We start from the raw sequence: 136,221 nt of genomic DNA on the forward strand, positions 1-136,221 counted from the left end.
GTGACAAATCATGTGACACTTTGATTGCACACAGGTGGACTTTATTTAACTAATTAAGTGACTGGTTGCAGAATTGGTTGCACCAGATCTTATTTAGGGGCTTCATAGCAAAGGGGGTGAATACATATGCACTTTTCCATTTTTAATTTTTTAGAATTTTTTAAAACAAGTTATTTTTTTCATTTCACTTCACCAATTTGGACTATTTTGTGTATGTGCATTACATGAAATCCAAATAGAAATCCATTTAAATTACTTATTATGCAACAAAATAGGAAAAACGCCAAGGGGGAAAAATACTTCTGCAAGGCACTGTAGATGTCTCACTGGAGTTGGAATATTTGGGACAGAGGGAAAGTTTATACTTAAAACATCTTTATGGTGGGACAGTTGGTTTCACTCAATGACCCCCTGGATAGCACCTCTTCCAACACATAAGGAAATGTAACTCTTGGCGTACAACCAGTCTCTTTAAATTCACTTTCAGGTTTATCTCACAGGTCCTGTGACACTGCCTAATAGACAAAGATCAAAAAGTCCAATGTAAAGCAGATGTGATAGGCAACTTCATTATGTGAATTATGTGCTTGTTTATTATTTCATTTTATGGAAGTCTACTTTAAAGACCTGTTCAGGTGTGTACTGTGTGAATACATTACTGTCACAGCTAAATGGTGTTAATGAATGCTATTCCAAACAGTTTGCTTAGATGACATTCCCTCAGATTGTGAAAACTACACAGTAGGCAGCCCGAGTTTGAAGGTATAGTGCACAGCCATTGCAGGGGAGAAGCGGTGCGTGTGTTTACATGGTACTTTCTAATGCAGCTCCGAACCCTTCTGGAAGCTTCACTCCATTCTGTTTAGGAATGTGGATGTTGTCTGAAATATTTTTGCTTCCTTTCCTTGGCAGTTCTCACTGGAAAGTTAGCCTTTTTTCCTTCTTCTTTGGAGGTGGACAGCAAATGTATTGAAATTAAATCATTCAAATGAAAACAGCTGAAACCTACTAACCCCACACAGACAGATTCCTTGAAATCCCTGCGACTGAAGGGAAATAAACATGCCCCTCCTTTTTCATCTTGATCCCGCCTCTCTGACACCGTGTTTCTTTTCCTGCATTTACACTGCAGAAGATTAATGTGTGATGTTGATGGTAATAGACTGCGGTGGAACAGGACTACTTTATAAATCATGCATTTGTCGGCATTTCAGAGACCATTTCGCTAGTGATGGGGCCTGGATGTGCTCGCATATATTAATTCGGAATTCAGTCCCATCCCTGACTCCCTCAATGTGTCAGATGCAATGTAAATCTTTCTTGTGGCACCCTGTTGGAAAACCAGCTTAATTTATGCCCAGCCTAGGAAATACTCCAAAGCCTTTGAAATGACAGGTTTTGAGAAGTGCAAGGAAACCCAAAACAAACTTCCTGGAAGATTAGAATTTAAGTCCATTATTCCTGTATTCCTATTGCCCTCTGCCCTTGTCTATAGGCACATAATCAGGGATACAGTACATATATCTGGTCTAGAATGAACAAATCTAAGAATATAGCACACCGGGACACTGTAAGTGTTTTTTTAAATGGACTCTTCCAGGGCCCGACTCATCCACCAGTAGGAACTGAAAGTGGACCAATATTCCCCTAGTGAAAGTAAGAAAATGTTTGTGTGGTTTCCCTACATATTGTTATAAAAACTCAAACTCAGATTGAAAGTGCGCACAGGGTTTATGGAGCCATGTAAGATGTGCCTGTCTTAATGGCGTGTGGATTGAACTACTGGTGCGGAATTCGAACCCCATGGACGGCTGCACTGTATAATTGCTGGTTTGGTGCTTGAGAGTCCTGGGTTTGTGAATCTGTTGAAAGGCAGTGGCATTGCTGCAGACCACTTTCAATCACACAGGAAACATAGAGAGATTATCATCTTCGGCAATGTGTCATGTTTTGCACCAGGAAGGGGAGAAGAATATTTATGTTAAATTAAAAAATTATTGCGCCTGGTTTTCATTCTTTTTTTTTTTTCACTTTACTGACATCGTTTTAAGTTAAAAACAAACCTGAGATGAAAATCTTTTTTTTTTCTATATTTCTTTTTCATTTTCACAAAACAGGTACAAGGGGAGGAAAAAAAAAGCCTTCCAATAGAACCTGAGGTATTTTGCATCAAGCAGCCTAAGGTATCTGAATTTCTTCTTAAAAAGTTACCTAAATTCATCCATTTTAGATATGTTGCTATTTACAACAAGTTCATCATCATCAACATCATCATCATCATTACATCAACAACAATAATAATAATAATAATAATAATAATAATAATAATAATAACAACAACAACAATAATAATAATAATAATAATAATAATCAGGATAGCCTGCATCTTTTCATTACTTGGTTTTTAAATAATAATAATAATAATAATAATAATAATAATAATAATAATAATAATAATAATGAAAACGGAAAAGGGAAAAAAGAAACGTCTCACAAAGGGAAAGAAATTAAAGAGGAGTCAATCCAAATATTAATTTACAGCATCACAAAAGAGAAGTTCAAAGGTCAAAGGTGACCACACAGGAAAACTACCAAGAAATAAAAATCATTAGCACTGCAGGAGAGCAATACCTGTCCCTTAAAGCATTGACCAAACCTTTCCCTCATATGTGTTTACGCCTTTGGAGAGAGAGACACCTGAATTGTAGGGACGCTGTCACCCAGAGCGCCCGAAGACGAGCTTCTCCTCAATGGAAGTGTCCTGAGAACCACTATGGTTGTTGTAGCTTCTTTGCATGGGTATTTTGAGGGATGGGGAGCTATGGGGCAATACTTTATGGTTTTACTAATCTGGACCAATGATAGTCACTCCTGGTCCTGTGGGCACACAAGGCCTTTTGCTTCTCAGTCCACCTGGGATCTGGATGACTTTCAAAATAACCTCGGTTTCCTGGATTAATAAGTTAACCAATATGTGTCATCCTTAAGGTCCAGAAGTGACCATTGTTGATCTAAGCACTGTACTGTGGATGCAGCTGAGGAAGTCCCGTTTCCATGAGAAGCAGGCAATGCATTGTGGGTTAATGACCATGTATGGCTTGCAGTGACACATTCCCAATGAGGGATTGAAGGGGTAAATTGGCAAAGTTCTGCAGTGGCGTGTCTAAATCTGGGGCTCCTCTGTTTGTTTTTTGTTCAGGAAAAAAGGAGAATATGTTTTAGAAATGTCAAGAACGATTATGATTAAGTTGGATTATCTTTAGGACACCTTTCTTGGTGTTATTTGCATAGGTCTACTCTGGATTATTTATTATGATTTGTCCTTCCATCTTTCAGATGTGTTCTCCAATGGAAAAGAAAGCCTGCTTTATGCTGAAATGCTCTTTGGTGTTTTCTATATACTCTCTGAAAATGGATTTCCTGTCTCAAAACGTTGAACCACAGGTATTCTAAAAAGATACAATTGCACCAGCTTTCCCTGGAAACCTACACTAAAGAGCAACAATAAAATAATAATAATAAACATAATAAAAATCGTTAAAAAATAATAAATCAAAAGACAATGTATTGTTATATTTATTATTATTATTTTAGAAAATACACTCATCTATAATGCTGTTTTGAGAGGCAGGGTTAGAACTCCAAGATTTGCACCCTGCCTCTTTGGCCAATATTAGTAATAATAGTTCCCATTATGCCAAGCATGTGATTACCCACAACATGGTTTACATGGCATTTCACTCTACACCTTCAACACCTTCCTCTGAATACAAACAATTCCTGAATAAATTCCTTGTGTCCCCACTGCATTCCAGAAGCAAGGAGAAACCAGACATATTTTTCTGGAACAAAATGTTATCTTTTGTTTTCCTAAATGGTATCATCCAATTTTTAAGATGCAGTATTTAAGCTGGGTAGAGATTGACACCTAGGCCAGGAGCTTCTGTTCATGGGGTTTTGGTTCTATCCTGAACAAGCATTTTCTTGTTACCTAATTATGCTTAGATTTGAACCTAATTATGCCTAAATTGGACACAGTGGCTATCTTTTCCAGGTCTGTAGAGAGATGTTATAGAGAGCTATGAATGGGTCGAAGAGATTGATGCATTTTGCAGGCTCCTACCCTCCAAATCCCCCTGTGTATAGGCCTAGGTCCTCATACATGAAGGGAACTAGAAACGCTGGCGTTATCTTACTAGCCAATACTGCAGAAGAGTTAAAACTAAACTGCTTTTCTAGGAAATCTTCAGTACATTTTCTTTTTCACTGGAAACACCTATTGGAAGGAGCTCCACGTCACTGCAAGCCATTCACTCAGTTAATACTATCATGTCAGAGAGTCTGGAAGATGGGGTTGGTTGTGGCAGTGGAAACAGGAATGGATTTGGCTTTTTCACGTAGCGTCAACATTTTGAGCAAGCTGTTGTGCTACTATTCTCGGAAAGTACCGCTCTAATGGTCGCATAGTGTACTGCACCAGGGTATGATTCCATTTTTTTTGTTTCATTGTGGATATATAAAAAGCAAATCAAAGAAAAAAAAAGTGCATTTTCTTTCTTTGTGTTTATGTCATGCTGCTATCCTGGTGAGCAAAAAAAAAAAAATCTTCACAATAAATAAATTCATAAATACAAAGGTAGAAATAAAGGGATCGAAAAAGCAAGAACAATTCTCTTCATTCTGTTACCTTTTTTCAATTCTGTTTGCTTTTCTTATGTGTGTTTAAATGTAATTCTCACATCACTTACACGCATTAAGCTATCGATCAGGTTCCCAAAAAGCTCTAAGCTCTACCAAAGCCTTCTAAAAGCCCCAGGATATAGTATAAGTCTTAAAAAAGATTGCAAAGGCTACTGTTGAGCTTGGGTAGCCAATAGTACCATGGGATTACATTGAAGAAATGCATCAGCTTCAGTCAGACTTTGGGATTTCTGCGTGCAATGGTTCCTGTGATTTTGGGTCCTCGAACGTCTGTTGATAGCATTTGTTTGTCTGTCTCTTTATTTTAACCAAGGAAAAAGTGCATTAAACAGCAGAGGATTCCCTAAAATCAGACATTGGTGTCCGTTGTTGATGCAGAGAACACAACCAAAAATATATGTCTTGTATTGCTTGAAGTCATGTGTGTTTGTATGCATGTTTCGTCATAAATACCATACAGTAAAACTGAAAGAAAAACAACAAAGAATGTCCACCAACATTATATTATTTCTCATTGCCAGAATGAACAGGTAAAATAAATTAAAAACTATACTGGAGGAAATATTAAAAGTCCATTAAAATTGCCTTAAAATTATTTACTTATTTGAGTGTGTGTGTGTGTGTGTGTATATATATATATATATATATATATATATATATATATAAAGCTTAGTGCTGTTTCTATACAGCTTGTCTGTCTGTTACCAGCTGCTCTGAGCATGCTCAAAGAATCACTGAGGGAGGAGCAGGAAGTGGGGTGTTCCCAGAGAGATTCTTGGGAATAATAAACCTTGTTGCAGTTTAGGCCGAAACAATAGATTTCTGATTTCAATCACAAAAACAAACACACTTAGAGCACAGAAATGCCAGGGTCACTCTGAATTACAATGACCAACACTTGGAGAAACAACTGAGGTGCAGCTGGGGAAACCGTTGCCTTTCACTTCCTTCAAACACATTTACTTTACACTTCCATACACCATGGCAGCCATTACAACTCAGCGTGGCCATTTAATTCTTCATGAAAATGAGCATCCCGGGGAATTACAGGACCCATCCTGCAAACAATCCTTCATCTATAAAGTACCATGAAATACCAGTGCTGAGGTACCACAGGGCTCTGAGTCCATTGCTTTTCCTTGTGCTGCAGTGTGATATGCTCCTCATTTCATAACGTGACGTGTTAACAAAAAGAAAAAGAAGAAGAACAACAACAACAAAAAAGAACCACGCTTTGTTTTTCGACACCATGGTGTGATGAAGCAGCAAACATAAATGTATTTTTAAATTCCCAAATTTAGACATTCAACGGGAAAATTTGGGATTTTACTGAAAAGCGTACTAATGAACATGCATTGTTTGTTTGGTAGGGAAGTTCTTGGCAACTGGTTTCAGCATCCCCCCCATCTTATCAATCTTATTTGGAAGCTGTCCTTTTCTCTCTCTTTCTCTCTTTTTTTCTTGTTACAGAAACTATTGCAGATGGCTGCTTCCTCCCCCTTTTTTCCTGGCATGCTCAGAGACAGACAGAGCTACAGAACTTTTTGTCATCTTTAGTGTTTAAATCGTAAAACACAAAATTGAAAACAAAAAATTGATTTATATTATAAATAACCACGCCCTTCCCCTCTCCCCCTCCCCCCTGAAATCCCTTTCCCTAAGAAACAGTTCCTTTTCCCCTTCTTGGCCAGCATGTCAGGAGACCTCGATGATTTCCATGCTGCCAGAGAAGCTCGACTGCTTGCCTATTTTTCCCAGCTCCTCCCTGGACCTTGTTTCAGAGATGCCGTCCTCAAACTCCATTTGGCAGCTCCGGCGTTTGAACTGTTTGTCTGCTGTGCTGCCAGTGCTGTCCTCGTGCTTCTCTCGTAGTCGAACCCCCTCGCAGCTCCCCGCCAGCGCACTACATCCGAATGACATGTATGCCGAGCTGCTCCCGAAACGTACGGAGGTCCCAGAGGCTGGGGAGTCAGCACCAAAGTACCAGGGGCTCTCGCCAGTGGGAGTGCCTGGGGTGGTGGCCTGCACTGTCTCCCTGTGGTTGGTCCACACCCCATTGGAGCCGACGAGGGGCTGGTGGCCATTGGGCAAGCTCAGCAAGAGCGAGGCCTTCAGGTTCTCATCCAGGCTGGGGCTCTTGTGCACGGGCCCTGTCCTGCTGAAGTTCAAACTCAAAGAGTGGGCCGGAGAGCTTGCAGCGCTGCCATTGTGCTTCCCTTTTCTCCGCTGTCGTGTCCTGGCTTCCCCACTCGAGTCCCCGCCCCCACCACTACCACCACCACTGCTGCTGCTGCTGCTGCCCGGGCTGTCCAGGACTGGAGAGAACTGGCAAAAGCCATTGGTGGTTCCAGGGCTGTCAAGCTTGCAGAGCTTGGGGATGTCCTCAGAGTTCATGGGAGTGATGGCCACAGCAGGGATGGCCCTTGGGCAGTGGCTGGGGGAGTAGGCCGACTTGATGTCCAGGGAGAAGGAACGCTTGAGGCGGTTGGTGTCCAGGATTCGCTCAGTCGATAGATGAAGGCCTATAAGGCCCTGCTGCAGCGATGTCGGAGACGCTAGCTTGGCCTCCCCTTTCTCCGGCTCAGCCTCTGCCTCAGAGATTTTCAAACGCGGCTCTGTCTCAGAGGCCCCTGGGCCACTGAGTCCACTCTCTGGGCTTCCAGGGCTCCCAGTGCCAGTCTCTGCATGCTTCTGCTTGGGCTCCTCTTCATGCCTCTCCGTCAGGGACTTGCCAGGGCTGGTGGACCAAGCTTTGAGCAGCTTCAAGCCTTTCTCAAACTCCAGCAGCTGCCCCAGGAAGTTAAAATTGGGTGATATCGAGGGCCTCCGGTCTTTCACAAACCTTTAAGACAGGAAAATGTAGGAAGTGTAAGAATTTATGAAAATTATAGGCAAGCTTTTTGGGTCTGGATACATATATATATTAAATAGGTCCTGCAATGAAAACATTCCTTTCCTTATCAAAGGACACAAGCCATGCCATTTTGAGCTCATCATGTACTAAGTAGAACCACAAAGCAGTGGTGAATAAAATGAGGCTGTGTGACAAGGTACCTGTAAGCGTCATCTGAGGACAAGCCCATGGTCTTCATGATGTAAGCGATGGCAATAGTGGCAGATCTAGAGATGCCAGCCAGGCAATGGACGATGACTCTGCAGTTGGAGACCTTTGCTTTGTCTGAGTAAGAAAGGATGGAGAGTTAACATGTGGCTCTCACTGTAATTCAGAGAGCATGTGAATGTATACACACCTGACTTGATCAAAGAAAGGTAACAGGGACCACAAACTCCACTGTCACCACTGTGGTAATTAGAGAGTGTTTCTCTTCATTAACCTGCACTTACTTAAATCACATGCAAATATGCTTTTACAGATTTTTAAATGATTTCTTGATCTTGCTGGTTTTCTTACATAACTTTACATGGTACACACTAGAAAATTTGCCAATGGGCAAATACAACTGAGTCTGCGGTCGCTGACAAGAAAACTCTGTACAGTAGCTTTGGGAAGATGCAACATCTGTAGCCTATATCCTCAATCCACCCTTCAATGACGTGAGTCAAACTCTGAAACAAATTCTATTGTGCTTTTGTGATGTGAACTGACAAATGGCTATTTACGTAGTCAGACCATGAAACTAATTTTCCCAATGTGCCTGTATTCAACCGAGAACTTCAGTTGTAAGAAGGTAGTGAATTAAACCATTGTACCATTCAGACCCCGCTTAAAATGGCTTTCTTGTCTTGACTAAATTGTCAGCAGTTACTGCATTACAGACCAATTTTTCATCAGATCAAGCATTGTTCCCTATGAATTAGAGTCTGGTAATGGTCCTTGGTCTACGTACTTCCTACTTAGGTGTCTTTCCATCAGTAAATCATTATTTTTGGAGGAGTGGGGGCGGGGGGGCAGAACTGAGCAAGCAGACATGCCATCAGCCTTCAGCCTTCTCATCCATGCTGTATTAACAGGAGCCTGTGGTTTACTGAACAACACAGATGTGTTCTACTTACCAATGAAGTCATTGCTTTTGTCTAGCCAAGGTAGAAGCTTCTCGCAATAGTTGTCATTGACAGGAATGCGCATGAAGTGGCTCTCACAGATGAAATCCGGCTTGGGACATGTGTTGCTGGCGTTCAGGACGTAGGTGATGTCGTTCTGGGCCATTAAGTCCTAGGTGAGACCAGAAAGAGGCATGTTATGGAGGGAATGCCAGTGCATGACAGAAACGCTAAGTCTTTTTTCTTGACAACAGTCTGAGGTTTCCCTAAAGGAAAACAACAGCTGTTGAAAAAGTGACACAAGAAAAGCCCTGTGGGCTTAACTGTCAATTCAAAACAAGAAACCAATTGAAAACCAATTGTTCTGTTCTGTCTCTCTCACACACAAACACACATACATACAAAAGAAACGTAATTGTACTTGTTTTAAGAACTCAGTCTCATGGATTAACGCCATCTTTAGCTGTTGACTAAACACATGACTGTGAATAACGTCAGCTATCTGCTTGTCACAACAGAGCAAAAACAAATGTCCTGGACTTTACAGAATGACTCAGAGATACAATGTAGAGATAACAAATTTGAATGAGTCTTTCAGTTCCCTTGGAAAGTTAAGATAGGTATTTAATACATTTGTATAACAAAGGTAAATTCTCTTGCAAAATAATTTATTTTTGAATGAATTCTGAACAGTTAAAGTAAGACACTTTTAAGGAGGAAATGTATTTTGAATGTGTGTTTAACACGTTATAAAATGCAGCAAATGAAACAAACATTGAAAATATAATTAATTTAAGAACATTTAAAGGTTTAACTGTCCAAAATATACAATGAATGCTGTTATGTGTAGGTGTACTAATTTATTTTATATATGTGTGGTAAAATGGGTTAGTTAATCAAATTGCTATTACAAGGAAATTACTCATGTGTACATACACACCCATTTGCTTGTAGAGCTAACACGTAGTGCGTCTTTCCAAAGATGTGAGTTTAAGATAATCAGATTAACATCTGTTACTATTAACGCAGCAAAAGACCATACAAACTCATACACAACATTATTTTCATGCTTTAGCAGTGCTTAGGTGTAAGAAATATTACAAACATGGTGCATCATAAGTTCTAGTAGAAACAGTAGACAATATACAGGCCAATAACAACTACATACACCTACAAGATGGCTAAGTACCCTTATGGAGACTGAAACTGCCGGCCACTTCCAAAGAATCAAACTGCAATTCATTTCAAAACAAACTCATAGGAAGTAAGACCTTGGAATATAATCCAAATATTGTGGCTAATACAAAAGCAATGCCAACTGTTAGGGTTTGTAAGCTGTGAAGAATGTCACTGATGTTTATTTTATTTTTTTTAAGATGAAGGAAACAGGTATGAATGCTGTTGTACCCTTGAGCAAGGTACTTCACTTAGATTGCTCCAGTAAAATGCCCATGGGTACAAATGTAAGTCACCCTGGATAAGAGTGTCTGCTAAATGACAAAAATAATAATTAAACATTAAAGCTCAGCGATACAAGTCAATCTGAGAAATCTCTCTACATAGATTCAGAAAAGTAAATTCAAACGTCCAGAAAAACTGGAAAAAGCATATCTGATATGGCATTTGACATGGCATGCGAAGAGAATAAATTATGAATACATGGCAAACAGGAAATTCCAACCCCACATAATGGTTAACAGTGGAATGTGTTTGATGCCTGCTTTATCTCTTGAGAATGGCTCTACTCACCTTGTTCAACACGTCTTTCTGTGAGCCCAGGTAAAGATGTGGCAGGATGCGCGTTGGGCCAACATTGGCCACCGGCATACAGGGCTGAGAAATGCTCATGGGCAAGATGGCCGCTGGCTTGCCCTCACACAGTCCTGGGAAACAGGAGGAGAAAGCTGCAAAGCCCCCTGGAAAACAAACAGAGGAATTGCAAGTCAGTGAGGGTCAACAGTCTTAAGGCACAATGTTCTCACATATTATAAACTCAGGTCAACAAAGCATGTTCAATATTGTTTAACAATGAGGGTATTTTATGACTCCTAGCATAAACGGGTGAATGCACCTCAATATTAAAAAGCTTCATAATTACCGCTAACATCATTAACATTCTTATTACCACTATTAACATGACTTGCTTGCTTATGCTAGACCATAGCATACGCCCCAGAAACAGCTTTGGGAAAATACTTTCTCTAACTCCATATTATTTGCATTCTATTTGCTTCAACACAAAGCTCTGCCCAGTTTCCACTTTCCACACAACGCCACCCCCCACCCACACAGCTGAAAGTATCCCAAGCTACAGTGCTGCAGATTCGCTCATGATTTCAGCCTCAGTTTCCCAGAAAGACTCAGTAGTATTTTTTGGGTTTGTTTTCTCTTCCCTGTGCTGGCTTCTGAAAGCTGTCTCTTGAGGAAAAAGTACACTGTAGCTCACCAGGGGAGGTGGGGGGGGGGGGGGGGGAGTATGACTTCATTCCTTAATTCTCCTTACACTGTTGGGAGTATGTCAGCTTGTGCTCTCTGGAGTTTCTTCACAGGTTTGGCAACGTAACACAGTGTATTGTTGTGTAGTGTACAGTGAAACATTTTGTGATGGCAGAGTGACTCACCACCCACTATGCTGTTAGTTTTGAACTCAGTGAGTCACAGGGCTGATTTGCATGTAGAAATCCCCTATCGATAAACCACCACAAAGAAATATAATGACTGTCAAGTCATGGCTGCACTTTACACAGGTAGGAGCGATGGCTCGTACATCACTGGGAATGGCACAGTTAACATCTGGAGATTGCCCATTTCTTACTATCAGACACACACGGAAAAGGCCTAACTCCATTGGCAGATGTAAACAGCTTTTTCTCTCACCTTTCTCAAAGGGTTAGGATTCTCCCAAATGGGACTGATTTCACCAGGGGTCTCAAACTTAATTCCTGGAGGGCTGAAGTATCTTTTGGTTTTGGTTCCAACTAAGTTCTCTGTCTGACTAAATTGATAACTCATAACTGTAATACCTTTCTACAGACTAATTATATCATAAGTGGAGCACCTTGAATGGTTTACTGTGAAACAACAAAACACTTCAAAATAATGTTATACAGCTCTGGAAAAAACTAAGAGACCACTTAACATTGATTTCTGAACTTGGAGTGGTCTCTTTTTCCAGAGCTGTATGTACCTTATTGATAAAAGAACTAGATTCATCAAGGAACTCAGAAGTGCATTTGGAAAGAAAACCAGAAGCCCTCTAGGCCCTGTAGGAACGGGAATTTTTGGTCTGTTCCCCTGTGATCTTATCTTTCATTTTTTGCATGTGTTTATTTTAGAAAAGAAAAAAAGCACGTTTAGAGACCAGTTTACTTATTCTAAGTTGGAAGCGTCTCTCTGGGATGAAGATTTCAGGATGGAGAACCACATTGCTTTTGCCCCCAGGCAAGCATGTTATTAGGGGAATTAAAAAGGAAAAAAAAAACTCCTGGGCGAGGAAGGCTGAGCAGGGAACATGAAAGCTGAGCACTGCACCTTTAAAAGCGAAGCGGATCTGGTTTCAGGGCCTGTTCTTTGCAGCTCTTTCCTGCATTACCTCATCTCCTCTCCTTGACAATTGCATCAGGCCCAGTGAATGAGGCTGGACACAGGTGCAAGGCCAGTTTGGAGGCCCTCTTTTCTGGGTTTTTTTGTTTTCTTTTCTTTTATCCCCAAATAACAAAAAATAAAAAATGCCTGGGTTCTGAGGTGAATCTTTTCCCCTCGGCCCACTGAAAAAAACCTTGCATGCCTGGTATCTCTCTGCTGCAAGCTTTCATTTGAATTCTGACAATCTTTCTTGGCTCCAGAAATCAATGGATTGACTGTCAAATGTTTACACAGACCCGTGTCTTCACTGAGATCAATCAGCTGGAACAGTTAGTGTTTCCGCTGGGCTCTGCAGAGTTCGACAAAGTCATCACATGGATACATATAGTGTGATGAGTGTGGAGTTATCTAATTAAATGAATCACTGAATTACATTGTTAAAAAACAAGGCCGTGAAAACTGTGTACATATATTATACATTATATATAGATTAATATACACACAGAAACACATTGTATTTTTAGAATGTGTGACATTTCTGGTTTCTGTATATTCACATTAGTCTTTCTTTATGAATACATCCAAGAAATGCAAATCATTCAAATTTGCATGGCAAGCAATTGTAATAGTTATTGGGGGGCAATATAGCAACAATACGCTCTATTATAAAATGTTGATTACCATGATCTCATCACCTACTCTTCAAGTACCAGGCTTAATAGTATTTTTCCAACACACCCTGCCTATGCAGTTCTGTCTGCATCTGTCTGTAGCAAAGAAAACAACAAAAGGGTGGCTATAGCCTACAGACCCAACACACAGGCACGTTCATAGAAGCCTCTGAAAAGCGGTTGTGTAAATCTTGAATTAAAAAAAAAAAAAAAGAGTTTGAATGACCTCAGCCAGCAAAGGAGTACTTCAAGGAAAACATGAGACGGGAGGATAAATTTAAAACCTAATCTTGAATCAGCTTTTCAAATCTGGGACACATTAGCCCTGCTTCCAAGTAAGGCAGGGAGATGGAGGACTGACATCACCCTGGATTAGAGCTTAACCTTGGCCCGTTTGTCTCCAAGGAAAGAAAGAAAAAAGGATGAAGGAAATGGAGAAGTTGCAAAGAAGACAAACCCCCCTGAAACAATGAGCATAAAAAGTTTAAGAACAGAGAAGAAAAGGATGAAAGTGCAAACAGCAAAAAAAAGAAAAAAGAATTGAACGGTCAGAAAAGGGGAGAGAGGTGCAAAAGAAGATGAAGAGAAAACAGAGAGCTGAATAAACATGAAAAAAGGCAAGCAGAAGGAAAAGGGAGATGATGTGGGGAAAAGTGTAGGGGAAAGACAACAAAATAAAGCTAGGCAGAAAAGATGGAAACAAAAGAAGGACAAAGGGAGAAAAAGAAAAAGAAAGAATCAGATAGAAAGAAAGAAAGAAAGCTGCCCTCTTCCCTTTGACATTCTCTGGGGTGACTGCCCACCTGCCTCAGTAGTCTGCACAAGGGAGGCCTCTCTGTCCCAGTCTGCTACAGCTTGCCCTCCCCCCAATGCCTGCTGCCGGGCCCAAACTGACCCACCCTGCCTCAACATCTGCCTCTCTGCTCCGCTCACCCTCTCGGCCTGCTGCTCAAAGGGCACTGCAGCCCGTCACCAGCTGCTCAGACAGTAGCCTGGGATGACGGGGACTTCAGCTGCTAAGTCGACAAGCTATAGATCAATCTAAAGTCATCCGAGCCAGAAAACTTATTTCGTTCATTGACAGAAGCACATTCGCTATATAAGTCTAGGTTTAAACATGTCTGGATGTTATCGATTTTTGTTGAGTCTTTTACTAGATACTTTCACTTGCAAACCCCCCGCCCCATGCATGCATGTCCAGTTTAGACCATAGTGTAAACCACTCCACTGTATATCGCAGTAGCCAACGTTATTGTGTTACTCGGAAATATTCAGCACACTGCCTATTGTGGTTTTGTTTGACAGATTTAAGATCTGAAGCATCACCCCCCTCACCCCACTTACAACATGAATTAAGCTAGTCAAAGGGCAGCTGTGCAAACGCGAGATGAAATCACCCTGTCTCATGAGGCAACGCACCACGCTCATGACGATTTCTGTACAGTAGTGATTCAGGGGAAAAGTTAATGACCCAGAGCCAATTAGTCACCAACACTGTGAGTAACAGACTTTACGTAATCAGGCGCTTCTGCAGATAAACATGCAAAAGGCAGATCAATATATATATATAAGAAAAAACCTATTGCATGTATTATAGTTAGGTGCTGGTCACTGCTGAAACCTGCTGAAATGCATTCCCTTATGACTGGTATCACTCAGGCAGAATTGAACACACTAAGGTGGCACATCAACCTGAATAGTGAAGTGCACAGCAAGCTCAGTGAAAACTACTGGGCCGGAATGTGTTTTCTGCAGTGGCTTGACTCCGCTCGCTATTTTTGGTTGTTGGCCCTTTAAACTGAAAGGGAAGAGCTGTCTGTTTCCAGCTATTAATGGCAACTGCCAAAAGAGATGACATCATCTCTCAGCAGGCAGGCAGGCAGGCAGGCAGGCAGGCGGTATCTAGTCAGTCAGTTTAGGAGAAACCTGATTCGCCTGCTAATGCCCCTTACAAGCGCCCTCCTTTCAGCAGCTGGCCTGCTACCTCCACACAAACACACGCTGACACACACAGTCAAAGTTCACACATCATATGTAGCTCCAGCACCCCCCAACCCAACCCCCCCTTTCCACAACCCTGCTTCACTCCAGCACGCACTGACATCATCGCTCGGGAGGGCCTGTTGTCATGACGACGCAGGCATTAATCACAGCTCGGGGAGTTGCAGGGGCTTTGACTCAATTAGCCCCAGCATGGGCCGCTTCTGTTGCCGCTTGTCATTCCTTAATGGTGACATCACACAGTCAGAGGCGACCCTGGGGGCAAGCCAGGAAAACGATACCTTCCCTGTATGGTCCTGGGGCCGGCAATGGCAACTGCAACAAGATTCCAATTTAGGCCTATGCACAAAACCCCCCAAAACTCACTCAATACTTTGACCCACGTGCGCTTTCCTCACAACACCCAACCACGACAGCTGCAGTAGCCCATTAGAAGAAATCACAAAAGAAAAAGGCCTTGAATGATTATTAAGGTTCAGTAATTTTCAGCAAATACAATGTCAAATACAGTGACACCACACCAGTGCGTTTATGAAGTCAGACTGTTGAGCTGCAGGAGAGCCAGCCATGTATTTCAGAGCATGTGGTTGGAGAGCATCTGTGAGCACAGAATACACAACTTATGCAGGGGTAGCTCCTATTATAATTTATTCACCATCATCTGATGTAGTGTCGGATCTGCAATAAGACACCGTAATTATTCATTCTGTATACCGGTATCTGCATAGAAAAACATGATGAGATCCATTCAAATAAATAATAAATAAATACACTACACTGCAGTGTAGTTTTACAGCACTGACCTTAAGACTTTCCAGAAAGGGTTAAGGGGAGATTTCCCCACCCCTGAAAGACTCCTTTGTAGTCACAGCCCAAAAGAATATTGGGGCACTATGCACTGAACCCCTTGCCCAAAAAGGCCAGCTCCCTGTTGTCAACCTAAAAAGTTACATTTGCTATTTGTTTTTTCAAGACCTCTGTGCCTTTAATGAATAATAATAATAAAAATAATCAAAAGAAATTGTACAAGGATAAAAGGGCAGTACAATGAAGTCATCATATATAAAAGCTCAGTGTTGCTCTAGGGTGTGTGCATTGCCAGGCTAAATAAAGAACAGAAGTGAGCAGAAGCCTCCTTTAAACCCTGCACATAACTACGTTTTTCTTTAAATAAATAATGGAAAGTTAAAGCTAAAGACACAAATTCAATAAGAAACCAGAGAGTCTCTAAATTGGAAGCAGGTGATAAAATTGTGTGTGTTTTTGTCGAAGCAGGGGGCTACATTCAGATACATTCTATACTGTCATACTGGGAAGGGAGTTTGTACACTGCAGTCCAAAAAGTAATTGGACTGGCCTCTCTCCACCACTAATGGAGAGTAACAGAGATCGTTTGCTAATGTATGTTGTGGGAGGATTAGTACAGCATTTCTATGGCGGGCCGTCAAGCTGGCGTTAAGTTCATGGGGGGGTGGGGGCTACTCACCTTATAAAATACCTTGTAAGCAGTTTTGGTATTTGCTTGTTGTGGTTTTGGTTTGTTGTCCCATTACTATTGGAAATATAGGGTAAGTAAAGATAACTCTACAGAATCTTTTGTCGATTTGTTGACACGACCTTGCAATTGTATGAGGCCTGTCCTTTCCCACCACTGTACAGTACCTCTGCGGGGGCTGGATTACAGTCAGCAAATGCTGCCACTCTGTCACACATCCAGTGACCACTCAACTAAGCGCCATGGAAACAGAGAGGACAACACTGTCACATTGCAACAAGACACACACACACACACACACACACACACACACGCACACGCACACGCACACGCACACGCACATAATTACGCACGCACACATGCACGCACGCACTCTGGACAGCATGCTGGGAAAAACTAACAACAACAAAACACTGTGAAAAACAATCACATCAGCTGCCCCCCCCCCCCCACACACACACACACACACTGCAAAACACAAACAGCCTGTGTGGCGCACAAATCAATCAAATAAACAAACAAAACATTTCCCTTGCAATGCCTCGGCGCTGCTCTACCATGAGCATGGGCAGATCTGCTAACATGTAGGCCTAAAAGATATTTGACCTGAACCAGTGCCACATTGACTCCCTCAAACCTAACACCTCTGCCACAAGGGCATATGGCACATTTTCTCCACCAAAAACATGCACAGGCCCATACAAACACCCTGGTGTCAGTCACACTATCTTTCAGCTATAACACAGGGGTGTCTAGGGGGGAGAAAAAAAGTGTCTGCCTCTTTTGGCATCATCTCTTCTTTAGGGCAAAAAAAAGTTAGGGAAATACTCTTAGTCCGGCCTAGTATTTCCCAGTAATAAGCAACACACAAACTCCAGATTAACTTTCAGCTGCAGAGTGGTTTTCGAATGTAACACAGCACAGCTGGGATACCCTTTTGTTTTCCTAAACTCCTGTGCCACGGAGCAGGCTGCCTGTGCCACGAGCCAGCAGAATAGGACAAGCCGACAGATTATATGTGCCCGCTGAGCTTTTGGAAAAGGGGGCAGTGTGCCGTGGCCTCTTACTTCCTTTTTCCAGCACTTATGTAACTTTTTCTTTTTTCCCCCTTCCCTTTGAGGCTCCTCCCCTTGATCCACATACTCTCCTCAGCACAACCGAAAAAAAAAAAACAGCCCTCCACAATGAATGGCAAAGTTCAGCAATAGCAGTCTCTTAAACCCTCATTAGTGCATTAGATCATCTGGCCCACTTTCAGCTTTTCCTGCAAGCCAGCCTGGAACAACCTTCATCAATACCTCACACAGATACACTCACACAGATACACATGGCCCGATACGGAGAGCACAGCCTTTCGAAAATATTAAAGTGACACATCTCACAAATGTATCTTTCGTTATATCCCTTCACCCTCCGCCCCTCAATCCTCCCCCATTCAGAGTTCTTCCGTTCAGTTTCGCAAGCCGGGAAAAGGGGTCGTTTCATAGATAAAAAGAGGGTTTTTGCCAGGATTGTTCATTTGAAATCAGGGAGCTGTTTTTTGGTGTTTTTTATGGAAACAACAGGAGCAGAAAAGGCTAAAATTGAACCAATGCTTGAAAATGGGGTGGGGGGGAGCCACAGTTTCTTCACCGCTGATCTGTAGCATTAGGCTACATGCATTAAAAATTAAGATGCTCTAAACATATGAAGGAATACTATGCTATACTATTGTTTTCCCTTCAAAGAGATACTGAGCCTTTGTCAATGATATTCTTTAAGTTACTTCAATCCGAATGTTTTGCTTATTGAATTCAGTTAGTTGCATTGCCAATGGTTTTTGTTATCGAGCTTGAGGCAATAGGTTTTCTTTGTGACGACTGAAGCCAGTATCTCTCCATCTCTGCCGTTTCATTTTAATAAGGGAGCTGGTGGGTCCCTCCCCCTCCCCAGCTCCATTGATCAGCTTGAATAACCCCCCCACCACCTTCCCTACCACCCCTGGAGATCTATATGACACTAATGCATCAATGAACTTCCCATCTGTCTCAGGACCAATTTCCCTGTCTTCCTAGATCATCCTTTCCTAATTTATAGCATTAACATATTAATCTGTCCAAATGTGCAGACACACGCATAATGCACACATTACATCATCACATTTACTCACGCACACACACACAGACACACAGACACACAAAGACACACATGCACACATGCACACACACACACACACACCCAAAGCCAAGGAACCTTCTGTTTAAGAGAGCCAGTACGGACTATACAGGTCTGTAGGACAGATGTCTTTTAAAATGGTTCTGTTGTTTTCTGCATTTCTTTACACTGTGCAGGGAAGGTGACCGATCACAGCTCACTTAGCAAAATGCTATTTTCTCATCAGTCGAAAGGCAAACCCTGCGAGTCAACCAGTAAAATGGACCTGACAGACACTGCGTATCATTTCTGAGTGAGAAATATTTATAGGATTGGAAAACTGTTTAAAGAAAAAAGACATGTACCATTATAATTCACGTCTCTACTACAGGGTGCAGCTCCTGTATTTCCCTGTTCACTCATTACCTCATACTATACAACTATACATTTTCATTTCATTCATGATTGCCAGCCCTCTGTGCTTTAACCCCCAAGACACATTCCTCAGTTGGTGAAAAATGGTTCGATGTTACTACAGTAAACTAGGCTGGTGCATTTGGAGATATATAACATACATTAAATGCACAAAGAAGATTTGCTTGTTTTGTGTAAGAGCTCTCCTCCCTTTCTCTGAAGCACTGACAGGCTTATCAGTCATTTGTCCTGCAAGTCAAGGGTACGCTGCCAGATCCCATGAATGTCTAAGAGAAGGAAAGCCCGTGTACAAGCCCCTGTGACTACTGTCGAAAGGTGTTACCTCTGCATGACAGATGTCACTGCCAACCACTTTTACGGTGCACACTGAGTTCAAGAGAGGATTTGAATAGTAAACCTATGATTTGCAGAAACAAGCTTGGTCACAGATGTGCAAAGATCATGCATGCTTTAAACTGCAAAACACGTGAATATGCCCTGGCTGGTAATGCATTGCTATTCTTGGCAATTTATAGTTACCTACTCTGCACAGATAGCATTTTGATTTCTACCAATTTTTTGTTGTTGTTGTCCTTTTTGGTTTTCAGATGAGGCAATGTAACCCCCCACCTCTTTGGAGTTAAGTGCATCAAGACATCAAATGTTTTAAAAACAATAAAAAAAGAAAAATGAATGTAGCCAATCTCTCTCCCTCCAGCTGTACTTATCATTACACTATATGTACTATCTGCACAGTACATCTAATAGGATAACCTAAGCGATGGCTCCATGGGAGACATCATTCAGAAGAACACTCTTGCCTAGCAGGCTGAATGAGGAGACGGGAGGGGGGGACAAGCTGCAGCAACGGACAGTGAGCACTATCCCTGCACTCGCTCAGTTCTCTGTCTACACACAGAGGGGATAAGTGGCATTCACAACAATCCCCACAGAGATGCATCAAAAGACAAGGCAAGGCAAAAGGGAAGCGATGCAAATCAAAGGGTGCCAGGGGGCTGAAACAACATAAAATAAAAAGAAAGAATAAAAGGTATCCCAAAACTGGTGCAAAGGAGAACTCTGCAGGGCTCTTCTAAGCTGCAGAAAGCAAGAGACTGACAAGAATAAGAAAAGGATACCAGCCCCACAAAGCTGGGGCTTTTTCCATCTCAGCAGTCATGCACTGACAGATTGCAGGCAGGAGGTAATAAGCGCGATTCATTTCATTTAATCTTTCTTTCCCTTTTTTTTCCTCCCTGCTTTGCAAAATCAGAGCTTGACTTCCATAAACCACAGGCAGCTCAAAGAAGGCACCACAAAAAACCACAGGGTGATCACACACACACACGCGCGCTCGCAACGACCACCTCGCCACTTCACGACTGCTTTTCAGATACCAACCTCTCAGCTCCCTTCCCTCCTTCATCCTGCGCACCCTGATTTTCAGCTTCATCTCACTCTCGTGCATCTCAGTCCAGAAACTCTCCTCTGGGGGGGATATCACAATATCCACAGGCATCCAGGCAGAAATTGTCCCCCCCCCCGGGTAAAAAAAAAAAGATTGCCCCCAAAAGAAACAGAAACCCCACCCAGAGCTGTACCGCAGAAAATAAAAATATATACTGGCAGCAATGAAGGAAAAATAAAAAAATAACCCCCCTAGAATATCACAAAATTCTTCTGTCTTGAGTCGCTGCTGTTGCAGTAGTGTTCAGTCCCCTTGCGTGTCTCTGTCTCTCTGTGCCTCTGGTTAGGAGTGCAGCTCTCTATTGTTGTACAGCTCCACTCTCTCTCTCTCTCTCTCTCTCTCTCTCTCTCTCTCTCTCTCTCTCTTGCTCGCTCGCTCTACCTCCCTCTTGTGCTGTAGCACTGCTCAGCTCCAGCAGTCAGTGAGTGAATGAGCTCACTTGCCGTGTGCAGGAATACTGCTCTCATGAAGCCAGGGATCAGTCATAGCTAATGTGTAAGGCATGTAACCACATTCCTTACTCACCACACAAATATGTGGCCACCTTAAGGACGCTTCTCCAGCCTCGCACACTGGCAGGCAGGCCTTTTTCATTCAGCTGCTTAAGGAGGACCGGGTAACATTCACTCAGGGAGGGGCTGTATGTTTTTTTTTTTTTTTTTTAAACCAATCCCCCCCCCCCGCAAAAATAAAAACCCTGGAGCTCTGCCATAAACCTTCTCGGCGCACAAGCTGAGAATCCAGGGGTCACATTTGTCAGAACGAGCTGGGATCAGGATGTGGGTGAGAATAAAGTTCACATTCAAAGGCTGTGAATTAAACAGCATACAACATGTTTCATGAGCAAAATTAACAATGCCACTACATTTTGCAGTGAATGAATTTAAACAGTTGCATTGAATATTTGCTGTAAGTTAACAGTGATGTAATTGGCATTTGGCTGAAAATGAATTTTGTCCCAATGTTTATTTATTTTCTTTTCTTTTCTTTCATTTTCTTTTTTAAATGAATGAGACTGCGTAACAATTTTTTTCTTGTTATTCAGTAACCATCTTCTCAAACAATGGATAACAGCTACCATCTTTGTTGGGGTATCAAAGAAATAAAGAAAGTATTGTAAAGTAGGGGGAAATTTAAGGAGCAACTGGGACTTTTTTTCCCAGGGAACTGATGAAATTACCATTTTTAGCTAAATCTAAATCTTCAGTAATACGGCATTTGTTTTCAATTGGATTGCAGCACTGCAAACCATAAATAGCTGAAACACAATTTCAGAATTGTTTCTTTGTCATTTGTGCCAAAGCATTGTCATTGATACAAAATTGCTAAATTGTCATTCACAGCCCTAATTCATTATATAACAGCCTGGGCAAACTGCTTGTATCAGCAAACAAAAAAAATATATATAATAATAATCTATATTGGTTTCCACTTTAGTCTCACCTAATCTGTTTCATTGCCAGGTTTAAGACTTTAAAAGCTGAAAAAGCTAAAAGTAGAGAGCAAATGGTGTTGAATTACAAAGGACACAGTTTAAAGTTCCCAAAGGATTAAGAATGACTCAACATGTGATATAATGCATAAGACACAAGTAGAAACATATTTATTTTTTTAGTTGTTTCCTACAGCGAGTGTGAGAAATTAGAAAGGACATTCTCAGCACACTAGAGCAGCTCAGCTCTGACGAGACAGGTCACGAAAAATGGTCTCTTTCAATAAAGACATTCTCGCAGGGCTTGTGGGTGTCTCCCGAATAGTCGAAAAGTCACACGATGGTGGCGCTTTACTATGGAATGGTAAACATACAGTATAAATCAAAGCAGCATTGTCGATGGGGAATAACCAATAGACAGGGAATGGGCTAAGCTGACTGGCTGTCCCATTGAGAAGATTAAACTCCATGAGCTCCATGCAAGCTGTTAAAAGTTCTTGAACTTCATTCAGTTGTTTATTTGGTCCTGCCAAAAGTAACAATGGTAGACCTTGCTCCCTGGGGTTTCAGCTCCAAATTAAGGGACTTTGCCACTATGAAAAATGGTGAATTTAAGGTAGGCTAATATTGTTCAGTCTTGACTCTCGCCAAAACCAAAAATGACAAAAAATCACATCTGGGACATGCAGATGTGGGGATGTGGAAAGTCTGTCATTGTTTTGTCCCAGTTTTTTTGTAACACAGCCAAACGTTTCTCTCTTGTGACATGCAAAGAGTGCCACTGCCAGTCTGCCAAACAGGGCTTTGACTGGCCACATAAAATCCCCACTGTGTGTCGCCAAAAACGTGGTGGCCAATAATAAAGCTATGAATGAATGCTTCTAAGGAAGACTATAAATGCCTCCTTTACAAAAGCACAGAAAATAAATAAATGAACAACCCCCCCCTGCTGTTAAATGGCAGCATGTTTTCAACCCATTAACTTCATTACCTAAATTCAAGCTTTTTTGAAACAAATAAAGAAATATTTGATACAATGGGAATAAATTAAATGACAGAAGTAGACTTAAATATATTGCATAGCTGGCCCGAACTGGTGGCTTTAATAAAAGGAGCATTTGTGTAATTATCATTCAGTAAATGGTGAACACATTCACTTGTTAAAGAAACACAAAAAGCATACATGGAATAGCTTTTATTTATTTTTTATTAGTAGCCAGTTTTGCCCACAAAATCCCCCAACAGAGATTAACAGTCCGAGGCACGTCCCCAATCAGAAGCCACTAATATATGACAGCCCTGCTCTGTGACCACCACTACTCCCATCAAAGGCAGCTAATGCCCAGGCCACACTCATGCACTCACCGCTTAACTGCTATTTGTCATTTGTGCTTCTGTCACTGAAAATGCCATTAACCTTTCAAGGTCGCTTCATCTTCTTTCACTGTCTCTGTGCAACCTGAGTAGCCTGCTTCCACACCCACTCTGCTGTTAAACATAAGCCGGCTTCTTGAAATAAGAATCCCACACTTTTAATAGGGGGGCTGACAAGACATGCCTCTCACGGTTTTTTTTTGTGTGTGTGTGAGTCTGTCTGTGTGTTTTTAATTATTATTATTTGTTTGGGGCGTCGGCATGTGAGCAGTACACTCTACAAATAGCAGCACAGATCATTCTCCGGTCACTTTCTATTTGTGGGGACAGAGAAGGGTGGGAGCTGATCCGGGCTTGTATACAAACAAAATGACAAGTTCCACATGTGTCCGTCCACTAATCCCTTAATGCTGCTATATTAAGCAAGCGGTTCACAAAGCACGATCATTCTGCAACTGTGCTAATGAGGTGCACAGATTCGCTGAATTGAGAAACAAATTAGGTACCTTATGAAGAGATTTTTTTTCTACTGTGGTGTAATTACACGTTGACCTCTTACATTTTCTGGATTCACAACTTTTTGCAATGCTTCTCCCTCTTCCCATGTAGATTTGATTAAAAACATAATTATATCCTTCTCATATTTTATACATTTATCCTGTCTGTTAAATAGAATGTATGTTGCTATCAAAACAGCACATATATATATATATATATATATATATATATATATATATATATATATATATATATATATATATATTGTGTATTTCTGAGAACTGCCACCTCCCGCCCCCTCACCACCCACCATTGTATAAAGGTCATCAGAAAGACAATTAGTGGGAGACACAGAAGCATAAATATCTTAAAAATAGAATACCTGCTATATAATTTCTCATTCAACTACTCTTCTTAGAACCAAGCATCAGTAAGTCTAGCTCTCCATGAACTGTGTGGTCAATAGGTCGGTCTTGATATATGGCAGCCACTGAACACAAGACCTCTACAGGTCTCCCCCCAACACAACCTTTCACTGGATTTGATAAATTCAGCTGGGCAGCAAGACAGAAAAACTTGGTCACATTGTCCATCAGTAACCAGGTCAATAAGGTGAAAAGTCAAGTACAAGACATACAGGAGCAAGTGATTAGAGTTAGAAAACGGACCTTTGGTGTGTTGTAAAACTTGTTATGAGCTTCAAATAATTAAAACTTGTGTTACATCCCTGTATAGGGAATTAAGACTACAATTGCATGCCGTGCATGACTAAACTAAAAGGGTTTAAACTGATATGCAAGGATTGTTTGTGTTTACCTGTCATTTTCTTTTTGTAATATACAATCATGCCATATTCAAGTCACCAACTGCATGATCATGGTGTCAGTGCTTTGCAATACATTGTGAGAACAGACTGCAGTACGTGGTTAAAATTGATATATTGGTCGGCCTTGATAAGAAAATGTATATCGCAGAGGGTTTTATTAGTATAGCAGACAAAGCAAGATTAATCCAGAAGTCTGAAATGCAGTGGAAAAATCATGGCTTAATCTTTCTGAGTGGAAGGGACTGGGGGCTCAGAGGATATTGAGGGTCTAGTTAGAAGACCCTTGGGAGAGGCTTTGGTGGGGCGAGGGTGGGGGGATTTTAGCACCTGCCACCGGGAATTGAACTGCCATGATATCAGCAGAAAAAAACGTCACTGCTCAAATGGGGGCTGCTGCAATTGCCGTGGGGGCGGGGGTGCACAGTTGGCCGAGGCAAGGTGGAGAGAGGAGGGGAAGGCCGCGAACGTGTGTTGACAGCTCTCGTTGTCAAGGTATCAGTAACACGCAATTAATATGTAATTACATCAGTGATGCAACACATGCAGGACTGGCAGCTGGGATGCCTGGGGGCTGATGTAGTCGCCCGGCTAGGGGTGTCATTTGATGCCAGTAGAAAATGTGCCATAGCCGGCCACTTGTACCCCTATCCCCTCAGCTCAGAGCTGCAGTTCAGGGTTACAGGAAGAAGAAAGACAGAATCGCATAATGAGAAGTACTTTGACAGAGCATATTTCATGGGAAATACCTCATACCTCACCCTTGCAGTCAAGACATATTAAACAAAAGCTTGAAAACAGGGCACAAACTACACTCACACAATAATAAAACAGACAACATATCATTTTTGTATCACTATAGAAATATATCACTACACCAAACCAGCATTTGACACATGTTGCAACCTGGACCATTATTTTAGGGTAATCAAAAACTAGATCACATTCAAGATCTTTACACCTTGTATGAATCTTTTTGACTTCATAATACATAATTATTTATCAAGGATTATCCTCTTCTCCCTGGTATTTCCAAGCTGTTTAGATCATCCAAATGCCACATACAATGAGTGCTGGCACTGTAACGATAATATTCCCAACCCGCACAATAAAACAGAACACACATAGTTATGGCACGGACACCCTGAGTCAAAACCACAGCCACTACCACTGCACTCTCTGCCCTGGCACAGCTGTAGCTCCCAACACATGGCCTTAATATATCAACACAGCCACACTTCCATAAAACTGTCTTCCTACAAAAAAGGGATTTTTAATAAAGTGTTTAATTTACGTGCTGCTTATCAGAGATGAGGGGGACAAGATAATGGTGATCAATGCCTGGCCATGACCCATCGCTTTACACACAAGTACTGTAATCTGAAAATTCCCCAATGTGACACCCTAGTCCAACCATTTATTTTGGGTTCTTTTTTCTTTCTTTTTTCTTTTTTTTATCTTCTGTGGGGTTTCCAATTCACCAACAACCCACAAACTCCACATCACAAAACAATACACTCTAAGAGATCTCTGTCCATACAAATAAATAAATAAATGAATAATCAATTTATAAAAAGGTGGTTGTGCACAGTAGGAGCTGTCAGCTGCAAAGACTCCAAAGCTCTTTGAGAGCCCTGCTACACTGTGTTTCTCTTATTTATTGTGTCTTGCAGTTTGTTATTCAATATACTAATAACAAACACTGAACGCATACAGGAGAACATTCAATCAGTGGCTGACAGCCAAATTAGCCACCTCAATTCACAATGATCTCTCCAGTCATTTGCTACATATTCTACAGACCGAAAAAGAATGACATGAACTTCAATCAAGGGAACCAGTTGAACAAGTCCACCTTACTAGATTTCTTGAAACCACTGCCACACAGTACAATGTTACATCTAGGTCACATTACATACTCTTCTAGTTCTTTTTTTATAACTGTTTTACAGTTTCTTTGTGAATGTTGTGTTATGAATCACTGTACTAATCTGGTCCTGAAAGGGGAAAAGATTACAGCTGCAAAAGGACATCTCAAAAACCACACATTACCCAGGCTCCTCTGATGTTAAACAAGCCAAATATGTTCAAGTTTCACGTCGCCAAATTCTAGTCATGTGCGGACATAAAGAGGAGTATTCCTCATAAAAATAAACCTTCAACCGAGACAGCGTGATAATACTTATGCAGCCGACTGTTGTAGGGTCATTTAATAATGCATAAACCCCACGGTACGACTGATTCAGCTCACTGAAAAAAGCTCAAACAAATCATTTCCACTTTGGAAGCAGCACCTATTTATATAATCCTTGTCCTTTTCTTCACTGGACTGAGAGAGGAACTCTGAAAGTCGGATCTTTCTGCAAGTTTGTATTTTGTCATGCTGAAGGCAAACCAATGGTAAACAAGGGAAAATAGAGAAAGAGATGAGTGCAAAATACTATAACGTCAGTTGCTGTGCTGTTTAAAATGTGTTATTTTATTTTGTGTGTTCTATCAGTTTATTAGTCCAGTGCCTAAAGTACCAGTTGCTATTTTCAAATTGGTTACCCCAGCCCCAAACACTTCTAGAATCAATTATATTCATAAAAGTCCTTGTCGAAGCAATTCATATCATCTCTTCTTCTCCACGGTTGCCTTTCCGAGTTAATTGCTCCATTCCCTGAAATAATTATTTTGCTTTTAATTTTTTTTCTCCCTCTTTTTTTATTTTCCACAGCAGTCTGTGGTCAAACTCCAGTGTAACCAAGCCAGTGACTGAATCATGGCCTGTGAACAGTGTGTTGTAATTATAGATTTGGGAAAAACAGGCTCTGTGACAACATTGTTACTAAATTGAGAGAATGATGTAGCCCAATCGAGCCTGAGCAACCAACACACATGGCGACTGGGGGTTAACCCTGCCAGTGCTGCAGGCCACTCCTGTGCTGGACGGAGGCCCACAAGCGATTGACTGTTTGGAGACTGTCAAACCAGTAGCAGTTGTTGAGGGATTTGTAAAACACCATATTAAAATTCAAAACGGTTTTGTTCTAGTGTTTGCCTGGTACCAGCTGAGGTCTTCATTAGGTTTCAAGGAATTCAAAAAATATAAATAAAATAATGTCTGCATCTCTTAGTGGTGATGACGGTGATGAATGGCTGCGAAATGCAGGCCTACCTAAATAAAGACAACTCTCAAAGTTGTTTCTGTCGGGCTGCTGCGCGGAACAAAGATCCTTTTAATGGGGATGAGGCATGCGGCCGCGTCACATCGCAAGCAGGGTTAAAACAGCAGGGAAAGGGTGGATGGGCCGGTGTCACAGATAGGGGCTGTAACAGAGAACCCTTTAACAGAGTGTGTGGTAGCTTTATACTCAGTGTATCAGCACAGCAAGCTGCATTCTGGGGGCGTCGTATCAAAGACAGCATTATGAGAGTTATTAGCTCTATAATCCCAGTAGGGCACAACTATGAGCTTTGTGTACTGCCAAGGAAGGGGGGAGCACCAGTGCATTACGGATTGTAAACACACACAGATGTATCGGCCGAGTCATACGGGGAATGCACCTCGGTGGCCGTGGGGAGGTTGTGTGGGTTCAGTGAAAAGCAGAACAGGCTGCTTTCAAACAATGGGAATTTGAATTTTACAAGGAGACATTAGACTTTTGGTACAGACGTTGATAGTAATGGCATGCAGCTTTCCGCTATCTCTTTAATGCACATTTCCCATCATATCTCGGTGACAAAGGCTACAAAAATGTGTCACAAATGTGCCACGCCTTTAGCAGCAAAAAAAAGGCTACTGTGTATATCTTTGCCCTTTCCCATTGCCATTCCTACTTGACCTGTCATTTTTCCTGATGTCCCACCAGCCAGTTCTACACTAAAGTAAATACAAGGACTGGCAGCAGCAGCTAATAACTCCAATAAAGATGACAAAAGCAATGCACTTGACACCTTGGCTATCTTTAGGAAAGTTTTAATAACCAAGGCAAGTAGAGCTGGAGTGGATTATTTATAGTCATTTGGGATCTCAATTTCCATCGCAGTTTGAGAACACAACAGTAACTACGGTAACTACACTCAAAAACAGAATCCAGCCATTAGCTCCGCAAAAAATCTAAACTGTGTGACAGGACAGTAAGATACAACAATAAGCTGAGATGAGCAAATTAACTAAGAACTGAAGAATATCCTAAACAGTGGCATGTACATGTACTGAGTGAATGTACAAAATTTTAAAAATAAGTAAAATAAAATGAAATTATAACCCTATTTAGAGGACATTCTAATTCCCAGAGATGTCAGTGTGGATTATCATAGTCTTCTCACATCCACAATCTGTATTCTACTACATTGTAGTTGACAGAACATGATTTAGGCTCATTCTATGTATCGACTGAATAAATAATGGTTGACTACCAGTTAAAGCATGCTAAAAAGGATTAGTAGACTTACATGACGTAATGTATTTATTACATAAGGTGCTAACACTGACCTTATATCAGGTATGTGGTTTCTACAGTTTCAAAACAAAAACTCAGATTTTTTTTCCTCTTTTCTTTTACAAGATCCTAACAACCCAGATGCTTCAATAAGTCAAATTTACACTGCTAAATTGGAGACATATCCAAATACAAGACACAATGAGTTTAAAAATATTCTAATGTCTCCATTTGTTTCTAGTTAAATGCTGAAATAAATAATTCAAATAATGAATTCCAAGGTCTGAATAGCTGCCCTGTGTACCAAATGCTTATCTTAGAAAAATTAATTACCTTGAGAGAAAATCCTATGAATTTTGGATTAAAAAAAGAAAAGTTCCACTTTTTTTATATTTTTATGTTTCAATGTATTTCAATGAGGATGAATAGGAGCAGCAATAATGTATCTGGCCATACAGGGGGAGCTTAGTTGTCTAGTTGTGAGTCTGTGTCCTGTGCAGGGATGTATTGCAAGCTGTGTGATGCAAGTGTTTAGTGTGTGTGGGTGTGCAGTGCTGTGGAGGATTGCCCAAACTTGAGCTGCTTAAAAATAATTAAGAAATCATTTTTCATTAAACTGCATTTCTGGATTTCAATCTCCATGCTGGACTCTTGGTGTTTTGCAATACCTACACAACGCACTCCTCTCCTTGCCTATAGTGGGAAATGCCCATTGTTGACTAATGGGTGGAAGCTCCAGTACGGTGCAATTCCATTTTGCAAAACCGTCAACCAGGTCCAATTTCAAAGTAACAGCTGCGGTGGCTGGATTTGGAACATGTGGCACCTACACTTTATTACCGAAAGGTATTGGGCACGACAGACGAACACCACAAGACAGCTGTTCTTAAAGTATTTAATAGGGTCTAGGCCCAACTTAGCCCAAGTGACTGCTAATAGCCTTCTTATCATTGCTACTATTATATCATTTCTCCTTTATCCATGGTGACTTACATGGTTCTTCAGACTCTACAATACAATGTACATATCATAATGGCATCAATATCACTATAAAATTAAACAAAATAAGAAAATCATCCACACATGGCAATGATATGAGGTCAATGTTGAATGAAAACCAACAGAGACAGGGTCATTTTCACTTCTGACACAAAATATTTCCTGCCAGGGGGCGAAAGCTCCAAATCAAAAAAACAAACCAATATTCACTAAAACGAATGTAATTTTGTAACTAATTTCATTTTTAAATAAACAAAAAAACACCAAAACTCATATTGTTTAATCAGATAAGATACTAAAGCATAGAGGATGGGGCTCCAGTTTTGTTAGTATTGGGGAGGTGAATTATTTTCAGCATACAGTTTCCGCCTCCCCATCTCCCTACCCTTCAGGGTCTCCCCTGAGGGGAAGTCAGATGTGCCTTCCCATTGTGCAATTTCTTCATCCTAAAGGCACGCTCAAACTCCCTTATCTTTGTCAAGGGTGCCCCCCCCCCGAGCCCCCCTCCCCTCCTCTATCTCAAGGAAATTGCTGCCAAACCTGTCCTGTACTGTTTAGAATCCTGCATGAATCACTCTCATCCTGTACACATTTCAACACGATGAGCAAACTCACCCTGTTGCCACAGAAGGAAGCCAGTAGCTTCATTAGACACGTTTGTCCTCCCTTTGATAGGGAGAGTGAAATCATTATCATTATACAAAAACAAAAAACAAAATCAGAGATTACTTTGCTGCCTTTGCATCCAAATTGGTAACCCAGTTCAGGGACTGCAATGGACACTTTATTAATGATTAATAAACCAACCTATTACTACAGAATTAGACATTCACAAAGCATTAATGTATGGGGACAATGTTAAGATGTTTGAATTACCTGCAATTAATCTTAAGTGGCCCAACACTACCTACAAAACTGTTTTCAAATGTTTCAAATTCTAAAGCATTACTGTTCTCAATTTGTAACTCAATCTGAAGTGTCACCCCCAAATGTGACACTAGCAGAGCACCAGGATTTACATGGGTGAAATGATGTCAAATAGACTTTCAGCATCGCTAGGGCTACACAAGGATGTGAAGCAATGATTTGCACATTTTAAACATGGGTTCATTTTGCCCACATATGTCTTCTCTGCCAAGACATATAGTTATATAGTCCAGAGTAGAGATTATGCAGCAGAGCTAAACTTGCCAGTACACTCCAAGTTCAAAGCAACATAGGCATTCATAACAAGGTGCACACTTTAGTCTGGTGTTAAAATGTCAAACCATTCTGCTTCGTCATAACAGTGCCTTGTGCAGTCTTCACACTACACCCTCGGGGCATTAAAGGAGACAACAATTGAAAGAACTAAGGCACAAAAACAGAGGAACAAAAAGTAACATGAAGAAAGCTCGACTTCCAACCTAACAGCAGTAAGGAGGATTCAAAAAGAAGCTACCTTAATTGAAAAGGAAAAAAAAAAGGAAAAGAAACCTTCAACAGTACATTCTGTGTTCTAACATTCATGCAAGGAGGAAGAAAAATGCATGTTGGTTTATATAGGGGTACTATTGGTTACTGTTGAATTAAAAACTAAAATTCTTCATATTTGCCCAACATTCCTGAATTATAAGGAGGGGGGCGGGGGTGTTTAAATACCTTTGTGGAAAAACAGTACCACACCTTAACTCAGCAGGACTGTATACAGACACAAAAAAAAACATTAAAATCCATTTTCTTGTTGACGTCAGGGTTTCCACCAAAATGGAACGTAAACCTTTGTAATACAGGCATTTCCTCTACTACTGGATGTGGACAATAGGACAGCAACAGTAAACAAGGCATACAAAAATTTTGCTCTCAGAGAGAGAAAGGAGGGGGGGGTGGGATTCAGGCAATTTCAAGAGGAAAGAGGCTGACAGTTTATTTATACGCTGTACAGCAATTCAGTGAGGAATGCACGAGCTCAGTGGATAGGGAAGAGAGGTCTTCGGGGGGGGATGTGTGTGTGTGTGTGTGTGTGTGTGTGTGTGTGTGCAGGAGGGTGGGGAAGGGGAGTTGGGTAGTGTGCTAACGGGAATAGTTGAAACGATGACAAAGTCTACATTCTTAAACAGGCCTTGAAAGTAGCTGCGTCTGGATGGAAAATTTCAACTCTTTATCAGGAAATAAGTGCTGGGCTGCGTCACAGGGGACGTCAGTGAGAGAGGAGCTGGGAAGATTCCCACTGAAGAGCAGGAGAGGGCTCGAGCAGAGCAAACCTTTTCGGTTTGCAGCATTCCCAACACAGAGTGACACCTCTATTGAAAATGAGCAAGGGGTATCCAAGGCATCATCCAAGGTCAGGCAGTCTAGGGTACTAGCTCTATCTTGTATGCCATTCACAGATCCTTGGAACACAACGCAACTAATATATTTACGTTCTTTAGGGCTATATTCATAAGAATCTTGCTTTCAGAAAAAAAAGTCCACAGAGATTCAGTCCAGCATATTGTGCTGTTCTTTTGATCTTGGAAGGAGTGCTGAATGGGAAAGGAGAGGCAAAGTGCAGTACTGAGAAAGTCACCCACTACAGGGCATTGACACACACAGGTCATGCCACGCAACTGCAGTACACAACCCACTTTGCAACACTGTGTTACTCTCAAGCACAACTGCAATACTCTAGCTGGACTGCAGAGTCAGTCAAGAAGTATTTACCACGAGGAGTTAAAACAATTTCAGATGACCAATGCCAAAAGTGTTCAAAGTCGGTTTGATCTCATCCTTCGAAGTTTCCTCCAATTCATAAAACATATCTGATTGGGGTTTAAATACACAGACATTTCCAGAGATCCAATTCGCTCAGTTTCCTCACAGTCTTTACATATAAGAAGTACATGTGATGGCTGGGTTATTCAGTGTTCAGTGAGTGTGTAATCAATGATCATTCAAATCAAAATGACTTATTTGGGATAAAAAAATTGTGAAATAGATTTCCTCTCATCGTCATGGGTAGGTAAGTTATTGGATTTGGTTGGCCAAAGTTATTTGAGGATTGCAGACATTTTAAAGGGCTGCCTGCACTGATAGTTTGAAATAAACACTCCATATATGGGTCCCTTTTTCTGGACTGAATGGATAAATGCATGCCCTAATGGAAAAGGTAGGACTCAGTTCTGCTTTCCATGATAACAGATCAACAGCTTTGGAAAAATTGGAGCCAACAAATTCCACTGACCTGGAAAGGAAACAAGCAGGAATAGTTTCATTTTTGGAAGAAGGAAGAAAACACTGAACAATAAAAGACAACTCACACGCCATATTCATATGAAGAATAAAAGTGAACAGTGTACTGGTGGGCAGGAAATAAGTCAGGCAGTACCAGGGATGTTTCTGCTTAATTCTGCCACTGTCGTGCCGGACAGGGCACGCACCATGCATGTCAGCTATTTTGTTTATTCTTGTTATCTTGTTAAGAGGGAAAGAGGAGAGCGAGGAGAGGGAACGATGGTAATCAGGGCTTCTCATTGCGGACTCCCGCCGTGCAGCTGTCAGGGAGATTCTGCGCTCCGTTCCGAGATTGGCATGATAACTGTGTTGTGTTGCCGCAGTAACCGGACCATAAGGAACACTCAACATCGCGCAGGAATGACACACATGCACTGCTACAATCCCGGATATGCAGTTCTATTTCAGTTAACAGCGGTGAGAGAAAAAACAAAAAACAAACCAAGAAAAAAGAACCCCCCCCCAAAAAACGATCACTTTACAAGGCACTGGCCTCAGGACAATTTTTGTGTTTGTTCTCTTGGCGTTATCCCAAAGCTTGAGAGTTGATGCTCCCCACCTCACCACCCCTCTCCCCTCCTGCCTTCTCTTATGGCTCATTAGGACAGTGTTTATGAGGATGAATTCATTCATTTTTTTCAGGCTCCATTAGCCACACAGTCAGGCAGTGCCGGACTTTGTCAATTCACAGAAAGCCAAACAGCAATGGCAAATGTCCCAGATTCACTGGCATTAGATGATACTGGTTTCCTTGGGCAGAAATCTACCTGTCAGCTCCTGCCCAGGAGAAAAAAGGGGATTTCCTGATCTGCCTCACGTCTAGCACAATAACAGGCAGTCATTTTTGTCATTAGAATTCAGGCTTAACTTTAAAGAAAAGTACTGTATTTTATTTATACATTTATTACATTAATTTATATTAAAGAAGTTGGTAAACTGCAGAGTTTCCAAGAAGGAAATCGAAATGAACAAATCTCTGCTTGTCAGAGCTGAGTGGGGAAGGCAGGGGCAGGGCAGAGAATTCAAGGAAGTGTGGGGCGAAAACTCATCTTCTTTGAAAGGGACAAAAGCCTTTCTGGAGTGCTTGCAACCATTGTGTGAAAAACACGCTGTGCCAAAGGGGTCAATATAACGACATGCCAAATTCTTTCTCTGCCCCAAGACTACTTGAAACAAATGGGAGTCTACAGGACAAGAGCACAGCGCCAAAGCAGTCAAAAAGACGAGTACAGCCAGGAAGAAGTATGACCTTTAGGCCAAACTGTCCGCCCCTCTCCAAATGACCCTTTTCCTGACTCCTGAATTAATAACCATAGACACACATAGACAACCAAGCACAGCCCCAGCACTTGAACAGTGTGAATGGTCTTAGGAGGGGGGTGTGCTTAACCTCAAGGTTAAGTAGATTCAGTTTAATATCACCTGGATTTGTTCCTCTTTCTCCACAAAGAAGGAAGCCCCCGGTCATCTTCAACGTGCTTGTTTTTTGTTTTTTAATCGTTTTTGTGTTTGTTTTGGTTCCTCAAATGTTAGGAGTCGGTATTGGTCAACAGGATGCTCTTATACCATGTAATCAATTTGAAACTGCTTTGATTCAGCAAATCGGCAACGCAAGTGGGATTTTTTGGGAGAGCGATCGCAACAACTCTGTTCTAAAGGGCTGAACTGGAGATCTCGCATTTCACAGTCCGGAGAAACAATCCCTAGAACTTTTATACCGTATGCATGTACAGTTGAGTCAATCAAAAAGAAATGATTAAAGACCTTATTCCCTGGCGAGCTCATTTAGAACCGTTTTACTCCATCTCTCTGCCTTCCCTGGTGTAGCTTTGGTAACAGGTAGAAGGGCTTCTTCCAACCGCAGCTCAGTTATTAAGAATTAGTTGTCCACATAAGCTAGGCCCAAAGCAGTCATGTCATTTAAAATTGTCCGACAGCATTCATTTTTTTTCATCTGTGTTAGCTCAGTCATAAGCAGCCTGACCATATTTTGTATCATGTGCTGGTGTGAGAGCAGTGCAAGAGCTATGACCAAAGGAGACAGAGCGGCACACAAAAAGGCCGAACAGTACAGTGCAGGCCAGCTCAGGAATCTGGCAGCCAAACCAGTTTGGTTGAATAATAACTTAAGAATGATAAAGCAGAAAGGATTCCTGCGTGGCTGTCAGTGCTGGTTTCTGTCAGCGATGCGGCCCCTTTAAGATGGCCGAGGTTAGAGAACAGTCAGCACTGCTCCAGAGAGAGCTAGAGGAATGCTGAAGGATAACGTCATGCCGGAAGCATTTGGCACCATTATCCCTGCAAGCTTATTTTCATCGTTTTAAAAAAAAACATATGATGTGAGGCCCAAAAAACAAAAAAGCTGGCGTATTCGTGTGTGTTTTGTTGTTGGGGGAGTATGATGATGGCAACTCCTAACACAATACAAAATACACTAACCAGGGAGAGAGATGATGGGGGTGTAAAAGTGAGGGTCATTAATGGGATAGGGTTGGGTATGGGGGGATGCTCTCTTCACATTTTTTTAGATTTGTCACAAAACTCCCCAATCCTTCACCTGACCTAATCCCCCTACCCCCCAAAATAAAAATAATAAAATTGGGAAGAGGCAGCACAACACTTTGCAAAAGATACAGACTATTATTTGAAACACTGCCACCATCTCATGCTTCCAGTGTCAAGGGGCTTGCAGTAACGTTCAGTTCCCTCTTTGCCCAATTCTGCTGATTCTATCAGCTCTTTTGTTTTTCTTACCCTTTCCAAATATGACAGCTGATCCGGCATTTCAACATCAACACATTTTCACTGCTGAATCTGCAGGCAGTCAGTGAAGACTCCAGGCATCTTTGACTTTAACAAATCAAAATGTCTGAAACAGTTATCTGTAGACTAATGGAGTGGCTTTTGCACGTGGGCTGGACAGAAAGCCTGGAGACACAATGATTAACTGAATTTCTTTTAAATCATATTAGGACTCTTATATGCAGCAATCGGAGACTGAGCATAATGCACAGGGAAACCGGGGGGAGTATATTTAGAAAGAGAGGAATACATCATGTCTGACTTCAAATCAGCGAAAGCAAAATCTTGTTTTATTGTTTTATTATTTGTTATAGTGAATGCACCTTTCCCTCTAGAAAACAGACAATGGCTATGCTTCCAGCCAACCCGCAGTCAGACAATGAGAATGTTCCAGCCACCTTTATTTATGCTTTCGTCCCATCTTCATCCCTTTCTAGTATTCGCCTGCTATCATCTCTGAAGTTTGTAGTAGGAGGACAGCATTCCAGGAAAACCTTGGGCTATGTTCAAACTGACCCGATGAAGCACCACACGAATACGAGCATTGCCTATTTTGGAAGATACACTTAAAAAAAGTTGTGCCTACACTTCCCAGTGTGCATCGCTTCCCTCTGCTTTTTTTCCAATGTTGCTTAACACTCCAGATTTTGGACTTTACATTTAAATTCAACAGAAGCATTTTTTTGCGTACATGACAATAATAAAAAGAAGCAGATTTACATGATGGCCCTCTCTGTTTCCCCTCCGCAATCTTTGGCATGTCTCACTCAGCTGCTTGCAAAATTCACGGAAGAATTAGTGCTATGCCGCAACATCTTGACTTCAATGTTCAATGACGTAGGTGCTTACAGAGAACCAGAAAAAGTAGCTCAAATCAATACAAACAGAGGTTGCCGAAACATAAATTACAGTTCCTTGTTTACATATGCCATCCTTTCTCCTTCTGCTCGAGCACCACACAAGTCTGATAAACTTCAGGTAAGCAGCTGTTACCGAGTGATTTCATTGACTGAAATTCCTCATTGCACGCACACCCCATTAGAAACAAAAAAATAAATGATTTCAGTTCCAGGAAATGTCAAAATGCTGGAAATGTATGGGCATCTGACTTGAAAGTGCTGTGGGCAAAGCTTGACATTTGGGTTGGCACTGTTCTAAAAAGTAATGCAGATCTTACTTCACAAACTGCCTTGGACCAGCGTGCACATTTGCATTAACCCCCCTGTGACTGGGTGTAAGGAAGGGGGTGCAAAAACGTGATAATAGCTTTTACATCCAGAGCAAAGTTCAAACCAGCAGCAAGAAACCCAGGGGACACCAGTTTAGGCTTGTTACTTCTATCTTCTCTGATAAAAAGATAATATATATTTTTTAAAAGAACTGCGGTCCCCTTTCTCCTCTCCACTCCCCATTTCTCCAGCAACATTCCTTCTCAAACCCCTCGTCTCTAGAGGATGAGGGAATGGTAGTGATTATGGAGCTGCTTTCACTTACATACACTATTGGATACCTGTGGAGTCTTCAGCGCAGTGCCTGTGTTCAATAAAGTTGCTGAGGGAAATTTGCCCGGGGGTGTTGGGGGGGATGTTAAGCTTGCAATGATGAGATCAGGTCTGGAGCCAACCTTCTCCAACCTCAACCCCATATGCGGACCACTCCTTCCCACATCAGAGCCCAATCTTCTCTCTTTTGAATGCAGGTCGGAGTTTGGAAAGCTTTCACTTATGTGTGGGCCAAGTTTGAGCCACTTTAAAATACACTCTACAATACAATCTAAATATGTGTAGTTTTCCTCCATACTGAATCCAAGTGAAAAAAAAAAGTCAGGCTCTCAGAGGATTTGAAAAAAATAAGGTTTGTGTCCCCACCCCCTCCAAGGTGTTGTCTGTGTAGTTGGAAAGTACAAAGCCTGCTCATGATTTTCTACACTCACCCTGTGCATGCAGTGTGCCCCTGGCTCTTGTCCTCAGCCTGCGTGCTTCTTCTTATGTAAGCAGAACATGAGATTCCTCTGCAGTCAAACCCCACCTAGTGGCACTTCCACATCCCACAGTGCCCAGCATACTGCAGAGAACCACTGAGGCACTGAGTTCATAGAGTGCTTCATCCGCAATACAAAGACTGACCACTGCAGCCTGCTACAACTGCTGGAGAAGCCAATATGACAACAAGATCAATTAGTTCCACGTTTTTCCATGCTAATGCACAAATTATTGATTATGTTATTTTCCCCTTATGAGGAATTGCATTATATTCACGAAAGCACAGCTTTAAAGAATGTAGCCTAAAATTATGTAATGCACATTTTTCAACTCTCCTCATCAGAGTGAATTTACTTCAGTAAACCAAATGCTTAATTTTATGATATGACTTCAGTATTTTATGAAAAGGCCAGAAGTACAGATTTAGCTTGAACAACCTGACATAAACATGTTGGCTTTTCAAGAAGTGTGCATTATTATTATTTCCGTGGTTATATTTTAAAACTCTAGTTCAAAAACATGTATTTCCCTTTAAAAAAAAGGGTGGGGGGGAGACAGGAAAGAAACAGAATATTCCTGGAGGAGCAGTACTGCACCATGGAGGGTCTTTCTCTAGCCACTAGAGGGCATGCCATTATTATAGGCACTGTGCCGTACCTACTGCAGTTGCTAGAAATGCACTCCATCAGAAAAAATGACAAGTCATTATCTACAAGTACACGAAGGCCATGAGGTTAATACTTCAATGACACAAAGGTGTCTGACTCTCTAACTTCATCAAAAACATAAATCAGGTCTCAATTGCCAAGTCTGTGATTTAAATGTCTATTTTTGAGAATAAAGCTGAAGGTAGCTTCCAATATTTTCTAATTGTTAGGCAATCTTCCTTCGGCAGACTGACATCTTTCAATTATTGTCCAATTACCAGACACTTTTTATTTTTCTCCAGTACTATGACATTTTAATACATATTAAATGTTAGTTTATGACTCAAGGCAATTCTTTGGGTTATTTTTCCCTGAACCTAAAGGTCACAAGCAGCTTCTAAAAATTCAAAACAGCAGCAAAATGTCAGTAACCCATGGTTGCAAGAACTACTTCTCCATTATGGAGCAATCTTCATAATTGTGGTACTGCAACCTGCACAAAAAAAATGCTGTTCGTCAACCAAAAACCCCTTATTAGACCAGAAAACAACAACTAAAAGAAACACCCACCCACACAGACACACACACATCTTGACCTTTCAAAGTGAAGACTGCACCATTCCACTTGGTAGAAATGTCATAAGACAGAACACATCCAAAATTGCCTGGTTTGGTTTAATAAACCAGGGACATCAATCCATCACAACATCTTCACCCTATAAAATACTCTTCAACAATTTTTTTCTCAGCCTAGGCAACACCCAAAGGGTCAACCAGTTTGACCTCCCAGCTCACCACAACTAACTGGAGGCCGACAACACTCCAGGCAATTACCGGAAACCAGATGTGACAGCTCAGTTAAACCAGCCCTGCAGGATGAACCTATAAATAGAGCCCTCATTCTCAGCTCTCCCCTATTCACAATAATGGAAGCAAGACATCCCGAGGGGAGTTACCTCACCCTCTCTTGGCTCCGGCTTCTTCTCAATGAAGTGATCGATCTCCTATTTCCCTCTGATTGTAATGGATCTGAGCAGAATGGGAGGAGGAGGGAGTGTGGGGGGTGAAGCTCCAACCACAGTTATCCGAATACATTACAGTTGCATCAGCCTTGTTGGCCAGAAAAAACAAAACAACCGATTTCCTCTCGGAACGTGACACTTAGCATCCATAACACTTGATGTAATGCTATCAGTGATGTAATAGTGCAGTGTTAGGAGGAGCTGTGGGCCACACGAGGGTTAACTTCCGTTCTTCCCCTGGCCCTGCATCAGAGCCGAGGGGCGCTTTGTACTGCAGCACCACACCTCATGCGCAAAGCAGGAGCCAGCCACCACTGCAGCTGCGAATAAATGCGGTTTGTCATCAAAACACAGGAAGTGTAGCAGCATTTTACTATATAGAAGTCATTCCTCCTTCCCCGTCCCTCATGTTGTAGGTTTGGTGCCGTAACTGTGACATTGGCAGTGATTTGTCTAGTTCCCAACAACCCCAACCTACTGTTCCCGTCTTCAGCTGAGCAGCACCTTTACTTTCCGATGCGGGCTCTTTGTCCCAGTGTTAGCATGCTTGTATGATATATGATGTGATATATTGTAAGAAATTGAGTAATAATAATAATGATGGCAGTTGAGTCAATTCAGCCTGCTAGGTCTAATGATGTTTCGGAAGTAGTTTCCAACTGCATATAAATACTCGACGTACGGGGATCTTTGATAATTTATTTTCCATTGGCTTTCTAGGGAAAACCATTTCCGTTTTTTTGTTTTTTTGATACAACTGCTTGTATCAAACGTAGTGCCGCAATGGAAACAATCAGCTCTGGGCATCGTTTTTCAAGCATGGTACTCTACTGGGCACATTTACAGAGACAGAGACAGGGCGTTAAAGTGAAATTAAACACATTGCTCTAGTGCTTCAGCAGTAGAATCTGTATAAGAGCCCCACAGCTTGAGAAAACCCGAAATGGATTGTACTGCTATACAATGGGAGTCTTATTCACTTCACGGTATTTGCAGTTGTATAACAGGAGCATTTGCATAAGGAGCTGGTGAGATGCCATTACAGTAACACCAGAAGTCTACAGGGCCATTCCGGTAATGAAGTCAGTGCCTAGTGATGCATTCACAGAAAAGTAAGAAGCACGGTTATCATCTAGTCGCTGTCATCTACTTTAAGTTATAGATTAAATCCTTTTCAGCAGGCTTTTGTAGGCTTTTAGTTCCGCCAGTGAGCAGTACTTTATCAAAGATCACACGGATACTGTATATATTCGCGGAGAAAAAAGTCACACTGGAACGATTCCCTCATATTAATCCTATGATACGTGGTAGATTGATCTGTTCCTGTCCTGAACCATGAATACAACTTCATCCACAGAATTGGACACATTTTCAAACAGGTCGAGTGCTAAAGAATCACCTTCAATTGGGTTGGCTGTTTAGGCTGGTAGACTCTGGCAGGGTTAAAAGCCACACTTTCTAGCTACTGCTTTCATGCATGCTCCAGTGCCCCAAACAGCTGCCAGGCCCTTTCTACAGATTCAGCAGAGCGAGAACACGTTCAAACTCAGATTTCTACAGTGACAGACTGGGCCTGGCGTTTGGAATAACTGAAGTCTAATTCAGCCAAGGCTTCAATGCACACCAACCCAGAACTCTACACGCTGACCTAAGCAGTCTGGGCCACTCAGCACAGTCAAAGCAACGCTGACATCTTCTCCTGCTACAAATCTCCCCTGGCTAGCATCCCAGCACTCTGCACAAGGAACTGGATGCAGCAGGGTGCTGAACCCAATTGCAACATCACTTTACTAACAATTGCATAACCTCGTAAGTGTGTCATGCGGCACACCCAGTTACATAAACCCCCTGGAGGAATGACACAGAACAGGAATTGGACACACCTTTATTAGCTCAATCAGAGCATGCACAGGATGCTAAGATCATCGGACCTGGCTTGCAAACGAATTAGCGCACTATTAAAACTTGTGGCTTGTGATAGGAGTGAGGACTACAAAAGTGGCCCTAAAATAAAGGAATGAATGAAAAGAAAACACTGTGCATGCAAGAATGCTTGTTTTTTGCGAAACTATGCAGAGAGGGAGAAGAGCATCAGCATTGAACCTTTTCTCCTCTCCTTAAAATATAAGCACAAATGCAGCATAGTTTTGATGAATATTCTCTTAGGCCAGGTAATCCTTTAAGTACTAGACATAGCTTGTGTAGTTTCTTCCAGTGCCCTTTCTCATAGGATATCAGTCTTATATAAGGGACTGAATCTGTGGTTAAACCCTTTCCATTTTTTGGGGTTGTATTTTTCTTCCTTTCAAATTCCATCTCCCTCTGCCACATTCCCAAAAACAAAAGCAGTTTATTTCCATGTTGGATAGATTTGGAGTGAGAATTTTGCCCACAAAATGAGATGGTGGATTACAGTTAAAGGTGAGGCAAGATGTACTGCAATGCTTTGATTAATCCTTGCCTCATTGCAGGGGGGAAAGAGAGGACTGACATCCCTTTAAATGCCGGATGTTCCAGTAAGCCGGCGTGCTTCGGTAATCCTGGGAAAAAACAGTGACAGATGGCCAAGCGACTGGGTTTGGAGATTCAGATTAAATGAGGCCTGCTCAGTAGCCAGCCTGTGCAACTCAACTGTTCCTTTTCAACTGTTGCCCTTTGCATTTCAACAATAAGCACAACAGACACAGCATCACCAGGGAAAGATGGTGACAACATACATCTTAGGCTTACAACAAACTTAATTTTAGGGTAGGTTCTTTTCCAATTTGTAGGTTTTGTTTAAAAGAAGATGTGAATACGCCAAAAGTAACAACAACCAAATGTAAATAAATATACAGGCTGACATACTATATATATATATATATATATATATATATATATATATAGTTTCATGGGAATACATAAAAATAGGTATCCTTAATTAGATCATATAAATAGGCAGATTAATGAAAAGTGAAATCATGTGGATAGGCAGAAATATAAACAGATAGGTGGATGAGCAGATGAGCCGAAGAGAATGTTGTGCCACACAGCAATAGGCTTTACTATACTATACTATACCTGTGGAAGATACACAGCAGTCACATCAACTGCAAGTCATTGTTTGTACTGATCAAATTCTTTACACAACTGCTTCCACTGATGTATTCACACTGCTGGGGATCATGTGTCACAGCTTGTGCCCTAGCTGTTGAGACATACCAAGTAAATTAAAGCCTCCTTGCAGATTAGAGAAAGATGTTGCTCAGGATTGTTGGGAGTGAAGCGGATTTTACAAATTCTCCCTCTAAACCAACTCTTAATATGGTTGGCTTTACTTCTGCAGTGGCTCCTAAAAAGACAAAAGTCCTCCTTAGCCAACAATACTAAAAGTGAATGTCATCTAAATGTTTTTCAATAGAAACCCCTACTCTTCGAGACATTTACATTTCCTCCTGCTTAGCAATATGGGCACAACGTCTGAGCAAGTGACAAAGCACAGATTATTAAAAGATGACTCTATATAAAATAAAAAAATATAGAAGTCTCTTACCTTCCTAAATCATAACTTATCTGTACATTTTAAATGAATAAACACATATATAAATAAATAACACTGCTGCAATGTAAGGGCTTGGTTGTCATTTCTTGCTGAGTGCAGACATCAGAATTCTGCAACTGATTGAAACAGGATCCCCTGCATCCAAGAGTACGAGTTTCTCTTATTTGCAGTGCATCCTGTTCTTGGGGTGGCAACAGTTTATGTTTTTATCTCGTACTTAGCACTGCATCTATTATCCCAAGCCCTGTGTACTTGCAAAATTTGGCATGCAGCATTTCGGATTTCCTGTGATCCTGTTAGAAGATTTAGTCTGTGCTTCAGGAGATATATGTGCACAAACCACTACAAAGGCTGGGGGCTCTACCACTCAAATGCGATTAAATATAAGCACGGTCAACCGTGATTTCAAGTTGCTCCTGTTTATACTTATGAGACCTGTATTGAAGGCCAAAGGTACAACTTTGCATTTCAGTCAGAAAAACAAAGTGCAACTTCCTCCTTCCATTAAATGAGCTGCTTTCGATAGCCCTTTGGTTGCTTAGAAGGACACATTCGTGCTGGCTGTGGTTTTTTCTAGCAGTGGCTGGCGATGGAGTGCTGTATAAACATTTCGAGAAAGACAAACACCTTCTTTTACACATGAATGAAATCATTCAGGTCAACACAGTCATGTCCGCCTCAACTCCTTTCAATGTTCTTGTAGAAAAGTAGCTGCCCAAGTTTAAACCTAAATATGTGTCCAGACCCTCATGACAGTTTAAAACTGTAACATTTCCCTGTAGTTAGGAAGTTTTCCCCTTAATTTCTCAAGGTTTTAGACCCCACATATTTTTCTTTGCCACATTTTCTCCGTGGTTTGTGACCTGATTGACTTTGCTGTCCTACACTTATTTTCCTTCTTTCTGGGATTTAACCACTGTATACTACAGTCACCTTTCCTCAGAGGAGAAATTACATTTAGATTTCGTTAATTAAACCCTTAGGAACCCAGTGCAACATATATAATCACACACAGAACTCAGCTAAATTGGGATCATACATTTTCATCTGGCCTGTTAAACGTTTGTGAGGTATATATCACACCAGGTTCCTGAGGGCTTAAGCCAAAATCCTGTTTGGTGTGAAGTATCTGCTAGTATCACGATCTGTTCTAATTCACCCACAAAAGTGAACGAGACTTAGATTAGTGTTCGAAAAAAGATAAATGCTCCTGTGATCTATTTACTCAGACATTGTGACCAAGTACATGTAATTAGAGTTTCATTAAAGCTGTCAATCTTCTTTATAGCTTTGCTTTTTCTTTTTTGTCTCGGTCGCTCCAATGTGTGCATGCATTTGTGTGTGTGTGTGTGAGAGAGAGAGAGAGAGAGAGAGAGAGAGAGAGAGGCAGGCACTAATTTAATTGGAAAAGTGTGAGGGGAGAAGCCCACAGAGAAACATACCCCAGATATGAAGTCACGGCTGATCTTAATTAACTCGTAAATCAAATCGGATATTAAGTCAGTAGATTGTGTCACGAGGTCCTGGCGTTCTTAGGATGATTAATCTGATAATCAGACTCCTCAAAAAAAAAACAAAAAAAAACAAGAGAGAGAAAGAGAGACAGAGAGACAGGCAAAGAAAACGACCGAGCACCAGGAGAGAAAGCCTGCCTGTGGTGGTTAGAGCCGTGGAGACAGGATATGGAAATAATGATGGCTGTTGAAACGCTACAGCTTGAATGAGGTTAAAACCGCACTGAGTTCATTTCTGTATGTTTGCACAAATGATCCAGTACCTTACACTTAGTTTAGAGCTAAAATAAGAAACAGTCACAGGAGACTTTTTTTTTTTTAGTACCTTGATTCATCATCAGAGAAGAGTATTGTGGACTCTCCTTTGCCGATGGGAAAGGAAGCTTGATGGCTCTTTGATGTCTCTCAGTAGGCTACCTGAGAATGAGGTCTTCTCTGAACATCCAGGAGAGAGTTCAGATCTCCCGTCATGGGCTCTTATCTCTCAACAATGGATACCAGAAAACCGTACAACCGTCCAGTGACACTTACACCTTCTGATGGCCGGCCTTTACAGTGACCTTGAATCTGCAGTCTTTTCAATTCTTCGCAATATGGGTTGTCACTTGTCTCCATATCTAAATTAATATTATTGTGGTGTCACTTTCATCCCATCAGTGTAAGTTTGCATATTGCTGGTTTCTAACCTCACTGTTTTATTGCTTATGTTGCTGCTGTTTTATTTTATTGGCTGGGTCTTGCTTCAGGGAGTTTTTACCCTCCGAGTGGCTTTGTTGTACAAGAAAGGATCAAAATAAGCAATCACGCCCATTACTACACATCCATCCCTCGGTTTTCTCCTTTCCTCTGGTGTAATGAAGTCATTGTCATGCTTTTGTTTGATTGTCTCTGTCACACCTCATTCTTTTCTCTGCAGGAGGCTACGAAATCTGTTCCCAGCCCAGGCACGGCCCAGTAGAGCCTTAAAAGCACTACAGACGAAAGGAAACCTGTCAGCTTTTGTTCAACCGCCCCCCACCCCCCAAAAAAGCTGCAACACACACACCAATCTTCCCCTGGGGGCAAGCTCAGAGAAAATGGGATCTTTGCAGCATGCAGAGAAAAGCCCTGCAAGCTCAGAGTCTAATTGTTTTGTGCATGCTGGGAGAATGGAGCAGGCTTGTGTTGACCAAGAGATTAGTCCGAAAAAAGGAAACAAATTCGCTTTCTCAGAAAACAATTAAAACACTTTGAAACACATATCCAGTTTCATTTCCTACTTGTGAAAACTGTCATTGCAACACCACAACTAGAAGGAATGGCTGGGAGATTTCCAGATTGAATCATTTGCTCCATGCCCAGAGACTCCACCGCTTCCACCATCAATGTGTCAGTGAAGGTATTGTTACAGTTTACACCACAGCCCACTGAAAAATAATTTGAACACTCTCACCCATCCTGCAAGGCTTGCTTTGAAACCTTGCGTGCACAATTGCAATCGATGTCTGGGGCGGTGTTTGCCGAGGTGGGGGGGGAAGAATCAGACAGTCATGCAGGCTTGCAGGCAACAGAACGAAGCTGTTTGCCAGATGGCTGGATTTGAAAAAAGGTCTGGAGGGGCCGAGATTGATTTTAGCAGAAAACTTGCCAGGAGAATGCTTAACTACAACATGCCTTGAGCGTGGATGCACCCCTGCTTGGGAGATAGATGGATGGAGGAGCAGGAGCAGGCACCAATACACATAAATAAATGGAAAACATTTTTTTATAAAAAAAAAATATATATATATATATATATATATATATATCTATATTAAAAAGTTCAGATAGACAACATGCACCCTCCCACACATAAATAAATGGCACAAAGCAGCAGGGATCAGAAGCAGGATTTGATATACACTAAAACTCAAGCAGGGAACCAAAACAAAAAAAAAACAAGACAGTTTAGCAGATGTCAGATGGCTGGCATTCCTTGCCCGTGAATCAAAGTGACTGTTTCTGGCTGCTGCACAGGGAGGGCATGTTATTAATACTGTGGTGACAATCTGCAACGACCAGAAGAAACAGTGCCCCCCCTTAGAGTGTTCACAGTCAGACAGGGCTGATCAAGGGAACCGTGCCGGGGTCCTGACTAATGTCCACTAAGAGTCAGATTGGGAAAACCGCAGATGGGTATCCTTTGATGGTGTCTGAGGAAGGCAGCATGTGTGAAGTTTGGATTATATCCACATAAAAAAGACAATGAAATATTGATTAACTGGTTAGAACGTGAGCAGGACATACATACTCAGTGCATTTAATGTTGATCTGATTTGTTGATATTTTGCAGCCAAACATCGTGGGGGGCAGTGGGGGGAAGCTGTCTATTGCAACATGTTTCTTATTTTTGGGCATTCCTTTAGAACCATGCCTAACCAGTTTTGATGCGATTGTGGTCCGTCACCTCCACACACTCATTGATCCTCCAGGCAACTAAAAGTGGCCAGCTGATCCTGTTTATTTCCAATGTGGTCATTTCAATTGGATAGGACCTGAATGCATACCTGGTTTGTTTTTACTAAAAACAAAGATTTGTGACCTTTAAGGAGAATTCCACCAGAAAAAGCAAACTGGTTAATACAGGAGTAAAGAAATGAGTCAGTTCTGCAGAACCTGCAAACTACACTGCAACTTAAGCTGCAACCAGCTCAGCTCGTGACCATCTCATTCCAGAAACTTCTCCATGCTGCAATCTGCAGGCTCCCCCTAGTGGTGACTCAAGTTCACTGCAGGTGTGTGTAGCACTGTCCTACAGATGTGTGAGTGTAGTAGGTCTGTTTTAGGAGCTATCCAATCTTATTTCCTTCTTTGAAGTTTAAGCTTATCATAACTATATCAACTCCACAATCTTAGCACTAGTCAGTTAAGAGTTCCTTCATGATAAGAAAGATGCAAGAAGATAACACCTAGACATTAAAACATTCCTGTTTTGTTCAGTTGTTACGCACTGCTCACTTAGTTTATAATGTATAGGAGAGATGCATTAAAACAAAACAAATGCACATTTCAGAGCCTTAACAATATCCATCATGACTAACTCTGCCACCAGGTAATACGTTTTTATATATGATAGGTATATATGACACTCTAAAGCAGCAAAAACTGGTCCAAAGTGTTATTTCTTGCATATGAAAATCATCAAACACTGCTGAGGTCGGAAGGCATGATGAAAAGATGCCGCTCGCTGCAGATTCGATTTCAGAGCTGCTGTGACACAGGTGACACATCTAAGAGGCTTAATTTTAAAGCTCGGGCATGCAGAAAGAAAATGTAATCAGAGATTTCCAGAAACTTCTATTTCTGCAATCCTGATTAAAGAAAGAAAGAAAAAAAAGAAATAAGTCTTAGTATGACATATTCGGAGCGTGACACTTCCCTAAATAGATTAAGGCTGTCAAAGATGCTGATGTCTCAGTATTAATATCTGCTTTCTGTGTATTTTGGGGGATTTTAACTCTTCAAGTGCTAGGCAGGTACCTTCAGAAACCTAATCGCTTTGCTGAGTTTTCCCTTCTGTACTTTATAGAGCATTGATTTGTTTGACATAATGGAAGTCTTCACTGCAACAGCTGCAATCTCAATTTTAACACACAGACAGTCTATAAAAACATAAGTTTTGCCTGAGAATTTAGCCAAAGGCTGGAGGATCCTTTTTAACGCCTAAACCCTCTGCGGTGGGTTTAAACACTGTGCAGAAAGTATTCCACAATAGCATATCAGAGACCTGGAAGCTAGAAGAAGTGTAAGGCATGTGTTTTCTGTCTCCACGTGTGAGTATAATGATAGCTGTGGGTGCATTAGATTAAAGTCTGTGTGGTGGGCTAGGCGTGCGTCTACTTGCTTATAATTTAAATAGATAAAAGCACGTCCTTTCCAGAAGATTTACTTCCACTACCAGTCTCCCTTCCTTCAGTCCACCAAGGAACTGCTTTTGAGGTTAATGTAATAAATACAACATACATGCTGTACATAGGCGCATCTGTCTAATCTCCACTATCTTCCTGTGCTCGGAAACACCCCTCCACAGTCATTATCACTGTGTCGTTACCAACTATCATCTTCAATCTCCACCTTTAAACAGTAATTATGGGGGTTTATCAGCAGCTGTATCTTTTGGCTGAGATAACTCATAGGCATCAATCACCAGAGTGAAGAGTGATGAGTCTATTTATCAGAGGAAAATGCCATGTTTCTCCCCATCTTCTCTTTCCTTGATTCGAAACAAGACCAAAATAAAAATGTATATATGATCATGGGGCAATTTTCTACTGGGTGATAGAATGTGGAACTAATAATTTGCAGCTGTAGTTTGCTCATCCTCAATCTCCTTTGAGAAAATTATCTTCCCTCTAGGTACTGTCTCCCAGAAAGCATTGCAGCCAGCAAAGGTGTTGACTGAGAAGAACCACAAAATGGTACATGCCAACACGTTCACGCCTGCCCCACCGACATCGAGGGCTTTAAAGTGTCTTGCTGGCTAGGCGCGTCAGTGAACAGCCAGCCCCATAAATGCATTGGGCTGACCTTTCTGTGCAAACCATAATCTCCCCTTAAGTGCTTTGAGCTGATACTGAGGTATGACTCGTAAGACATTTGTTTTAAAAAAAAAAAAAGTAGTGTCCTTGCAAAAAGGTGGAGCTTGCTTGGTTTTAAATGCCTACTTTTTAGGTTAAGCACATTTGCAGGAAACCCTGGATTTATCTGACCTTGTTGGACTCAAATCCTTTAATTAGATCAGGATGTGGGGATTGAGCAGGGAGCTTTAAAAAATAGCCCACCTGGATCAATCCTGGTCTCTAAGAAATCCAACAATGCAGGAATTAGACAGAGCCTGCACATGCTGGGCGATTGTTGGTGAACAAGTAGTTCCAACTGTGGGTGCTGGTGGATAACAAAGTGTACCAGTTGTGTTTGTGAAAAATAATCCACTTAAGCAAACTTTGCTTCACCCAATCAGGGTTTTTGCACCCAAATTATTTAAATAACCACCGTGACATGGATTCATGTTGGCAGATCTTTGGTTCATCTGGAACAAACCAGGACCACTTCAAGGAAAAAAATGGGCCACAGATGGAACCTTGCAGTTGGCTTTGGTCTTTAGAAAGAGCGAACTTAAGAACAGGCTTTTGACGGCACTCCATGGCTGTTTTCAGGCATTATGTTTTGGCTTACCAAGAAAGGAACAGAGATCTGGAAACACCAGATCATTAACAACAATTGCCCTGTTCTTCTGATTGGGTACCTGCACAGAAGTAGATTTTTTGCGTCACTGTTGCTTTCGTCCTGGACTCCTGAATGCCAAATACGTACAACTGACCATGACAACCAAAGCTGTACTTGAGATCAGCTCAGATGAATATTTGCTATTTATCGTTATCCTGGTATAAAAATAATGTGTTTTTACTAAAGCATAGGCAGGTATCGGTACTGCTTCTAAAAGCATTAGAGCAGTTACGCAAGGGGTTAACCGGGACTTTGAGGTAAAGGCCACAATTCCATGAAAAAAACTATAGATACTGTGATGGGAACAATGGCAACCCAGCCTGACTCCAGCCAAGGGAAGAGAAGACACTCCTTTTACCTCCACTGAAAAAGCCACGGAAAATAAATTGCGTGCTGATAGAGGCAATAACCATAATAACAATCCGCACTCAATGACACCAGAAACACACGTCCCGCTAAAATCACAATTAACTTGTCAATTCCATTAGCAATTAGTAATGTAATTGCCTCGAAAAAACAGGGCCCATCCGTCCCCTTGGCAGCCCAAACACCAGTATCCGAGTGCGAGGCCCCAGATTAAACAGCCCTTTCTGGGCAGGAACAATGTGACCTGTCTGCCATGCTAATTTTCACTGGGAGGTTCAACTACCAATTAGCTGCAAAGCAAGATAATGATAGGGAGTCTTTCTTTTTTAATTACAAGGGTGGCTGATCAGTGACAGATTTCCAATTCCAATTTTGGCTTTCTGAACCAATTCAGTTTGTTTGCTCATTTATTTATGTATTTATTCATTCATTTATTCACTTTTTGCCTCACAGATAAAAAAAGAAAATACAAAAATGGCACCCTAGTCTATAACAGTGTGCATTCAATAGCTTTTCAATTAAATAAATGCAATGAGGTATTTTGCTAGAACAGTACCTACCTTGCTGTTTCTCAGTGGTTTAACTGTTGTGTTTTTGTCTTAAACCTTATGGAAATAAATTGCCACCAGTCTCATCTGGTTTCCTTAGTGATGAGGTAAATTATATATATTTTTATAGTAGTGGTGTTACTGAGCTACATGACGCAATAAGGGGGGGGGAAACTATGTATACTGAAGACCTTATTCTTAGGAAAAGAATAACAGAGTGATGCTCTCTCTATGGAAATACTGACAAATGTCAAAAAGCTTCTTATATAATACAAATCATTTTCTGGAACAAAACCACATTTTCTTCTTAAATAAAATGGTTTCCAAACCATTACGCAGATGTTAAGGTGCCCAAGGCCGCTAAATTAACAACTACTCTATTACTCTTAATTCTGTGGAAAAGCTGGGAAGCAAACGTCAAAAGCACATTATAGCATGTGGTTTGTGCGTATGTTTTTTAAACATTGGAGTTAAAAATATCCCTGTATAAAGGTAGAGTGCCTTATTGGAGAATGGCCTCTTTTATGTCATTTTGTGCTGCACTAGTTCCATTTTCAGCCAAATAAAATGGGATCCATGCACAAAATGTTTTTTCTCCAGCAAAGGTGCTCTCTCTGCATCTTTGCAAAACAGCTGAGCAGTTTCTTTCCGTGTCAGTGGCCTTAACTCCCCTGAAGCCTAATGGACTGCAAGACCTCCACTGTCCTAGTTGTGGAGTGAAGGGGAAAACCAACACAAAGCCAGAGCATTGGGGCCAGGCTGCACCGAGCAGATGTTGGACGGGCATCACAGCCATTATTAGCCCTCTCCTTCTGTAGGAACAGCTAAGGAAAGAGGCAGTGTTTTGGTGTATTATTTTTAAAACCTCATTGTGAGGATGTTGAGCTTGGGGCCAGGGAAGGAAAAGTCTGTCTGCATATGTGTGTGTGTTTCCCAGTAAGAAACTAAATATTCAACAATATTACATTCCCAAAGCCTCTAGTAATGCACAAACATAGTGACCATACACATGGTTTTACAAATGGTTTGCAATGTCAAGCTCTCTGCCAAAGCTTTAAGAAATGCATAACTAAGCTACCTGAGCACAAGGGACCATTCTCATGGGCATCCACACACTGATACCATGGCTGACTGCCTGATGAATTAATGTAAATATATACAGACCTAGTGCATAATAGGCCACTGAATGGCAATATAAAGAACATCCTTAGGGTAGAGATGCAGTTTCTCGTCCCTATACCTGAGAGCATTAAAATGCAATACAAAGTGATCTAGGAAGTGAACAGCCAGGATTCACCTTTCACAATGTTGGAACAGGCCGCAACAAAACTGACACTGGGACTTTGGTTCCCCCACAGCAGAGCTGCCAGAGAGTGGATTTTTCTCCCCAGACACTGCGCCTTTAACAAATTATATGAATGTACTCCTCAAATGAACATAGGCTGAGCGTGCAAACGATTGCAAGATAATGTAAACACTTTGGAACGAGAAAAACATCCTAATGGCTTTAAAGAGGGCAGGAAAAACGGTTTGCCAACACTGGAGCGCATTGAAAAGCCACCAAAACACAGCTGAGCAATTCCTCTGAGCAGCGGAAGGGTCTTTGTGAGGCATGACTCGGGGCTTTAGACTGTGTGGCATGATATGTCAGTTCCAAGATGACATCTTCCATCACCTGCTCCGGTTGGCAGTCCAGAATGCATTGCTATCCCAACACGCCACTCCCCACTGTTCGCTTGTGCAGTGGAATTCGATGACTTCATCCCAGCATGACTTATTATCCTCATTCTAGCAAACACACAGCTCTTGGTGACTCGATGTCCTGTGTTAAACCCCCCCACCCCCCACTGCCCAAAGTCTTGTACTGTTCCTGCTGCACTGATGCACACACATACATATGTACAACCGAGTCTAACACTGGCAATCTGCTGCACAGCTAAAACTCGATTGCAGAGTGTGTGCACATTGTGAGAGAAAACATGATTACAGGGTAGTCACAAGCCATCAATTTATTTCCTTTTAAACAGTAGAAACAATTAATGGATTTACGCAGGGTAATATCTTAAAAAATCTTCTCTTTGGCAGTGTTAAATGATGTCATATTTCAGGTCTAATAGGAAAATTGCCCGATGTCACTCAAAGAACAGAGTCCCACCCCCACTTCTTTACTTCTTTCTATCTGTATGCTGAAAGTATTCAGAAAATATGTCCAAAAATGTAAAACATTAAAAAATTATCTTTGGCATTGGCAGGCAGGATTATTTTAGGTAACCACTTTGGTTAGTCAGATTTTCTCAATTTCCAAATCTCCTGCTCTTTGCACTCTGCCATTTCTACTGACACCTCCTGACCTTTCTGACAGAAAAATTGAAATTGCGTCTTGTGTTTTCCTTAAAAGGAGACACAGTGCTGTGTTTTCAGCTAGCCACCTTAAACTGATCCAATGGATGAAACTGAATTCAATTGAGTAACCGCATATAAAAATCAAACCAGAAGACCTGACATCTCTCCAGGGCTTGAACTTACCATTCACTGTGCACGAAGAACCCAAAATGAAGTGGCTATTCTGAGACAAATGCTTTCAGTTATAAAAACAAGATTACATAGTCTGTGTTTCCTTGTATTTGCAATGTCGTGTAGTGTTGTGCATTGCATATGGTTCTCATTTGCCATTTCTGATTTGGTGGTTTTGTTGCCCACAAAGATAAAGAACTCTGGGATCCGAGGGGATGAAAAGCTCTATATAAATGCAATGGTTAGGCTTACCTGTGAGCAGAGACACGCGATGGAAACTTCCCTCCAACTTCCCCAGGAGGATATAGACAAAACTGTCCGAGGAGAGCAGGCTGGCGTCTTTGGTGCTCTGGTCATACACGACAACTTCCTGCTTCCTGCCAAAATCCATCTGCAAAACAAGAACCACCAATGCGGTTCATGACATTTGGTCATGGTTTTAGTCCTAATCAAAAGCAAAAAAAAAAGCCAGAACTCATTCTGTATATCAAATACTCTGAAGAAAGAGGAAGAGAAAGGAAAAGGGAATAGTGTGTTTAAAATAATGAACTATTTGATGCTAGCTCTCTTGGTCCACTTGACCTTTTAAAGAATGTAATTTATGTCAAAATGCCTTTTTCCTGTAAACAAGACAAACAGATGACTTAAATTGTTGTTAAGAGAATGCAAAGCACTCCCAGAAAGAACCACAAACTGGCATTTTTACTCTGACACAATATGCATTTAAGTACAAAAAACAACAACAAACAAACAATCTTTTCATTTATTTATGAAGTAGGCCTACATTTATTTTAAGACTTGAACTCCCAGGAACAGACCAAACTTTCTCACATAAGATATATTTATTTTGCAATTTAGATATCTTTCTTTCCACAAAATACAGTTGTTTGGTATACATATTTATTTTTGTTTTCATCCATTTTGACTGCCAATTTCCTTTTGTTTGACAGTCTGTGTCACACTCTGTGGCTGAGGAATTTCAAGACAAGCTGCTTTTAAAAATAATTTTATATGCATTTGTTTTACTCACTGAAACAAGGTAGGTGCCCTGCAATTTTAATGCACTGAACATGGCTGTGGTTTGCATGGGAATCTGGGTTCTAGACTCAGATGTGTCTTTTTGAAAGCTTGTGCAAAAATAAAATCCTATGCTGTTAGTTGCTTCGATTTAGCATTGGGCTTTCAGCCAAACAATGATATGCTATGTTCAAATGTATCCCTAAAGTCTAGCATGCATCCTGTTCATGGTTCTTTGGTTATGAACCCAATCCGTTTCTGCAAATCACCAAGTCTTCTATTGGACATACAGCCCCAGTCTACACTCTGTAGCTGTTGGTGAGTTGTGTATGTATAAGATACACATTGCCTAGGTGTTGTCAGTGGTGTTGAGATCACGTGAGATTCTCCCAAGGATTGCTGCAATGATGAGTCACTGCCTCACTAACCAAACCACTTTGGAAAGGAAAAAAAGGAGACCCTTTCCTCAAGCAACACAGACAAGCGAACAGTGATATAGAAGAGCTGAGCAGGCCGATTAAAAAAAAAAAAAAAAAAAAAAAATTCCCACTTCGTTATCCAATATCCCTATGCACACATTTTCCAGGGCTGTCTATCTTTGCTTGGATCCTCAGCTGTGTGCAGTATTCCTATGTCGGTCTTTGTGAAATGCTACATGATTGTTTCTATTGTTTCATCCCTGTAAGCACTAAATCAGTGCCCTACTTGGTATTGCTCTATATAAATGTAATGCTTTCTTCATCAACCACTAATGTGTGCTTTCCACAGTGAATTTTCTTGAAATTAACTTTTGTTTTTTCATAACCATGTTGTGAATGGTGTTCATTTTGAACAGTGCATCCTGATTCCTTTTTTTTCCTTCTTCTTCACCAGCCGAGACCAATCCACGCTTTTGATTTGTGTCTTTTCTCCCACTAAGAGACTTTCATTACAAGGTAGTGAGCTAATGCATCTACGTCGTACGCAGTGATTGAGATGCCCCCAGCATCATCTGCTGGATACACCTCTGGGATCTGCTGTTATTAGACAAGCTCTGCTGAAAGTCAGATTATTTTATTCAAAAAGATGGTAACGATACCAAACTGAAAAAAAAAAAACAGCAGTTACTAAATTCCCTATGTTTTCACCATTAAAAACACCAAAACAAAAAAGTGAACTGACCTTATCAACTTTGGTTCTTGGTTCTGTCCTAATATATAATTTTCCAAATTACATAAGGGGCGCTAATACTAAATGGTACTTTTTCTACCAAGCGGTTGCCTTTGTCCTCCTTGTGTCATTGGGAACACTTTATTTCAACTCCTTAACCAACATACGGCCTTCATTGTGCACCCTGAATGAGTATTCACAACCACGCAAGCCACGAGGAATCCCCACATTATACAACCGTGAAACAGTATATAAAGAGCAACTGAAGTGTGGTTTCTGTTCTAGGAAGAGCTTTATTAAGGACACTAGCAGTGCACACACTTTTCAATTAGCTTTCGGGATTTCTGCCTGGCTCGTGCTCTTATCTCCCAGTTCCAGTTATCTCATTACAATTCAGTGACATTTATTGACCTCTTTTTGACGCCGGCTCGCTGCTGTTGGAGACGGCCATGGTTTCCTAACAGATCACGTCAGCTGAGGAGGCGCAGCAGCAAGAAAGAGGAGGCTGCAACAAAGAGACGCCTGACTCTCTGTCACAGCGTACTGGACCAAATGGCCCTGTGAGATTGTTTGACAACACTGATCTGGACATTTTCACAAACCGAGGTCTTATCTACCAAAATATGTTTCCAATCCCACCGATATTGCTCCCGTTTTGAAAATGTGTATGTATAGTATATTTCTTATGTGCAATTCTCCAAACAAATGCACCGATTTGTTATTTTAATGTAAAATACTAGTTGTTGAGATTATGAAGCAAAGTATGAATTTCTTAAAATATATATATATATATATATATATATATATATATATATATATAGGCTATACATACAGTTCAAAGTCTGTTCACAGAGCATGTTATAATTAATTTGCTGTTAAAACTATTTTTCACTACACTTATTTATTAAATATTTATTAGTTTGTTGGACACTGATTGAGCAATATTATTTCTGAAAATATTTCCAGTGCTCCACGGCTGTATTTCTTGTACTCCTGTGCACTTGGATCTGCCACTGTGCTTTTTACAATAATATCCTTCGGCTGTCAGAAGTCACTAGCTTTTCCTGGTGATACTTTACACACACACACACACACACACACACACACACATGTACACACTCACACACTCACTCACTCACTTACACATTCAAAGGTATCAGTCAGTAGTCTTGAGTAAGTAAGCAAATGAACAATAAATCCTGTCAAACATTAGGACAGAAACAAATCTGAAGTAAATGTATGTGAGTTAAACAGTGATGTATATCTGCCTCCTGTAAAAAAAAGGCACACGTGATATTTAAACGTGATATTTATGAACCCCCATATCCTTATTCAATCAGTCCCTTTGACAACACCGGAGACTGCTCTGTTTACGTCTCTCATGTTTAGATTTGGTTTCATAAGCTGCTACTTGGCAGATTCTTTCACCATGTTCACAGTGATACAGATGCCAAGGTGATATTAAACCTTTGGTCAGATGAGCTCAGCTACTAAAACCACCTTTACTGTGCACTATAATAATTCAGCTGAAGTATGCTGTCTACCTTGAATTTGTTTGTAGTGAGTTCAAACACATCACCCTTTGAAAATGCATGAAAATCGCTATTACGAAAATATTATGCATTATATTCTGACGCTGTTTACATAAATTAAATTTTACAAAAACGTAGCCTAATTTAGATCAACTACGGGTATATGTAGGTAGTGTGCAATGTCTCTAATGTGATGATGTATTTGTTACTGTACCAATGTGAAGCAACAGAAATGTTGTAGTGTGGAGCACAGTACACCAAGGGCTGCAGGCTGGAATGGAAAAAGGTGTTACTGCTAAAGCCTGGCAAGCAGCCAAAAGATGATGTCATCTCGAAGTCTCCAGAGCACAGGGTCAGAGGTCAGTGCGAGATTACAACAAGGGGAGGCTGCCAGGTACAGTAATCTCGCCTTTCACTCCACTGCAAAGGTTTACTAACTCGGAGCTTTAGGGCTAGGCTCATATCATCAGGTTTTTTGTTTTTTGGTATCTGCTTAAGTAAGGTCTTGCTTGTTCTTATTAAGATGTGAACCCATTGTGTTAACACTGTCTGCCTAAAGAAACTTGTCAAAACAAAGCAGGCTATGCAAAACAAGACCTCCTCATTCCTTCATGCAGAAATCCCACACAGTCTCTTATTGGAAAGCACTGGACTGACCAGCTCTACCGCATTAAGCCTGTAAATAAAATACTGTGTTACAGAACATTATGCATTATACATCTGCATTTCATAACATGGCTTTATGAGTCTGTCACTAATATTTATACCACAGATGTAGAAAATGTGGGACAATTTGATTTTCCAATACTTTGTGGAATGTTCATTTTAACTATCCAGTTGATTTAGAATACCGTAGTGTGGTAGTTATCTAAACTTGTGCACCCAAAAGACTTGTGCAGATATTTCTTGCTTTGTTGCTGTTGCTGCTGATTTAATGTAGGTATGGCTCAGGATTAGGTTTAAAAACTGTTGAGAGATTCCACATTTTCAGTATAACACTACACAGTGTGATTCTGTGCCCTCGTGACAATGGATCTGACAGTTACCGAAAAAAGAGGGAAAGGTTTAAGTAATACTCAATAAAAAAACAACTCTATTTGCAATGTTTCTGGGGCTAAAAGGCACAAGAAGAACAAAGCAGGGGTAGGAGAGGAGGACCCAGCTTCTCATATGAATATCTGACAGGGAGGGCACAGCTGTGTGTAAATTACTGGCTCCCTGGGATCCCAGCACCCCCTCTCTACTCTGTTTAATCTCCAGCCCTATTATCTCCCAGGAGCTCCCAGCTGAGAAACTGAACTGTACAAGGTGTTCTACCTTAATTGGATTACAGCTAAAGCTAGCGATGACATCATTGGGAGATTACAGCCTCGCTATGGAGCTCAGTCAAAAAACAACGCGCTGTGCCTGAGCCAAATACCTTTTAACCAGATGCCAAAATAAAAAAAATATCCCTGCTCTTCCACATTTTCACCTACTGACTACTGATTACATGAAATTCAAGGCTTATTGTAAATATTACAATAATTGTGTTTTTGAAAAACAAAGTCCTACATTTCACAAGTTATGCAGGTTTTAGACAGACCATGAACTTGTCTTCCACCCTCCTGCCACACGGTTTAGCCTATTTATGCAACTGCATTAAAGGTTAAATGTAAAAGAACAAAATCCACAGAGTGTCCACCCAGAAAAATAATATGTTGAAATATAGAAACACCAAATGAAAGCCAGACTTTTGGTTTGTAATTGACAGCACAAAATTCGATAAGGAATGCTTTTAAAATAACACTTTTTCTTTTCTCAAATGTTGCAGACCTAAAATACATCAACTGCTAAGATCTTCTTGGCTTGCTTTATCAGTCAATTTCCCCTACAAATTACCTGGCTTTCTGCAGCAGAGACCTATGTAATCCTAAGCCAAGAGAAATGTATTAAAAGCTTGAGCTATCGCAACTTGAAGGGTTAAAACTGCAGCTGAATAAAGCAATCAGCCCTATTTGTATGGCTCTGTTTAGCATTGTATCGATGGTCCATTTGTCACTTCAGTTACAATCCTCCGAGGTTCTGCTGTAGAATGTGAATTAAAAGGGCTAGAACCTAAAACACATATACACACATGCACAAGCACAGAAATCTATTTTAAAACAACAAGAGTTATACTGGAGCAACTGCGACCCTGTGGTACTGGGATTTGAACACTGATGGTGTTACTAGGGGGAAATCAAATATCTTCCTGTCCATACTGATACTCACTCTGCACTAATGTGGTCTGCATCAAGAGCAGAATGAAATAAAGTAAAAATTGGACTAACATAATACTGAAAATCATGACGGCCCCAGGCTTTAAGCACAGCAAAACTAGATTGATATTGCCACCATTTTAGCACACTCTTGAGGTTAATCTTGAAACCAAATTTATTTGAATACTCCATCTGTCAAATTCTCTCAGATTATTTGTATGCCTTTTATAATCTGCAGTTCCTGTTCTACATAAGGACCTGTAATGTTGTTCTGCAGCTGTTCAATTCAGAATGATATTGTTTCAGAAATCAAATAGCTGTTTAATACAATCGTAAAGAACCAACAGTGTGTTTAACCTAATACGGTAAATATAATTATAATACACATGACCACAAAACTGTAGCACTCCCATTGATTTACCTTCAATCATTAGGAAACTGGAATCCCCCCTTTACTAATCCAATACCTTCTCATATAAACAAACAGTCACTCGGGACAGGATTTAAAGGGGAAGCCACCGAGACAATTTCACCTCATTCTTGTCTGTACCAAATCTAACCAATTGAGAAAATTGTAATGAGGACAGTGACAGTCTGAAGCAGGGGGGTATGCCAGGCACTCAACAGCAAAGAAAAGAACAGAAAAAAGTCTGAGGGTCTAAAGAAATGAGGTCATCGTTTTTTTTCAAAGAACCTCCCTTCCACGAGTGACTCACACGCGTACAAAATACACTCTCTTCAAAGCTGAGCTCAAACTCATTGTGGCAAGCAGGGCCCAATAGCTGCAGTAGGACATTTGGCGTTCTTCTTAAAAAAATAAAAATCATTAAAATGCCTTTCTTTGTTGTGGTTGTTCTATAATGGGTCATGTTCAGAGATGCAGGCAGCTATGTCAGCTCCCCTTCCTGAAAGCAACTAAATATAAAAAACAACTATTGGGTGAAGCACAGATTATGAAAGCATTGCTTTTGCTCACAAGTCTGCATGCAGTACAAGGTGTGCACTAAGAAACAACAACAGAGACTGTCCTTAGGAAGTAAAGAGGGGGGTGGAACTGAAGTACCATCATAAGGGACATCCATTGCTCTTTAAAATATAAATATTCTAATGTGTATCCCTGTCTGGGAAAAACATTTGAACTGCACTTATTTGGGTATCAACCCTCCAGCCTCAAAAATCTCAATCTTCCCACCTAATGCACCAAATAAGCCAATATATTTAAACTAACATCTCTGCAGTATGGAGACCAATCCAGGATTAACGGGTTAGGTTAGCTCCAAATGGCATATCAGAACAGATCTTTCCTACATAATTTATCAGTAAGTGAGCTGGCAGCACAAGACTACACTTGGATAAGACCACTTGACCAATTTAGACAGCTGGGTTGGAGGAGAGATACTTGGGTAAAATTATTTTGCCAAAGAAATAAAAAACCCTAACCGCTAGTCCAATTTGCCCCCCTGCTAATAAACCCTAGAGTATGAGGCTCAAAGCAGGACACAGGAAAGGCCACATAAAGAGGTGCAGCAGCTGTGGAATATCAGTGTAATAGATCCCTTGCCATGAACTACCTGGAACAGATTGCTTAAAAAAGGCAACAGGTTTCCAGAAGACAGAAAAGGTCCAGATCTCATCTTTCCAGGGTGGGTCCCTCTCCAACCTCCGACATAACTGAATCACTGTCTCTTTCTCCCAGCTGTTTGGTATGAGGTAATGGAAGGATGTAAAGTGAACTCTTCACTGGATAAATGAGGGAGGGGTTGACATTATGAGATATAATCTGTTGAATGACATCAGATCTCGGTAGGATGTTCTGAAACAGGAGCTTCAGCAGCTGGGTTATGGCACTCTATCAGCTATCTACAGTACTGGCTGTGGTCCCTCCTTTGGACATACCCCTACGAGAACCTCAAGTCACTGTACTTGATTGTCCTTGTCCCTGATGCTGCACAATACAACAGGTCTCTTTGCACCATCATCTGTATTAGATCTAGGAAAGGGTTTACACCGGTTCAGTCAAGTAAGTAAGTATTTAATTATCTAACTAATTCAGAGCAAAGGTAGGAGGACAACGGAGAAGAGCTGTGGTCCACCTTGAAGACCAAATTTGAAGAACACTTCCATACAGCTTTTAGGCTTTCAACCAACTTCTCCTGCTCCATCTCCTGCTGCATGCCTTGATCCTCACCTGCACTGAGCAAAGAGGTGTACGACATTTCCTCCACCACATGAGGCAACAGAGTGGTCCCGATTCATTCACAGTATACCAAATAAATCATGAATTGCATCAACAACTACAATCCAGATTTACATTTTTGCTAAGGGTTTTCTAATCCCAGGCCAGTTTTAACAGTTCCAGGTTCCTTTCTTTACCACTGCATCAGGACTTAAATTGATACATGTTAGCATGTAAATTGAGACTGAGCCTGTCCAAAGACAAGACAAATGGCTTCATTTCCATGGCATGGGAGAATCGTCACTCTTTCAATAGCTTTTTTTTTTTTTAAAAGCTTAAATGCAGAAGCTAATTCATAAATAAATATATTGTAATTCATCTGTGTTTGTTTTCTTCAGATTGTCCACATTCTGTGTTTTTAACAGAAACCTGTCTGCAGGTTCACGTGTGTATCCCTAAACCTACACCTATGGGCACTAAGTTGAATCATTGAACCGAGACATAGAACTTAGTAGCGGTTTGATGGTTCGATTGCCATTGGCTAGGAGCGCCAACATATCCCATTCAGTTGACTTGTGAACTGGGCATCGATTAGCCAAAGCCACTCTCGTCCTGGATTTGCCTGTGAAGGAGGCCTTATGTAACATGGGATTTTACCCGGCTCCTCAGTTTCTCCCTCTCTTACCTTCAGATCACCCCCCCCCCCAACCTAATGAGTAGAACCTCATATCACAGGTGCTGGATAATCTCAACCCATTGTCAGAGCACAGTGTGGACATCTCACACCAGTGCGTCTTGGTAACAGGCTGTTCTCACTCTGTCCCTCTCAGCAGGAGATCCCAATCTTACCCTGCTTCTCAATTTCATGGGCTGCTCTGAACGCTGCCTGACTGTACAAAAAGCCTGAGGGGGGAGAGGGGAGGGCGTTATCTTGCAATTTGAGGAATTATTGAGGAATAATTTTTTTGTAGTTAAGCATCGAACACAGTTGTTTTATGAATATGATTCGGACAGCCTTTCTCAAATTGTCAGGGCCTTTTCAGACAATGTGAAAACACTTCCAAACATGTGAGAAATGACACAAACAGAAAGGTTTTCAATTTGTTATTATAATACTCTAGCAGAAAGCCAGGAATACCAAACTCAGAGGCAATCTCCTCATGCACTGAGAATAATATTTGCCAAGCATAGCAGTTCCTCATTTCACACTATTTTTTTCATTCAGTGTTAAAACACTTTCCTCAGCCTTGTGAGGAAAGCCCTCGTGATTTTGTGTCTTTTAACACCCAAAGCTTTCAAGACACCCTTTTCAAGACCCGTCATCTCATTGTCTGCAGGTCATTAGGCTCCGAAGAGCTCCTGAAGCAGCACAGAAGTCGAGCGGATGTGGAAGTATAATTTATTCATGCCGTGCACTTGGCATTAATTGTGCTGTTGTTTTCCACCATCTGTCAGGGAAGCAAAACGCAATTCTTTGCTGAAACTACTTTTCAGAGTCACTAGGTGGCACCCAATAGAACAGAAACAAAATGTTTACCAGTGAAAATAAAATATATTTTTGTTACATGCTAATATGGAATCAAGCCTGTTTATTTTAGATAATGGTCTAACTTCTGGAGATCAGATACCCACATTTGCCAGTTTTTCAATTTCAAAGGTTCAGTGTTGCTGTTGCTGTTTCCATCATGGATTTTCATGGAGTGCAAACCTCCCACTGCCATTTAAACCAGTGAAATGCAGTGAAACTCTGTCTATTCTTTTACATCTATAATATAAAAAATCTAATGAAAAAAATAGAAAAATGTAATGTAGTAGCCACATGAAACTGGGATTTCACTGTGACGAAACCTATCCATTGGGTCTATTGAACTATTCATTGTTCTCTGAACTGCTCCTATGCTTTATTGATTTTAATCCTGTTAATGTTTTAATGCTTTCAATTACATGGGCTAATTGTATTATGTAACTCAATTTTTGTGTGTGCACAGCCTTTAGTCATTTCCCAAGAGGCACCAGGACCTCCCTTTTTAAGTCTAAAACACCTTTTTTTATTGTTTTATTTTTAGCAAACCTCAAAGAGGTATAAGGGAATCAAAACATATGGTATTTCTTAATTTGATGACAAAGTTCTATGTTACATACAATGATCAAGTAGGGAATCTAATTACACATTATTCAGACCCATTATGTTTTGTTTTCGAATACAATTTTATGGTGCACTCTATCTGTTCAGAACAATATCCGAACTCTCACACAGCGAATTGTGCCAGAGAGCATTGCTTCTGCAAATATTTAAGAACCAGACTGAGTATTGCAATGTGTACTGCAATGTCAGAATATCCTGCACTGTCTCGTCTTTTGCACAGAAACCGTAACACGTGGAAAGAAAGAAACAATGCATCAGTGCACTGTCATAAAGCTTTGACACTGGAGAGCAGTGAACCTCATGAGTGCATGTTGCAAGTTTTTTTTTAATATTTTTTCCCTTGATATCAGAAAATATAGGAAAACAGTGCAATGTTCTATTGATTAAATGACCGTGTACAATTTATTAAGGCTGTACAGTGTAAAGGTTAAGAAAATGGAGTCCGACAATTTCAACAAGGGCTCGAAGTAGGAAACAGAATAAAACACATACAAAAAGAAAGGACCAGTCCATGATTTCCTGATCTCAATATTAGGGGTTAAGTAATATGAAGGAATACAGTTTTATTTCCTGGTGGACCTGCCTGGACTTGCTGCACAAAAATCCCTCTGGTTACACATGCAAAAGATTAGGTGTGCTTAAGGGCTGACATCTTGCTGGACAGGATTGTGTTTTATTGCAAAAGCCAGACACTATGACACAGGCAGCTATTACTCTTCATGGGTGAACAGTAATGTGGAAAGCAAGGTGGGCAATTTCCTGCTGGGGTTACCATAAGAACGGAAAAAACACAAAATAATTGTCTGTTACAGGGGGCGGGCCTGTAAACAACAATGACAAAGAGGACACTGCTCACTCGCACACTTCAAAGGCATCTAGAAACAAACGTAAAGAAATTCGCACACCTTGGGGAATAGGTTAGTCGCTGCTTCGTGTCAGATAATCCTTATTGATTGTTTCAGGATACGTGCAATTGGAGGGAAACATTTAAAGCAGATCCATCCCTTCTAGCTTTACCCAGCTCTAACAATACCCTTTCTATTTCAGCCCTGTTACGTCAAATTGAGTAGCCAATACTTGAGTGAAACCATTCACTATATGTTTTTTGAATTCCTCAGAATCCTGGCCTTAAGGAATATGTCACCCTTCTGACCACTTTCTGGTACCTCCATTCAAACTCATTCATTCAATATGGTACCTGAACACCATACTGTCCCACTCTCTGTATTGTAAATAATACACTTTAATCACCAGTACAGTGAGATGACAGGCACCTCACACTACCCATAACCGAAGATCAGATCACAAACACCTTTTGTTTAATTTTTAGATCTGCAACGTATTTGATATTTAAGCAGATGTGCCTGTCATCTCATTTTCTGCAGCTGTTTATACTTATCAGGACATTTTGTGATTATATTGTGCTCTACATTTGGAATTAAACTACTCTGCAGTACGTAACTTTTTGCACTTTGGATAAAGAGAAGGAGTGAATCTATTGATGAAAAATTATATTTTTGACGACAGCCAGCAGCTCATAAAACACGGATCAAACTGCAGAGCAATAGGGCTCTGCTTGGTTTCCCTGCATTGGCTTCAAAGATGTAACCAGAAGTGGATTCCACTCTAGAAACACTGTATCATACACAGCGGTTGTGCACCTGCATGTGTAAATAAGAGGGGCTCTGCAAGCTGGAACTGCAGGGCTTGGCAGGGCTGGGCAATGGCTGAGATTGAGCCGCTTCATTGATTAAAACACAGCACAGCTCCTCTCTCTCTTGCATTAGGGAGCTGCAGCAGGCAGCCATGGATTCCTGCAGGCCCCAAGCTGCACTGCCGGCCCCCAGTGTCGTCAGCATTCTTTTCACTGCAGATAAATATTGGCCATCTGTCATCTCGACTCATTAGTACATTCAGTGCCGAGGATTAGCACAGACCAAGGACTGGCTAGCACTCAGCCGCGAAGATGAGCTCACAGCTACAGCATTGGTGAAAAATTGTGTCTAATTCCAAACCAAGAGGGTGCGAGTCAAAAGGAACACAGAGCCCTCTCAAGTTCTGAACTCAGTGCTCGGCCAAAAGCAGTCTAACGGCATCTGCACATGCAGTGTATTATGTGTATGATGTTAAATGTCCTGATGAGACTGGAGAAGGCACAGAGGAGAATCTACTCTGGATTGCAGCTTTGATTCGGGCCTACAAAGCCTGATTCTAGGAGATCTGCACGTATTTTAAAAATAATCTAGCACCTAAAACAAATCTGGACCCTTTTTTTTAGAATCCATTCTAAACTTTACAATGCATCTGAACCCAGGACGGCACTGAAGACATCGGCAATCGGCAGATCACTAAATCTGAGATGCCACATCAAAAGGGGTGGTTCTATGATAACAACAAATAAACATTTTGCACAGTGTCAGTGAAGCAGGCGGGAAATGGGGAAATGGATGCACATATAATAATTTCATTAGAGAATGTTAAACAGGAAGGTCTGGAACAGTGGGCAGACTCACTGGAAACTCCAGCAATGTCACCTCTTATGGCCAAGGTGTCATTGGCACTACCTAAGAAATACAATAAATGTGCTGTTCCCAGGTCTCTTTTCAAAATTATAGAAATCAGAATTGTTAAAACACCTTCAATGGTATTTTCTTAAGCTGCTATTTGTAAATAAAGCATATATTTGTTCCCCCAGGATCACAGAGGCACATGCAGAGGCCTTTGGCTTTACAAACTATGATGTCAGTGTTTCTATTAGGAACTGGAGATTACTGAATTATAGTATCGTTTAAGGAGTTTAAGGAGTTTAAAAGACCCAGGACTCAAGTTCCCCTCTGGCTTCAACAGCCATGAGAAGGGAAGTGCTAGTGTGTAACAAGAGAAGCACTTGAGAATGTCCTTGATTGAGCTTTACGAGCTTTAGTGGCACAAAAAAAAACTAAAAAAAAAACTATACACACTTCAGCAGGCTTACAGTGCCAACAGGAATGACTCACGATATTTGTAACATTAAATGGCAAATGTGTCCATTAACATAGTTATTACCTAGATGTTAACAGCTAATAACAGCCTTTAGAATAAATGGTGAGCTTTCATTTGTATTTTTTTTTTAAGGAAGGAAGCACAAGCAGCCATGTCCATCAGTCAGCACCCCCGTGGCCTACTGTGAAGGACTGTATGCTCTGGGGTAAGGGGAGGGGGGTTTTATCGTGCAGAAACCACGGCAAGCCCCCAACTGCCTCCCTGCACGTGCCCTACCACCAGCCTGCCAGTGGGCTATATAAAGGGAATGATGTCATGCTTAACCAATCACAATAAGCCCCCTCCGGACAGCTCCAGCTTGATCCAGCCTTTCATTAATCTCTGGCATTATCCTCTTTACGGGGGAAGCAGGGAGATAATAAAAGAAAGCCAGCTGTAGAGCGAGGCAAAAACAAAAAGCGGACAGTGGGGTAATCTTAAAGGACGAGTGCTATACGTCAGCGCGGCGGTCACGGTTTTGCTGGTTCACCTGCTCCGGCATCCTTTCAGTCCAACACAGTACCTAGCTTGAAGAAGAGCAGAGGTTCCTTGGAAAACCAATCTCCTGATTTATTTCAGTCTCACTTACGAAAGACCCTGTGCAGGATAAACCAACACCAGCAAGGAACTGTCGAGTAAGTGTGAGAAAAAACAAAAAAAGGCCAAAGGATGCTGAAAAGTACTCGTGCCAATTGTTTTATTTATTTTGTTAAATAAATATTTACATTTCACTAGCTGAGCATGTGTTTGGTCAATCCGAGTGACATACAAGCGGTTTATTTTCAGCTCCTCTTGCTCCAGGAGTCCCATTTTCACCTTTGTTTACCAGAAGTGCCTCAAAGGGAAAGAGCAGCATTCAGAAGAAAAATCCAGAAACCCAAAGTGCGATCACACAAACACATGTGCACGCGCACACGCACACGCACACACTTGCGAGAAAATGTATTCATCTGGTGAGAAATAAAATAAAGGGGAAGTTGCAGCATACAGTATGTAAAGCAGTTTTTTAAAGTCCGACTAAAACAAACAATACATTCCTGAATTCAATGCGTGGAAATTTACTCAAAACAGCTTTGATGATCTGGCCTACTGACAAAAATAAAAACACAGACACTGAATGGATGGGAACAAGACTCTAGTAGCATAGCAATGTGATCCACTTCCGTGTTTCCAAGCTACAAGTTCTACAGGGAACTGGCCTCTGTGGCGTAATCGGAATATTGTTTTGGCTCCACTCATCCATGCAGTTTCACTCAATATCAAGTAACAATCTCAAATGTATAACATGCCGATCCATTCTCCAGCTATTCGATACTGATAAAGATTAATACATTTTAATTTGCAAACATATGCCAACATAATTGCAAGTATGTTTTCCAGATAAATGAAACTATGTAAACAATGAAATACCCATGCAAAAGTACTACAGACATTTACCATAGTATTTGTAAATAATCTATATTTTCACCTTTCTGGTACTCATTACAAAAAAATACTTTATAAGCATCATCATAGTATATAATACCATATTACACACAACACAACAGTGGTTGCACTTTCAACACTATGCTCAGCACAGCTGTAATCTTTACAAAACAGGTAGGCCTACTCTTATACAGAAGTGTTTACTGCATTGCATACAACTGCATTTACTGTAGTAACTGACAAGATAAGCTAGACTTAAACCAATTTAATTTCATATTGAACAAAAACACAAAGAAACTGCATATCTTTTATACAGTTGTTTGGACTACAGAAATATTCTATAGTGCAGCAGCAGCCAAATAGCAGACTTTCCAATGCAATCCCTCTGTTTGACAATGCCAACCAGCTTGATTTTGGTTTATTTCAGTGATAATTAATTCTGAAGTACATTTATGAAACTGGCTGAGAGAGGAGGGGGGTTAAGAGGTTAGAAGAGTCAACTGGTGGCCCTACCTTGATCTTGGCGTTGGGCTGCAGGAGCTCGGTAACCGAGACCTTGTCCTGCTGCAGCCTCCTCTTCACCAGCTTTGAACAGCAGACGTTGACAGAGCTGAGCACATGCGAGGTGTTGTACTCGGAGAAGGTGCGGCTGTCGATGACCAGAGTGCGCTCCACACCCCGCTGCAGGAGGCTGGCCAAGCGTTGGGTGTCCATCACATGGCGACGGGCTTTCTCCCCGGCCATGGCTCAAGCCTGGACCAGCAAAGGATCCCGGTGGAGAAGCACAAGAGTGAATCCTGGCAGAGGAGGCTGGAGGACCACACAAGGCAGGACGGGGAGAGGGGGGTGGAGAAGGTGATCACAGGCAAGCCAAGGTCAGAGAGTTCACAATGTCCATGGCTGCATCTCTGTACGGGAGAAGGAGAATCGTGTCAGTATTGTGAATTGCTATCCTAACATCATGCAGGGATCTATATCACTGTCTCAGGCACACCTTTTACATTTAATGTCAATCTGTTTATTGTTTTAAAAGTGGGGAAATTATATCATAATACATGATGAACAACTACGACAGGTGTAGGAGATTTCATTTTAATGTTAAATTTAGGCTTGTAAAAATTGGGTCCCTTGTCATAGGCTTAAATTCCAGAAAGATTATCAGAAGGTCAATTGCAGGTTTGGTTTTCTTCAAAATAAGCATGTGCTGGGAAATGTTGCTGGGGCTTATATGCAGTTACATTACACTTGAAGGACTGGTGCGGAAAGTGAAGAGTCCTGTTTAACATGAAAGCCACAGCCTTCAAAGATAAACTTACTGTAGAGAACATAAAAATATTCAGAGCACTGTAAGAGCTGGTACACAAAAACAACTGCAATTATCAGAACAATCTCTCAGAATGCAGCCTTCATTTTTCAAACAATTGGAATAATTATTCCCTTGGTATATAATCAAGGCAATTTTACCTCAAAAAAACTTAATTGTCTAATAATTAACATTTATCCCCCCACACACACACACACTCAGTGATAGCCCTCATTTATCACAAAGTAATGTAAACACAATAATAGACTTTAATAAATGGGGATTAAGACATCACACTGGAAAAGTTACATTAAATAAAAATATTGTCATGGTTTCCCATTGATTAAAGAGCTAGATGTGCTGAACTTCTGAAATCTCTGTGAATCTTTTCCTAAGCACAAAAGTTTTGAGATTTATTTTTGGTGCTGCAGGTCAAAACGCCATACAGTTTATTATTTTTTTTTAAGATTATTTAAAACACAGAAAGAAACACAGAAAACACAGAAAGGACACCATGAAACTACAACAGTGGTCTTCATGTGGTATTTTCATTCACCTATCTACTATCGACTAGAGGTGCATTTGTTCTTGAAAACAGTTTCACAGATATCTACACATTTCTTTACATATACAGAAAAGAACTTATCTAAGCTTAGCTTAGAAATAAGCAAAATGACACAATTTATATACAGCTCTGGAAAAAACTAAGAGACCACTCCAAGTTCAGAAATCAATGTTAAGTGGTCTCTTAATTTTTTTCAGAGCTGTATATATATTTAAAAGTAAATACACCAATTTAGCACTGCTAAATCTGTGTCTGAAGAAAACTGCAGACAGGATATTCAACTGAAACAGAAAAAACTGATCCATGATGATGTATCTGGGATAATTGCCTGGAGAGAGCTGGATGGAGGACCAAGCCATAACAAGAGGGCCTTTTCAAAGCCTGAGGCTGACTTGCCATGGTAGGAAGAGCATTTGTGTGCCAATTACATCGATCCATGACAGGATTCTGAAAACTGATTGCCATGTGTACAGAAGCATTGCAAAAAACTGAACCGCTATTCATTCATTAATTTACTCACCCACTCATTCACAGCTCTGTGGCACACTGCTTTACCTGGCCTCTGCCCATGCTCAACTGAAGGTCTGCATTCAATCAAAGGACATTTTCATCCCTAGCATATTTCATTAATTTGTTAAAGTGGGTTACCCACATCCTCATAACTCCAGTTTCCTCAGGCAATCTGGCCAATTCTCCCTTGCATGGGACCTGGGTTCTGCAGCCACTAGCATACCACTCTGTTGTGCACAAAGAGTATATATTACACACACACAAACATACATACATACATACATATATATATATATATATATATATATATAAGCATTTGCTTGTATCATGTCTTCTCTTCCTGCAGCATTATACAAATGAAGTGATTCATTATCATAAATCAGGCTGTAAAAATCACTTTACGAGCCACGCCTTATCCTGCCTCATGTAAAAATCATGCAGAAAATATTAATAGAAACAAAATGTAAAAAAGATTTAAAAATAAAATGCTGGGACTTATTTAGACCGCCTTTAATCCACAACATTTAATATGCAACACTGCAGCAGGAGGCAGGAGGACAACTTCAATTAAGTAGAAGATTTTGCATACTTTCCGACACGAACCCTTCCTTGTGCTTCCAGGTGCTCATACTGTTGCTATGATGAAGTGTCTCAGCAACCATCATGGTCACACTAATATATTTGATGGAGTGCCTTTCCATCTTCCAGATATTAGAAACAGAAGTGTTCAAATGTGTGGCACTGTTTAATTATTAGCAATAAAGAATATGAGGAATTTATGGACAATACATTTTTATTGCTACCTTGGTAAAGCACACAAGAGTTTAATAAGCCCCACCCCCCATTCCAAACACAACAGTACTTTTTTAAAGTCAGTTTATTAATACAAATTAGTTTAACAACCAATAGTCAATTAAAATTAGGGCAGTAGTGTGGAGTAGTGGTTAGTGCTCTGGACTGTGGAGCACAGTAATTGCCCACCTGTATAAATGGGTAAATGTAAAAAATAATGTGATATCTTGTAACAATGGATAAGGGTGTCTGCTAAGAAATCTAGTAATAATAAAAGCCATAATCCATTACAATGAGTAAACATATCCAAGCATTTCAGCAAATATGTTGAAAGGAGGTTCAATTTTTATTCAAAATTTTAACTAATAGTGATGTGTGTGTAAACACTTCTATAAATAGATATGAATTTGATTTATTGCATAATTTTGTACATAGCTGTAAGCTGGGTATATTGTTGGATTCAGATGAGGCTTTTAAGGAATACGATAATGTCTTTAATGAAGAAAGCTACAAAAACAAAAATATACTGGGTGGGCATCTCTTATTTGAAAATAGCAGATTACTCTTTAGACACATTATGGGCTGGTTTCAAGACCCAGGTTAGCACTAACACTTAGGCTAGCACTTAGCACTACCCAATTTTATGTTAGGGAGAGTAGTTCAAAACTAGTGCTAATCAAGGTCTGTGAAACCAGCTTTTCTTTATCAGAAAACAAATTGGGAATCATTTGAAGGTGTCTAACAGTCCTGATGTCTGCAGATAGCCTCTGATTGTGGCTGTACAGCACTCTAAAACCCTGGTTCAGCCAAATGGAGTCAACGATGACCCTTTTAGCTACTCAATATTGCCAGCACTGCATAAGGATGCATTTTGTTGCTTCCGGGCAAAATGCTTTTAGAGTCCCTTCAATGGGAATATGATGTTAGTATGATTCAGTAACAATGCTTGTCAGCAGCTTCTCTGTAGAGTTTACCCTTTTCACCCAGCTACAGACAGAGATTCGATTAGAGAAATGCAACAATAGGGGGACACATGTACAAAGAGCCTTTCAGCTAAAGATCTCTTAAGTAAAATGGCAAAATACAACAGTTGGGCTCCAGATTTCTTTATTTAGGATCATTTGGGGTGGATGTAGCAGGTTAGTGGAGTCCTTATACTATGCAAAACAACACCTGACCAACAGCTCAAAATGGTAGCTGGGCAGACTATACCCTCACAATTGCTTCCTTTAGATCTGTGGATGCATGAAAAAATGCATGGCACTTGAATTTATGATTAAACTTGAATGCACTGAGTGCAGTAATGCTTTGGTGATCGAGGCACTGAAATATGTTTGTACAGTATCCACCTGTGATCAGGCCTTTCATGTTAGAGAACACTTGTGTTTTGATTCAGTGTTCAATGTGAGATGTTTATGCTTTACAACGCTTCGTTACTTTTGATCAATTACAGAATCCTGCGGAGTACTATGGCTTGGAGCAACTACCTCCAGTATAAGGCTCACTTTCAAGCTGCCCTTAAACACCACCTTCCGCTATCTTCCCAGAATGCACTGCAGACCTCACAGGTGAGGGGAAATGGATCACGAACACAGACATTTGAACGAAGAGGAAATTAACTTCTGTCACAATCACAGACACCGAACATGTTTTGGCCACGAAGCGAGATTTCACAGCTCTTTTTAAAACAATGCATTATAACTATTTCTGTGTCTTGAGGGTGATTGCGTGAACTTCAGCAAGGTTTTCAAAACACATTCAAATGACAAATACATGTTTTCCAAAAGTATCTGTATGAACAGAAGTCCGAAGCAGCTTGTGGTACAATGGGGGTGGGTCTGTACTGTAACTGGCTATGGCCTTGCTTCATACCCAGCAACTTAATCTGATGGTACGTGGTATTCAATTTTAAACAAAAACGACCAGACCTCTGAAAACTCACTTCAGAAACCTAAAGAGGAAAAGAGAATGATAATGACCACAATTATTATTATTATTGTGGTCATCATCATTAACATCTTTCTCATTAGAAAAAATGGTGAGGACTAAAGTGATCTAATTAGTCCACAACGCAATCGAATTGATAAATACATAATGGCTTGTGTCCAGGGTCTCCTGTTGTAGACAGCAGCACATATAAGACATGAGGTCTGAACTGCAAATCATGCTAATGGCAGAATTTGAAAGAATTAAAGAATACTTCAGGGAGTCGGGGGAAAGGACTAATTAACAGCAATAAGAGGATTCCAGGGAAAAGTGATTTCTTTTCCTCTCTTTCCTTACAACGCCTTCCCTTGAAAGTAGTCTTTTTTTTTTGTACATCTGAAGCTTAAACTAGATTGACACAACTGCAAGGTTCATTTGACTGGAGCAGATTAAGTCATTAAGGAGTTTTAAATCCAGTACGGTTGAGACTCTCACACTCATGCAGCAAGAAGAGACAGTTTAACTTTTGATGCGATATGAAGTGTAGTTCAGCTGGAGTGACATGCAGCCCTGAGATATATAATACATAAACACACATACGCATACACACACAGACAGACAAATACATATTTCAGATTTCATGTTCCAGTGTGGTTTACAAATCTTTCTGAATGGAATATTTGAATCATATAGGCAAAGGTAAAGGTATAGGCTTTTAATGGAAGATACTGGACATACATCGAAGGATACAGATGGATCAGTATGGCCGGCAGATTTTATTTTTCTTTCCTGTGCTTCTGTGATTAACATATAAGAAGCAGCAGCTCCTATATCATGTCGCCTTTATTATTAAAATATAAAGCATACAATATTACAGGAGTGCACTGGAGTTGCAGCTCTTCATCCACTCGGAGCTCAGGGTTGACAGGCAGCGATGGGGGAAATTTCTCTTACACGCCTTACATGCTGCTTTGATCTTGAAAGCACCTGTCAAGGGGGGGGTGGGTGGGTGGGAATGTACAGCTTTTATGCTTAACCTGGATCTCTGGGGCAAGCAAAGACAGCATACTGTGACACATACTCCTGACCCCCAGGCAGGTTGTAACCCTCACCTCCAGCGGGGAGAATCACGAGAATGCTCTGGAGTGATCCTACAACAGCAGGAGCCGAAACGAGCCCCTGTGCGCACAGTGGTGCTAAATCCTCCTTTTCTTACCAGCCGCAGGCTGTGCAGTCAAACTTCACTGCGTCTGTCTACACATATCTGCTGATGGTAAGACAACAATCATGGAAGATCCAGCACAAAGTTTGTAGCCATACACAAGAGCTTGCATGCTCACAACCCAGGACAGCTCACCTCCATGCAATGGGAGTCTAATTCCCACCTTTGAATAGTGTTGCGTTTTGGGCTTACAAGAGATGAGCAGAGCAAGCCTCGACAAAAGAGGTAAGCTGGGGCCTTGTTGCTGCTTGCGACATTCCACAAGAGTGCAACCCATGTGCAGCAAAGCCATTCCTGGTGGAGCTGGCGACCAGGCTCTTTGGCAGGCTCAAGACGTCCCGTGCCAGCTGCCGATTATGGATTATGCAAGGGTATTTGGAGGAATGCAGTATCTGCGGTGGACGCACGGTGGGGTCACTTCCAGGGAGCGCACATCTCACTGGTTGCCTCTAATCACTGGGATTCTTTTCTTTCCTTTCCGCCTGTTCTTGTTTGAAACCACAAAATAAGTGCACAGTATTTAATTTTATTTGCGTTTCCAGTTTTCAGAAGCTGCAACCCCAGGGGGCACAGGTCTGGTCCTGGAGAGCCCACCATCCACCATCTTTTGGAACCATCAGCACCTCAAGAATTTTGAGATCTTTCTGAATTGCTCCAATGATGTCATTAATAATGAGCTGAATTATGTAATGTAGTGCTCTGTTGGAATAACAACCCGAAGACACCCTCCAGGATTGGAGTTGTGTGATGCTGCAAGGGTAGTGTAGCCAGAAAGGGCCTTAAAGAGGTAAGAATTCCTGTTCCCAAGGATCAACCTCACCCAAAACCAGACAGGCTTGCTCTCCCTGTGTCTGCCGAGAGCACCAGCAGTATACATTATAGCATGTGTCAGAGTTTAACAATAACTAAGCATGGGACTGATTTAAAATTCCAATTTTGGCAATATGGTAGATGCTCTTGACTTAGGAAAGGTCACACTATTAAACCATGTAGTATGACACAATCCATCAGAAACATGACCATTGAAGAGCAATGTGTGAAAACAAGCAAAGACTGTCATGTACGAAATGTTAATATGGCTTCACTATTCTCCAACACACGTGGTGCTTTATTACAGATGGTCAATAAAACATACAGATGCACATACAGAGACAACAACAATGGAGATGATAGGTGATGCTGTGATGCCAACATTTCTTCACAGTCAGCTCTGCAACTGATTAAAGTGTAAATTGTACCCAATTCGGTTCTGCTCTTTTCTAAATATATTGTATTACCACAGAAGACACAATGCTCTCTCTGAATGTCATCAGGGAATGGAAATGCTCAAATGCAACAGAAGAGTCAAGAGGTACTATTTTTGTTTCTACACAGGTCATAAAAAATGCACTCACACTCACACTCACACTCACACTCACACTCACACTCACACTCTCTCACTCTCTCACTCTCTCACTCTCTCTCTCTCTCTCTCTCTCTCTCTCTCTCTCTCTCTCTCTCTCTCTCTCTCTCTCTCTCTCTCCCCCTTCCCTTAACTGCGTCAAACCCAACAGAAAAGCAATGCAGATCTTTTCCTGACACAGGAAAATGCAAAGCCCCTGCTCTGAAATGCAGTATTTCTTTATACACCGCACCCAGCTTGAATCTTTACTGAGACAAATATATATTTTCCACTCAGAAATTAGTTCAAAACTAGCAAGAAAAAAAAGCCAGCAGGGAAGTACAAAAGTCTATAAGTTGTCAAATATTCTAAAACATCTAGCTTCACAATATAGCCCTCTGGCTTCTACACAGCAGCCTAATGCTCCTGACCAGTAAGTTATGCATGTGCCTGGCATTGTCATTTAACAGTCCATTCCTCTGCATACATCAGTCCCCTCAACTAGCTTCCAGCATGGTTCAATCTCAATGATAAATTGCCAATACACCGAGCTGCACACATGATTATTTTGTTATTGATTATTAATCATATCCACCACTGTGACTGAATGTTGTACTCAGTACAGTACATTTAGTAAGGGTGTGTGACTGCACATTCCAACAATCTCCATGGCATTTGAAATGTGTTGGGTTAATTGGTAACCCCCACCCCCCAATACACACACACACACACACACAGACAAACCTAGTCTAATACACTGACTACAGCAGCTGTTCCTCAGTGCCCTCACCTGTCACACTCAGCACCCACACCTATTGTGTGCCACGAACCGATGACTCACTTCTACAGCCATCTTAACAGCAATAGCAAGGTACAAGGTCAAGAAAGGTAGAACACTACACAAAAAGCCAACATTTCTCTTTGAAAAACAGGTGACATTCCCTCCAAGAGAAAATAATAATAAAACCAACTTTGAAATTTAGAACATTTCTCACACAAATAAACACATTTCTGAACTTGGCGTGGTCTCTTAATTTTTTACAGATCTGTATATCAGCTATATATATATATTTAAAAAAATTTAAATAACGTACATTCCAGATTTATATACTGTTACTACACCCTCTTAAGCATTATTTGGCAGCTCCTGTGCATAGAAGTTACACTGTATTCCTACAATGCAAGCTTATTCTCTTGGCTACCAGCACGTTTTATTCTCAAATACATCCGATTTACAGTTTATGTGTCTCCCGCCGTCATTCAGAGCCTGAGGGGTAAACGGGGGGGGGGGGTCACAGATCACTCAGTTTTGAGTTGCAAATAGGCTTGTTTTGTTCAGAATAACCTAACAATTTCAGTTGTATATTATCAGTTTGTCATATTATTTGATGTTCTATCAAGCACAGAAAAGTTCAGATCCAATTATGTAAAATCGTTGTGTATTAGTACACTGTAGAATTCCATCTTGACATTTTGAGCTCTCTACGGGTGTGTGTTGCTTCTACCAAAATGTGGATGGTCTTGTTTTGATCAGTAGACTGTCTGGTTCCAGTCATAATTGTCAATATTTTCTGAGATTTTGTATTCCTACTCAGACCAAGTATCCTCCCACCTCCCCATTTCAGAATGCAGAGGGGGGGCGCAAATGTGAGGGGGGTATAACATTTTTTTTTCACATCAGAGAATGCTTCACATCGTTAGAAAGCTGAGAGTCTCAGCTTTCATGGGATACTTGCCAAACAAAACAACAGTGAAAAGTACACATGGGATTAAAGAGAAGCACACAGATTTGGTGCCCTTTTAAGGGTACCAGAGGGGTTTGTCAGCTTAAAGGGTTACATTTTGTTAAACAAACTGATTCCATGATTTCTTTTTTATCTCCAATTGTTTATTTGTTCTATGCTTTAATTTCAGAGTACGTTGAGACATTCAATTTCAATAAAAACTGGAAAAATGTTAGTTTGTTGGATGATTTTAGCCAACAGAAAACAAACAAGCAAGATGAGCAATAAGGTTTCCTGTTATTTGTAAGCGGTCTTTTAATCATATTTAATTATATTTTCTTCTGACATTCGGGCAAACCAAGTCTCCAATTAAGTACTGAGCAGCTGAACTTTGTCTCCACTCTGAATTTTGTTTTGTTTGTCATCTCCTTGTTCATCATAGCAGCTCCCTGGTTATTTTTTTGAGAGAGGTATACCATAAGGCTGCAGCACTCGTTTCTGAACAATCAAATATAATAAGGGGGGGGGGGAATATACCTAGCTTATTGACACTAACGCACCACACAGCCCCTGTATGTGAGATGCGATTTATGTCACCATTATGACCTTTCACAGAACTCTCAAGACAAGGAACAGCATTCAGAAACACCAGCTCAAAAAGTGTACTGGGAATCGCATGAAGGCTACAGCAAAGTCAAAGGGTTAGCTATCCAAAACTTCTAAGAGGTGTCCCTCACCATGTAGCTTGGGCTGTTTTGTAATAATGAAGGGTATGGAAAGGAACTGTGAAAAAAGAGAAACTAATTTTTGGCAACAGAACGCTGGTATTGCATCGGCAAAGTAGAAATCAACTGGTGATGAGGCTGAATGTTTTCAAACAACGGATATATTCTGTTCCTGAGCAGTGTGAGGGCATTGTGAAAGGCTGCTCTGAGCTGGGAGGAGGATTGTGTACAGAAAAGGGGGAGCTGGGCAGCTGAGACAAGTTATAAAAACACACACATTATAAAGGAACGTCTTCAGGTTCATAGCAGTTTAAACCAAAGGCCTGCCATGCTCACAAGCCTGCAAGAACCCTCTATGCTTTTCGACTAGGAGTTCACTCACTAACCGCAGTCCTGTATGGGAGATGATGTAATTCTAAGAGGAATTCAACCTAGCAACTGCATCTCAGAAATTCAGCAGTTGCTCTCTGGTGAGGGAAGCAACAAGGCTAAGGAGTTCATAACAACAAAAACAAACAATCAAATCTATTTCAGCAGTTGGCTGTTCTTTAGAGCCACATACACTACTGCAAAATCTACTGCAATTAATCTACTGCATCTATTGCAATCTATTAACCACCTGCATGTATGTTGTGAAACTAAAAATTATAGAAGTCATCCCCAAACACCGATATTTTGCAGCAATGCACGCAGCTTCCACAAATTAGAGAGACACCATCAACAAATGGTAGAAAAAGGATTTCATTATTTTAGAAGCAGTTACTGGCATTATAACCTCTCCTGAAGCAATGCATTAGCTCTGTGTTCTCCATTATTCGCCATTGGGAAGGAGTTACATAATATATTCATGATGTAACAAACATTAACCTATAAGGTTAAAATAATAATAATAACATTCCCAGCATAGTTTCAAAACACTCATGGGCTGTATTATTGAAAGACATGGTGGTAAATGTTTCTGACATTGATGTGCTTAAACAAGATCTACTGTAAAGCATGTTTACATTTTACAAAAAATGTTCTACCACATAATACATTGTTCTAATGGATTCAGTGAGGGACCACTTTAATGCTGAAACAGCCTACCCCAGCTGAGCTTCCGATCCGTTGTTAAAGGCAACTGAGCCTAGTTCTCTCTCTTGATGGATGTAGAAAAAGATCGTGTGAGTGAGTGTGTGTTTGTGTGTGTGAGTGTGTGTGTGTGTGTGTGTGTGTAAACTACCTCTCTATCTCCCGAATAAATAAGAGCACAGAAGCACAAAGATTCTGCAACCTTACCTTTGCATTGGCCAACCAGGCACTGACTCCTCAGCACAGATCACCCCCACTAATGCCAATCCCCCCCCACCCCCCATCACCGCCACCTGCAAAATCCCTGCAGGCCCTCCTCTAAGCATAAATCTCAGACTGGCCAGTGTGTGTACGGTCTCTCTCGACAAGCAGGGCCCAGGCACTGCCAGCTTCCTAATGACGCTTCTCTCTTAGTGAGCTACCCGGGGAAAGGGAAAGATGCGAACGCCAGGTGGAAGGAGTTGGCTTTACAGTGGCTCATGCCGACTGACGCAGCCGGGGCGTTTCGAACTGTATCTCAGCTTCGCTCCACGCTCCAGAGAGTGCTGCCTCACGCACTTGAATAGAGAAGTAAGCAAGGAGTCATTAGCTCATCAGTCCAGACCTAGCCGGATTAACCCTATTACCACTGCCTGCCACCATATGATCTTAAATCCTGCTTTCTAAATCAACCCATTATTCTCTCTATATCTCTTTGATTTACCCCCTCTCACCCCTCCTCCTCCCCATCCTCCCCACCCCTCTGCATCAGCAGCAACTGAGTTACTACAAGTGAATGCAATGAAGATGTAGGAAGGAACCCGATTGGCTGGAAATAGGGAGGTTGCCATAGGAACCTGGGAATCAAAGCGTGAGGGATTGGGGATGCTATCAGGGTAAAGAGGGCTAATAAACCTCTTTAAGGAGATTAAAACCATGTTGGTTTCTTTGTTTTGGGTGCTGCCTCTCTCCATTTTTGGGGGGTGAAAAGTAAGTAAGAAAATGCTGCATCACTGTCCTGAAATGTAGGCCTATTGTTCTGTGTTTCACAATTTGAGGAAACTGTTTTCTGAGTTCAGTCATATGATAGAATGAAATACATAAAATAAAGATAGCATATGGCACAGAGTGATATATTTGACCACTTAGCTGATCACATGAGTCACAAGTTAATCTGCAGAAGTGTTCAATTGCAATTCTGATCTTGAAAAGTAATAACTGAAGGAAAAAATGAGAAAAAAATATATAAATTAAATATAAAAAATTATAAATCTGAAATCATACAGGATATAATAACAGTAACCTAATGCGGTGTGACAATTTCCTCACACTCTCTTCAACTGCTAACATAACATTCATCTCCTGGTGCAGCCCATACTAACTCGCAAAGACTTGACTAACTGCCTCTCCTGGAAGATGCATTATTTCTTGTGAAAAATACACAATGATAGAAACACTGAAATTCAGCTCACAATTTACCCCTACTAATATGTTGCCCAATTATTAAAACAAAAACATGCCTCAGATATGCAATCCCTTAGGCTTGTAATCCCTTTATTTAGCGAATGGATAACAAGGTCACAGTAATTTGTAGTTTCATTTAGTTTATGTTATTCTACCGGCTTTCCATAAGAAAATGGTTCAAAAGCTCGCAACAACCAGCTTCTGTGTACAATAATTAAGAAATTGAAAGTCAGCCCTCAAGGTCCTGCAGAATAAGCCTTGGGAGTCAAACCACTAGGAATGGAAACCAAGGATTAATAAGGTGATGCCGGAAGATGCATGGGCATCATGTAGTCCTAAGAATTCACAAAAGACTAATGCTTTGGTTTATTAAGCATGCTGTACAAAATAAAATTAAAAAACTTCAGTCAGTATCTAAAAATGACAGAACGAGTTACAGAAATTAAACAGCCCCTACTGTATATTTCCAAGTTAGCAGTAGGCATTTAGCTTTGTTAACAATGTTTTACAGCTCTTTGAAGATGGAAAAGAAACACCCCTTTTCAAATGCATTGCACACTAAGCACACAAATACAGGGGAGAGAAGTAAACATGTAGTCTCTCAAAAATGAAGATAACAAAGAGTTAATCTAAGGAAGTTGATGAGATAAATGATAGTCAATGATAACAGCAGGATGACTCTGCTACCAATGACAAGTTCATGCTGTGTCATTTCAAACACAAAGCAGACTCCTATTATGAAGAATGTATTGCAACATTACAGTCGTGGGGTTCTGCTGACCTGAAGTTGATCTGCAGTAATCCTCAAAGCCTATCAGAGGTTAATTTTCAATCAAATAAATTAAGAAAATATTCCTAGGCTACTGTAAAGGAAAAGCCACTTTCCCCAAGACCACTTTCGTGTTTTAACTTCAAACTGAAAGAAGAGTAACACTGTCTTTGTGCAGCACCATGGGCTGGATTAAAATTTTGATTAACCCATGAATAACAAAGTAACAACATGTGCCGTTGTATTTCAGAGTGGCAGAAAGAAACATTAAGCAAAAAAAAAATAAGTAAACCACCACTGAGTGGTTTGTGTTGTTTTGCCCAAATTTTGCCCCAAGCATTTGGAAAAAGGCAGGTTTCTGTCCATGACAAAGTTAGAAAAGCATGTCACTGATCAAGATTATATTTTTGTCATGGTGTTTTTTGGACCCATCCAGAAGTGGGAAATCAGAGTAAGGACAAATGGGTCCCATTCCTTGCTTGAGTGCTTTGACAACCCATGGTTTTAATCAGCCATTCGTCAAGCTTGTTTCTCTACAAATTATCGCTGCAACTGTGACAGATCAAACTATATATGAGAGCAGTCACTGATTCTGCTACCAATTAACTCAGGACACATGACTAGAAAGTGTAAAAGAGAGAGAGAGAAAGAGAGAGAGAGAGAGAGAGAGAGAGAGAGAGAGAGAGAGAGAGAGAGACAGACTTTATAGTGGACAAAATCTTTCATCACAGAATACAGGACATTTTGCCCCTTGGCATTTTAACCCTTAAAAGTAAACAAGGACCACTAGATTCTCATCTCATTCAATAATCTACACCTCACTGTCGGTACTTCTTTTGCAGCTATCTTTAATAGTAACTTATCTGTAGTAACCCGATATAGGTTTAGAAAATTATAGCCTGCATGCTTGTAATCCGTATTCTGTCTTTATTAAATGTGATGATAATAATAATAATAATAATAATAATAATAATAATAATAATAATAATAATAATAATAATAATCATCATCATCATCATTCCTGATCATAATATGTTATTAGGTTACTTTAGATCTATACCATTGAAAAATTTGGGGTAGTAGGAAGAGACTAGAATATATTTCCAAAGCACACGTGAAGTGAATCACAGCAGTATCTTCGGTGAACCAACATTGCACAATGGAATGCAGGAGTGATTCTGCCACAGGCCTGCAGACTAACAGTTGCACTGTCACAATGGTTTGGAAATTCAATACGTTGATTACGGTAAAACAGAATCCCTCTGAACTGCTTCTTTTACTCCCTAAATCGTTAAGCATCAAAGCTGATGTTCTGCAAACAAGCGGGGTCTATTTGTCTATATTTTATGCACTGGCGAAGTGCAAAATAAAAAAGCAAGAAGTTAATATCTAGGACGTGGATGCACAAAAAATGATGTCTTATTTTTCATTTCCTTGTGGGGCTTCCAGCATTAGGGACTTGGGAAAGGACTCTTCTCGATCATTCAACAGAGGAACGTACAGTGGCTGAAAGATTCGGGTTACTGCAGCATCAGTTAATCTATGTCTGTCCATTGAAAGCTTTGCACCATTATAGAGAATACTGAAAGGAATGAAACTAGGCACAGCATCTTCTTGATGTTTATAAACCATAATACCTGACGTGATCTGAATCAAATGCATTTATTTTTGTTGGTATTTGGAGTCAGAAACATTCATTGGCATTTCGGTACACAACATAGTGGTTTCCGAGAGATTAAATACTCCAAAAGCCATCTGCATTTCATTCGAAGATTGATCTACAGTACTGCTTGATGACTCCTTTTTGGCTTTAATTCAGTTTCTGTTTGCAATTGGCTGGCATGAAGTTAAGTCAATCAATAATGGACTGACGAAATGGAGTGTTTATTTGTTGCTAAGACAATGAAGAAAATGCTTCACAATCACCCCTAAACACAGCACCCCAACCCACCCATACAAGCACTCTACTCACCCTTCTATTGACCGGGAGCAATAAAAAGCTTTCAGTGACACAGGGGAAAAGGCAAATAAAACATGATGACAAATAATATTAGCCAACCAGGTTTAATTATACAGCCTGGTTACTGATTAACTAACTGTACTCATTGAGAACTCACAGCACAGTTTGAATCTGTACATTGGTGGGGGGTGCACACATTTTAGAAACACATTTTCTGTGTTGGCACACTCATATGTGTAGCAATCGCCACTATTTTGGGAGATTGTATAAAAAATAAGAGAGTCCATCGTTTCAACATAGTATACTAAGCCAGAATCTAAATGTGATATAAAGAAGGCTGAGTGTGTTCTTTGGATTATTTTCAGGGCTTTGTACTGTAGTTCTGTCAATCATTGCTCTAGGTTAGGAGCGATCGCCAGTAATGTACCACGTCGAAGTAATGTCAACTACTGAGATGAAGGGGCTTTGCAGGGTGCATATTTTCAGCAAAGGATGAATTGCTTGGTTTGTCTTCATACAATGCCTTGGCTTCCCTTCTCTGTCTGCACTGTAGCCTGTGGACTTTACTTAATATGTTCCAACTCAGAAGAAAATGAAAGGCAGTGGCTACACTTCAATTTCAAAAAGGGATCTCCGCTTCCGTTTCTGGACTGACAGGCTTTTGGGTGGGTGGAAACTTTAACCAATTCTTGTAAAGACTGCCCTGTAGTATGCAAACCCTAACACAACTAATGTAAAGTAGGGACATCAGGGATAGCACAAAAGACAAAGTAGGAATGTCTCATCTTCTTCTTTTATTGTATTTTTCCTCTCTGTACTGTATTGGACTTGGGATTGCCCTGTACTGAAACGTGCTTCTTTTCGAGAAAAAGGACCCCCCAAAAAAGGAAAATAAAGTCATTTTCAGGTTCTTGACTATGGAATTAATTACACCACACACAGCCTCTATTATCACATATTTTCACAATGAATATGTGGACAATAAATGAAAATAAAATAATTTTAAAATATATTTCACTTTAATGATTTTTAATATGTAAATGGTATTTATCTTTGGAAATCTGGCTCTATTTTGCAAATGAAAAAGAAAAACAGTAATTGGTTTAATTTGTTTTATTCAGAGCACAACTACTGTTTCTTAATGTAGCGTGTCAGATTAGGACTAATGTGGTAGTAATTTACATTTAGAATGAAACAAAGACAAAGAAGAAAATAAAAGACAGAAAGCCAATGACTTCGGCATTCCATTACAGAATGGCAATTCACCGGAGACATGACTGTGAATCATTTCAATTCAGCAAAAACTAGGCCCCAACACACACAGACTACAGCACATTTCAGCACTGTCTCTTGGAGGAAACCCAAGCCTAATTGACTATGGGGCAGGTAGGTCACTGCTGAGGTGTGAGTGGAGAAAGCTCTCATGGTTTCTGCTGGCACTATGCCCTCAGTATTAAATCTCCCCCTTTTTTATTTGCCTGAGCATGTTGTTTACAAACACAAATACATTTAAAAATAAAAAAACAAAACCCTCAAAATGCCATTCACTGCTTCAATGAAGACATACATTTCAGATCAGTGAGCAAAGCAATCAGCACTTCCAATCAGTCAATGTGAAGTGTGCACAAAGTGCTGCCCAGGTTCTAACCATGCAACGAACTGTTAAGGTCCATGAAAGCATCTTGTTGTTGCCCATTTATAAAAGGGAATAGAATTGCATAGCACTGATGGTTTCAAATGAACTAATTTCAGTAACATGCCTTGTGGATATGCTTGCAAATTAGTCACTTACTTGCTATTGTGTGCTGGGTTTTATTTCTGTTTTTATTGATAATCAATCTCTAATGTGCCTGGATTCATTTTCTGAATTGAGTCAATGGAGATTAAAAAATAAAAAACCAGTTCACAATCCTTCGGTGAAGCAACTATACAGGGGAGGTGTATTATTCAGTGCAGTTCTGGTTCAGCCCACGAGTTAATCAAAAAATCTAGTGTAACAGGGACTGTTTCGTGAAGCATTGCCACCAAGAAACCCATTCTAAGAAGTGCAAAACTGCTGAAACAAACAGCTGAAACAAACTCCAGGTCTCCCCTGGGATAGACTGATGCAATTTGTCAGGACACTGTACGGATCAGACTCGACAGACTGTGTTGAACTTCTTGGGAGCTCCACTCAAGAAGCAAAATAAATAGGTCCCTAGAAAATCTTTACTGGTACAATTATGGCATGCTGCGACATTGAAATGCTGCTGTGCCACAGCAATTTGTACGCATCTACCGAACAAAATAATCTTCTGCTGGATGGTTACTCAATCTTGGCTTGATGTGCTGCAGCCTAGCCCTAATGCAGTAGGCTCCTGTTTGTGAGATCTATTTAATTATGTGCTTGATTATAATGTAGATAGACATAGAAAGGCATCAATTATTCAGCAGTGTTGTAACGCCACGGGTGCACTCTCGCAGAACAATACGACATAAAACAACACCAGTGCCTGGCCAAATCACAAACGCCAGAGCGGGCTAAAGCAGACTGATCAGCACTGAATACTGCAAGACACTCATTACAGCTAAAGCTGAGCCAAGTAGCATTCAGTGAGAGTGAAAGGGAAACTCCCACTACCACACTACCTAGATGCCTGGCTAGACAGCACTGTACCCAGGGGATCAAAATAATGCTTCTATTTAAATAGGGAACATGACACTTTCTAAATGGTACTTTTCTTAGTTTTTCCACAGGACACTGTTTTCTTTACATGTTATGAAATTAAAAGACATTAGTAGTATTTAAGACAATAATTATGCCTGCATCTCTACAGACAGCAAAATAAGTACAGTTGTAACTACTTGTACTTGTACTTGTACTTGTACTTAAACTGTGTGTGAATACGAAAATCACCATTAAAACAAATGTGTTAAAAAAAACTAAATGTGTTTTAAACAGCACTGTGTAGGGATATTAGATGAAACACAGACATTGTGTTGAGAGTATTTTGAAGAGCACACATATAAATGCATGCAATGCACTGAAATTGTCATTATAATACTCCATCTACGACTTGGGCACTATCATCTGTATATAGCCATCGCACAATTCTGCAGCAGAAGGTAAGCGATCTAGAAGTTTTGACATATACAGTTATTTGCAAAATTGTGGGCACCCCTGGCCAAATTACATGTTTTGTTGATTTTCTAAGTTAAAATAAATTAACACAACCTCTGCAGCGAACAAACTTAAACTTGACACATTTCTGCAAATTTTAATGAACAGTTACTATTTATTTGCTGAATGTAACAGATTGAAAAAATAAAACCGTAAATGTGACATGTGCAAAAGTTTGGGCACCCTATCAGTCAGTACTTAGATTTCTTTTGCAGAAATCACAGCTTCCAAAACGTTTCTTGTAGCCAGCTAACAGTCTTTCTATTCTTGCTTTAGGAATTTTTTCCCACTCTTCCCTGTAGAACGCTTCTAGTTCAGAAATATTCTTAGGTCATCTTGCATGCACTGCATGTTTGAGATCTACCCACAGATTTTCAATAAAATTCACTTCCAAACCCTTAATCTTTTGTTTCTTTAAGTAGTTCATGGTTGATTTTGAGGTATGCTTTGGATCATTATCTTGTTGTAATATCCAACCTCTTTTCAGCTTCAGTTTCTTCACTCAATGTGGGAAATTAGCTTCCAGGATTTGTTGATACTTAGTAGAATCCATTCTTCCCTCTACCCGCACAATATTTCCTACCACACATCCCCAAAGCATAATAGATTCACCTTCATGCTTATCAGTTGGCAAGGTGTGCTTTTCTCCAAATGTACCGTTGGTGATTGTGACCAAATAGTTCAATTTTTACTTCAGCAGACCACAGCACTTGGTTCCAAAACGTGTCTGGCTTATTCAAGTGTTGTTTTGCATACTTCAGACTTTGACTTTTGTGATGAGATTGCAAGTAAGGTTTCCTTCTGATGAAACGCTGCACAGTGGACCGGTGCACCACTACTCCCATGCCAGCTAAACCTTCCTGCAGGTCCTTTGCAGTGATATGGGGGTTTTGCTTTGCATTCCTGACCAGTCTACGAACAGTTCTATCTGAGATTTTTCATGGTCTCCCAGATCTTGACGTCAACAGTTCCCCTTAACTTACATTTCTTAATGACATTTCAGACCATGGAAATTGCAAGCAGGAAGCATTTAGATATCTTTTTATAGCCTTCCCCTGCTTTGTAAGAGTCAATTATCTTTATTTTCTGATCCTCAATCAGCTGCTTAGAGGAGCCCATGGTTGTTGAGTGTAACACAACACCCTGAGAGGTTCAAAGAGTCAGAGAATATTATTGAAAATCTGTGGGTAGATCTCAAACATGCAGTTCATGCAAGATGACCTAAGAATATTTCTGAACTAGAAGCGTTCTGCAGGGAAGAGTGGGAAAAAATTCCTAAAGCAAGAGAATAGAAAGACTGTAAGCTGACTACAAGAAACATTTGGACGCTGTGATTTCCGCCAAAGGTTGTGTTACTAAGTACTCACTGATAGGGTGCCCAAACTTTTGTACATGCCACATTTATGGTTTTATTCAAATAAATAGTAACTGTGCATTATAATCTGCAGAAATATTACAAGTTTAAGTTTGTTCACTGCAGAGAATCAACAAACCATGGTATTTGGACAGGAGTGCCCAAACTTTTGCAAGCAACTGTATAATTACATCTGTATTATATGCTTTAATTGACCTCACAATAAAATATTTAATCCAGACAAAAAGCCTGGAAATCTAGAGCAGCAGGTGCATCAACCTAGAGCTCATTAAAGCAATTCCTGCTATTGACAGACCTACCCCACTATGCATTTTCTGAGCACAAAACACAATACAGTCAATCCTTGTAAGGTAACTACAGGGCATAAACCATTCCCACATAGTATGAACACAAGCAGCAGAGTGTGTTTTAAATGAAAACCACAAACCGACAACAAAAACAAAAATGATCTCACTTCCAAACGATAAATGCGCAAGTCGGTGTGTGTTGACATAGTTGAGTAAATAATCAGAGTGCGTCTTTAAGAAGACAAACAAACACGGAACTGTGCGTATATTTCATTCCACAGATCTTTGACAAAACAGACACAGTGCTATATTCATAATAATCTGAGGCAGAAAAATACATTACATCAATACTGCACTAGACAAATCATCATAATTATATATGTGTGTGTGTGCGTGTATGTCTACAGAGTACACCCTCTTTCAAAAATGTATACGTTGTATATATAACCATTATTATTATTAGTAGTAGTAGTATCATCGTAATACACAAGTAAGCTATGTTACACAGTGTCATATTGTAATTGAATAGTACATGCACCCCAGATGACACCGAATGAATTGCATTTATGTCGCCTTTTGAAACGGATCGATGGAACTGGAGCATTTGGAAACCACAGAAACACCAAAACGGGTTATTTTAACACCTAGAACCACCTAGAACACAAAATCAATGTAATCGCCCGCTGAGAATATGATCGAAGCCTATACGATACTATTGTAGCAGAGAGCGAAGCCTATATTCATAGTATTATACTACGTAACAGATAGCGAAGTCTATATTAATATGATGATACTATTGTAACTGAGAGCGATGACAGTCAGGTTGGTGACGAGAAGAAAGAGCAGGATCGACCTACCTTGATTACGAAATGATGAAGACGGTGTGGGAATAGGAGCCCAAACCAGAGGGGAATTGAACTAAATCATTTACAATCAGCGTGATTCATCATAGACAACATGATACCAATATCAGATGGGGGGTCGCCCGTGTTTCCTCCCCATCATTAAAATGCAGCTGTAGCCAGTACCCAGCCACAATGTACCTCTGCAGCCCACAGCACCACAACATACCGGCAAAAGCCTCCGGGATTCATAACACACACATTTACATGCGTTTAACAACTCCACATTGAAAAACATCAACTCACCTCCTTCTCCACGGTTCCTTGACGGCCGTTTCGTTAATTTCCATAGATGATGCAGCGCCTCCGCATGAGAAGCACTGCCTGTTTATATTAATATTTACAAATCGTGCTGAGTGCAGGGGGGGGACACGGCCATAGGCTGCAATGCGCTTATTGGGATAGATCACCAATGCAATGCAGGAAGGAAAAAAAATGTACATGTAATTATAAATGGTCGTTGTGTTTGGGGTGTATGGAGTGTGGTTGGGATTGGAGAGATAAGCATTTACAGGACATTAACGATCGGGGGAAACAGAAGGTGCACTTTAGAACTAAAAATGAACTAAGGATGAGGTCATGCTTCAGAAAGAAAAAATAACAGGCTGACGTCACCGGCAGCCAATCGGAGCGGGCAGCTCAGGGGCACGGTGACGTCACCCTTCTGATCCTGCAGATTAAAGGGAGACAGGGCCGCTGATGGAAGCGCTTGGTTTTAAAGGGGCCTTGCAGGAATTAAAGACATCAGTGTGCGGGACATCATCCGGGTGGAAGACTCCCAATAACTATATTGTCCGGCATCCTACTCTGTGTCACTCATGAACCATGCTCAGATTATAGCCTGGACTAGATTATAACTGGTCATTAACAGGATATATACAAAGACTAGACATAAGTAAATAGACGCCCACGTTTGAAAAAAAAAACGTATTTATATGAATGGGATTAATGCTTGGTGGTGCATTCCTTTCATGCTGGATTTATACATTATGTGGTCTAGATGAGCAAACCGGTGCATGCACTTGTGCATATGGCAATTTGGCCAATGCAATGGTGTAATAGCAACCAGGGTCTCGTTGAGAGTGTTTTCTTAGGATGTCCAGGGACAAATAATTATAATATCCAGTGACAGCTGTGATGCCACCTTCACAATATTTACAATATAAACAAGGTGAAATACTAATGCAACCAAACAAGTAAACAAATATATACATACGGCTATAAGCATGTAGTATTCCTACATAACTAAACTATATACAATATAGGATCATTTTAGGTTACGAATAACACCAATTCGGTGTTGTTATTATTACTACATTTACACCTAATGTAGAATATAGAGTGTATGCATGATAAACACATTTCGTCGTAAAATGCATTAGGGAAAAGGAGTGCGGTCAGACTGGAAAGTGAATGCATTGAGATTATTGACTATTGGGGATTATTGTACAATCATGTTATTTTATTGCTTCATGTGATACAAAACGTTTTATGAAATGCACTCGTATTAGGTAAATAAAGTCAACACCACGGCCTTAAACTAAAAAGTCAACAAAAGACAATTTAGAAGATACTAATAATACATTAATGTCTGAGACTTTTAGTCTGCTTTTTTAATTATATGACTATTGTTTGTTTTTTACATCGATCTCAGACTTTGAAAAGTATACACCACATAGCCTGCTGAACAGATCATTAAAGATCAAATGTAAAGGTAAAGTGTGATTTACCGACTCAATAACCGACTGTCTCTAATGGATATATTACAGTTCATTAGTATCAGGGTACTCAGTGATGTAGTGTCCAGAAATGGACGCACTGTTCCGCGGATTCCGTGTTGTATTTCTGTAAAATCCAAACCAGCATATTCGTTTGTCGGTTTTGCTTAACTTTATGAAAGTTTAAATTGCTTTGGAAGGCTATACAATGAACTAATGTTGGTTTGTAGTTGTCTTCGTTTCATTTGAAAGAGTAGTCATTGTATTTATACCGAATTCATTAGTGCGGATGTTCGGTGACCTCAAAAGTATTTCCGGGGGACGTAATGACGTCTAACAACGTAAACGTGTACACGTATTTCCGGTAAGGACACGGGTGAGTTTTTTTTCTCACTTTGACATTAAAACGAAAAACGTCCCAACAGGGTAAAGTAATGATACCTTAATGAGCTGTGATGGTGGCAAACACAAGATGTTTGATCAGGATGCAACAATAAAATGTAGTATGTTTTTGTGTTGTTGCTGTTTTGCCAGTATTGCTAGCGCCCGTAGTCCAAGACCAGTCCCATTAAAACCCGGCATCCAATACTGCTGCAAGCGATCACTCGGTGACGTCATTTCGCAGCTCGGTTTTATTGTTCAAGCTAAATAAATATTGTAAATCTTCACTGCTGCTTGACCTGCTGAAAACAATGATTTGATTAAAACTACTTGATTTGCATACATATTCTTTAAGAAAATACAGGAAACATTACTACAGCTAAACTAGTTTGTAAGTATATGTTTGAAACAGCGCACAGTAAAGTTAAAACCACGTTTTAGTTTTTTAATTACTCCATATATCCGGTAGTTTTTATAGTACTGTGACTAGAGCCATTGTACAATAGATATTTTAAATAGATGATAGACAGATATATAGAATAATTGATGTATCGATAGATGCGTGGATGGATGGATGGATTATGCTTTATATAAATTGTATAATTTCATTGAGAATAAGTTTCTGAAGGCTAGTTTGTTGTCCATAATGTAGAACAAAAACAAAACGACTGCAAAATTGCAAATATTTTCTACACCAGTACAATTACAATTTAATGAGAGATTAAAAAAAAAAAACATATACAATTTGTAAATACTGTAGTGGTGTTTGTTGTTTGTTTGTTATAATTATTATATTATTATTATTATTAGTAGTAGTAGTAGTAGTAGTAGAAGAAGAAGAAGAAGTGGTAGTAGTAGTTTCCTGTTATCAGTACTCCTTGTTTTTTTCTGCAACATTTTATTCAAATAAATCAGGTTCTCACTTTTAAGAATAATTAATGCTATTATTCTCTTGTGGACATTGCCACCTGTTGGCAGACACCGGATTTACACCTATTTACTCATTAATGTTTTGTAACACAGCTTCAGCGCTATATTCCAGTGGTTGACTTGATTCATTTAGATATACTTTCTTAATCCCCTCTAACATGCCTTGTCACCTTGTGATGCGTCTTAGACCAACCCACCCAACACATAAGAATTATAACACAGTAGATTTCTTATGTTCTTTAAATAGGACTAATGCAACATCCAGGAATGTATTTTAGTCCTCGGGTAAATGTGTTATACTTCAGTGTATGCCATTTACTAAGTAAATATAATATATATATATATATATATATATATATATATATATATACACACACTCACCTAAAGGATTATTAGGAACACCATACTAATACTGTGTTTGACCCCCTTTCGCCTTCAGAACTGCCTTAATTCTATGTGGCATTGATTCAACAAGGTGCTGAAAGCATTCTTTAGAAATGTTGGCCCATATTGATAGGATAGCATCTTGCAGTTGATGGAGATTTGTGGGATGCACATCCAGGGCACGAAGCTCCCGTTCCACCACATCCCAAAGATGCTCTATTGGGTTGAGATCTGGTGACTGTGGGGGCCAGTTTAGTACAGTGAACTCATTGACATGTTCAAGAAACCAATTTGAAATGATTCGACCTTTGTGACATGGTGCATTATCCTGCTGGAAGTAGCCATCAGAGGATGGGTACATGGTGGTCATAAAGGGATGGACATGGTCAGAAACAATGCTCAGGTAGGCCTTGGCATTTAAACGATGCCCAATTGGCACTAAGGGGCCTAAAGTGTGCCAAGAAAACATCCCCCACACCATTACACCACCACCACCAGCCTGCACAGTGGTAACAAGGCATGATGGATCCATGTTCTCATTCTGTTTATGCCAAATTCTGACTCTACCATCTGAATGTCTCAACAGAAATCGAGACTCATCAGACCAGGCAACATTTTTCCAGTCTTCAACTGTCCAATTTTGGTGAGCTTGTGCAAATTGTAGCCTCTTTTTCCTATTTGTAGTGTAGATGAGTGGTACCCGGTGGGGTCTTCTGCTGTTGTAGCCCATCCGCCTCAAGGTTGTACGTGTTGTGGCTTCACAAATGCTTTGCTGCATACCTCGGTTGTAACGAGTGGTTATTTCAGTTAAAGTTGCTCTTCTATCAGCTTGAATCAGTCGGCCCATTCTCCTCTGACCTCTAGCATCAACAAGGCATTTTCGCCCACAGGACTGCCACATACTGGATGTTTTTCCCTTTTCACACCATTCTTTGTAAACCCTAGAAATGGTTGTGCGTGAAAATCCCAGTAACTGAGCAGATTGTGAAATACTCAGACCGGCCCGTCTGGCACCAACAACCATGCCACGCTCAAAATTGCTTAAATAACCTTTCTTTCCCATTCAGACATTCAGTTTGGAGTTCAGGAGATTGTCTTGACCAGGACCACACCCCTAAATGCATTGAAGCAACTGCCATGTGATTGGTTGGTTAGATAATTGCATTAATGAGAAATTGAACAGGTGTTCCTAATAATCCTTTAGGTGAGTGTATATATATATATATATATATATATATATATATATACAGTGAGGGAAAAAAGTATTTGATCCCCTGCTGATTTTGTACGTTTGCCCACTGACAAAGAAATGATCAGTCTATAATTTTAATGGTAGGTGTATTTTAACAGTGAGAGACAGAATAACAACAAAAAAATCCAGACAAACGCATTTCAAAAAAGTTATAAATTGATTTGCATGTTAATGAGGGAAATAAGTATTTGATCCCCTATCAATCAGCAAGATTTCTGGCTCCCACGTGTCTTTTATACAGGTAACGAGCTGAGACTCTCTTAAAGGGAGTGCTCCTAATCTCAGCTTGTTACCTGTATAAAAGACACCTGTCCACAGAAGCAATCAATCAATCAGATTCCAAACTCTCCACCATGGCCAAGACCAAAGAGCTGTCCAAGGATGTCAGGGACAAGATTGTAGACCTACACAAGGCTGGAATGGGCTACAAGACCATCGCCAAGCAGCTTGGTGAGAAGGTGACAACAGTTGGTGCGATTATTCGCAAATGGAAGAAACACAAAATAACTGTCAGTCTCCCTCGGTCTGGGGCTCCATGCAAGATCTCACCTCGTGGAGTTTCAATGATCATGAGAACGGTGAGGAATCAGCCCAGAACTACACGGGAGGATCTTGTTAATGATCTCAAGGCAGCTGGGACCATAGTCACCAAGAAAACAATTGGTAACACACTACGCCGTGAAGGACTGAAATCCTGCAGCGCCCGCAAGGTCCCCCTGCTCAAGAAAGCACATGTACAGGCCTGTCTGAAGTTTGCCAATGAACATTTGAGTGATTCAGAGGAGAACTGGGTGAAAGTGTTGTGGTCAGATGAGACCAAAATCAAGCTCTTTGGCATCAACTCAACTCGCCGTGTTTGGAGGAGGAGGAATGACCCCAAGAACACCATCCCCACCGTCAAACATGGAGGTGGAAACATTATGCTTTGGGGGTGTTTTTCTGCTAAGGGGACAGGACAACTGCACCGCATCAAAGGGACGATGGACGGGGCCATGTACCATCAAATCTTGGGTGAGAACCTCCTTCCCTCAGCCAGGGCATTGAAAATGGGTCGTGGATGGGTATTCCAGCATGACAATGACCCAAAACACACAGCCAAGGCAACAAAGGAGTGGCTCAAGAAGAAGCACATTAAGGTCCTGGAGTGGCCTAGCCAGTCTCCAGACCTTAATCCCATAGAAAATCTGTGGAGGGAGCTGAAGGTTCGAGTTGCCAAACGTCAGCCTCGAAACCTTAATGACTTGGAGAGGATCTGCAAAGAGGAGTGGGACAAAATCCCTCCTGAGATGTGTGCAAACCTGGTGGCCAACTACAAGAAACGTCTGACCTCTGTGATTGCCAACAAGGGTTTTGCCACCAAGTACTAAGTTGAAGGGGTCAGATACTTATTTCCCTCATTAACATGCAAATCAATGTATAATTTTTTTGAAATGCGTTTTTCTGGATTTTTTTGTTGTTATTCTGTCTCTCACTGTTAAAATACACCTACCATTAAAATTATAGACTGATCATTTCTTTGTCAGTGTTCAAACGTGCAAAATCAGCAGGGGATCAAATACTTTTTTCCCTCACTGTATATATATATATATATATATATATATATATATTTGTACTTTTAGGTGTAGGGCTGTTGATGTTGAACTCCCCCCCTGTTGAGGGGCCCCCACCAGAGTGAAGACCACAGCCAGCAGCACTGTCGAATAACTTTTTGATCTTCTTGCTGCTGTATCACAGAATTATACTGCCTGGAGGGGAGGCAACCATTAGTCCTAGGCCTTAAGCCGTGGACCCCCAGAGATTTATTTTCTCCGATAACAATCTGCCATCCATAGGGGTTTTGTTTTTTCTCTCCTCCGTGCCTAATGGTTTATTTTAGTTAATGTATTCATTGTTCATGGTTTATTTTTTAATTTTGTCTGTCAATCTCCAAAGTGCACTCTGGCTACCCTGTGAAGGGCACTATGATAGTAATAAAACCGGCTACACAGCATCCACGCCACCCTTGTGCAACTCTCTGCTATGCTGTGGTTTGGTACAGTACAACGCAGTAGGCCAGAGATGGGATGGGATGTCTGTTACCATTTTTTTAAAAATATTACTTAGATTGATGCCCACAAAGGAGAATTTAAAAGGTTTACTGTTTGAAATGTATATATTTCTCAGCATGTTTATTAATGCTGACATTAGTAATGTATCTCCTAGACAGATAGTGCATTACGTTTTATTAACTTATTAATACAATAAAACAAAATTAAAATACATCAAAGTAAAGAAATGGTGTATCTTACAAAAATAACATTTTGCATGTTTTCCATCCGGTTGTCTTGAGCACCGCTGGGAGGTTTTAACACTTTCCATAACACTAACTAACAGTTCTTGTCTTCCTTCTTGGGTTCTGTTGAAGAAATTGATTTCAAATACGTTAAAAACAACATATGCTGTGAAAATAAATTCAACAGTAATAACATTTTAATGCTGAAAATAACTATGCATTCACACTCAATCACTTGCAACTCTTGTGTATTCTGTGGTATTGTCTTATTTTCTCTGCTTTGATGTTTAACTTAACCAACTAAACGAAACTACTTATTGAAAAGTTTGAAGATGAAATTTCACCCAAAATCCTGGATTCTCATTTATCATACAATTACTGCTAAAGCATTTTGTCGTTGATAAAATAAAAAGTAAAACAAGATTAATAATATTTACATATCTAGGCAACCTTTTCATTGGTGTTCTCATATGCAATAGACACCTATATAGCAGAACGCTATAACGTCAGTTTCTAATTTGCTTCCCTCAGGAAATGACCCAAGACAGATAGAGCTGTGGCTGTATACATTCTCCCTTCCACATGGTCTCTGTTATAGAGGGGGGGGGGTGCACAGCACACAAACACTGTAAGGGTCCTTATGAGTTATATACTCAGTGGCACAGGAACGCAGCTCCAGTGTTGTAATCTTATGTATAAATTAACACACCTTTTGAATACTGACACTTTTTCCTGTATAAATAAATACATGAACTAGATAATGATAATAGTTGATATTCATGCTTTTATATATGTTCTAGGAGAAAACAATGTAGGAAATATAAATTATGTTCTGTTTTTTGTTTGCTTTTGTTCATATTGCAAATGAGTCAACATTTTCTGCATTCAACTTTCTTAGGCTTCAGTTAATTCCTCCCAGCCCAAAGTGGTTGTGTAGTCTGCTTAATTAAATCACTTATTGATTAATAATCTCACGATTCCTTTAATCGTCTCAATTAGTCACTTTATTAACATTGGCCTGTTGGTTTAGCAGCAGCAGCAGCTACAGATATTGATTTAGTCATGCATCCCTTTATTACTAATGCGACTTAATATTATTTCTTAGAATGTGTAAATAAATCATTTAAATGCTTCAGTTTACTAGCAGGGACAGCAGTATTTGTCAACAAAAGCATTAAAAAAAACTAGAACCTGCATGAGGACCATGCGCTGGGAGAAATGAAGCACAGCACAAGAACGCTGGTTTGTGTAAGACACAGGGACCTAACTATTATACAGCCTATCATTTTTTTCCAAGTTTAAGTTCACAATTACATTCCAAATATCCTGAAGGGCTTACGATCCCTTTTTATTTATCTTTGGAAAAATGCTACACAATATGTGTACTAATTTGTATTGGTGTTATGTTTGCTGTTAAAGGCGGGTGTCTGCTCACCCAGTGCAAAAATATACTTATTTTTCAGTTTTCTTTATTGAAGAAAGACTAACCTTTTTAGTGGCAATATGAATTCCCTATGCCAGTACCATCTTGGCACAGGTACTTTGTAACATGGGCCTGGCAATAGATTAATACGGTCATGCCCTGATGTCTGTTCGATGTGCACAGTTCTGCACTGCAAATTGTCTTTAAAAGGTTGCCTCATTGACCTTGCCAGAACCAGTGAGTGGCAATAGGTTAAGTAGAGAAAGCTGTCAACAGAATGAACCTATTTGAAATTAACTGAAAGTGACAACATTAGTATACTAATGAATGGGAAACTAAAGAGCAATTTTATCGTGAAGAAACAGTCTACAAAGAGAGTCATTTGCTTGCTCAGCGGAAATAACTCCTTCCTCAAATGTCTTGTGTTTGGAGAGTAAGCAAGTGGAAAGTGCTGATACACTTTCTGATAGTGGTTTTAGTTTCCTTTCAAAAGGACCATGGGGAAGTATGTTTTATTAGTTTGACTCAATGGACACAATGTTGTTGTTTTTGGTTTGTTTCTTGAGAAAAGCTAGTTTCTTGCAAATAAATAAATAAATAAAAAGGTCAGGTACAGTTCAAAAGAGGAACTGAAATTAAATAAATAACTCATACTTTTTATGCATGGGTGATTGTGCTCATCTGAGGATGTGTAATTAAAAGGCATGTTTATTTTCCTGTTGTGACTCATTTGTCAGAATGAAGGCTTTTGAAAAGATTGCAAGAAGGACACAAACACACAGACAGTGTGGGCTGTGTGTCTGGTCTGGGGACTGTCTGGAAGTGTGTGCCATGAATCTTTTGTTCAGGTCTTTGTAGATACAACAAAGAAAGATGTTCAGGAGAATCTGTTGCATCCAAGCTATATCCCAAGTTGAATACTGGCAATAAATTCCAAAATGTTGCTCTTTCTATTTATATTTCTGCTTCTTCTTTGTTTGCTAATTTCAGTGTCAAGGTATGAAAGGACCTGTATAAAACATCAATGGGTAATGGTTAAAATGTTGACGATTTTGTTTGGCGTTATGGTACCTCCATGTGTACTGGTTTATAATTTTTAAACCATGGTTTACACTCAAGCTATGCCAAAGATCTACAATAGCTGCCAGCTATTAAAGGTCATTTCTGTGGCTTTCTGTTCCACACTAGTGGAATCCAGGAATGTTTCTGATTGATTCCCGTCATGTTGTACCACACTTAACTAGTGCCTTGGGAACACTGAGGGGATTTTCACACCTAGTTCACTTGCAAATAATTTGAATTTTGATGCACTCACAAATGGACATATATATTGTTATCAGTTAAGGTATGACTTTGTAAGAGTATGTGTCTTTTATGAATCCTCAGCCCCAGAAAGTACAACTTCCAGTTGGTTTGGGACCAGTAGGTTGTTTCATTCAGGCTTAATCTACCAAACGTCTGCTATCTCTTGTAGCTCTCCATTTGGAAAGCCTTTAAAATTTTAAAACTTTGCTGCATGTTAAGTCATATTTAAAGTAAAATTAAACTACTCTGTGGTACACAATGAAAACACAGAGCTTGTTTCTATTATAGCCAGTGTAAAAAATCATATTATCGTGTCCTTTGATTGAAGATATGATACATTTGTTTAATTTCTTGATTTGAATTTAATTGCAAATAATTGCAGAATAGTGATTAACTAAACTAAAATTGTTGTTTCCATGAAGAACTTAAACCTGAACTTTATACATGCTATGTATATATTTCACTGTGAGATGTAACAAGAAATGTAATTGAAGGAAAACATATTTGACACTCTGTCTCAGTATAACTGCACATTGTAGCTCTGTGCCTATGTGTGGCCACAAGATGGAGCCATCGAGCTGGCTTCTAATCGTGATCCTCTTTGTTAGCTTTGTGGTTTAAGAATTGTAAATCTACCTACAAAATTGTTCCATTTAAGTGGTGGTAATTAAGGTGACAACTGAAAAGTGATGTGGAACAAAGGTGCAGAAACACCCCACTTAGTGTTAATATGTTAAATGTAACATGTAAGCCAATCTTCTAAACACCTGTCCTACTTCCCCATATTCTTTATTACCAACTTTGGAATCGGAAAAATCTCTTGGCTTCATTCTGGCAGAGGTAAGGATTACATGTGTAAGTGTGACTTACCAAATCTTTTTGAATATGTTGTTTAGTTTGCCTTTTACAGTAGCTTATTCGTAGCCCAAAATCAAACAGTGCTTGTGGTAATAACATCATAATGTTTTTTTTGAAAGTGTGTATTTAGAAACGGAATATATGTCTGAATCATATTTAAAAAGTATATTGTTTCCAAGTAATGGTACTGATGAACAATCATTTAGAGATTAACTGCACATTGTTCTTATTACTTCCCACAATTTCACAAATCATTGCTGTAGTATGTACAATAGTATACACCCGTTTTAGTGCAGCTACACTTACAGACAGTCCTCGTGTAGCTGATAGATTTTTCTCCAGATGTACAAGGGTGTACTGCAGGTATGGGCACCTCCAGCCCTCACATTTCAGCAGAGTCGTTTGGTTTTCAGACCTGCCTTAATGACTAAATCAGACTTCTAAAATCTACGGGTAACTCACCCTTAAGGACTGGTGTGGCCCATTCATGCTCCACCTGCCCCAAGATACATTTCTAATTTGCTTTGTACACCACCAGTTGTCCACTCGAGGTCACTGGATGTCAGTCTACTGGCAACGAATCACCAACTTCAAAAATGAGTTCACCTCCTGGATGAATAACTGCTGCACAGCCTGGAAATGAATTCAGTTTGACACTCCTAAATAAGCTCAGGTCCCACCAAATCCCTTCAGATTTCTCACAATAAGTTGAATGGTGTCTGTATGCAATCAAAGTGATTCACATGATATCAAATTAAATACACCTGTCTCTGTAAGATCCCACAGCTTTCATAACAACTCTGGGAGAAAGTAGTGGAAAGGCACAGATCAAGGGAGGGGTATAAAATGATTTCAAAGGTATTGTATGGTGTATTGTATGGAATACAGTCAATCCATCATTAAGAAGTGGAAGGTATGCAGCACCACCCACAATCTGCTTAGAACAGGCGATGCTCCCAAACTGAGCAGCCAGGTAAGAAGGGCATCGGTCAGAGAAGCCACCAAGAAGGCAATGACAACCCTGATAGACTTACAGTATTCCTTGGCTGAGAGAAACTATCCATGTGTCAACAATAGCTCAGGTTCTCCACAAATCTGGCCTGGATTGAAGAGAGCCAAGAAAGCCTTATGAAAAAATCCCATGTAAAAGCCTGCTTGGAATCTGCCAAAAGACAGATTCTGTCATTTGAAATTGAAAATCAAAAATTGAACTATTTGGCCTAAATGCACAACTGGTGTAATCCCAATACGACACACCACTCAGGTAACACCATCCCTACTGTGAAGCTTGGTGGTGGCAGCCAGCTTGTGGAAAGCTTGTGGAAAACCTGATTCAGTTTGCAAAAGAACTAGGACTGGGCATGACCCCAAGCACACAGCCAAAGCAACACTGGAGTGGCTTAAAAACAAGAAAGTGAAAACCCTGACTTGAATCTGATTGAGAATCTATGGCAAGATTGATTTCTGTGTACCAATGAGCCTCCAACTCGACAAGAGCTTGAACAATTTTGACAGGCAGAATGGGTGAATATTGCACCATCCAGATGTGCAAAGCTGGTAGAGGTTTACCCCTAAAAGACTCACAGGTATAATTGCCGTCACATGTGGTTCTACAAAGTATTGACTCGGGGTGGTGAATACATCAAGACATTTCATGTTTTTTTCCACAATACAAATTCTCTTGCCTTTTCAAGGTGTGGAGTAGGTTGTGTAAATGCATCACAGTCCAAGGGGGTGAATACTTCCTATAGCTACTGTACATATTTCAACTAGTATTTCAAAGTTTCAGGCTTTGCTTTTCTCACTAAAGTACAGCTTCACAGATTCTAGTTTCCATATTTCCAATCACAAGCAACAGAAACATGTAATTGAAGTAACGTGTAATTATCTGAAAATTACGTACTATGTTTCTAAGTTTCAGTGGATCAGGGAATAAAACCAGAAGAAACAATAAATTGAAGTCGGCTTTTATTAAGATGCAAAACACAGAATTTCACATCCACTTAAAAAAAAAAGAAAAAAGACATTCAAAGCATCCTTACAGTAACATTGGGATGCACCTATAAAATGTTGCCTGTAAATGCTTTTGTTGGTTGGATTGATCGTAAAAATGCATGATACATCATTATAATAATCGTAATATTATTATTATTTATTATTATTAGCTCAGATAAATAAAACACATTGATCAACAAAGCCATACTAAATTAACATTCTTCTTCCTCTTGCATTACTAAGGAACCTGTTTTTTTAACATAGAAAATTAGGACTGATCAAAAAAATGTTTTCATTTCTTATGATTCAAAATAATTTAAATAATTTAATTTAAATGATTTAAATAATATACCATACTTCTTAGAGTGTACATAGCTGCCTTTGGATCGTGAATATTACATGTACATATTAGTTGTTAATATCTGTTGCTCTTGAGGTGATTCTATATTATGAATGTTACCTCAGTTACTAATATTATCACAAGATTATTGAAACATGCTACGATGGGCTTGTGAACGGTCTTAATTATGCCACAGGCAAATATAAAAGTATTCAAATCAAATATGTGCCAAAAGAGATTTCAAAGATTCAAAAGCATTGTTTTTCAGGGACATGTCCATTGTAAGATAAAACTGATCATGATGTTAATGTCGCTTATTATTTGTGTAACTCTCAGACCCTCACCCTTTCTCAACCCTTTTCCTGTCTTTATATTTGGTGCTAGCTTTAAAATGAATTCCTAATTTAGCTGATGTGCTGTTTTGCAAAATGGGAATTTTCCAGTTTGTGGAATCCCTACATGATCGTCCTGAGTTACTTGAAAAAAGTACTGGCTGTATTTTTTCTCCCATAACAATATTTTTCAACTTGGGTTTTTGCAGCAAATGCCATGAGAATCCTAATGTCATCGGGGGAATCTGACGGCCTACTGACGTACAGTAATAACTAATCTTTTCAAAGCAACACAGTAACTACACCCTGGAGAGACTAGTTAATTTAATATGGCTGGGAGTTCACATCACTGTACTTGCAAGAGAACATTTGGAAACACAGTTTAAAAAATTAAATAAAAGGGGTGGAAATAAAAACATTTCAAGCACTTTACAGAACAGAAAACATTCAAATCAATATGTTTTTTTTTAACTGCCCATGAGGTACAAAAATAATCTCATAATTTTGGTCTGAAATATTAAAACATTCCTGGTATATGTAGCTGGTTCGAGCTTTTGGAAATCAAAGATTCACAACATGGTAATTGAATTAACAGCGAATACCTTGCCTCTTTATGGACACCTAGAATTCCATTATTCGTCCTCCTTGTTTAATACCAGTTTCTCCCTTAAAGCTGAGGCTGGATAAGGTTCTGATAATATAATATGCTGAGATTAGGAAAGGGATTTTTAACTACATCAGTATATGAAATGAGACCTGACTGTGAATTCTTTGCAGATATTTACAAAATGATCAGATGTCTGTCCACAAGCGAGATACTGAATGCCTGTACATGGCTCGAGAAACATGCCAAAAGGTACGTCATGGCCTTGTTACATTTTTAAATACCATACCGAAGTGTGCAGAAGTTACAGAATAGCGTTTCCGTACTGCTCAAAGGCTACAAACCTCAGGAATCAACTTTCATACACACAATTAGTGTGTGGGTTTGGTGGAGGTACAGTTTGAATGTCTTATTATTATTATTATTATTATTATTATTATTATTATTATTATTATCAGGACATTCGTGTCTTTTCACTTGATTTAGTCTTGCCGAGTGCAATCTTGAAGTAGTCCGCTCCCTGACAAGTCTAGTAAATTAGACGGCAGAAAATCTGGATATCCATAGAATTAACAATGCACTGCATCTAAAGCATACCAAAAAGCACATATCATGTTTTTTTCCCTCAGTGTGTATATTTTTAGAACATTTCATAATGTTTTTACTTGATTGAATTTGGTTAAACAAACAGATCAGGGACTTACGCTATTTACAATCATCTGCACTTAGACACTCAGCAAGGTTGCCTGGCAAAATCCTTCTTGATTGATACCTTCTTCCTGGCCCAGTAAATCCTCTGAGCCTCCCTTGTTGCATTGTATGATACAGTGAGGTACAAACAGCTATACTATTCCACCCAGGAAAGGGAGTTATGATGATCAGTATTCCACAAGGGCTCATTGGCTGTAAAAAGTCAAGATTGTCAACGATCAATGCCAAAGGAAATACTGTCTTTGCAGAGCCATAACCTGTTGTTTAATACAACTAACACACCTAGCAACTCCTTCTTTTCCAAGTCTCCATTCTCATTTGTGTTTTTTAGATGGCAGCAGACACACATGAACATCAGCAAAGGTATGGAATGGAGACATGCCCCTTCAGCTTCAATACGCAAAGCAATAGCTGGCCCACCATCATTCCCTTGTACCAGCAGCCTTCACTATACATTTACCATGGTGATCCGACAGGTTCACACACACACAAAATTACTATTTTTTATCCTAAAACGCAAGCAGGTTAGAATGAAATAAACTCATAAAAACAAAACTCTCTCAAATAGTTATGTTTTTGTTATAAGTTCTGCTATCAAATATTTAATTACTGTTTCTGCTAACATTTAACACATGGAGACTTTTCTTCAGATTTTGGTCAGGGAAACGAGATGAGTCTTCTCCCGACAGTGTGTCACAGGTAGGTGTGGATCTGGCAGGGGGCTGGGGTTAGAAGCCTTGCTGTTTTGGATAGTTTTAAAAAACAAACAAAATATCCACAACTCACCAGTCCACACTTTGAAGATTACATCTGTTCTCTGTCACTATACTGGGGTGTTTCTGGTTCAAAGTTTCTGTTGTTGTGCATTGAATTTGTAAGTAGTTCATTTTATGTTAAATTTAACACATTTAATAGATTAAAGAGACCTATAGCATCTGCCACGATTCTTTCAGGTGGGAATAGAGGCATCCACCCCTACTGTAAAGCATTCACCTAACCAGTGCATTTGCCCTGCACTCCATGTATCTTACCACACCTTTGTTCAAATAAGGGGAAGGCATTTTTCCCCTCATGTGAATAATGTCTGTTAACATTTTCACTCCAAAAAGACAACAAAACAAATACAAAAACACTTAGTGAAAGACAAGGTTAATTGTGTTAGTTATAACAGTAACCATTATGAAAATAGAATTGAAAGCATTACACCAATTATTAAATCTAAATATTTAACTCCACTAAACAGAATGAGGCACGGATAAATCGAAACATTTCGCATATATTCTGTTTCTGTATTTTCAACAAAATGAAACTGAAAAACAAAACACAGAGACATGCTCCAACAATTCTCTGTCTGAATGAGAGCAAAGTGTATAAAAATATCGCCGGAGAGAATGAGGTAAACTCTACAAACAGCACAACAGACCCCTTGTTTGGAGAGTGCAATGATTACATTCAAAGTTCATTCAAATCTATATAATGAAGTTTGGATAAAACAAACAAACAGGAAATAAACACAATACCAAACAGAGACCTCTACTGGATCATCTATAATGTGCTTCAGAATTAGACCTGGTCTGACTGAGTCTGTGTATGTGCCATAGCTGCCCAAGCTTAGAATTTCTTTCTTGTTCTCCAACACTGAATATTGTACAGGGTACACTGAGCTTATCAGCCATCCTCATCCAGGCAATTGGAAAGTTACAGGTAAAGTGTGTCTGTGTCCCCTTCTCTCTCATATTGACAGTTGATGTCATTTTTACACCCATGTTTTATCATTTCAAACTTGTTCAAGTGCTGGTCAATTGCACTTACAGTTGCATGAGAGGCTAAGAGAGAACTTTTCATATTGAGGAAATTGGGGGTGGAATGTAGAAACCCATTGTACAATGCATGAAATTGACAATTGACTACCTTGCCAGGCAATCTGATATGGGGACTTGGTTGCTTACGCTGCTACTGTTCAATTCTCAACCCAGTCTGCTGTTTCCCTCCAACATCACACTGCATGTAGAACACAACAAGCAAATAAACACCGGGAGATGCATCCCAAACTAGCTTATTGAAACAGCTGTGACTTCAAACAGCAAGTTACGCAAAATGCTCTTCTCTCGTACAAATGGTGGTCCTAATTCATCTGAGGTGCAACAGCTACGTGGCTAAAGTTAGAGCTACTGTCTATGATTCAAAATTAGGTCACTCTTGTATGAAAAACCTTTGTATAAAAAGGATGTGTTTTAACAGAACAGGGAAAACATTCCTAATTGAAATTTCCCTTTAAGTATTTTTTCTAGGATAATTATTATGGTCTTGGCATGGAAAGATTTTTTTAAACAATTTGTTCTGGTAGGTCAAGCAGTCACTCCAATTGAGTATGCACATTCGACTGTTGTCGTCCTTTTTATGGCAGCTCTAGAAAAGTATTTTTGCACATGGTAATAATCTTTGGAGCTACTGTCGCCGAATTTTAGCAAGAAAGGGGGAGTTTGGAATGCCATAAAAAAAAAAAAAAAAAAAAAAATTGTAGTTGGATGACTTGAGCATTCTGCCCAAGATCCATAGGAAGGATATGCAGAGGCGTTAAAATAATAAAGAAAGATGAAAGAGGAAAATAAACGACAGCAATGACTTTCCATTCAGCCGAACAGAGCACAGATGGATCAAACAGATGGATGCTTCTGGGTACATTCCAGTTCAGACGCCTATACCGGCAGCAGTGACGGAACAAACTTGAAATGGACAGACGGAAGTGGTGAAGGCCGAGGACTGTGGATTTTCAAATGGTGAATTAGTCATTCTGCCTCAGCCATCTGCAAATAGTACTTAGGAGGGCATTGCCATATCTCTGCTAATAATACAATGCCTGTATTTTTTTGGGGGGGGGGGGGTTTAGCTTCAGAAAACACAATCAGATAGATGTACTCCTTTCACAGCAACAGCAATATCCTCATTCTCATCCTTATATCTTTATGTTCCAACTGAAAGTGAAAATAATAATGTTCCGCACAGGACAAGGTAGAGATCCTGTTGCCTCTGACATTTCCAAAGGCAATATTTGGGTTTATTGACCACAGTTGTTTAAATTGTGATTTTAAGTTGTGTTTGCAAGGTGCCCAAATGACTCAACTGAAAAAGCACTTGATAATGATATGGCATTATTCTAGTCATAATCTCTTTATTATCCTTTCCTATATCTGTATGTGAGATAAGTATTACAATTCACACTAAACCAAATTCAAACCTTCTTCTCATTTAGAGCTTTTCAACAGCTTGCTTTAAAATGTCTGATAAATGGAAATCTGCGGCATTCAATGAATTTACATAAAACACAATTTAAGTTTGTTAATAAATATATCATATGGGCCTTGACTTGGCTATTAAGTATAGATTTAATATGTTACAAAGACATGTACGCACAGCCCCTAATCTAAATGTATACATGTATACTAAATGTATACATCTCAGCATATTTGGACTAGGTTTTATAAAACTAAATTCAATTCATTTGAGAGGACTGAATTTACTACATGATGACTGATACTAAACCAAGTCCTGCATACAGTTTTAACCCAAAGGTATAAATATAATTTGCAATACAGAGCATGAGAAAGCAATTGCAGCCACAAATGGCAAAGTTTATACATTTTTTGTCATGCAGCTCACAATAATAATAATAATAATAATAATAATAATAATAATAATAATAATAATAATTTGACTGTGTGCAAGAATTATTTTCCATTACATCCGTACATCAGTTCCATTTAGTTGCAAATTGTATATAGCAGAATTGTATATAGATTATAATCTAGATTATAGATTGTACTGCCTGGACTCTGAAGGTGGTGGGGAAATCAGTTTAGCATTATTAAATTGAGCACCCTCCAACAAATGGTGGAAATGTCCACTTTGAGCAACTGTACGCTTTCTACCTTGTCATCTAAATCAAGGCCTGGTGTCATACACAAGGCCAAGCTACCTGATAAGGATGCCTGTGCCTCCTCTGATTTGTGCTTGGTGTTTTTGTTCTCACTGTTTCACCTCTCTGGTCAAGGCTGCTCTTTTTAAGCGGTTGCTTATCTATCAGAACATATTTACAGGGGTAACGGTATCTTTTTGATATACAGTATTCCGGCATTTCAATCATTAAAACAAAATAAATTATAATTTTAATAATAAGACCTTAAGATGCAGCATCTTGTGTATTCCATGTGTCCTGTGGGACAATGACATACGTTATATGGGTCAAAATTACAGTGCCATTGTAGCCTCCAATGTCCTGTCAATGGAGCTGCCTCTGGGTCATCAAAGATGGCTAGAGAGGTGCTGTAATTTTGACCTCATCCATGCCTCAGCATTCTGTAGCTTCGGCTGAAAAGCTGAGAGGTATCCCTCGATTGCTTTTGGCAAAGTGCAGAAGCTTTAACGTAGTTGCTTCTGCTCTCGGGATACCTAAGTAAATACAGGAATAGACAAACAGACATAGAGTAAGGCCATTGTGGATAAAATACATGTGCTAGATTAACCTATCCCTTGAGACCCACCAGATGTAGGCTTTGAGACTTAAGAGTTACAACTCGTAAGTGACAAGAGGTGCAGGACCAAATACTGCTGATGAAACACATTCCACATGCGTCAGATTCCAGACCCCCCCCCTCGCCCCAGCCATGCTGTAGCTCATTGATGGATTCCTCCATTGGCAGAAGCTCCATCTTGAGCCAGCGCTGTTTTTCAAGTACAAAGTGGGAAGCTGAAAGTTCTCAGCAGATATTCTTCTGGAAAAACAAAACACACACACACACAAAATCATACACACGCACAAAGAATCTTGTCTGTGTTTGAAACAGTTGTTGAGCTGCAATATCCCCTTTTGGTTTGGGGAGTTGGATGTGCTGGCTGCTTTGTGGTCCTGTTTTCATCCTGGAATTTGTGCTGGGATGTTCTGTGAATGAACCTGATGCAATATTTTAGCCACTGTATAATAAAGGGGCAATTTCCGTTTTTCTTTGACAGCTCTCCTTCTTTGGAGAGAAAAGGAGCTACTCCCCATTGCAAATTCTTCTAACCGCAAGCAGGACATATCCGCACAATGACAGAGGATGGAAAGAGAAATGTTTCCTTGATCGGGAGCTCTTGCTGGCTTGAATCATTCAGGGAACTGGCTTGTATGAGTGTGATGTTTCTACACCGAAACCACATGTACTGTTTCAGCTCCATGTCTTTGAATGAAAAAACAATCAGGCACAATTACAGTGGACATCTATGGACTAGCATTCCTTATACACTCACTGCTTGAGAGGAGAATTGTTATAATACATTCAGAAGATGTCGTTAACCAAGTACCTGCCGAGAAGCCACTGCATGACGTCAACTCCTAATTGCGCTGTGTTCTCTTTGGAGCTTTTGTTTCAGTTGTACATCCGAGTTTCTTTTTTGTTTGCTTGGTTTTTGTCCTGTTCCCAGTCTTGTGGCTGAGGGCTGGAATACAAGTGCTGTGACCACCTTTCCTGATGGGGAAGCCTTCCAGCACCAGAGGAATGGATGAATGCGGCCCACACTTGGTTTGCATTAATGGCTGAATGTGTTAAAATTAATGTAAATGGGAGACAGAGAGAGAGAGTGATAGTACAGTAGGGTCTGGTGAGGAGTTTCCCCTGGGTGTGTTGTTGAGCTGGGTTTGCAGGGTTACGGAAGGGTGGTAGGCAGGAGATGGCTGTACTGGAATCATCTCTGAGTTGCCGAAGGCTGGCTGAGTGAATGGGATGAGGACGATGATTATTCTTCCGCAGGGTGAGATAGCTGCTTCTCATAGAGGCTGAGAACGTGGTGAACAAACTGGTATTGTTCCGATGTCTGTATCATCCCGCCTCTGGAACACACACAAATCAATAAAGTAATACAGCAAGGTCCATTATATATATACACACACACAGTACTGTGTAAAAGTTTTAGGCAGGTGTGAAAAAATGCTGTAAAGTAAGAATCCTTTCAAAAATAGACATGTTAATAGATTATATTTATCAATTAACTAAATGCAAAGTGAGTGAACAGAAGAACAATCTAAATCAAATCCATATTTGGAGTGACCACCCTTTGCCTTCAAAACAGCATCAATTCTTCTAGGTACACTTGCACACAGGTTTTGAAGGAACTCGGCAGGTAGGTTGGCCCAAACATCTTGGAGAACTAACCAGAGCACCTGCTGCCATTTTTCTGCACCCCAGTTCCTGTGTTTTCATGCATAGTTGAGTCGCTTGGCATTGTTGCCACGTTGGAGGTATGGCTTTCTGTCCGCAAGTCTTCCATGAAGGCCACTTCTGACCAGACTTCTCTGGACAGCAGATGGGTGTACCAGGGTCCCACTGTTTTCTGCCAATTCTGAGCTGATTGCACTGCTGGACATCTTCCGATTGCGAAGGGAAGTAAGCATGATGTGTCTTTCATCTGCTGCAGTAAGTTTCCTTGGCCGTCTGCGGTCCTCAATGTTGCCCGTTTCTCTGTGCTTCTTCAAAAGAGCTTGGACAGCACATCTGGAAACCCCTGTCTGCCTTGAAATGTCTGCCTGGGAGAGACCTTGCTGATGCAGTATAACTACCTTGTGTCTTGTTGCTGTGCTCAGTCTTGCCATGATGTATGACTTTTGACAGTAAACCGTCTTCAGCAGCCTCACCTTGTTAGCTGAGTTTGGCTGTTCCTCACCCAGTTTTATTCCTCCTAAACAGCTGTTTCTGTTTAAGTTAATGATTGTGTTTCAACCTACATATTGAATTGATGATCATTAGCACCTCTTTGGTATAATTGTTTAATCATACACCTGACTATATGCCTACAAAATCCCTGACTTTGTGCAAGTGTACCTAGAAGAATTGATGCTGTATTGAAGGCAAAGGGTGGTCACACCAAATATTGATTTGATGTAGATTTTTCTTCTGTTCACTCACTTTGCATTTAGTTAATTGATACATTTTAACTTATTAACATGTCCATTTTTGAAAGCTTCCTTACTTTATAGCATTTCTTGCTATTTTTGTGCACAGTACTGTATATATATAGTCTTTAACAGGCCCACAAAGATGCCCATTCCTGTTAATTCCAGACCTGAGCTGGTGAGAGTCTTACCGATCTAGGCGCAGTTGACAGGTGGTCTTCAGAATGTCCACAACCCCCTCATTCTTCAGCTGTTTGCAGCCAATGGTGGTAGCAATGAAGCACCCAGTCCGGCCAATCCCTGCACTGCAAAACGCAAAAACAATGTGAGGTGGGTGGTGGTGGTGGTGGCGAGGGAATCTTACGTTATCATAAGGTTCTGTAAAGAAAAGTGTTATATTTCATTAATAATGTATTCTTGAGCCTCTGAAGCAAAACAGCTTGTCTGAGGTCACTCAAAATTGTGGAGCCAGATTGGCACAGTATGAGGGTAGCCTACATAAAGCAACATTGAAAAGGCTGATGTGCTCAAGAGCGTTCTGAAGAGCTGACCACAGCTTAGCAGCCATTCTGCCGGCATTAGTCAGTGCTGAGCAAGAGTGCTCCTCTCCGACTAAGGGCTCACAAAGGGATGGGGGTGGCGAGTGCTCACTCAAGCTCTGGACCTGTCTATAAAGGACAGGTTCTCGCTCTGAATGGACAACCAGAGGTTTCAAGTGTTCAGCAGCTTGTTTTCACAGCTGGACAGAGAATAGGTAACTGCAGCACTTGTGTCTCTGATGGGGCCTAGAACAAACATGAGTTTCAGGGTCAGGAAGCAATTCTATGACAAAAAAAACAGAAATGCACTATGTCCAGATGCACATTGATGGCCTTTTTATGCTGGAAGTCACAACACTGGTGCCACAAAGCAGTGCTGCTGTTCCTAGTGATGCTTTGCCAACTTATTTAAATGTATTCCATTTATTTCTTAGCTTGCCCATGGCTCGAGGCAAGCATGAGTTAGCATGGCCCTCTGGGTAATGCAAATCCTGGCTCTGGTTCATTGTGATTGAGCTCAGATACAGATGTGAGGGAGGATACAGGTGTGTGGTACATTGGAGCTATAATGAGTGCCAGGGCATCAGTTGCTTCAATGTACTTCAGACAACTTATCAAGTGATATCTAGGATCTCTGGAACCTTGCCATCAAACACAGGCCTTCACCACTGAAGCAATGACCATTTCAAAAGAACACACACCAAAAAACAACAACACAGGAATGTATATAGCATTCTTAATTTAGGCTCTGTTCATGCAGACAAGAACTATTTTGCAATAATAATAGTGCAGGGTTTTACATTAAAGTCTGATTTAAAAAGTTTCTTTTGAAACAAGAATATTACACTTTGACTAAACAAAAGGCACCACACACCTCTTTGCTTTTTGTCTTTCCTAGTCAAATCTAACCCATCATTCTCCTTGGGAAATACTAATCATACAGATATATCAATCCCTATAAATAATACTTAAAAACTTGTAGTATAATTGGCAGCAATAGGAACATTAGTAGAAATGTAGGTAATAACAGTCATAGCAATATTGATGTTATTGTTATTGTTAACCTTCTAAATAAAGGTAGAGAAGCCTTCAGAATAGTATCATGTGCTCAAATAAAGTATTCCAGAGCCGTGAGAAAATTATTCTGTGAGTTTTAGTTGGGTGATGTTACCTGCAGTGGACGATGACGGGGCCGCAGTCGGGCGAGGCCTGCTGCCTTGCCTCCTCCACATCCTGCACCAGCTCCAGCAGTGGTGGGGCCTTGTCAGGGGTTTTCTGGTCTGGCCAGGAAGTGTACCAGTAGTGTCTGAGACTCCGCTCCTCTCCCCCACACTGTCTCACACACACACACACGCACACAAAGACACAGAGAGACACAGTCAGCAAAGCAGGCCTTTACATGCCATGCCATCATAAAAGTGTCAGTTCACACCACCTTTCCTGTTTTAGGAATACTTGAACCTGTTTTGGTTCCTTATCTTAGTGTTTTCCCCCCTTGTTCTGGCTTACAATTATGCTTATTTGACAAAGAATTATTATGAAAAAGACGGAAACTTTTGAGACCATTTGCAAGAACTTTTCTTGTTTTTAGCTTCTCAGTGACTAATTCAAGCCAACTAGCTATGCACCTATCCTATACCCTCACAGCATACGCGGTTCTTTGATCTATCAGAAATGCTACATCTACGTCTGTAGCTGTGTTTAAGAGGGTGTCGGTTGCCATGACAACGGTGCTTTCAAAGTAACAGAAAGAGAGAGAGAGAGGGGAATGGGGAGAAGGTGCTGGATTGTGCTACTATATTTACAGGGTCACCTTTCTTGAAGTGCTGCACAGACCTGTCTCAGTAAAGACGTGGAAAGCCACACCTATTTCAGACAAAAACTTCACATTAAGACTGAATGACATACCTGCCAGTAACATGCAATAGCCTCAAAAATATGTATCCATTTCTATTGCTGCTTGTTTGACTGAGAAATCATAGAGCAGGAACCATTGGCGTCCCTGTCACTGAAGCCTGCACATACCTTCAGATTGATGAGCCGGAGGCTGTAGTCATCGGCCTGTATCACTTGATTCACTGTGATTTCAATTCCTTCATAGGTCACACTTTCTTCAGGCCAGTATTCTGTGCATTTCTATGAGGAATTAACAAACAAACCAACACAAAATACATATTTCTTAGAAATGCACAATTTGCACATAACAGGAAAATCAAACAATATTGTCTCTGAAAGCAAAACTTGACTGAAATGCTCGAATGTTTATAATAATATTTAGGGCAACACTGTTATTGTCCCCAATGACGTATGAGGTATTCCCTTAAAGGACATGTTCCCGCACTCATCAACACACTTCAGCATACAGTACTACAGTGCTTAGATGTTCATTTAAAAAAGGCAAACACAGCAGAAAGATCTCACATTAGGTCAGAATTCGCTCACAATTACATATTACACAATTCGGGGGCACCAAGGCATGGGATCAACTTCTTTTGTAACATTCATTTTCATAACTGTTTTACTCTCGAGAGCTTAGGCCAAACATTGCATTCAGGCTGGAATTAATATTAATGATTTCCTTGGGAACAGATTATTTATATATCATATAAATATACATAATGTACAACCCCTCTAAATCTATTGTAGCTATTATTAGGTGATATCAATAAAATAATTGTAGTCTAGTGTTCTTTTGTTAAATTAATGGACTTATTTAGGAATTCTTATCCTTCACTTTAACAAAAAAACGCATGCAGATGAGTTATATGAGCTTAGTATGAACTAAGGAGAACATTGAGTCTACCCTTAACCCCATATTAATCATTACACCAAGCACAGAAGATCTCTGAACCTGAAAGAAACAATGGGTAGGCAGCTGTGAAATCTGTAGAGGGGATTGGGCCGCATCACAGCAAGGGTTCTGCCTGATAAAATAGAAGCCACTGTATCTGGAGATATATAGGCAGGTTATTTCTGGTGGACACCGAGGTCACATCCCTGCAGCAGCTCCAACAAGCTGACCCTGTTCCTTGCTTCATTGGGATGCCATGGCCCCTCCAGTACCAGTACAACAACAAAGCTGGCCTGGCTAACACTTGGTGAGTGATTTCAAGCACTATATGGGACAAACCTCATTTTTCTCCTCGATGTTGGTTATCATGACAATGATGGGAGATATCTCCTGCCACACCATTCTCCAGAAGTCACTGACCGTGTTCACCGTGGGACCCTGAGTAGCAATGTACTCTTTCTCTTGTCCGCCATACCCCTGTGGAAACACAGCACAGATTTAGTGATGGCAGCAGTGGACACATTACGAAGGGGATGGTGTGAGCCCCCCCCCCCCACCACAGTTGGATATTTCTGGCCCTCATCTGCCCCCCTATCTGAGAAATTGAAGTCTTTTAAATCTGTCTACATTGGTGACATGCCACAATTGTAACATACACAGAGATGTTCTCTTCCCCACCCTGCACCCCCAACCAGGAAAATCCTGGAAATGCCTAGAAAAGGAAGAGTAGGCAGATAAGAATATAAACACAGCTGTGTACCTCACCAAGTATCTCATTTGATGATTTGATGATATGTCTAAGGTGTAAATGCCAGCTATCCTTTTCTTCATAGTTCATATGAAAAAAACACACAAAACATGTACAGGTTCACACACTCACTGACTGCACAAGAGTACAGACATGTTTACGCTTACCTTCATATAATTAGCATTGATGTACGTACTGAGAAAATCATCTTCATCTTCATTGGTTGCTTTAAGGCAAACTCTGCTGTGCGTATCTGAAAGACACATTGTTTTGACATTCTGAAAAGTGTGCATAAATCATTGCTAGATTTTGTATGTTTTTTTGCCCCCACACACACACACCACGACCCCTTGCAACCCCAGATTTGTTTTCATTGCCATGTAGTGTGAATCAGCAGCTATATACTTTGGCTCCCATTCTGCAGAATATGTTCGAAGTTCCCTTTCCACTTATCACTCTATTGAAAGTTTCTCTCAAAGTCTCAACATGACTCACACTGTGAAGAATGTGTTCTTCAGGAACGGGGCCACGTATGAAACTTGAGCCCTGAGATTATTAATTTCTGACTGCAAAAAATCATAAAATTACACACACTCACACATATATGTATGTATATATGTACCAACGAAGCAGAAAGGCCAGTGTGTTCCTCAATTATTTGAACTCTATCTATGCAAATTTACTCTGAATATGGTGACAGACATGATATGCTCAGAACTTATTGCTGGGTAATATAGAAGAGCAGGCCACAGCTCCTACTATGTGAACTACCTCAGTACTGAAGTTTGATTCCATCCATCTACAGAATAGCATGAGTCAGATACTTGTTAGCTGATAACTGGAACAGGGCATACATTCAGGGCATGTACACCCTTAGTGAAGACCATTTTGTTCATATCATACTGCAGCAGTGTATATTCTGACACAGGTTTCAAATATGGAGAAAGACAGAAATAGATGTTATACAAAAAACAAATTAACAAAAATGAAAAGATAATCCAGTGTCCCCCCTCCCCTCTCATTTTTAACTGGTGACACCCTCTTTTACATAAAAAGTTAGGATTTGTAAAACTTACTGGGAAGAATGGTTTTATAGCGATTCTTCCGAACTACACCCGGAATGTTATATTCCTTAGGATCCACAAAATTCATGGGAGTCTCCTATTAAAGGAAAAAGAAACACAAGATATTTTCTCTCACTCCAGTTTTAACCTGAAAAAAAATGCAAACGAAACCTTAGATGTTCAATGGTGAATGGTCCTACCTTTAGATTTTTTGCAAAATGGTTTGACTGCTGTTACATTTGGAATTGTGGAAGTCTAGCACTGTGAATACAGGCCCCCTGTATGCTCAGTATTCTTGTCACAATTATACTTCATACTTCAGTTACATTTGCAATTTCCTTTATATCCTCCCTTCTATACTCTCGGTGGCAGAGGTCCCTGGAAAGTTGAGCTGTGTAAAAAGATTGAAGTCGGATGGCTCTTCATAAATTTTTCACCTTGTCCCAGGACTCCTGCTTGAAAGTGAAGTTCATGAATAAATGATTTTGTGTCTGATCTCCCTGCATTGGGAGGATAGGCACTGGCATCTACTGCTGGTGTCAGAAATGCAAAAAACAAAAAGCTGTATGACTGGTACAGCAGTTGCAGGAGGCCCACATTCATCTCCTTGAAAGAAAGTTTTAGCTCCACATTTCCTTGCAACCATTCAGGGTGCCCTGACGGGGACACAGTCCTTGAAGTTTCAGCCTTTGCCTTATGTGTCAGGTCATATTTATCCACAAAATAAGCCTCACACTCACCACAGAGGTAAAGTATAATGTAGGTCCTTGGATTTTAAAACCTTGGAAGCAGACAACATCAAGGGTGGGTGAACTGCATTTTTTCCAGGACTCACCTTACATTATTCATACATACTGTTGCTGCTGAAAATTAAAAATTATAGTGAAAGGGAGAGTGGAATTCCATTAGTGGAATGATCAGATCGTACTGCAGTTGCACACACACTTACATCTTTTCTTACCCACCCATACAGTAGGAAGGAACGTGTGAAGAGACACTGTACTTTATTATGAAATGCCATGTGTGTTTTTTGTCTCCAGCTTTCAAGGAAACCTTCAAGAACAGCATTGTTGACTGTGCCTGCTGATACACGCTACTCTACAGTCTGCTATTCATCATATAAAGCTAAGGGGTAGTTAAGAATAGGCAGCGTCTGACTTTGTGAAGGAGCAGAACTACTCACAAAGAACTCAGCCTGCAGATTGAAGGAGTCCATGGCCCTCTCGTGCAACTCTGTTGCCGTCAGTACGTTGGTGGCTTTCTGGAGGTACTCTCGTGCGGACTGCTCCCTCGGGGAAAGCATAGCACCATAGGGCTCTGTGGAGCCGGGGGTACACATATCCAGAGTCAGGGACACGTTGGAGCCCCTCCTTACCATGAGACAGTGAGAGAAGAAAAATGTCAGGTTCACAATCAGGGGGAGGCACACGAGTATTCTTGCGATCCTTTTAAAAAAAAAAAAAACATTAAAAATCAGGATTCAATCATGTTGTCAAGTAAAGACCAATTTAAAAAAAATGCCTTTTCTCTATTTGTGTTTGGAGTTTTCCTTTATGTGCTTTTATTGTGCAGCACCTCAAGATGTACCTGTGAAAAGTCTCTTCTAAATGCAGTTTGTGATTCACTGATTGATTGAATGATGGATCTGAAGAGTGATCCATTAAATACATTTTTGTGTGTATTGTGACGGGTGGCGAACTAACCTCTCCTGCAACCCCACTGGTTTCACAGTCAGGGTGGCCGGGTCTGTCTCGGGCTTCATGTCCATAAAGCAGTCAAACACGGGCGTCTCTGGCACAGGGTCCAGGTCATAGAAGTCCTCCTGCTTGGCATCCGTCCACTCTGAGTAGGTGAAGGATGGCTGACGACTCATTGACTGGCGGCGGTCGTCGGGGAATGGGGGGGGGCTGCCTGGAGCCAGGGTTTTCAGGCAGTACAGGATCTGGAGGGAGGAAAATGACATGAGTCACATAGATGAAGAGGCAGGGATTACTGGTTCCTAAAGACCTTTTAACAGTTGGTATTTAGAATATAAGTCACAATCACTTGTGTGTAACCTTTTAGAGTGCAATAAAAGTAAGCTTAACCGACTTTTCATAATAACCAGAAAAGAGTGTACAATGGGGTATTGTGGAGAATGTGTCAACATTCAATGTGTTTATCCTAAAGTATAAATAATCTTTTTTATACACACATCTTTTGGCCAATACAAAATGTTTAAATTTACAATGATATTATTGAAAGTAAAGATTGTTTTATACATCATTCGTACATGTCCACATTTATTAAATAATGTCACTGTCAACAAAAACATGTTTTTCCGAAAAGACAGAAGAGAAACCAAAATGCCCAGTCCACACCAAATTGTTTAAACTCAGGTCTATTGTGAATGTTAATTATTTTACTTTTCATAGAGGAACAATGGGGAAGGAAAGCTTTCCTATAATATTCTATGCAGGAAACAAAGCACTGTGTTTTACACATAACACACAACTGCATTATACTTAATGCAAATTGAAATAATAAAAACAAAAAAAGACAGGCTGAATTAATTCCATTCATTACCTGGCTGAACCTTATATTTGTATGTTTCAAGGCTTGAGGACTTATGTAAAAATAAAAAAATACAAAATATGCAATGTGTCTTCCTTCCCCAAGCTAAAGCCTGTTCTATTAAAGCAATAAAACAAGTGGCTTGTCTCACAAAGAAGAATGAAAGGCAATTCAAGAACAAACCCACCCCGATGCCCAGGATAACAATGCCGAGAGACACTGTGGCCAACAGGGGGCACAAACTCTCCATCCTCCACAACTCCTTCTGTAGCGACGGGGACGTCTAAAATCAAACAAGAGGGTGACACAACAAGATGGGAACAACAGTCAGAGAAACTGAAAATGAACAGCTGAATTCTCTAGTTTTGTGTGCAAAGTATATAACAATGAAACTGAAATCTTGGTGCCGTCATTTAACAATAGAATATTTTTTTAATAATTAGCATCAAGAACCTTACTACAACAATGCAACAGTTCAGGAAAGCATTATCTCATTTGATTGAATCTATTTTCTCAATAATAATCTATATATATATATACATAAACATTTCAAAACAAATCAACGAATGGAATGGTTAAAAACACAAATGGAAACTTAAAAGGGAACAGTTGTTTTACTCGGAGGGGACAGAGACAGAAGCTCTCCTGCATAAAAAGTCAATTAAATGATTCCTCGCTCAGTTATTTAATACCTCAAATCACTCACCTCTTCTTCCACTGAATTGTATGCCCCCAGTGGTGAGAGCAGGTACTGCAACAGGTCCAACACTTTGTGTGCGGCAGGAAAGGCCCCGTATCCATTGCATATGTACAGGACCCAGATACCCTGCAAATGAAACCATAACTGACATTTCTCATGATAGTTATTCACCCTGCCAATTTTGCCAACAGGCAGAGGAGCGATAACAATGAAAAGACAAAATCCTAATCGTACATTAAAAGTTATATTCTTTTATATTTAAATTCAGTCAGACTAACCATGCAACCTGACAAATGAACGTATGTGTAAAATATCATTTGTATTGTACTCTTGGTTAAAAAGGGATAGGCACATCCTATTAGGGTATCAGTGTTTGTTTGTTTGTTTGCTTAGTGCTCTCTGTGCACCCGTGCCTGAAAATAACTAATTTATTTATTTTACCAAAATCAAAATGGACTAGACCAAATCAAAACGTTGATGCTGTCTGTGAACTGCAGACTACAACCTTGTGCCTTCGAATCATAGGCTGTAGGAAGTGGCTTTAGATTATATATTAATCACTGATAGGGAACAGTGGTTTAATTTGCATTTCATGGGGAGGTCACAGTTTTAATTTGGTCTGTCCTTTCATGCAATTGGAATGATGGAACAGAAATGCTGGGGGTACAACCTTCTCCTGTGATACAACAGAATACAACTGTCTGTTGGGTGTAGAAGGGTCTGAGGCTCCTTGTAAGAAAGGACTGAATTAACATTTCCCCCTTGATTTCCTCTTTAGTGTCACTGCAGTTTATAGGGGTTTACTCCATACCTCAAGTACCTCATATACCTAAGTCAATAATGGTGACTACCTCACACACTGGATACAGGAAAAGTTACACAACACTGTGATTTTACGCTACTGGGTCCTGTTCTGTTCATACCACTATCTGGGAGAAGACACAGAAGCAGACAGTGCAGCTGCCTGTCACCACGGTCCTCCACAGCTTCTCCCACCACGGGACTTGGGTGTCGTGCTGGGCGCTGTGGGCAGGCTGGGGCCCTCTGCCTCGCTCCTCTTGCTGGGGATCAGCTTGGGCAGGTGGCCCCGTCATTGCATTCTGTGTCATTACCCCCGTTGACTAAAGACCTGGCAAATGACAACATGAGAGGTATGAAGCCTGAATCTCTTGGTCTATTTCAACTAAACAGCAATAAGTTACTGACACAGTCATGTACCAGGAAGCGTTTTGGGAATTTGTTCCCAGATTCTTGTAGGTACATAAAAAGGCTTTGCTCTTTGTATTGCTGTTCGTAGGTAGAGGTTTTACTCTCCAGTGGATTTCGACTCAGGAAAGGCAAGTTTATAAAAAGAAAATAATTATGTAGAATTAATGAAACATTAATGACTGATAAATGGAGATTGAAACAGGTGTACGTATGTATAAAATTTATTTTCATGAATGCCCTTAATTGTGATTTCTATAAACTCAAATGTAAGCATCTATTGCCTAAACTTTCACTCTGCATTGCTCATAATGCTGATGTGGATCCAAGTTTAGTTGGTGAGGGTCTTCACACCTTTAATTATGTAATCAGAGCTGAGAAAAGATGAATAGAGAGTTTAGCAACGGGACTAGAAGAGTAATTTGTCCATCCCATTGACGAACACTAAAGAACAACCTTACAAGGTCAGTTAAGGCTCGATCCGCTGTTGTTTTCATGTAGTATTCAGGTTTTAAATATATTTGGGGTTCTGGACAGGAGTCAGTCTTTTCTGTGCTATACCAGTGTCAGACAGCTTCCTGCTCACAGACCCAGTTCAGGGCACGACTGTCAAACGTTTTTTCCTGCAAGTTAATGTCTGCCCACCTTCTCGCCGCACTGAAGCGCATGTGGGTGGATTATCATTATTCCCCTCCCTTTGAAAACAATGTGCGCTGGTTAATGCATCTCACTTTTCATTATGATACTGTCATTTTTTTATACTTCACAAGGCAGTGTCACACAGCAGAGAACAAAACCAAATAAAACAAAACAAACCAGAACAAAAAAAGAGCAGTTTGCAGATAGCTCACTGAGATGATCTCCCTTAGTGCCTGATTGACCAATTCCGATACTGCAATCACCTGCAATCCAGGTGGAAAAGAGAAAGCAGTGCAGTTGCCTCATCGATTTTGTTCTTGTTTGTAGTTAACCTCAAGATATGCTCACAATGGTAGCAGATCAACTCAAAATGCCATCCTGTGATGATTTGGTCTTGATAGCAGGAAAAACAGAACCCAACCAAAAAGACAAGTATAACATGAATCCCAAAAAAACATTCATAACCATGTTCTTTCATAAACACGTTGAGTAGGACAAAAAGGAAAATACAGTTCACAGACTAGAAAGACTAATCAGTACAGGGACAAGGAAACAATGTCACAGGGTTCTTGAACGCACTACCTCATTGTTAATTTATTTTTTGGGGGGGGAAGTTCTAATTTATGGTTTATTTTTCTCTGCCGACCGTTGTGTGCAGCATGCAAGCTCTCAGTGTTTGTCAATCAACAGAGTGGCGGTTTGTGATGTTTAAGCAACAGGCACATCAACAGTTGTAAATGCATAATGTTTGGCTTTCTGGGAGCCTGCCAATACACACACTGAAACGGGGACAGACGGCCTGTCAACATATTAGTACACCGTTATGATTTTTTTATTTTTTTTAAGCCACAGGCTGACTGGCTGTGACTCTGCAACTTTCTGGAGTTTCAGACCATAATGGTGGTGGAGTCTGTTGTCATACTAATGCTTCTGCTATCCTTAATGCAATAATTACTGCTGATCCCACTGCAATTTTCCTGAGTCAACAACAAGTCCAATTTAGAAAGCATCTTTTTTATTAAAGAATCAACCAAACACAGTGGCACAGATTTTGCACAGAATATCTCCTCATCGCACAGCAGCTGGACCAAAGAAGGTAATGAGAGAGAAAAGCAGACTTTAATCAAGGTCTGTATAATCCAGTCTTTGTCAATGATCCCTTTAAAAATATGTTTTACAATTAAAGTCTTGTTTGCAATGCATGCACACCACTTATAACATATATTTGTGAGAACAAGTGTTTTAATTTGGATCCCAAGAAATTAAAAAAGACCTAGACGAAGCCCACATAAACATAAAAATTGGGAAGATCTATCAGATCTATCTAGCTGGCTCGCTTTCATACTGTAACTGTTGGAAAACTGGCTTTAGGATTCAGGAATGTGCAACTGGTAGATGGATTGAAATATTAATGTAATCTGGTCCAGAATCCCACAGTCTATCTGTTCATCATTGTAGTCACAACATCATCTTGTTCTCTTAAAGCTAAAATCAGTATAACCTCAGGACATGGTTTGAGACTGTGGTCAACCTTTATCTTGTGAATTGCTTGAAATTTTGAGTATGCAGCTTTTTATTATTATTATTATATATTTTTTATATTAAACATAGAAACAATCAAACAAAGAAACAAATTGAAGAAACATGCACTGTGAGGAGCGCCCAGGATTTTATATATAGTGAACGGTGTGTGTGATTCCCAAAGTATTTCAGTCTGATTGATTGTTTATGCATTCTGCTAGAAAACTTCTCCCTAGTCACGACACTGGCTGGGTGATTCTCTGACGCAGTCCTACCACCTTGTCTCTGCAAACAAATTTGCTGGACAGAAAACAACCCCAGCATTGTGTTCTGCAGTCCCGGCATAGTCAGTAGGTATGCAGGTGTGGGCAAGAATGGTAGTAACCGTAGGCTGGAGCCAGGGACCTTTGTGAATCACTGGCTCCTGGCTGCGCACTGTTTCCAAGAGAAAATCTTACTCATCCCAATCCTGTGTTTTTTTTTTTTTCAAATGAATATTATTTATACCCTTCTCTCCATATACTGAGCTGTGGTGAGACCTCCATTCAGACAGGCAGCTGGAGCCTCTTGAGCGAAGCACTCGTCTTTTTTTTTTTCTTTCTGTCTTTTTTTTGTGATGAAATTCAAATTCATTGTCAAATTATGACTCTCAGGAAAAGCGTGTCGAGCCCTCCGATGGCACAGGCAAGGGGAAAGATTAGCTTTCATCACGCCCACACATAATTAGCTCCAGGCACTTTTTCAATCAGGGATCTATTCAAGCCCCCTTCTCACTTTGTCCTTGCGTTATCACCCTTCCCTTTGCTATGGTGCTGCGCCGTGGCCTTCTGATTAGCGCCAAAGAAATGGGACAGACAGGGGATTTGCAAAGGGATTTTGTGGGTCTCTGAAGATTACTCTGTTCTGTCAGGTGCTCCTCTTTCTCTGCTTTTTATGTGCAACTGAAAATGTGCCTGCACTTCTGCTCAAGTCTTGGACAGAGTTTTTTGGTTTGTGTTAGAGCTATAGCCTCTTCTGGTTTTCACTCCAAGACAGAGTGCTCAGTTACCTAACTGAACCAGCTATATGTTAAGATTAAGCCTAGTGGCATTGAAGACACTCATAAAATCTTAAGTTTTCAGGCTGTCCAGGACCAGGCACATCCAGCAGTTGGTCACTGTGACCTTTCTGTATGATTCATGAACAAGAAGTAAACAGTCGATTTTGATAAAGGTAAATTGGAATAAAAACCAATGGGTTAAAATAATACTTGAAACAAATGAATAAAACTATATAAAAAGCATAAATATAGGGGAAGAAAATAAAAAAAACAGTCCCATTTCTGAGTGAGCTATGGGGTTAAGTGATTGAATTGCTGCCACAGTTGTAGTATTGTTCCCAGCTCCTACAAAATATTGTTTGGGATTCAAACGTTTATTTTAGTATCTTTTTTTTGTAGAATAGGATTTTTACCTCTCACTGCCATCTAAATATACTATTGTAATGGGTGCGTACTCATTTCGTTTTTGTGTGTTTTTTATATATATATATATATATATGTCAGAGAGCTTTTGAAGTCTAGATTCAAAGCCCTTCAACAACAAATCAACATAATGAATGATTTATGAGGTTTTACTTTATGAGCCCCCTCCTAACACTCACGCATTTTACTCAATATGCCTTTGTTGAGCCTCCAGCTGTTTTGATGAGCAGTCTATGTTCATATTATTGCCTGTTATTGAGCCTGTGTCTTACAATTTCCGATTACAAGAGTTTTTACATTATCGCTTGATAGTGATTGTACGTCTGTGTCTATTTTCTGACTACACTTCTTGAGGCTGATTAAGTGAAAATGTGTTTGAAGACCAAGCAAAGAAGCAGCATGAGACCTGAGACCCGAGACCCATTTACAATTCTTGTGTAACTATTCAGTGCAACTTCCCAAATACTTCCCCCTTTCCCATCTCCCCATCCAAGTTTTTCTTACAGAGATATTTTAGCCAAAACACTGGGATCACCAGAAAGAGAACAAGCCGGTCAGAAACCGCGGCAGCACAGATGAATACAGATCAACGAATGCAGCCAGAAAGAGATGGAAGCTCCACTGTGCCTAGTTTGAAGACCAAACAGAAGCCTACCTTTCAGAAAGAGAAGAGACAGAGGTGGGGAAGGTTCTGGATCACATGGCAGGTGAGAGAGGCCTGGGTTCTGTTTCTCTTCCTGATGTCAGAGGTCGTCTTCAATCAGTCCTGTTATGAAGACAGGAGAAAGCAGCTAAAAAGACACCCGTTGCCTAGCAGTCAAGATCTGTTTTATGCTTTACAAAACTGTGAGCACTTGTAAATATGGCACTAACAATGCAAACACCATTGTATATGCTTTAATATTATTCCCCACTCCACCTGTGACTACATCAATGTATTTGAAATCGGGCAATAAGCAAAGACATATCCAAACAGCTGATGCACGCTTATGTACCAAGATTTTAGCACATACTCCTAGAATATAGTCTATCCCACTCTCAGATACGTGGATTTGGTGCCAGTTTATCACCTTTGCAAATCTAGCGTCGCAGTAGTCAATCGAAAGATCCCTTCTGCCAAATTCAATCTTGGGAAATTGCTTTTTTTCTTTCACCGCCGACCAATTTCGTTCCAACATTTCGGTTGTGGCGCTCAGTTACTTGCTTTGCTGGCAGTTCATCGAGGAGAGCAGAGCAGGAGAACAGGGACATATGGTTGGTGTTAACAGGTAGCTTATTCCTGTGAGTGCATCTCTAGGAGCCTACATGTGCTGGGAGGGTACGTCGGGCTTTTGTTGTGTCAATTGCAAGTAAAACTATCCACAGTAGGAAACAGATAATCTCACCTAATCTTTGCAGTTCCCACGTCGCACCGCCCCCCCGCCCCCTGCCCCCATCATCCTACCCAACACCCGCCACAGCACCTACTGCAGTTACAAACACTAAAACCTGCATTCAAAGAACCAAGCTACATGAGCAGGACAGAACAGACAAGGTGAACACTTCAGTCTTTCCATCGACACCTGGAACTTTAATAAAACACACAAAACAAATGAAAGCAGTTTTGATAGTGGGAAATGACTAGCGCAGCCATGTCTTAATTTTGTTCATCCAAAAAAAAAAAAAAGACATGCATTATTTTTTATCCATAAGGGGCCTCCTGTTCATTTTTGTAAACAATAGACTGGGAGGCTTGCCTTGCCTTTTGCAGTGGAGGTAGCTGCCACAATGACGTGCATGAGGCAGGCGTTTCAGTTACCATAGCAACACACACGCACACACTCAAAAAAAAAAAAAAAAAAAAAGGATTTTGTAGCAGAAAAAAAGCAAAGCATGACTTGTATGCAGTACAGTAGGAAATGAAAGGACCATAGTGGTGAAGATAAGGTCCCCCCCATCCCCCCTCCTAACAGAAAGTGTAGGTGAGATCTCCTGTTGTTCTGAAATCAATGACGTTTCGCCCTCGAATGCAAAGATGAAACCGAAAAACATGACAAGCACACGTTGCTTGCTAGCTGTGCTGCTACACCACCGTTATGGCAGCTGTTCCCAATTCAGACACATACTGGGAATCATCGTAAAAAATGCCAGAGACTTGGCTTCCTGTGGAGACTGCGCTAAGAAACAAAGATGTCAATTGCTGCTGACATGCATCAAATTTATAATAATACACCCAAGTGGTCAAGGGGGAAAATTTATATTTCCCCGTGTGTGTTCAGTGGCAAGATGACAATTATTTTTCTCGACTCTTGGTTTTATAAGATTTTATGCAATCCTAATTGAAGGATTTCACTTAAATGGGAGTACCTCAAAACTCAGAGGATCCCTTTGGATAGACCACTATGAAGTTCCATGCAAGGACATTTGGATTCATTTAATTCCTTTTCTGTAGTTTTGGAAGGCCTGCATCTAATCTCCGCAGAAATCTGTATTTTTTCTGAGTTCATGATTGAATTATTTCCACCCCTCTCTGTATGCCTTTTCGGTGGAGTACTCAAGAGCATGCAGTGTACAGTATTCTGGCCAAGGTTGTAGACCAACCTGGGATTATTCTAATTGATCGGTTTAAATTCAGCCCGATATTCATTCAAAGAAAAGTTCGGAAATCTAATTTTCCTCCGTTGTATAATTTCACATCCACACAAGGCTGAACTCCAGATGAAAATGTTCTTTTGCTAACTACGGGTGGAAACTGGAAGTAGCTTCTCTGAATTCCTGTGCACACAACCTGTGAGGTTGTTCGTGCTTGAATGGAGGGGATCAATTTCTGGAAGGTGGAGGGCAATTTATTTTCCCTGCTCATCCTGGCCTGATCCCTGGTGTCAATCGCTGTTGCATTTGCTGCTGCTTGGGCAGGCTCAATGTACTTTACACAGGGGAGTAAAGAGATACTACCTGTACTAATTGAACATGCATTGACATGCTACTAAGAGGTCAGTCTACCAGTGCAAAAGCATCTCTGCACCACACTGTCAAAAGACACGCCTCTTTAATCCAGGTACCTAGGGTTCATTCCTGCACATTTCTCTGAAACCTCAGAGGTCCAGGCTAGAAGGGAGTGGTTCCTTCACACTCCAAAGAGCAGTAATTTTCATGCTGTCGAAATAAACTGCTCAGTGAAGTATCTGGTTTTTTTTTACTCTGTTTTTTTAATTCTAGCTGTGCTCTGAATGCCACCTATATTTGCATGACTTCGCTTGCTTCTTCAAAGCTCAAGGACTCACTGACTGTGTGTGATTTAAAGCCAGCTTTGCTGAAGACTTTAAACCTGACTTTTTAAAGCACTTTTTTGTGCATTTGAGTATTGTTTTTGACATTAACACATTTAGTGCATTTTCTTGACAGTCTTGGGTTTCCAGAGCCAGTCACTTGATAACTACCAAATAATTGTTTTCCAATCAAGGTTTTCCTTTAAAATAAACAAATACATGAACAAAAATGCATTGTGTAGGTCTAATAGTAATAAAATCAATATCAACAATAATGTTGTCCTGGAATGCTGCAATGCCTCAGATATTTCTTTATTAAGATGATTATTTACTGAATTATTTCCTGTTACCATCTTTCACTAGGTCGTTCACAGATGCTGAAAGAAACATAAAAAAACATCCATTGCAGAATGTTGGACCTCTGACTAATTTTATAAATGTTATAAATGCGAGACAACATATTACCACTGTCATTTCTCAGGGGAGAAATTGTATATCTGTGAGGGGCTTCGTTATAGTCTTGTGCACGAGCACAAGTATCTCTAGGAATAATAACTCAAATAAGACCACAAGAAGGCCGGCAAGGCTATTGATCCATTTGCTTTGTCTAATGTGTGTGACAGAGATGAGATATGGAATCAGGGTCCTAATGACATGGAATTCTAAGGCTGGGTGAATGATTCATGCTTTTCATAGAACTGATAAGAGGGAGGCTTAGAAACCAGGGCATGACTCTTTTTAAAATAATAAATAAATAAATAAAATAAAACTTCCTTGGTTTCAAATAAATCATATTAGCTAGAATCTAAACACCTTAGTGCTAGTACTGACATAAAACAAAAATCTGATTAGAAAGTGTACCCACGTCTGCATTGAAATGGCCAACATACTTCACAGTTTGTTTCATGCGTATAACATCAGCCTTACATAAAAAACAAAACAATGATATAGTTTATCGACTGAAGCCAAAGTTCAGGCCTACATCTAGATATGTTAGCTATGTAAGCCAGGATTTGAACTGAAAGGCTAAAAGTTGAACGTATTTTGAAATATGAACAATACAAGTAAAGAGTCAAACTGAGATCTTAGACTGCGGCTCATAGTGTTCGTGCTCATTTGATCGAATATAATTAAGATGATTGCAATTTGTTATTCTTCTCTGCCAAACCTTTCTCCCTGATGTATATAAAACAAAGGAAGTGGTCTGTTTTTATGCCAGTTGGCTATTCTTAGAGTGCACTAATGATTTTCAATACAGCAATGACGAAACAGACCTTCCTGTCTGGCAATGTGCTCTCTCTCAGTAGCAGACCGGCACCGGGCTATATAATTTTCATATGTATGAATTTGTCAAACGTACACAAACAGCTGTAAAATAATCAAGAGAATAAGTCAGGAAATCGAGAACAAATAAAACATTAAAAAAGTGTGTGTATTGTAATTTCTGTCCTTATAAAATCCAATCAATAGATATCCTAAGAACGTAAATAAAACAGGTTTTTTTTCTTAAATTAGATGCCATCTGTGGCTTCTTTTTTCCCTTAGTACCACTAGGACAGCAGTCTGGTTGATTTGCATGCGAAGTGGTCTAAGCTTTAAAGGGTGTGAGGCTAGTACGTTGCCAAGGGGATCTATCACACTAGCTCTACAGTGATATTGTTGTACTGTGTCACTCTTCCAATGGTTAATAGTCTCATGTTTGCAGTCGATAGTAATGCGGGTGGGTCAATAGCAGGCGGACACGACAATTCCTGCTTACATACCAGGTGAGAGAAGCACCCAGGCAGAATGACTGTGGGTGCGTGATCAGAGCCAGGGGATACAGCCTGACAAAAAAGCCTGTTCCTACAAATGTAAAAGAAGTATGGTAGGGAATATGTTTCTAACATTCTATATTAATTCAAAACATTTATTGGTGAATATGTTAGGAAATGCTTGACACCCATCAAAAAATTCATTCTGACACCCCTGTCTGAGTCTGTGCTATCCTTATTGCTTCTCAATTAAGATATAGTTGGAGATGTTTATATTATTATTAATTCTTATTATTCTTATTATATTTTATATTATTAAGTTACTTAGAAGCCTTATAAGATTAATCTGTCAGGGTGCTTTTGATTTTGTAGTTTGTTTTGTACAAACCCACTTCTTTGATGTTTATTTGCCTTAAACTGTTTAATCATACTTCATTTTGTCAATGTCTTTACTGGCGTCTTCAAAATGTAAGGGAAGAAATAATATAATTTCAGCCTTTCATGCCTTAAGATGTGACAAATGAAAATGAACATGAGCAAGATTCCTTTTTTGTGAAACAGTGAGCTGTAAAGATAAGACAAGGTTGTTGTTTTTTGTTTTTTAAGTTTTAGAATAATAGTGCAGTGATGGACGAGAAAGCCTGATTTCATTGCTGACATATTTAAGGTTCTCAAACCGATGACTCAGAAAGATAAGCCTGGCATATTGCGTGTTACAATTCCTACTCTGACAGTCTAGATAAGAAGAAATGAACGAGTGAAGCTCACCACCGATATCCAATCACCCAGCTCAAACAGGATTTTAAAACCATGGTTCACACATGAACCAGACAGAAATAAACTAACCTTCTTCCGAAGCAGAGGTGTTCAAAGCATCCTAAATAAATAAAGGAAGAAAAACTGCACATTTCAGATGGAAAGCTGTGCGGGACATCACCTATTTGTATCTTGTGTCCTTTTTCAAAAGCACATTGAAACAAATTATCCGGCCTGCTGGACAATGGCTGGGGGTGTGCAGCCGAAGGTGGGAAGGTTGTTTGACTCCTGCTCCTACACATGAAATGAAAAGGATTAATGTGTGATGAATAGCGGACTAAAGTAATACACGCCCCCTCACCAGTACTGGAAAATCATTTTCATCAAATGTCTATTACATCATAATAGAAAACTAACAAAAATCACATACAAAAGTGGACGTCTCAATGAAATGAGTCTTGTGATTTAAAGATTGGCACTGATGCATTTTGGCAAGAATGTTTTATGTACAAGTAGCCCTACCTCCCACTGTTCTGTGCTGCACAACTAAAAGAGTCAGTAGCCCCAGTGTAGCAGATTACAGAGAATGGACTAGAGAGGAAACAAGTTTTGTCTGCAAGCGATTCGGGAGTGAGCCAACAAAGTGCGTGTAGGTTAACACCATTTTAAAAATCGATTTTTAATAGAACGAGCAGCCAATTAGGGTTTGGCTTGAATGTGGCTGAGGTGAGGCGATGGAATAGACCGTGCGTTATCTGGCTGGCGGTTTAAATGTGCCAATATAGTCTATTGCCAAGGAAAGCAGCAGTAACCACTGCCTCTGTCGAAAGACACCTCATACATTCAACGTGTGGCTTTCATGTCTGGGAAAATATTAAGATACAGTTTAATATTGCCCAATACGTTTCTGCAAATCATTAGTAGTAAAACCAAAAAAATAATTAAAAAAGCAACAACAACACAAAAATACTACAATAAAAGCATAATAATAATCTTAATAACAGTGTTATAAATTATGCATTAGCATTCTTGGGCATTCTTTAAGTGAGCTCCTGCATCAATAATACATCTCACTGTGGATGATTCATAATAAATGAGGAGTAAAAGGCTGTTCGTTGTTTGTGTCAACGATTTAGAAAAGCTACACTAGCATTTAAGGAAACGCAAGACCAAACTCTAAGCTCAGTTTTTTCTTCTTCTTGTTTTTACAAAATATATATGGATAAACAGAACTCCAGTATAATTTAACACACTGCATCCAAATCCTTTTCTCTATTACATCACAGTCGCAAGAGAAAATGGTGGATGTTGGACCTTCCGCACAAGAGGATGGTGAAGCCTTACAGATGCATTATGGGTATTACCTGACTCGGTTAACTGAAACATTGAAACCACTCAGTGATCCCTCTACCCTCACACACATGCCCAAAATGGACATGTGTGCTCAGGTAATTCTCTGCCCGTTTGCAGTAGTAGAACAATTCAAAGTCGTTCAATTACTGGCAACTGAAATGGGACTTTTTTTGATCGTGGAATAATGTGTCAACATTAACAGAAACGTGGTGTTAAGATGGCCTTTGTTCATGTAAAAGCTACATCAGTAATTCCCAAACAATGTTAAAGTTTGTTAGCACTAAAGAAGAGAGCAATGTTGTTTCTTAGTTCATAGCTCTGTCACAGACTGTGCTCATGCAAGAGTGCAAATGATAAAATGTTGGTTGTAAAATGTGTGTCTTCATTATGGAATAATGAGTGTTGGTCATATTGATTTGATTCATTGTTTAATAGTATAGGCCTGATGTTAGCTCATTCCTCCTGGTTTCAAAAACTTTTTTTTAAAATACATTTGTCAAGAGGACCTAACAAACAAAGCTGTCAGCTTCATTGCTCTAGGTGTTTATATAATTGTCTTAAATTCTGATGCAAAGTGGTGCAATTATAAGAGAAATCGTGTTGAAAAAACTAACATGAGTATAAAGTATTTGCATAAACCTGACTTTCAATATTTGGGAAAAATGTGCAAAAGATGATAAACTGCACGAAACACCAAAACATTATAATCACAACTACAAACTCAAAAAGGTCAAGGTGTAAAGAGAACCTACAGAATAGGAAGTATCACAAAATTCCAATAAATGAAAGGGACACGATGAGATTATCTTAGAACTGCTTTATTTTAGAACAGTTCATACACAAAAGTACTAGTAGGGCCTAAATATGTCTTTCTACAAATAACAGATAATGCGGGAGAGATTTTAAAAAAGTAATTTTCTGGTGCATTTGCTTAATGGAACAGAGGAGTAAGTTAAAATAATGGTTAAAATAAAACTCAAAATCTGCTGTAGTAATGAATCCCTTAATTCACGCACCAGGCAGTGCATTAGCAGAGAAAATAGTGCCCTAACTGCGAGAAGCAAGATCAACATTGAGTCATGTTGAGTCAGCATGCTATAAGTCACCCTCCTCCAACGCAGAGGCTGAAATCAAAACCTATTGTGTAGAGTTGCATTTCAAATGACATCACTCGGCACTACACACGCCATATGCCGATGGAAAATCATGCGCGGTATTACCCGTTTTTGTAAAATGTTATCTACAGTTAAATAATGAATGAAGGTATCCTGCTTTTCAAAATGTATCAAAAGTTAGAAAATCTCTTCGGTATCTAGGCAACGTGGTATTGCACCCTATCTAGCATTAATATTATCTGTTATTCCCTGTTCTTCCATGCTTTAATATTCTTCTGTGCATAAAAACCTAAACAAGAAAACCACCACAATGATCAGGATTCTTTATCAACACCTTTACCAAAACAACACTTTGGCCTACCTGCAAATCACAAATTCCAAACCCTGTACCAAATCATGATTTAATTTCCTGCCACTAAGTACAAATAAAAACATGACAGGGTACAAGTTGGTTATTTGTGATTTTCAGGTAAGCCAAAGCCTCTAGGCCTAAGTGATTGTAACACACTTTAAGAACGTCTCCATAACTTGTGACGTTTTAAGGACACAGTTATTTTTTTTATTTATTTGTGTTGACTAAGAAAGGGTTAAAAAAGTTTTACAGTTATGTGTAGGGTTGCCATCCAACAGGTATTTTACCGGACTGTCAAGTATTTTTATGTGCTTTGACCCCTTTCAGTTTTTTTTGGCACATGTCCAGTAATTCTAGGCATTCTAATCTATTGGATATGTTCTTAAAAATATGTTCCAATAAACAATTTAATACAACACAAGCGGCGTGTAAATGATCCAGAAGGAATTGAGGTAACAACGTAAGCCACCCAAACGTGGTTTAGTTATGTTTTTCGTGTGTGCTCACCACTGTGTTCTCTGGTGTGTGCTGTTGTTTGACAGCCTTTTGAATAAAGAAGAAGGAAAAAGTTAATGTTCGGAGAGGGAGTAAAGGTCCTTCTATAAAAGTTTACGGTAAGGCAATTTACTATATCTCTGTGTGTATGTCTGGGGTGTCTGGTATTTTTGTATCTCAAAGGTGGCAACACTAATTATGAGTGCAAATGTTTTCATTAAAAGCAGCTTGGCACTTGATTAAGATCAGATAATATCACTTGAAAACAGTTTGAAGAAAGTTCCCCTCTTGCTAGGTGAATCACTTCTTATAATTTCAGTTAATAACATCCCAACCCCCTCCAGGCAAAAAAAAAACACAACAAAAAAACATAATAATAATAATAATAATCAATAGTTTCCTGTATCTCTACCCTGGTCAGCATAGTAAATCACATTCTAAGCCAGAGCAGCATCAGAAAGTCTTTCTGAACAAGGAACAGGATGTGACACATGCTTAAAACTTGGAAATGCAGGCACCATTGTTGGGATGTAAGTACCTGGCTGAGTATGAGTCCAGCATTTTTAAGTAAGTCTGATTCACTTCCCTGATGCCTGCATAAACACAACACATTTCTCTTTGCTGTGACTGACAAGCCACTGCAACTTAGCAATGGGAGATTTGTTTTACTGCATCAAGATTTGTTAACACTATTTTTCCAAGAGCCCTCCGAGGATAACACACTCTCATTTAATGTTTGGGGCTGAACACACTAGTTAAGTTCAGCGCAGCTCATGTTTATTTGTGAAAGTTAAAGTCAATTCACCCAATAAAACAAAAACAAAACAAACAACAGATCACACTTTGTATTAAGGTAAGCTTCAAATTACACAGCAATCAGCAAGACAACTTTCATAGTCGATAGATTTTGTTGTTACTTTTCAAATAAAAGAAAAAACAGCTTTCTTATTCCAAAGCTTTTCCTTTTCCTCTCACTTGGTCAGCTCTTCATCTTTACCTTTGAATAGTCACAGTCATACAGTGAGGAAAGCGGTGAAGCAAGACGCTAGAGAGCTTCCAGTCTGTGTTATATATTTGTATTTTATTTGTTTTGTAATTCACAGAATGCTATTCAACCTCAGGCTGAATAATCCAAATGGACTTCATGCACGATTGTATTAAAGCTTGATGAATAAAAGTAGGCTTGTTTATTCTTTTAATTTGATTTCATACCCCAACGGTACTTTGTCCAACAAGAGAATATCCAACCCACATTGACTGCCATAGTTCAAACTTTTTCTACTGTTCAACCCTGCTGTTCAGCCATCTCAGGAATTCTGCCAGCTCCTCAAACACAGCCACAAAAAGGGTGAATTAACAGCACTTTTGTGTGAAAAAAGGTCTGTTTACATAAAGCCATTTTTTAGACTCTCGTCTGTTTAATGTGCATTCAGGGATTAGCTTTTCCTCTGCCAATACACTTAATCTGAAATGTCTGCCCTGATTGCTGCTATTTGGGGAGCTTTGCCATTGTCAGTGCTGTTGCTTACTGTGGCCATCTTTGTTTTACGGTTTGTTGTTTCCTTTACAACAGGTACAGTCACAACAGAATTCAAAGTCAGACACCAAATAAGTGCTCCTGCAATCTGATGTGCAGAACTGAATTCATATTTGCAGCAGCTACGAGTTAAAAAGCTGTGTTAAGCACCATCAAATAATAAAATGTTGTGTGCTTGTTTGCATGTTTGCTTGTTTAAAGTGTGGGATTAAAGGCCTGGTTTTCCAAAGTTGGTAAATGCTTTACTTCTGAGTAAGAACAGCAGTTTGAATTCAACTTGAGACATGTTGCAGTGTTTTAGATTAAGATCATTTACGAGGGTTTCTTGCAACCATTTTGAGTGAGAAGATAGGCTGGAAGTATGATACAGTAGCTTTAACAAATATATTATAGTCTTTACTCATTAATAAATACCAACTTTAGAAAATAAAGCCAATAAGCATGCTGACGACCTTTTGTTGTAAGTATTTCTTCACAATTGAAAGCTTCAACAAAAGACTTCAACAGTATGCCACTACAGGGAGTATGCAGGCCCAACGACACAGGTTCAGCCTAATGAGACATTAAATCAGACTGCTGCACGGCACTACTGAATTACAGAACATATGTTTACAAGTTACTTATAGAAACACGGATCTGAGGCACAAATCATGCCAGCTGTAGCCCTGTTATTCACAACCTGCTCAAAACCAATCAAACTGACTGACCATGTCAAAAGGGAATGCAGACATAGAGAAATGAATGCCTGAATTTAAATCCCTCCACACTGGCACCATTTAAAAACACAGTAAGATTCACCCTTTTTCTGTCTCATTGTATCTTTTTACTGCATTGACTGGGTTTTCCCTTTAGTACTGTTATTTATCTCCTACATCTCCATCACACAGAAGAAGAAAAATAATGAACTCATACACATTCCCACATTCCTGCATTATTCCCAATCTGCAATTAAACAGAGCTTTATTTGTTTAGCAGCACAGAGCTATTCCTTGCCGTCTGTGCAGTTCTACAGAAATGCTATGACTATGTCTTAATTAAAACTGTCATAAACTGTTGATTTTATTCAATTAAGTGAAAAGCACAGTACATGAAAGACTCCTGGACAATAGAAACAAATATCAAAGGTTTGAAGATGCCCTGCTTATGCATGTTTTACTCAAAGGATTTAGGATTACAAATCCTATTACAAATATATCTGTCAGATAAGGACTCTTACATGAAACTACTCAAAGAAAGGCATATTGTCCAGGTGATTGTTAGTTTTATGTTAAGTTAGTTCATACATGTATTTCTTAATTCAAGGAGAGATTAATCAATGACTTAAAGACAACATCCCTGTAGGAACCATCTTGGTCTCCATTTTCTCACCTGTTGCAACATAGGATGGCAGTACAAATGCTGACAACGAATTGCTCAGCACATCCTATTGCACTTCCTATTGGGTGTAAACCCTACTGGAAAAGCAAATAGTGCTCACTATAAACATGTTCACAAACAGGGTAACAAGAAAATATTAGACTAAATAGTATAGTTTTCACAAGGCATTAAGAAAAAATACAGCCCTAATCAAAAACCAGCCAATATCAACACTACGGGTCAGCTGAATTAGAATCATCCTCAGTCAGTTCTTCATAATGCTCCGCAGGGAACGGGCTGTCAGCTGCAACTGCAACCTCATTTTG

At 40.1% G+C, this 136,221-nt stretch overlaps 2 protein-coding genes and 1 long non-coding RNA gene across 4 annotated transcripts; 1 reads left to right on the plus strand and 2 right to left on the minus strand.

Moving 5' to 3' along the window:
* Nucleotides 1-2,075: 2,075 nt before the first annotated feature.
* Nucleotides 2,076-89,810, minus strand: dusp8a (dual specificity phosphatase 8a). Of its 2 annotated transcripts, XM_066701109.1 has the most exons (7): nucleotides 89,523-89,810; nucleotides 68,675-69,069; nucleotides 53,708-53,846; nucleotides 10,453-10,619; nucleotides 8,716-8,875; nucleotides 7,756-7,879; nucleotides 2,076-7,543 (listed from the first exon to the last, which is right to left on the minus strand). In XM_066701109.1, exons 2-7 carry the CDS (start codon nucleotides 68,903-68,905, stop codon nucleotides 6,397-6,399), a joined length of 1,968 nt encoding a protein of 655 aa, XP_066557206.1. In that variant the 5' UTR covers nucleotides 68,906-69,069; nucleotides 89,523-89,810; the 3' UTR covers nucleotides 2,076-6,396. The 2 variants fall into 2 exon arrangements, with proteins under 2 accessions (XP_066557206.1, XP_066557207.1); XM_066701110.1 differs by lacking the exons at nucleotides 53,708-53,846; nucleotides 68,675-69,069; nucleotides 89,523-89,810 and adding an exon at nucleotides 20,404-20,899.
* LOC136748867 (uncharacterized) lies at nucleotides 44,894-46,022 on the plus strand. The gene is made up of 2 exons (XR_010816638.1): nucleotides 44,894-45,441; nucleotides 45,700-46,022. It is a non-coding gene; the product is annotated as an uncharacterized LOC136748867 (long non-coding RNA).
* A 17,697-nt stretch (nucleotides 89,811-107,507) lies between the features above and the next one.
* On the minus strand, nucleotides 107,508-120,195 carry ptpn5 (protein tyrosine phosphatase non-receptor type 5). Its single transcript, XM_066700308.1, has 12 exons — nucleotides 120,025-120,195; nucleotides 119,108-119,227; nucleotides 118,589-118,666; nucleotides 117,552-117,790; nucleotides 117,032-117,218; nucleotides 115,861-115,945; nucleotides 114,952-115,037; nucleotides 114,376-114,513; nucleotides 113,271-113,381; nucleotides 112,417-112,577; nucleotides 110,898-111,011; nucleotides 107,508-109,647 (listed from the first exon to the last, which is right to left on the minus strand). Exons 1-12 carry the CDS (start codon nucleotides 120,193-120,195, stop codon nucleotides 109,554-109,556), a joined length of 1,584 nt encoding a protein of 527 aa, XP_066556405.1. The 3' UTR covers nucleotides 107,508-109,553.
* Between the last annotated feature and the right edge of the window lie 16,026 nt (nucleotides 120,196-136,221).

The sequence above is a fragment of the Amia ocellicauda genome, chromosome 4, assembly GCF_036373705.1.
Source record: "Amia ocellicauda isolate fAmiCal2 chromosome 4, fAmiCal2.hap1, whole genome shotgun sequence".
NCBI lineage: Eukaryota > Metazoa > Chordata > Actinopteri > Amiiformes > Amiidae > Amia > Amia ocellicauda.

Excerpts from the sequence above, each read along its gene's own strand:
- dusp8a (XM_066701109.1), bottom strand. The coding sequence starts at position 68,905 with ATGGCCGGGGAGAAAGCCCGTCGCCATGTGATGGACACCCAACGCTTG. Across the intron at positions 53,847-68,674 it reads AGCCCAACGCCAAGATCAAG|ATGGATTTTGGCAGGAAGCA; the intron begins GTAGGGCCACCA and ends CTTGTTTTGCAG. Across the intron at positions 8,876-10,452 it reads AGAAAGACGTGTTGAACAAG|GACTTAATGGCCCAGAACGA; the intron begins GTGAGTAGAGCC and ends GGTCTCACCTAG.
- ptpn5 (XM_066700308.1), bottom strand. The coding sequence starts at position 120,195 with ATGACGGGGCCACCTGCCCAAGCTGATCCCCAGCAAGAGGAGCGAGGC. Across the intron at positions 117,791-118,588 it reads TTGTTATCCTGGGCATCGGG|ATCCTGTACTGCCTGAAAAC; the intron begins GTGGGTTTGTTC and ends TCCTCCCTCCAG. Across the intron at positions 115,946-117,031 it reads ATCTGCAGGCTGAGTTCTTT|GAGACTCCCATGAATTTTGT; the intron begins GTGAGTAGTTCT and ends TTCCTTTAATAG.